Genomic DNA, 144,179 nt, shown 5'->3' with positions numbered 1-144,179 from the left:
AGCAGCAAGGTAATGCCCTCCGCCAGAGACAAAACGCGTAAGCTACGAAATTTCAGAAGCCAGCGATCAGTAAGGAGTAAAATATACCAATTTTGATATGATAAATGGTATTGAAAACGTAAGTGTCGGAAGTGGCACTGTAAGTAAATAATACTATGAACCAATAACGTTAATGCTGGCAATACTTGTACTATTGCAAACTGGTGCCACTAGAAGTGATAGTAATATTAATGACAATAATAATGATAGTGGAATGTATAAAAAGAATTTATAGTTGTAAAAGATATTTTTGATACAGAGTTCTGCGGAAAGGAAATTTGAGGAGACCTTATCAGCTAGAGAATACTGAGAATTGAGAAACATCTGTTTGGAAAGAATGTACAGGGGTAATGAGTCTCTACAGGGACAATGGTAGTCATTGTCGTTGCTTCGGTAGCTATGTCGCTAGTAGTATTCTGAAGGTGGAGATGTTATGCAGTTATCTAGTATGACGCGGGAGCTTATTGCAGAGTCGAGTTCATACTACTGAGGACTCTGAAAAGTGGCTAAATGATGGCGTGGGGCAGAAAGAATTCTGCTCTGATAGGAATGGGTGTTTCTGCCATCTTGTTCAGATAAGAGCCTTAAGTTCGAGGAGAGAGATATGGGAGACAATGTTCGTTGATAAGACAGTAGGGAAGATAATGTATGGAACTCTCTACTCAAAGCCGAGACGGCTGTGCATATGATGGTGAAATACGATCAAAGTATTGAACATCACAGAAATAACGTACACAGGCATTCATAACCATTTCCAGGCATCGTGATCGTCCCTGACTTAGGTCTTTCATGACAGCATCACTTTCTTCTTCAGGTCAAGAGAAAGAGCTTTTTGTATTTTTGTAGGGTGTGGAGAGATGTTGATGCCTTCTTGTACAGTCCAGTTATGTGCCCAGTTAAATTTAGATTTTCACCTAATGTGACTCCTGGACTCTTTGCTGAAGGACAGAAGTTACTGTGGAGGTGAAGATGGTAGGGATTTCTGATATTTTGGGCTAATGAGCCTCCAGTGACCAACTAGTACTTCTTGGGTTTTAGATGAGTTTAGCGTGTGTGCATGTGGTAGTCATACAGCACACATGGGAAACAAATTTGTCATGTAAGTGGATTAAACAGCAACAAAAATATCGAAATTCTTTTATATTGACGACCTTGTAAATAGTGGCAAAACTTAAAGTAGTCCAGTTAAGTATGTAATATACAGATAACTTTAACCATTATCTTTTGTTTGAGAAGGATCACGTTCTACTATTGTTGACTCATCTTCAAATAGATCTACAGTTATCTCCACAGGCTGCACAGAAACAACAGTAGCATCACCAAATGGCCTAAACAACTCTAAACATTATAGACTACTTCTTTAAGCCAGTTCAAAATCACTAAAAATCCTTTGATTGTAATGGTGTATGATTTTTTTAACCTCTATCAACTGTGTTCCTATAAGTACAGAAATTATAATTCTTCAAATGTGCTACATATATAAACATTGATCAGCATAAGCAAAAAGAATAAAGTTTATCAGTTATACCAATAACTGTAGTTTAGTTCATCGCACCAATCAAAGGAAACAGATACGTTCATAGAATTGAAAGCTATATACCAACTGAAACTTCCTGGCAGATTAAAACTGTGTGCCGGACCGAGACTCGAACTCGGGACCTTTGCCTTTCGCGGGCAAGTGCTTTACCGACTGAGCTATCCAAGCACGACTCACGCCCCGTCCTCACAGCTTTACTTCTGCCAGTACCAGCTGTTCATCTATATGGTGAAATATCTTCAAACTGTACATCAGCGTCAATCAGATTACTTTACTCTCGTGGTGTCAATAGCACAAGCTAAAATAAAAACGATGTGCAAGGATATTTACTATCTACTTCAGTACTTCCAATGAGTTTTACTGTTTCTTCTCGTATCTGTAAGCAAAGAACCAAAATTGTAAATAATTATACCTCAATGGCAAACATGACACCGGAATTAAAGTATACATGTATTATCAAGACAAAAACAGCTAAAACATTTTTGTATAATTAATGTAAGACAGGCAGAAAACATGGTATTTGCACTTGAAAAACATCAACATATATAATGAACAAAAGTTGGTAATTTTTCTGAAACAGAACGCTCACATACATGATTCATATCTGAGCGCACAACTTCAAGCAATGCGCGCACTCACTGACAGGTAGCTGTAGTAGGTGATTTCCAAGTTTTTCCGGCTGCTGGGAACACCGGGCGAACGCGATGGGCGTAGATTGTTGTTGCACAGTGGCCGGTTGCGCGGTTGAAGGTCGGCGACCCCCTGGCAATTGGAGCGAAGAGTAAATAGAATGACGGCGCAGCTCTTCTGCGCGGCCGTCTTTATTGAGGCAGAATAGGGTGACGTGCCGAAGTGCAACCTCAGCTCCGTGTCTCGCAACTGCAACTTGTAACGAATCTGTCAAGGTGAAAGGGATCTGCATTAAGTCATAGCCCCATTCCAGTATCAAAGTGGCTCGAAGTCTGCAAGCGCAACAAAAAAATTAATGTGCTTGGCGTTTAACATTCTTACTCGTTTAAGTGTAATCGTATAAAAGTAGGTCCGCAGCTCGTGGTCTCTCGGTCGCGTTCTCGCTTGCGAGCACGGGGTCCCGCGTTTGATTCCCAGCGGGGTCAGGGATTTTCACCTGCCTCGAGATGACTGGGTGTTTGTGTTGTACTCAACATATCATCATCATGAAAGTGGAGAGATTGGGCTGAGCAAAGTTTCGGAATTTGTACGGGCGCTGATAACCACGCAGTTGAGAGCCCCACAAACCAATCATCATCGTATCAAAATAGCAAGATGCCAAAAGAAATAAAATTCCACTGGTCACTAAAAAGCCTAAATTACTGTTACCACAACACTACATTATTAACACAAACAGGGAGGAATATAAATGACAGTTCATTTACATTGTGGGTAGCACTGCCCTCTTGCACGCCTACATTATACTTACTCGTAACATTATTGAGCACTTTATTTCTCCTTCCTCTTCTTTCGTTGTACAAAACTCACAAACAAACAATGCTCCATGAAGGAACTATCCGAATAGACGGAAAACGGTTGATGTTGAGATACATCTGCAGACAAACAAATGATTATAATTTCAGGGAAAATGGATTCATGAAAGTGAAACAGCTTCAGAAATTGAGCAAGTCAACAACATATTAGTCCACTTCTGGGGCTCGTGAAAGCAGTTATTCGGTTTGGAATCGATTGATAAGGTTCTTGGATGTCCTCCTGAGGGATATCGTGTCCAATTCGGTCCAACCGACCCGTTTGATCGTCAAAATCCCGAGCCGGTTGGAGGACCCTGCCCGTAATGCTCCAAACATTCTCAATTGGTGAGAGATCCGGCAACCTCGTTGGCAAATGTTGTTTGACAAGTAAAAAGATAAGTAGTAGAAACTCCCGTTGTTTGTGGGTGGGCATTATGTAGCCGAAATGTAAGTCCAGGATGACTTGCCATGAAGGGCAACAAAAGGGAGCATCGAATATCGTCGACGTACCGTTGTGCTGTAAGGGTGCCGTGGATGACAACCTAAGTGTCTCTGCTATGAGAGGAGATGAACTGTGATGGCACCCCATAAAATCACTCCTGGTTACCGGGTGAGTGTCAGGTTGGTATTCCATTTCGGTCTGGGGCGTCTCCAGACACATCTCCACCAGTAGTCAGAGCTCAATTTGGAGTGGGACCCGCCATTGAAAACAATTCTGCTCCAGCCATTGAGGTTCCTGGACGAAGACTTGTTTGGAGACGGCCTGGCCAGCAGTGGGATACCAGTCTAACAGTCGCCCGCCATATGACCCGAGAGTTGGGAGTGGTGGTCTGGGGTGCCATTCCTTTCCATAGCAGGACCCCTTCGATTCTCATCTGCGGCACCCTTTACAGCACTGTCGCACGTCGATGATTTTTTTATGTCTCGTTGTTGCCCTTCATGGCAAGCCATCCTAGGCTTACATTTCAGCAAGATAATGCCATCTTCCACACAGCGACGGTTTCTACTGCTTGTATTCGTGCCTGTCAGGGTTTATCTTCGCCAGCACCATCGCCGGATCTCTTCCCAATTGAGAACGTTTGGAGCATTATGGGCAGGACCCTCCAACCAGCTAATGATTTTGACGATCTAACGCACCAATGTGACAGAATTTGGCATTACATCAATCAGCGGGACATCCAGTAACAATCAATACCAAGCTGAATAACTACATTACTGGCCATTAAAATTACTACACCACGAAGATGGCGTGCTACAGACGCGAAATTTAACAGACAGGAAGATGATGCTGGGATATGAAAATTAGCTTTTCAGAGCATTCACACAAGGTTGGCGCCGGTGGCGACACCTACAACGTGCTGGCATGTGGAAAGTTTCCAACCGATTTCTCATACACAAACAGCAGTTGACCGGCATTGCCTGGTGAAACGTAGTTGTGATGCTTCGTGTGAGGAGGAGAAATGCGTACGTATCCGAATTTGATAAAGGTCGGATTGTAGCCTATCGCGATTGCGGTTTCTCGTATCGCGACATTGCTGCTCGCGTTGGTCGAGATCCAATGACTGTTAGCTGAACATGGAATCAGTGGGTTCAGGAGGGTAATACGGAACGCCGTGCTGGATCCCAACGGCCTCGTATCACTAGCAGTCGAGATGACAGGCATCTTATCAGCATGGCTGTAACGGATCGTGCAGCCACGTTTCGAGCCCTGAGTCAACAGACGGGGACGTTTGCAAGACAACAACCATCTGCACGAACAGTTCGACGTCGTTTGTAGCAGCATGGACTGTCAGCTCGGAGACCATGAATGCGGTTACCCTTGACGCTGCATCACAGACAGGAGCGCCTGCGATGGTGTACTCAACGACGAACCTGGGTGCACGAACGGCATTTTTTCGGATGGATCCAGGTTCTGTTTACAGCATCAAGATGGTTGCATCCGTGTTTGGCGACATCGCGGTGAACGCACATTGGAAGCGTGTATTCGTCATCGCCATTCTGGCGTATCACCCAGCGTGATGGTATGGGGTGCAATTGGTTACACGTTTAGGTCACCTCTTGTTCGCATTGACGGCAATTTAAACAGTGGGCGTTACATTTCAGATGTTAGACTGCTGCCCTGGCCCGTACATTCTCCAGATCTCTCACAAACTGAAAGCGTCTGGTCATTGGTGGCCGAGCAACTGGCTCGTCACAATACGCCAGTCATACTCTTGATGAAGTGTGGTATCGTGTTGAAGCTGCCTGGGCAGCTGTACCTGTACACGCCATCCAAGCTCTGTTTGACTCAATGCCCAGGCGTATCAAGGCCGTTATTTCGGCCAGAGGTGGTTGTTCTGGGTACTGTTTTCTCACGATCTATGCACCCAAATTGCGTGAAAATGTAATCACAAGTCAGTTCTAGTATAATATATTTGTCCAATGAATACCCTTTTATCATCTGTGTTTGTTCTTGGTGTAGCAATTTTAATGGCCAATAGTGTATTTGCATAAGGCCCTGAGATGGCACCACACGTTATTAGCTTCACAAATTAAGTCGTGTCACTCAAATGAATCAAAATTTTCTAAAATTACAATAATTGGTTTGCACATATACACCACATCACTGATCTACATCTACATTTATACTCCGCAAGCCACCCAACGGTGTGTGGCGGAGGGCACTTTACGTGCCACTGTCATTATCTCCCTTTCCTGTTCCAGTCGCGTATGGTTCGCGGGAAGAACGACTGTCTGAAAGCCTCTGTGCGCGCTCTAATCTCTCTAATTTTACATTCGTGATTTCCTCGGGAGGTATAAGTAGGGGGAAGCAATATATTCGATACCTCATCCAGAAACGCACCCTCTCGAAACCTGGCGAGCAAGCTACACCGCGATGCAGAGCGCCTCTCTTGCAGAGTCTGCCACTTGAGTTTGTTAAACATCTCCGTAACGCTATCACGGTTACCAAATAACCCTGTGACGAAACGCGCCGCTCTTCTTTGGATCTTCTCTATCTCCTCCGTCAACCCGATCTGGTACGGATCCCACACTGATGAGCAATACTCAAGTATAGGTCGAACGAGTGTTTTGTAAGCCACCTCCTTTGTTGATGGACTACATTTTCTAAGGACTCTCCCAATGAATCTCAACCTGGTACCCGCCTTACCAACAATTAATTTTATATGATCATTCCACTTCAAATCGTTCCGCACGCATACTCCCAGATATTTTACAGAAGTAACTGCTACCAGTGTTTTCTGATTTCCGTTTCATTCAGATAATTCCTTCGTGGAGCATCTTTTTTTGTCTTGTATTATATTTATGGCCGTTGTCTACGTGTTAGGTCAAAAATTCTTCTAGTTCGCACATTTTCTAGTCCACGGGTATTCAGATGGTTTTCCTACAGCTGTGAGGGCCTCGGCTGAGACCCTTTCGGTTGCATGATGGCGAGGCGCGGAATATGGTGGTGCAGGTTAGTTGACACTTAGTGTGCTTAAAGCTCAGCATTAGCGGGCCTCTACAGCTGTGGTAAGGGCAGTGTATGCAGATTGCAGCCTTGGAACCTACTGACTCGCCCAAATCAGCAGTTTCGTAAGGCCATTGTCTATCGTGGCTGCTCATGCAGCACTTGGCTGCTGTGCAGGGAAGTGGGCAGCAGGCATAGCTCGTGCAGTGGCGTAGACTGCTTGATGCTTGTGCACTCTTGGGGCTGTCAAAGGAGTATGCCTGAGTAAACTACAGCAACTCTGTACCAGAGGTAGGCTGTGGATTGCAGTGTCTGCTCTCAGATGAGTCAGGTTAGAGCGACAGGTTGACGATTCACCAAAAACCATTATTTCGGCTTTTTACGGAGGTAGAAATTCTCAGGACTTCAAATCAGTGGATGTGATGTGGGCACCTCACAGCAACCAGATTTGGCAGACCAGGTGGGAGCCTTCTAAAAGATAGAAGTCATCTGTCCTTGTCACAGGGGCTGCGTCGTAGCTGGCCCACTGCAGCTTGAAGGGAGTATGCGGTTGGAAGCCTGAGGCTGACCGCCTGAGGCAAAGTGACCTCTCTTGCCGAGGATAACCAAATTTTTCTTAGTTTCTGGGATCATCAGTCACACCTTAGTGTCACAACAGTGGCATTATCAGCTTCAGCTTGATGTTTTTCCGTCATGTCAGTAAGCTGATATGTGTTGTTATGGAAAATTTACTCGTTCTAGTGGCGGCATGCTGTACTGTCAGAATGTTATAGTCCATCCCCAGTGAGGCCATGTTGCTGAATTGATGATTGACTACTCGTCGGAGCGAGGCGGAGCAATAGCTTCTGGGGTGTGCCATGTTATTTGCGGTATTGGCTCTCTGCCTGCTGGTCATTCTGCATTTCTGCAGAGCGCACTGGTCTGGTTTTTACTTGGCATAGCACTGGATGGAGAAAACTTTAACAAAATTTTGTATTTGCCCACGATATATTTCGCAGTGCAACAAAACTTATAAGGACTATTGTAGACAGGGTGAAATTTCTTAATTTCCTTAAGTCTTCTTCGACTGAACATGTGTCAAGAGTAAGACGAGATCTCCCTTTCTATATACAACCACCCCCACCTTTCATCGATGAGCGGTTTTAGGCGCTACAGTCTGGAACCGCGCGACCGCTACGGTCGCAGCTTCGAATCCTGCCTCGGGCATGGATGTGTGATGTCCTTAGGTTAGTTAGGTTTAAGTAGTTCTAAGTTCTAAGGGGCCGATGACCTCAGCAGTTGAGTTGAAACGTCCCCTTAGAACAATTTATACACGACTGTGCTTAAACTGACACACAATATTTTTAGCGCAACGCAATCTGACTTTCAAAAATCCCTACAAAAGAATGGCCCTGACTAACATTAACCTATACCTTTCACAAATCACTTACCTCACAAAAATCTTCGTTACTGGAACTACTGCAATACAGCGAGCGCCACTACTGCCAGCTAAATAAAAGATTCAAACTACTGAAGGCACTAACTACTGATAGGGATAGTTAGCAAATGAAAGATTTTAATAGAGAGCAAACAATGTATTTACCTTAATAGTCATAATATATATATCAGTTCATGACAAATTACAAAACTTTGACATCTCTCTCCCCACATCCACCACTGCTGGCGGCTCACCTCCAACTGCGCAACGCTACGCGCTGTTCACATCCAGCTGCCGCTGCCTAACACTACAATGGCAGACAACAATGCAAACTAGCCACAGACTGCACACAGCACAGCCAGTGATTTTCATACAGAGCGCTACGTAACGTTGCCAATAAGAAAATATAAACAGCCTACTTACAAAGTCCCATAGTGCTTAGAGCCGTTTGAACCTTCATGCACTGAAAATGTGCGCATTTCCTCCTCTCCAGTACACCCGTACTTTCTCTTTACCAACAGTCATTCATGGCGTTCAGTTCACAACGTATGTTTTGTTGCATTCTACGGACTCTCCTTCCATGAGCTACAATTTCAGAGAGTATTGTGTTCTTCTCTGGCGCCGGTAGCTCTGGTCTTCGTTCCTTTAAACCAAAGGTAAGTGCGAGAGTGTGCCGAGAACTGTTCTCTCAGCATGTAATGCACTTCGAAGCGATATTCTTACATGGCTGAAGTCCAACTTACTGGCTCCCATGTTGCAGTTTGTTACGAGAACAAGGCCCAGTGACAGGTAACTACTGTACGTTTTCTCCCAGCTACATAGGAGCAGAATCCAAATAATATAGTCAGCGCTTCTTTCTGTTACTGAACACTTCTGTTCTTAGCTTGTCAACATTCTGCTTCTGAAAGTGATCTTCATATGGTTCTCCTCCTTCCCCTTCCCCTTTCCATTGGGATACAGATGCACTCCCACAGCATAATCGGAAGCATCGCAGGCCAAGTAGCTTTTGTTGATCTGGTTATAATGCTTCCTCGCAATCTTCCGTCCACGACCCCACGCTATTTCTCTTAAGCATGTTGTGCAGACTTATCATTAAGCACCTGTTCATCTATTAAACGTTGAAAGAAGCGGCACAGACCATAAGAACCCCCTAAGTTGCTACCTGCAGGTAGGTGTCAAAGTGACATGCTGCTTTCAGTATTTCCTCGTCTTCTTTTACCCCATCCAGTGTAACTAAGTGCCCTGAACATTTAGGTTCCTGCCTATTGAACTCTGATTTTCGCAAGTTCAGTTTAGCATATGCAGCTTCAAATTTCTGAAAAACTTTCTTTAACGTTGCCAAAAGTCCATTCCGAGTACTGCTTGCAACCAGAATGTCATATACTGTATATCTGAGGTGATGAATTTCAATAGACCTTCACCGAGAACTCTATCCAATAGAGAATAAATGCTGATGTGGCCACGTTTAGCCCAAAGGGACGCTTTTGATGCCGATAGTATACTGCATTCATTTGTGAATTGCTATACTGTCTGCATCGAACACCACCTGATGATATACTGAAGCCAGGTCCAAACATTTACATTCCTTAGCGCCATTAAAATTCTGTAATCATATTTGTTTTCTGGTCTTTCTTTCTGTTCAGACATGTTATTCGTCAAGTATGACTCGTACGTCTCGTCCCTTGTCTGCTGTGAAGAAGACACTGTTGTGTTAGCTACACTCACATTCTACTATTCCCGTAGCCCACACATTTTGCAGTTTCCTTTTAAGAGGTTCCTTTTTTTACTGATATGGAGACGTGAAATGCGGTATGTGGCTTTATTTTCATCTCGTAAGGTGTTCGTTTAATTGCTACTAGCTTCCGCGAAATAACGTGTTTGTAGTTTAGCTCCACTGCCCCACCTGCTGGAAATTCTACTGCAGCCGCTACCTTTGCTTTTATTTCCTCTTCGGACGGTTGAGCTCAATCTTCCTCCTGTTATAGATATGCTGAGATACAATGAACACGCTTTTATCATCACTAGCTGCCTTTCGGCAAAACTGTACCTTTCTCTGTCTCCATGCTGCATTCTTACTTAATTTCATATTTGTACTGACACCTCTAGTTTAAATTTGGCAGCTTAATATTGCCTGATTTTTCTGTGTCCCCTGAAACTTATGGTCGTATAACAGTCAATAAACTGTTACAGGAATGCTCATCGCCTTACAAGTTTCGATACTCTGTGCCACATATTTCGTAACGTGTTGGTATCTTATACAAGGATATAGAAAGGTAAGTCCTGTTCATATGCCTGTATACAACTAGTAACACGAAGAAAAAGTGAAAATGAGTTAATGACTTTTAGTAATTTCTGAAAACTCTTTTCCAGGCAAATTACCGGTTGGTGGTCCCATGGTACATGATGCATACTTTAGTTCTAATGTATCAAATAATTTTAATTTATAGCCATGTAAAAGAAAGTAGGTCTACAGACGTCTTCTTAGTCACTTGTGGTACAGGTGAGTACTGAATTAAGTGGAATCACGTTTTAATGGATGGGTGGTAGACAAAACTGTTTTTTCTTAGTGTTCGATAGGTATTAAAACCCAGGTCTTCCCCTCCTTTTTACATTTACTCAAGGTATGAATATTCAAACGATTGGATAATTTAGGGAACATATCTAGTGACGGATTTTCCACTAAGAACATTCTACAGCTAGATGTCTAACTCCTTGTAGTTGGCTCTTGTAGAGGGTCCTAATTTTCAAAACATATAAATGAAATAAGTGAAATGGATTAGATAATGATATTTAGTTCATCTGCTGTCAATTTAATTTTATTCCAGTAATGTCAATGCTGATATTACAAAGCAGCCAAAATAAACTGGGGTCATAAACAGAACAGACGGTGTCATGAAACAATAAGAATGCAATCCAGTCAAATTGCCTGAAGGTTGAGGTGAAGGTGCTTGTGGATGAAGAGAGAATAAGATCAAAAACAGCAGTCTCTTAATTTCAGCTCCTCCAGTGTAGGTCCGACGTGAAACAGCGACACGAAACTGAGTTACAGCAGATACGAATGCTGATGTGGCGCCAAAATCGTGTAATAAAAGCTGCTTACCACAACCTCCCGATCACCCGACTATATCACCCTCGTGGATTAAAGTAAAAACCTCAGCACTGAGTCCTGGTCATCGATACAACGCTTACGGATTATGCATGTCATACGATAAGCGTTATGGGGAGCAACAGTCATCTTCATATTTACACAAAGTTTGGCAGGTCGTAGTATTAAATACTGCCTAGTCACAGATAAATATTTGATAACTCTTTCGTTGGTATGGATTGCGGAGGACGACAAAGGATGGCATTTTGACTGTCGGAGAAGAATGGCTATTCTAAGACTCGGTCTACTACTGTTGATAGCGGAAACTTAGGTGTAATACAATTACCTTTCCTGCAGTTCGCTTTCCTGGCCACTTCGGCTTGCCTTAAAGAAATTCTTCCTTTCAGATTGTTCTGAAAGCCAATAACGGGTTTTCATAAACACAAGTTCAGATAATATATTAATACAGAAAACCAACAAATATTACTCTTTTTAGAGTTTCCGTTCAACATTTCACAGAGGCCTAACAGATCCTGAGAAGCGACTGTCAGTTCATACGTACAACAACGTTCATTGGACCATACTAACAAAAGAATCGTGACAGTACTATCCATTGTTTACCGTAAAAATGTCTCGAAAGAAAATCTGAAAACAAATTTGTCCTCAAAAAGCTTCACTTGCTACAAGAAATAACACTAACGAAACAGAAGAAACTTAAAAATTGTTTTTGAAAGTGGGAGCTTGCTAGCTAAAAGTGTGCCCCCAGGTGGGCCACAGCACTTTCGTGGGTACGTGCGTGGCACACACGGGGCCTCGAACTACTGCAGCCCATTCTTCCTTCCCAGGCTGTGATTCCTTCCCTATGTCTTTCCCCCCAACCCTTGCTCCTTCCCCACTGCCCCCTCCTTCCCCTCTCTCTGTGTTCTAACTTACGTCGATCTGGCTATCCACCTGGTTTCCTGTATTCCTTGCAGTTTTGTTCCCCTTATCTTTCCTCATTCATCCTTACATTTTGGCGTTTTTGGTCCCCTTTGGAGTTTGACCTCTAATTCTAAAGGTGAGCTATTTGGTGAAAAACTCCCTCCACATCGTCTATGGTGTGGATTCCTCTACCCCCAGCATGTGTAGCCAGTTCATGTTGTGGGGCTGTTATGTACCCTCTAGCTGAGCCCCCTGATAACACAGGGTTCACACTTCTAATACCTGAGCTGTTGCCTCCCCATGTATGCCTGGGAGTGGTTGCTTGTCATTCTGGCCAGACAGCCCTTACTGTGACTGGGTGGCGCCCAGGGGGACGGCCCCTGATAGGAGTGGTATCAGGGTGGACGCTTGCGTATGAAACTTACCAAGCTTCAAAAATCTGGCATTTCTTCTATGGCCGTCTCCTCAAAAGTTAACGGATTATCGAATGTTACTGCTTATGACCCTGCAGCCTTTCCTTCCCTGGCTAATCCCTTGAGAGGACCAGGATCACTGACTTGCAGTGAAACACTTTCCCCGCTGCCTGGTCTGCGTTAGGATGGATTAGGACACATTTTACGCCAAAGAACGTTTATCTTTTTGTTGAAAATGTCGGAGACAAGTTTTGCGAAATGGAGTCTCTCTACCTAACTCCAGTTCTCCACCCCCCTCCATTCCCCCTCTCCTGCGGTTCCCCTGCCCTGCCTCCTGTGTGCTGCTGCCCCTCCCCAGCGCCTGTCGGTGATGGAGCTCTTTCCTAGGACACCTCCCCCTGGCCCTGGCATCTCTCATTCTGGAAGCCTGCTGCCACATCTCAGCCACAGGACACACAGTCTGTGTGCCCCATAGCCGCTTGTCTTTTTTAGTTCCAGATCTTGCAGAAGCCACCTCTCCCTTAGTCCCTTGTATTCTGTCACCTATAAGGGAAGAAGAAGAAACCCAAGTCCCCACACAAGACTCCCCTGGTGCCCCTGGAGATGCCATGAGTTTGACCTTTTATTTATGGATGTCACCCCATGCTCGTTGGTGATAGATGGTAACCTAGCAGTGTGTTTGGTTCCAGCACATTTATCTCCCTTTGGATACCCACTATCTGCCTATTCAATGAAACTGAAACTGTAAAGGATACTCATGTCAGTTCCACTGTGACTTGGGTCGTTCCCCAGGAATCTTTTTACTGATGCTCACTCACTGACCCTTCATGGCTTCCATGCTTTATCCCACTTCGTACCCTGTTAGAAGCAATTGGTGTCTGGGTCCACTTGGACTCCAGTCAGTTTGCATTCTCTAGCTCCCTCCTGACAGGTCACTTTCATCTGGTTCCCTAAGTGCCCTCTTTCACCATCTCCCCCCCCCCCTCCTTCCTCCTCCTCGGCAACTTGAATGCACACCTTTGTGGGGAAGTGCTTTTTCATCTAGTGGGGGCGCCTCATTGGCAAGTTTCTTGTCGACCACGACCTGTGCCTTCTTAATGATGGTGCTCCTCCTAATTTTCGTCCCATGTAATGAACTTTCTCTGCCATTGATCTTTCGCTCTTTCCCTCTGTGATTGTAACCACTTCTCGTTGATTCTGTCGTTCACTTCCCGCCTCCTGATGACCAGGGTACCCTGCTGATTGGTCTCTATATACCTCCAGGACGTTTTGCCACCTTCTTTGTCGAATTGTATTGAGGAAGTCGTCTATGATCCGTCCAATAAGATAATCTGCACTGGCGGCATTGCTGTTCCCCGCTTGACAGGCCATGTTCACTGTCAGCCATTACCATGGTGGAGCACAGCCATTCCCAACGCTATCTGATCGTCGTCGCATCATGCAACATCTTAAGTACGAGGTGCATTCAAGTTATAAGGCCTCCGATTTTTTTTCTAATTAACTACTCACCCGAAATCGATGAAACTGGCGTTACTTCTCGACGTAATCGCCTTGCAGACGTACACATTTTTCACAACGCTGACGCCATGATTCCATGGCAGCGGCGAAGGCTTCTTTAGGAGTCTGTTTTGACCACTGGAAAATCGCCGAGGCAATAGCTGCACGGCTGGTGAATGTGCGGCCACGGAGAGTGTGTTTCATTGCTGGGAAAAGCCAAAAGTCACTAGGAGCCAGGTCAGGTGAGTAGGGAGCATGAGGAATCACTCCAAAGTTATCACGAAGAAACTGTTGCGTAACGTTAGCTCGATGTGCGGGTGCGTTGTCTTGGTGAAACAGCACACGCGCAGCCCTTCCTGGACGTTTTTGTTGCAGTGCAGGAAGGAATTTGTTCTTCAAAACATTTTCGTAGGATGCACATGTTACCGTAGTGCCCTTTGGAACGCAATGGGTAAGGATTACGCCCTCGCTGTCCCAGAACATGGACACCATCATTTTTTCAGCACTGGCAGTTACCCGAAATTTTTTTGGTGGCGATGAATGTGTGTGCGTCCATTGAGCTGACTGGCGCTTTGTTTTTGGATTGAAAAATGGCATCCACGTCTCATCCATTGTCACAACCAACGAAAAGAAAGTCCCATTCATGCTGTCGTTGCGCGTCAACATTGCTTGGCAATATGCCACACGGGCAGCCATGTGGTCGTCCGTCAGCATTCGTGGCACCCACCTGGATGACACTTTCGGCATTTTCAGGTCGTCATGCAGGATTGTGTGTACAGAACCCACAGAAATGCCAACTCTGGAGGCGATCTGTTCAACAGTCATTCGGCGATCCCCCAAAACAATTCTCTCCACTTTCTCGATCATGTCGTCAGACCGGCTTGTGCGAGCCCGAGGTTGTTTCGGTTTGTTGCCACACGACGTTCTGCCTTCATTAAACTGTCGCACCTACGAACGCACTTTCGACACATCCAGAACTTCATCACCACATGTCTCCTTCAACTGTCGATGAATTTCAATTGGTTTCACACCACGCAAATTCAGAAAACGAATGATTGCACGCTGTTCAAGTAAGGAAAACGTCGCAATTTTAAGTATTTAAAACAGTTCTCATTCTCGCCGCTGGCGGTAAAATTCCATCTGCCGTACGGTGCTGCCATCTCTGTGAAGTATTGACAATGAACGCGGCCTCATTTTAAAACAATGCGCATGTTTCTATCTCTTTCCAGTCCGGAGAAAAAACAATAGGAGACGTTAGAACTTGAATGCACCTCGTAACATCCATCCTCCATCGATCATATTACCTTTAAATGTCTTCACACCAAAGTCCATTACATAATCAAACAGAACAAATGGGAGTGTTGGGAGTGCTTTGTCTCCTCCCTAGATTCTTCTGTCCTTTCGTCACAGGTGTGGGCTACACCCCACACCCCACAAGGTTGGTCAGCAGCAGAGTTCCATGTCAGACCTTGCCATTCCAGGTTATCTTTGTACAGATGCGTCAGTTCTCGCGGAACACACCTCGCTACCCTTACTGCTACAGCTCCAGTGGGGTAGAAAGTGGGCTGAAGCCTCCCACTTATATTTTCCCCTCGTCGGGAGGAATCCTAGAATGAACCTTTCACTGAGTGGGTGAATCTTCTTGCCATCTCTTCTCCCCACGATTCAGTTGTTGGCCCTGATTCCATCTATAACCAATTGCTTCTACACCGCAGTCCCCCACAATCACAATATCTCTTCCAGGTGTTTAACCATATTTGGCTCCAAGGCATTTTCCCCTCTCAATGGAGAGATAGTATGGTGGTTCCAGTCCTTAAGCCTGACCAATGTTTCCCGTAACTTATTCGAATGGATCTGAGCTCATCAGCTCAATTGGGTCCTTGAATTTTGGGACCTTTACCTCATTATAGCGTTACGGAGATGTTTAACAAACCCAAGTGCCAGACTCTGCAAGAGAGGCGCTCTGCATCGCGGTGTAGCTTGCTGTCCAGGTTTCGAGATGGTGCTTTTCTGGATGAGGTATCGAATATATTGCTCCCCCCTACTTATACCTCCCGAGGAGATCACGAATGTAAAATTAGAGAGATTCGAGCGCGCACGGAGGCTTTCCGGCAGTCGTTCTTCCCGCGAACCATACGCGAGTGGAACAGGAAAGGGAGTTAGACAGTGGCACGTAAAGTGCCCTCCGCCACACAGGAGTATAAACGTAGATGTAGATTACTAGTGTGGCTTTCTGGAGGGATGGTCTGCGATCTATCATCTGTCTTGATTGGAAATCTGTTTGGTAGGCCATCTTCTCACCGTTTCCTTTGATCTTCATAAAGCCTATGACACAGCTTGCATGAGTGGGGTCTCCAGGGCCCCCTCCAGATTTTTATTCGCCGATTCATGTCCCACTGATCTTTCAGACTGGGTTAGCACTGAACTCAGCTCTCTGTGGTCCCAGGAAAACGGCAGAGCTTCGTATTAACTGTCTTTCTTTCCTCAATTATATTAATGTACTTGAGGCCTCTACCAAACCATTGGTCACCTCTACTTTGTATGTGGATGATTCCTGTATTTGGGCTAGATGCCACTAGGTGGCATCTGTGGTGCAACAGTTTCAGGATGCCATCCAGTGCAATTTCACATGGACGCTCTAGCACAATTTTCAATTCTCTCCCCTTAAGTGTAGGGTGGTGCATATCTGTAGCTGGACTATGCTCCATCCCAATGCTTCCTTTTTCATGAGGCAGTCCAAGCTCCTGGTCTGCTATGCCATGATTATCTGCTCTTCCCCTGCTCACCCCCTCCTGTTCTATTCTTTTCGTGCATTTGAGCTGTTGCCCACCCTCTGATAGACTTACCAGTTGGGCTCCACGTCGCTTCTCTTCACTGTTGCTTCCATCTCCCCTCCTTGTCCTCTTCCCTACATTCTCTTCCGACCAGCCCCACCCTGTTGGTTAGTTCCTTGGCCTTGGATTCTGTTGCTTGTTATGAACGCTCTTATGGGAGTTTGAGGATTCCATTTTTTCTTACTATGATGCCCCTAAATCCGCTGATCATATGGGATATGCCTTCATGTCTTGCTTGCAAAGTGTGGGATGTTTACTGCGGAATCGATGTCAATTTATTGGGCTCTGTGCTTCATTAAACGGTCTTCACTTACCCGAGTTTTGTTGGGTATGGCCCTTATGAGTAGCCTTTAGGATAAGGCTCAGTGTTTTTCCCACCATCTCTTGGTATCTGCCATCCAAGACCCGCTCGCTGATTTTGGTGATGCTGCTTGTTTGGCTGATTTCCTTCATGGAGGTAGCCCGTGCAATGAAGTTGACCGTCTGCCTGGGGCGGCGGGGGAAGGGGGCGGTGAGGAGGAGGCATTCACTTATCCTACATTCTCTGTGACTCCTCTGGGGGCGGATTTGCGCCTTTACATCAGATACCTTTTTGCACAGTCGTGCGCCGACTCTTGGGAGGCTACCCCCAGTCTAATAAACTTTGCTCTATCAAGGAGACTCCAGTCATGTGGCATTCTTTCCCCTGCATCTCCTGGCGGGAATTTAACGTCCTCTGGCGTCTTCATATTGGCCATACTGGGTTGACCCATGGTTTTTTACTCTACTATGAAGTGTTTTCCCCCCACCTTCCACCATCGTGGGGCTCCTCACAGTGATCCACGCTTCGCTGGACCACCCTTCCTTTTGGTATTTCACACTAAATTTGTCCTCCCACCTCCCAGGTGTTAGCAGACGACCCTCACATGGTTATGTCTGTCCTTAGTTTTCTTCGCGAAAGTAGTTTTGCCGCTCAGGAATAGTCCATGAATTTTCCACTGTCCCTCAATTAGCGTAGGCGTTAGTTATGGAGGCCTTTACCTTGCCTCCACACCAAAGAGATTCTCCCTGCCTTCCATCCACCTCCCTCCTGTTTTTTCCCTTTTTCCTACTTCCTTGACATTCCTTTTCCCTCTCTGTTTGCACCTTACCCATTCCCCCTTGACTGGACTGGATTGTGCTGTTCGTGTTGTCCCTCCCTTGATTCCTGCCATGTTAGATTATGGGACTAATGACCTCACTTTTTGGTCTCCCCCCAAATCATCCATCGAAACCATCTCTTCTCTTCCAGGCTGTATTCCCTTCCCTTAGCCCCTCCTTCCCATCATAGCTCCGCCCCTTCCTGTTTCGTTCCCTTTCGGCGTTTCCCTTCACAGTGACTTGGTTTTTCCCTCGGTTCTGTTATTCCTTTGTTGTATCGTCTCATGTTTTCACTCTCCCTTTTTTCTTGTTTTTTTTTTCCTGCGACCCCCCCCCCCCCCCATGCGACTTGAAACCCTATTTCAAATTGTTTCTGTAGTGTGGGTCATTTTGGAAAGAACTCTCTCTAGCATCTCTGGAGAGGGCTCGTCTCCCCATTCGTTCACCACTGTAGCCCCTCCCCCCCCCCCCCTAGATCACCAGCATGATAGCCAGTCTGTGTGGCAGGGTGATTATGTACCGATTTGACTGAGGCTCCTGACAACACTGGAATCGTAAAATGTAAACTTGCACGGCGAGTAGCAAGCCAGGATGTGAATCAGACACCCAAAGAAGCTACAATCCCCCTTGAGAATGTCCTCCACAGATAGGGACGAATGGTTGGTTTAAACTGAAATCCACCACAGGATAACAGCCAAGAACTTTCTATTAATTTCAAGCAGTGATCACACTTTAGGTGCCTCAGCTGTCACCACCTTGTATGTGCCTAGGAGTGGTTGCCAACTTTTTTTTGGAGGTAACCCTTACTGCAGCAGGGTGGTGCCCAGGGGGTGAGCCTGTGGTAGGAGTGGATGGTACGAGGGTGGACTCTCTCCATATGAAGTGTGCTCAGCTATATACTTCTGGCCAGTTTTCTGTTGCCATCTCTTCAGACAGGAACGGTTCTCTCTCTCTCTCTCTCTCTCTCTCTCTCTCTCTCTCTCTCTCTCTCTCTCTCTCTCTTTCTTCATCTTCATGCTCTCCCTCCCTGGTCACCTCCGGGGAGGATGGCCAGTCCCGCCAGCTTGGTGTGAAACCCTTTCCCCATTGTTTGGTTTCTCCCAAGACCGATGGAGAGACTTTGGCCTCTACCAAGCTACTCTTTCTTCTAGAAAACATCGAAGATAAGTTGGGTGACCTGGTTCCCTACTGACTAAAATCTCTGCTGTCAGTCAGCTGCTATTTGTACCTGTGAGCACTTAGGAGGCATTTCAGCGAGCGTTACTCGTCACGAATCCTTTAATATGACACAGGGTATTGTTTTCCATGGGAACCAGCACCTCATATCTGATGAACTCTGGACAAATCTGACATGGAGCAGCATGGAGACCATTTTCTATGGCGAATACAGAGGTATCTTAAGGACAAGCACGTGGTTACTGGCACTTACGTTCTCGATTTTGAGGGAATACTCTTCCAGGAAAGATTAAATTTACGGTTTAACATTCTGATGTGAAGCCCTGTATTTCCCCTCCCACGCATCGTTTCCAGTTGGTCTGGTTTGGTCACATGCCTTTGTGATGTGAGGCGACTTTATATTTGGCGACATCGGCCACCCTCTCCATGTGGGAAGTCCTCGCACTGCATCGCCCAATAATGTGAACTGTTCTGTAATACATTCTCCTCGCATTGCCAGTTCACTCTATCTACAAAAAGGGAAAAAAGATTAAGGAATTCAAAACTCTCGACTGTGTATCCTAGTCAGTCCTGCCAGAAATCTTTGTCTACCTTTGATTCTGCCGCTTCCTCCACTTCTCCTTTCTCTCCTTTCTCCCCTTTCTCCTTACCTCCATCCTATCTACCTTCCCTTTCCTCCTCCCAGGCGGTTCCTGCTCTTCCCTTGGGAGAACCACTCTAGGAGCGCCCAGCGCCCCCCCCCCCCCCCCTCGCTGTCTCCAGAAGCAGCAGCTTGTTACTTCTATTCTGACGCGGGAGCCACGATTTGTGTGTGCCTCAGGATTGCTGGTTTTCGTTCACATCCCGATATTTCTGCGACTTACTCTTTCCTACCACACCACTTCTTGCACTCGGAGGAGGAGGAGGAGGAGGAGGAGGAGGAGCAGCAGCAGCAGCGTAAGTCTCGGAACGAGACCGCTCGATATCCCAGGGGTTGTGTTGCTCGTCCCTCTCAATCAGGATCCAGTCTTAAATTCATGGTTGTCACTTCATCCTTAGTGGTGACACACTCTGACTTGTCAAAATGATAAATTCAGGCCCGTTCGATGTCCATCTGATTCCTGTACTACTCTTTTGCAGTGGGTGTGTATAGTTATTATTGTAACCTTCTCGGAATAGCAGTATCTTCTTTCTCTCCACTGTTTGGCTTGTGTTGTACTGCAGAAATATCATTTTGTCGGTACTAAATTGCCGACTCTTCGTGGCTTCCAAGCCTCCTGCTGCATATGATTCGGCACTTTGCCACGCCCTGGTGGTGTCTGTATGTCGGTCCGCACAGACAACATTAGTTACTGCCTTTTCCAGGTAGGAGGGACTTACGAAGTTATAGTTTGGTCCCTTTAAACATTAAACCGACTAGCGAAATCAAAGTTGGCTCAAACGCAACAAAAATAAATGTGGATTACAGCGCTACACTTTCGAAAACCATTATTCTACAGCCGGGAGTTCAAAGTTCCATGACGCGTCAACACTGCGAACATAGTCCCGTGTTTGCTGAATTAACTAAGACAGTCCTATCTGTGGACCACATACAGCTGCGTCTGAAGTCTGCCCTTTAATAGTACACTACTGGCCATTAAAATTGCTACACCACGAAGATGACGTGCTACAGACGCGACACTTAACCGACAGGAAGAAGATGCTGTGATATGCAAATGATGAGCTTTTCAGGGCATTCACACAACGTTGGCGCCGGTGGCGACACCTACAACGTGCTGACATGAGGAAAGTTGAAAACCGATTTCTCATACACAAGCAGCAGTTGACCGGCGTTGCCTGGTGAAACGTTGTTGTGATACCTCGTGTAAGGAGGAGAAATGCGTACCATCACGTTTCCGACTTTGATAAAGGTCGGGTTCTAGCCTTTCGCGATTGCGGTTTATCGTATCGCGACATTGCTGCTCGCGTTGGTCGAGATCCAATGACTGTTAGCAGAATGTGGAATCGGTGGGTTCAGGAGGGTAATACAGAACGCCGTGCTGGATCCCAACGGCCTCGTATGACTAGCAGTCGAGATGACAGGCATCTTATCCGCATGGCTGTAACGGATCGTGCAGCCACGTCTCGATTCCTGAGTCAACAGATGGGGACGTTTGCAAGACAACAACCATCTGCACAAACAGTTCGACGACGTTTGCAGCAGCATGGACTATCAGCTCGGAGACCATGGCTGCGGTTACCCTTGACGCTGCATCACAGACAGGAGCGCCTGCGATGGTGTACTCAACGACGAACCTGGGTGCACGAATGGCAAAACGTAATTTTTTCAGATGAATCCAGGTTCTGTTTACAGCATCACGATGGTCGCATCCGTGTTTCGCGACATCGCGGTGAACGCACATTGGAAGCGTGTATTCGTCATCGCCATACTGGCGTATCACCCAGCGTGATGGTATGGGGTGCCAATGGTTACAAGTGTCGGTCACCTCATATTCGCACTGACAGCACTTTGAACAGTGGACGTTACATTTCAGATGTGTTACGACCCGTGGCTCTACCCTTCATTCGATCCCTGCGCTACCCTACATTTCAGCAGTATAATGCACGACCGCATGTTGCAGGTCCTGTACGGGCCTTTCTGGATACAGAAAATGTTCGACCGCTGCCCTGGCCAGCACGTTCTCCAGATCTCGCACAAACTGAAAATATCTGGTCAATGGTGGCCGAGCAACTGGCTCGTCACAATATTCTTGATGAACTGTGGTATCGTGTTGAAGCTGCATGGGCAGCTGTACCTGTACACGCCATCCAAGCTCTGTTTGACTCAATGACCAGGCGTATCAAGGTCGTTATTACGGCCAGAGGTGGTTGTTCTGGGTACCGGAGAAAACAAAATGAACCGTACTCCTAATACAAAACATGCACTGCAATAAAAAAGGTTCCAGGAAACCAGAACTTTCTTCGATAACCTAGTACAGAAAACTTCAGTTGACCTTTATAGTTATGACAAAGGCCACATAACCAAGAAACTACAACTCATTCAAAAACTGGTACTGAAATCTTCGTCACCTACCTAGTTAGAAAAAGGTTCTTGACAGGAAAAGACCAAAAGCCGCTGTCTAACAATTATCGAAAATCTAAGTTGATCATAATGACCAGGACAATTGCTAATACACACACTAACCTTAATTAATAACTATTACGAGTTAACACAACTTTGAAATTCATGAAGTCCATTAACATCAATTTGCGTATGCACATACATAAAACGCACGTACAATAAACAAAAAAACATGGAAACGTACTTATCATCCAAAATCAGCCGTCACACGAAAGTCGACTAGCGCCATACCATCCCCCTCCTCCCCAAACTTATACCTAAGAGACAAAAATCACCATAAGTAAATAAAGCAGTATCACCAATGGCCAGCATAGACTTTGAGAGCCAGAAACTCATCTGAACAGGTTGCCAGTCATTGTCATGGTGGCGATGGCACATCCATATGTTCTGATCCGAAACAACTCTTCCAGACATCCCCCGCAGATATGGCGCTTGAGACATTCTGACACCAGACCATCCAACCGAAAGCGCTTTATCTTCGTAGCCGTATCGTCAACCATTGCGCATGTAATGAAATACTAGCGAATTTCATCGTCAAAACGAAGACGAAGCAAAACTTTGCTCTCAAACCATTAAAAAGACGCCGGACTAACAACCGCACAGCCGAAAACAAATCGGTATCGAATAATAACCTACGCTACACTAACACTCTAACAAAGCTCCAGACACACAGTTCCAATATGAAGCATACAGGTAATACACAACGCTTACCAAACCACACTGCTTCGCTCCATTCATGCACTAACACCACTCAAAAGCAAATTCTAAACATCGGCAATCAACACTAGAGAGCGTCACATTGTACTACAATACACTCTGTTTCAAATACGCCGGCAAGTATGGCGTCACGGAAGTTACGTCAGGGGCGACGACTGCCTGGACACGTCGCGGCTGAACCAGTTCTTCTCGACCCATGACCAGTCAATGGGCGTATCTGTTATGAGCCTGACCCTCTTGCTTGAAACTTCGGAAATTCTTCCCCCCGAACACTCTAAATGCAATCCTTTAACAGTATATCCAAACTTGTCCTAAACTTTGTCGAACAGATGAACACGCTTCAATGACACTTAACAAAGTGTATCAACTGCACGTCAACTATGGCTAAGACATTTTAAAACCTGTCCATGCACTACCCAGGGTGCTGGGGGTAAGGAATAAAATTCACTATGTGATCGTTTTTGCTTTACCAGTTCTATGTCGCGAGATCATAATTATTTTACGTTCTGCCTGGCAGTGCGACTATACTACCGGAAAAATATTCGTACATCCTCATAGAATTTACAACTCATTGAAACTCTATTGTTGCAACAGTGCATATGGAGTAGGTGAAATGATTACATTTACAGAACAATAGCACAAGAAGTTTTGAGGTATCAGATGGCAAATACTATCGTGGGATACATTATGCAAGATCTTCTCGACCTGTTCACGTAATTCTGTAAGTGTTGTTTGTTGAGTCGCACGAGTCCCTTCTCCCATCATATCCCACATGTGCTGGATTGGAGATAGATCTGGAGACTGTGGTGGCCAAGTCTTGGAGAGCGCATTGAAATTCACGGGCAGTGTGCGGGCGAGCATTATCCAGCTGGGACAAGACGTCACCTTCCGGTTGCAAGAAGGGGAAAAGGAGTGGCTCACAACATTTTACACGTACCGATCGTTGATTAGCGTCCGCTCCAGAAGCACCAACGGTGAAAGATAGTTGTAGCTTATCTACATTTACATCTATACTCCGCGAGCCACCTTACGGTGTGTGGCGGAGGGTACTTATTGTACCACTATCTGATCCCCCCTTCCCTGTTCCATTCACGAATTGTGCGTGGCAAGAACGACTGCTTGTAAGTCTCCGTATTTGCTCTAATTTCTCGGATCTTTTCGTTGTGATCATTACGCGAGATATATGTGGGCGGTAGTAATATGTTGCCCATCTCTTCCCGGAATGTGCTCTCTCGTAATTTCGATAATAAACCTCTCCGTATTGCGTAACGCCTTTCTTGAAGTGTCCGCCACTGGGGCTTGTTCAGCATCTCCGTAACGCTCTCGCGCTGACTAAATGTCCCCATGACGAATCGCGCTGCTTTTCGCTGGATCATGTCTCTCTCTTCTATTAATCCAACCTGGTAAGGGTCCCATACTGATGAGCAATACTCAAGAATCGGACGAACAAGCGTTTTGTAAGCTACTTCTTTCGTCGATGAGTCACATTTTCTTAGAATTCTTCCTATGAATCTCAACCTGGCGCCTGCTTTTCCCACTATTTGTTTTATGTGATCATTCCACTTCAGATCGCTCCGGATAGTAACTCCTAAGTATTTTACGGTCGTTACCGCTTCCAATGATTTACCACCTATGGCATAATCGTACTGGAATGGATTTCTGCCCCTATGTATGCGCATTATATTACATTTATCTACGTTTAGGGAAAGCTGCCAGCTGTCGCACCATGCATTAATCCTCTGCAGGTCTTCCTGGAGTACGTACGAGTCTTCTGATGTTGCTACTTTCTTGTAGACAACCGTGTCATCTGCAAATAGCCTCACGGAGCTACCGATGTTGTCACCTAAGTCATTTATGTATATTGTAAACAATAAAGGTCCTATCACGCTTCCTTGCGGTACTCCCGAAATTACCTCTACATCTGCAGATTTTGAACCGTTAAGAATGACATGTTGTGTTCTTTCTTCTAGGCCATCCTGAATCCAATCACAAACCTGGTCCGATATTCCGTAAGCTCGTATTTTTTTCACTAAACGTAAGTGCGGAACCGTATCAAATGCCTTCCTGAAGTCCAGGAATACGGCATCAATCTGCTCGCCAGTGTCTACGGCACTGTGAATTTCTTGGGCAAATAGGGCGAGCTGAGTTTCACATGATCTCTGTTTGCGGAATCCATGTTGGTTATGATGAAGGAGATTTGTATTATCTAAGAACGTCATAATACGAGAACACAAAACATGTTCCATTATTCTACAACAGATTGACGTAAGCGAAATAGGCCTATAATTATTCGCATCTGATTTATGACCCTTCTTGAAAATGGGAACGACCTGCGCTTTCTTCCAGTCGCTAGGTACTTTACGTTCTTCCAGCGATCTACGATAAATTGCTGATAGAAAGGGGGGAAGTTCTTTAGCATAATCACTGTAGAATCTTAAGGGTATCTCGTCTGGTCCGGATGCTTTTCCGCTACTAAGTGATAGCAGTTGTTTTTCAATTCCGATATCGTTTATTTCAATATTTTCCATTTTGGCGTCCGTGCGACGGCTGAAGTCAGGGACCGTGTTAAGATTTTCCGCAGTGAAACAGTTTCGGAACACTGAATTCAGTATTTCTGCCTTTCTTCGGTCGTCCTCTGTTTCGGTGCCATCGTGGTCAACGAGTGACTGAATAGGGGATTTAGATCCGCTTACCGATTTTACATATGACCAAAACTTTTTAGGGTTCTTGTTTAGATTGTTTGCCAATGTTTTATGTTCGAATTCGTTGAATGCTTCTCTCATTGCTCTCTTTACGCTCTTTTTCGCTTCGTTCAGCTTTTCCTTATCAGCTATGATTCGACTACTCTTAAACCTATGATGAAGCTTTCTTTGTTTCCGTAGTACCTTTCGTACATGATTGTTATACCACGGTGGATCTTTCCCCTCGCTTTGGACCTTAGTCGGTACGAACTTATCTAAGGCGTACTGGACGATGTTTCTGAATTTTTTCCATTTTTGTTCCACATCCTCTTCCTCAGAAATGAACGTTTGATGGTGGTCACTCAGATATTCTGCGATTTGTGCCCTATCACTCTTGTTAAGCAAATATATTTTCCTTCCTTTCTTGGCATTTCTTATTACACTTGTAGTCATTGATGCAACCACTGACTTATGATCACTGATACCCTCTTCTACATTCACGGAGTCGAAAAGTTCCGGTCTATTTGTTGCTATGAGGTCTAAAACGTTAGCTTCACGAGTTGGTTCTCTAACTATCTGCTCGAAGTAATTCTCGGACAAGGCAGTCAGGATAATGTCACAAGAGTCTCTGTCCCTGGCTCCAGTTCTGATTGTGTGACTATCCCATTCTATACCTGGTAGATTGAAGTCTCCCCCTATTACAATAGTATGATCACGAAACTTCTTCACGACGTTCTGCAGGTTCTCTCTGAGGCGCTCAACTACTACGGTTGCTGATGCAGGTGGTCTATAGAAGCATCCGACTATCATATCTGACCCACCTTTGATACTTAGCTTAACCCAGATTATTTCACATTCGCATTCGCTAATAACTTCACTGGATATTATTGAATTCTTTACTGCTATAAATACTCCTCCACCATTGGCGTTTATCCTATCCTTGCGGTATATATTCCATTCTGTGTCTAGGATTTCGTTACTGTTCACTTCCGGTTTTAACCAACTTCCCGTTCCTAATACTATATGCGCACTATTTCCTTCAATAAGAGATACTAATTCAGGAACCTTGCCCTGGATACTCCTGCAGTTTACCAATATTACGTTAACTTTTCCTGTTTTTGGTCTCTGAGGACGGACGTTCTTTATCAACGATGATAATGTCCTCTCTGGTAAGCCGTCAGGTATTTTATCGTTTCGCCCAAGGGGGGGGGGGTCCCTCTAACCTAAAAAACCCCCGTGTGCACGCCACACGTACTCTGCTACCCTAGTAGCTGCTTCCGGTGTGTAGTGCACGCCTGACCTGTCTAGGGGGGCCCTACAGTTCTCCACCCAATAACGGAGGTCGATGAATTTGCAACCATTATAGTCGCAGAGTCGTCTGAGCCTCTGGTTTAGACCCTCCACACGGCTCCAAACCAGAGGACCGCGATCGACTCTGGGCACTATGCTGCAGATATTAAGCTCAGCTTGCACTCCGCGTGCGATGCTGGTTGTCTTCACCAAATCAGCCAGCCGCCGGAAGGAACCAAGGATGGCCTCAGAACCCAAGCGGCAGGCGTCATTCGTTCCGACATGTGCTACTATCTGCAGCCGGTCACACCCAGTGCGTTCAATAGCTGCCGGAAGGGCCTCCTCCACATTACGGACGAGACCCCCGGCAAGCACACCGAGTGCACACTGGCATTCTTCCCCGACCTACCCGCTATTTTCCTGAGGGGCTCCATAACCCGCCTAACGTTGGAGCTCCCTATAACTAATAGGCCCGCCCTCTGTGACTGTCGGGACCTTGCCGGAGAATGGGCCACTGGCCCAACAGGCGAGGCATCCTGTGGTGGCTCGGAAACGATGTCATCACCACTAGGAAGCACCCCGTACCTGTTGGAAAGGGGTAAGGCAGCTGCCACGCGGCCAGATCCCACCTTCGCCTTTCGGCCAGGCACGCGCGAGCCCACCACTGTCCGCCATTCACCCTGGAGTGATGGCTGACCGGTAAGATGCTCACTGCCGGAAGACGCAGCGACATCAGGGGTTCCATGTGATTCCAAGGCCACCGAAGTAGGCATAGGTCTCACCACAGTTGCCCCAACGCTACTACGAGCCGACGCCTGCGGCTCGAGCTCGATGAGCCTAACAGACAAAGCCTCCACCTGCCCCCGAAGAGTGGCCAATTCTCCTTGCGTCCGCTCACAACAACCACAGTCCCTACACATGACTATGTTTACCCTACCCTATACGGTGACAAATTCCCAAGATAATCTTCTGATGAGCTACTCTGATAATCAAGAAACACTCACTGAAATACGAGACGCGAAAACTACGCTAGGTTTTCCCAGAAAAACTATTTAAAAGCTAAGCGCAGCAAATAAGTACAAAAACGCTTCATACAAACAGTACTCGCTGCTGCTGGTGCTCTCGCTCTGGCTGTCACAAGACAACTGCTGATTCAAGTGACTAGTGTCTAACGGCAGCGAAACAAACAAAGACGGTTTTAGGGCGCTTTCTGTTCTAAACGATCAAGAAAACACTAAGAAATCTAACACGAAAACTACGTAAAGTTTTATCAAGAACTGTTAGTTACTATGCAGAGCAGATAAACACAAATAGAATCCCTTCCTTAGTAGAAGGTCGTAAACAAAATGCAAAATAAACGCTTTATACAAACAGTACTCGCTGCTGCTGGTGCTCTCGCTCTGGCTGTCACAAGACAACTCCAGACCATAAAGCCCGTCTCACACGGAGCAATGTTCACCGCAAGCTTACGAGATGGCGTGGATGCCTGCCGGTTTGCAGGGAAAGGAGCCGGCTATCTTCCATGCCGAAGTTCTCCCACGGTGCTAGATCGGCAGCTAGTTGTGTTGTGATCGCCTGCATGTTGTATCGAACGAAGATGGCTTCTTCAGGTACAGATGCTAAGAGTAAACTGGCGTTATTGGCTATTTTGGTGCTAAACGATGCAGAAATGCATGTTAATGAGAGAAGACGAAAGAAAGAATGGACGAAAAACTGGATTAGGAGGAGAAACACTGCAAAAGGTGTGCTCTCCATGCTTCATAAAGAGTTGAGGTTGAGGTTTCTACATTCAACCCAAAATTCATAGTTTTGTACTTAAGTTTTTCATCCCAGCGCCACTGCTTTTCTATGATTTTACTTTGGCGTACTCCACTTAGAGTATGTAAATTGTGCATTTTGCTATAGCACTCTTTGCTCGTCGTATATGGTCGAACAAGACACACGGCACTTGCAAATCTTTAGAGTGCTTCTGCACACAAGTGTTTATTCTAATAGTTTGCGCTTTTCACGACGTACAGTCATGAAGTACAAATCAATGCTTCAATCGCTTCCTTGGACTACTGTGGTGCCATTATTTAATAATTATGAGAACTTCCTACCGCACCTCACAACAGCAGAAAAGCGACTATCAACAAAGGCTTCCCGCTCAAGCTTTCCTCGTCTGACGTCACAAACGAAACGTCTCATGATGGGCCAACGCAGGTAGCACGCAGGGAACCTTACAAGAAAAATAGCACCGGACCTATCCTGGAAATCTTAAAAGGTTCCCAGCAAGGTAACACGCTAGCAGACGGAGCCCGCAAGGTAGCCGTCGCGCGAGCCAGCAAGGAAACTTACAGGGAATCTTGATCCGTGGGAGACGGGGTTAAGGCGTGTGATGGGGGCCAGTGTGCCTTGGACGAATGCAGTCTGAGACAACACTGCCCAGGTCTAAGTCTTACGCGCAAACGACCATCACCTGCGTGCAGGCATAACTGCTTTTATCGCTGAAGACCACGGCACGCCATTCGATCTTCCAAGTAATCATCTGAAGGCACCAGTCGAGCCGTGCACGTTGATGCTGTGGCGTGAGAAGACGGGCTAGAGGTGTGCGTGCCCGTAGTCCCACAGCTAATAACCGGTTCGCAGCAGTTCGTGTTGACACGCCTGGAGTCAAAAGTGCTCTTATCTGCATGGATACTCGGCAAATTATATTTAAGTGCCTGGCAGAGGGTTCATCGAACCACCTTTACAATTGTCTATTATTCCAATCTCGTATAGCACGTGGAAACAATGAACACCTATATCTTTCCGTACGAGCTCTGATTTCTCTTATTTTATCGTGGTGATCGTTCCTCCCTATGTAGGTCGGTGTCAACAAAATATTTTCGCATTCGGAGGAGATACCTGGGGGTTGGAATTACGTGAGAAGTTTCCGTCGCAACGAAAAACGCCTATATTTTAATGACGTCCAGCCCAAATCCTGTATCATTTCAGTGACACTCTCCCATATTTTGCGACAATACAAAACGTGCAGCCTTTCGTTGAACATTTTCGATGTACTCGTTCAGTCCTATCTGGTAAGGATCCCACACCGCGCAGCAGTATTCTAAAAGAGAACGGACAACTGTAGTATAGGCAGTCTCCTTAGTAGGTCTGTTACATTTTCTAAGTGTCCTGCCAATAAAACGCAGTCTTCGGTTAACCTGTGCCGTGGTAGCTGTAAGATCTCCACAATGCGACGATCCTGGCGATCGTCGGTGCTTTGTGGATATCCAGTACCTCACCTATGGGTGTGAGAATGTTGAAGTGACCACTGATTGCACGACTGACGTAGTACGTTCCAATTGTGTGGCAATTCTCAGAGAGGACCATCCCGCCACTCGGAAGGCCACAGTTTCACCCCGTTTAAACTCGCTCAGTTGACTGTAGGAAGCACGAGTGCGTCTCCACGGCATGGTTGCCTGCTTGTTCCACACGTTCGCACCACACTGATCCTTCTGGCTGTGAGGACCGCGTATTAAAGGGTAGGTACATCTACTCTCTCCCACGTGGCATATACCGAGATTCGATCAAAATCGACGTATTTCCACGCGCACTAATTTTCTTCCGCCAATGTATTTTTGATGTTACTGATGTTGCTCAATCTCCATTGATTACTAAAAACAACTGATTATACTTTCTAAAATTTTGACAGGTGTCTTTCAGGGCAGTTTCGTATAGACACGCTAAATAAATATAACATCTGAAATTTGTATCTAGTGTTGTTCTCTTCAGTCCTGAGACTGGTTTTATGCAGCTCTCCATGCTACTCTATCCTGTGCAAGCTTCATCTCCTAGTACGTACTGCAACCTACATCCTTCTGAATCTGTTTAATGAATTCCTCTCTTGGTCTCCCTCTACAATTTTTACCCTCCACACTGCCCTCCAGTACTAAATTGGTGATCCTTCGATGCCTCAGAACATGTCCTACCAACCGGTCCCTTCTTCTTGTCTAGTTGTGACACAAACTCCTCTTCTCCCTAATTCTATTCAATACCTCCTCATTAGTTCCACCCACATAATCTTCAGCATTCTTCGGTAGCACCACATTTCGAAAGCTTCTATTCTCTTCTTGTCCATACTATTTATCGTCCATGTTTCACTACCATACATGGCTACACTCCATACAAATACTTTCAGAAACGACTTCCTGACCCTTAAATCTATACTCGCTGTTAACAAATTTATCTTCTTCAGAAACGCTTTCCTTGCCATTGACAGTAAACATTTTATATCCTCTCTGCTTCGAACATCATCAGTTATTTTGCTCCCCAAATAGCAAAACTCCTTTACTACTTTAAGTGTCTCATTTCCTAATGTAATTCCCTCAGCATCACCTGATTTAATTCGACTACATTCCATTATCCTAGTTTTGCTTTTGTTGATGTTCATCTTATATCCTCCCTTCAAGACACCATCCATTCCGTTCAACTGCTCTTCCAAGTCCTTTGCTGTCTCTGACACAATTACAATGTCATCGACGAACCTCAAAGTTTTTATTTCTTCTCCATGGATTTTAATATCTACTCCGAATTTTCCTTTTGTTTCCTTTACTGCTTGCTCAATATACAGATTGAATAACATCGGGGACAGGCTACAACCCTATCTCACTCCCTTCCCAACCACTGCTTCCCTTTCATATCCCTCGACTCTTATAACTGCCATCTGGTTTCTGTACAAATTGTAAATAGCCTTTCGCTCCCTGTATTTTACCCCTGCCACCTTTAGAATTTGAAAGAGAGTATTCCAGTCAACATTGTCAAAAGCTTTCTCTAAATCTACAAATGCTAGGAACGTAGGTTTGCCTTTCCTTAATCTTTCTTCTAAGATAAGTCGTAAGGTCAGTATTGCCTCACGTGTTCCAGTATTTCTATGGAATCCAAACTGATCTTCCCCGAGGTCGGCTTCTACCAGTTCTTCCATTCGTCTGTAAGGAATTCGCGTTAGTATTTTGCAGCTGTGACTTATTAAACTGATAGTTCGGCAATTTTCACATCCGTCAACACCTGCTTTCTTTGGGATTGGAAGTATTATATTCTTCTTGAAGTCTGAGGGTATTTCGCCTGTCTCATACACCTTGCTCATCAGATGGTAGAGTGTTGTCAGGACTGGCTCTCCCAAGGCTGTCAATAGTTCTAATGGAATGTTGTCTACTCCTGGGGCCTTGTTTCGACTCAGGTCTTTCAGTGCTCTGTCAGACTCTTCATTAAGTATCGTATCTCCCATTTCATCTTCATCTACATCCTCTTCCCTTTCTATAACATTGCCCCCAAGTACATCGCTCTTGTACAGTCCGTCTATATACTCCTTCCACCTTACTGCTTTCACTTCTTTGCTTAGAACTGGGTTTTCATCTGAGCTCTTGATATTCATACAAGTGGTTCTCTTTTCTCCAAAGGTATCTTTAATTTTCCTGTAGGCAATATCCATCTTACCCCTATTGAGATAAGCCTATACATCCTTACATTTGTCCTCTAGCCATCCCTGCTTAGCCATTTTGCACTTCCTGTCGATCTGATTTTTGAGACGTTTGTATTCCCTTTTGCCCACTTCATTTACTGCATTTTTATATTTTCTCCTTTTATCAATTAAATTCAATATCTCTTCTGTTACCCAAGGATTTCTACTAGCCCTCGTATTTTTACCTAGTTGAGCCTCTGCTGCCTTCAATACTTCATCCCTCAGAGCTACCCATTCTTCTTCTACTGTATTTCTTTCCCCCATTCTTGCCAATTGTTCCCCTATGCTCTCCCTTAAACTCTGTACAACCTCTGGTTCTTTCAGTTTATCCAGGTCCCATCTCCTTAAATTCCCACCTTTTTGCAGTTTCTTCAGTTTTAATCTACAGTTCATAACCAATAGATTGTGGTCAGTCCACATCTGCCCCTGGAAATGTCTTACAATTGAAAACCTGGTTGCTAAATCTGTCTTATCATTATATTATAATCTATCTGATACCTTCTAGTATCTCCAGGATTCTTCCATGTATACAACCTTCTTTTATGATTCTTGAACCAAGTGTTAGCTGTGATTAAGTTATGCTCTGTGCAAAATTCTACCACACGGCTTCCTCTTTCATTTCTTACCCCCAATCCATATTCACCTACTGTGTTTCCTTCTCTCCCTTTTCCTACTCTCTAATTCGTTACCGATGACTATTAAATTTTCGTCTCCCTTCACTATCTGAATAATTTATTTTATTTCATCATACATTTCATCAACTTCATCTGCAGAGCTAGTTGGTATATAAACTTGTACTACTGTAGTAGGCATGGGCTTCGTGTCTGTCTTGGACACAATAATGCGTTCACTATGCTGTTCGTAGTAGCTTACCCGCACTCCTATGTTTTGATTAATTATTAAACCTGCTCCTGCATTACCCCTATTTGATTTTGATTTATAACCCTGTATTTCTCCTAATAACAACGTCCTCCTGAGTAGTCCCCGCCTGGAGATCCGAATGGGGGACTATTTTACCTCCGTAATATTTTACCCAAGAGGACGCCATCATCATTTAACCACACAGTAAAGCTGCATGCCGTCGGGAAAAATTATGGCTGTAGTTTCCCTTGCTTTCAGCAGTTCGCAGTACCAGCACAGCAAGGCCGTTTTGGTTATTGTTACAAGGCCAGATCAGTCAATCATCCCCTGCTACTACTGAAAAAGTTGCTGCTTCTCTTCAGGAACCACACGTTTGTCTGGTCTCTCAACAGGTACCCCTCCGTGGTGGTTGTACCTACGGTATGGCAATCTGTATCGCTGAGGCACGCAAGCCTCCCCACCAACGGCAAGGTCCATGGTTCTAGTAGAGCATCTATATGCCTTGCGATATATCACAAGTGGCACAGTGAGTGTTTGCAGTACTGTTTGTCGGGAAACAATAGATGTGCAGTGCACTGGGTATCCCCGTACATCGCACCTCTAGTTGTTGGTGAACCAGTTGGAATTGATTTTAAGTCTTTCACCACTGCTGCCGCTCCCACTCACCCCCCCACTCACCCCACCACTCACCCCACCACTCACCCCACCACTCACCCCACCACTCACCCCCCCACTCACCCCACCACTCACCCCCCCACTCACCCCCCCACTCACCCCCCCACTCACCCCCCCCACTCACCCCCCCCCCACTCACCCCCCCACTCACCCCCCCCCCCCACTCACCCCCCCACTCACCCCCCCCACTCACCCCCCCACTCACCCCCCCACTCACCCCCCCACTCACCCCCCCACTCACCCCCCCACTCACCCCCCCACTCACCCCCCCACTCACCCCCCCACTCACCCCCCCACTCACCCCCCCACTCACCCCCCCACTCACCCCCCCACTCACCCCCCCACTCACCCCCCCACTCACCCCCCCACTCACCGCCCCACTCACCGCCCCACTCACCGCCCCACTCACCGCCCCACTCACCGCCCCACTCACCGCCCCACTCACCGCCCCACTCACCGCCCCACTCACCCCCCCACTCACCCCCCCACTCACCCCCCCACTCACCCCCCCACTCACCCCCCCACTCACCCCCCCACTCACCCCCCCACTCACCCCCCCACTCACCCCCCCACTCACCCCCCCACTCACCCACCCCCCCACTCACCCACCCCCCCACTCACCCACCCCCCCACTCACCCACCCCCCCACTCACCCACCCCCCCACTCACCCACCCCCCCACTCACCCACCCCCCCACTCACCCACCCCCCCCACTCACCCACCCCCCCCACTCACCCACCCCCCCCACTCACCCACCCCCCCCACTCACCCACCCCCCCCACTCACCCACCCCCCCCACTCACCCCCCCCCACTCACCCCCCCCCCCCACTCACCCCCCCCCCCACTCACCCCCCCCCCCCCCCCCACTCACCCCCCCCCCCCCCACTCACCCCCCCCCCCCCCACTCACCCCCCCCCCCCCACTCACCCCCCCCCCCACTCACCCCCCCCCCCACTCACCCCCCCGCCACTCACCCCCCCCCCCCCACTCACCCCCCCCCCCCCCCCACTCACCCCCCCCCACTCACCCCCCCCCCACTCACCCCCCCACTCACCCCCCCACTCACCCCCCCCCCCCCCCCACTCACCCCCCCCCCACTCACCCCCCCCCACTCACCCCCCCCCACTCACCCCCCCCCCCCCCCCTCACCGCCCCCCCCCCCCCACTAACCCCCCCACTCACACCCCCCCCCCCACTCACCCCCCCACTCACCCCCCCCCCCCACTCACCCCCCACCACTCACCCCCCCCCCACTCACCCCCCCACTCACCCCCCCCCCCCCCCCCCCCACTCACCCCCCACCACTCACCCCCCCCCCCCCCACTCACCCCCCCCCCCACCCCCCCACGTGGATGGTCCCTGGCTTAAAAGTTTGTAGGAGGCCTCCTCATTGGTAAATCTAAGCAAAGTGCTGAGTGGGAGAAGCCAAGATGACAATTTTTGCGAAGTGCCTGTGTGGAGAAAGCCACATTGCCTAACACATCGAACAGGATGGATGATAGGAGAGAAACACTGAATTGTTTAAGAGCTCCAAGCTCAGGTGTGTAAAGATTGGTTATGTTCCAAAACTTTAGCATGGTAAGGAGATCGTTGATTTGCTAACAACTATACGGTTGGCCAGTAATTAGCATATCTGTTACCAGTGATAGTATAGAATTGGTCGGGCTTGGAGAACAGGAAGCAAGCTTAGATACGGTCAGAGAACGGAGTGGGCCTGATAGCAGCTCTCGGTAGAGGACAGACTCCTGCACGCTCCTTGGGAGACAGGACATGACGCTTCATTGGGGATCTCGATATTGAAGACATCATTTAGGTTCGCAAAGGAGAGCAGTTGACTTTGAGACGTCAGCTGATGGGACGCTGTCTGCGGCTGGGCATGGCAGCCACTTCATTCCTGGAAAGATGCTGTTACGGCTATGCATATTTCAGAACCTAACACTTTTGCAATCATCTGCAGACTCGTGTCGAATCAACCAAAATATTTGGAGGGCACAGGCAATAACTGTGCAACCACTTGGGGGTTAACTTTCGTTAAATCATGCATAGGTTCCAGCTTTGTCACATCCATCCGAATTAACCTGTCTTTGTAACCTGTCTTTGCCAAGGTATTCACGTGTTAGACTTATGGTGACCCAGATTAACTGTTTTCTCGTTCTTTGCATTGCTTTTGATAGAACTGATCCAGTATCAGTTTATTCATGTGTGTCACAAGAGAATATTGTAATAAACAGCGCCAAATGTAGACCGCAGTTTCATTTCGTAGTTAGGTGGACACCCAGTTTAACTTGCTTGGGCTACAGCACCCACGTCTCATCTTCGCTAGGGCCACCCATGTCTCATTATCCAGTTGCGTGACACCTTTTCCATTAAATGCATGTGTCTATGGGCAAACATCTACTGGCGATGCCAACCGATGCAGATCATTGTGAATCTACAGGGGTGTGTCGAAGGCTGTGCTGTAACCTTGCAGTTGCTTAAAGATACGCAAAATATGTTAGTAAGTGGGAGTTACCTGGGTTTATTTCTTTGATTATCTTGATTCTGTAAAAGAAATGTTGTATATTCTGAGTTATAAAAGAGTACATTACTTTATCAATTATGCCCTAGAATAACTTGCAGTTTCAGGATATACATTGTGACTTCTTTTGGAGCTAAGCTATGTTTTTCGATGTTTGTACTTCATTTCTGATATAGGCTGTAACAGTAGCAACCCAGATATTTTCTGAATGGATGGTGTTTGCTGTATAATGTGCATCAAAGAAGCAGTGAACCGGAGTCTGTAAAATGAAAACCGCTGAAGGGAGCGTCGAGCCATTGTCTAAGAAAGATATGACCGCTACAAGAGCGCTGAGGCCCTAAAGTCGCTGCTAGAGGGACAGGGACACGCACCCATATGACGACAAAACTAGCTCCTGTGCACGCCGACTGTCCACTGCACTCAGTCGTGCTGAAAATAGAGAAATGGAAGCTTCAAAACAGCAAATAGGTGCAGTGCGTTTCCTGACTGCGGAAGGCAATTCCTCAAAGAATAACACAATTGTATGACAAGCACTTCATGTCCATTGCAATTCCGACACTCAAGTCCGCAGCTCGTGGTCGAGTGGCTAGTGTTGCTGCCTCTGGTGTCCCGGGTTCGACTCCCAGCTGGGTTGGGTATTTTCTCTGGCTGTTTGTGCTGTCAACATCATTTGTGACAGTGGCTAGATTGGCTCGGACTGTGTAAGGCTCGGACTGTGTAAGGCTCGGACTGTGTAAGGCTCGGACTGTGTAAGGCTCGGACTGTGTAAGGCTCGGACTGTGTAAGGCTCGGACTGTGTAAGGCTCGGACTGTGTAAGGCTCGGACTGTGTAAGGCTCGGACTGTGTAAGGCTCGGACTGTGTAAGGCTCGGACTGTGTAAGGCTCGGACTGTGTAAGGCTCGGACTGTGTAAGGCTCGGACTGTGTAAGGCTCGGACTGTGTAAGGCTCGGACTGTGTAAGGCTCGGACTGTGTAAGGCTCGGACTGTGTAAGGCTCGGACTGTGTAAGGCTCGGACTGTGTAAGGCTCGGACTGTGTAAGGCTCGGACTGTGTAAGGCTCGGACTGTGTAAGGCTCGGACTGTGTAAGGCTCGGACTGTGTAAGGCTCGGACTGTGTAAGGCTCGGACTGTGTAAGGCTCGGACTGTGTAAGGCTCGGACTGTGTAAGGCTCGGACTGTGTAAGGCTCGGACTGTGTAAGGCTCGGACTGTGTAAGGCTCGGACTGTGTAAGGCTCGGACTGTGTAAGGCTCGGACTGTGTAAGGCTCGGACTGTGTAAGGCTCGGACTGTGTAAGGCTCGGACTGTGTAAGGCTCGGACTGTGTAAGGCTCGGACTGTGTAAGGCTCGGACTGTGTAAGGCTCGGACTGTGTAAGGCTCGGACTGTGTAAGGCTCGGACTGTGTAAGGCTCGGACTGTGTAAGGCTCGGACTGTGTAAGGCTCGGACTGTGTAAGGCTCGGACTGTGTAAGGCTCGGACTGTGTAAGGCTCGGACTGTGTAAGGCTCGGACTGTGTAAGGCTCGGACTGTGTAAGGCTCGGACTGTGTAAGGCTCGGACTGTGTAAGGCTCGGACTGTGTAAGGCTCGGACTGTGTAAGGCTCGGACTGTGTAAGGCTCGGACTGTGTAAGGCTCGGACTGTGTAAGGCTCGGACTGTGTAAGGCTCGGACTGTGTAAGGCTCGGACTGTGTAAGGCTCGGACTGTGTAAGGCTCGGACTGTGTAAGGCTCGGACTGTGTAAGGCTCGGACTGTGTAAGGCTCGGACTGTGTAAGGCTCGGACTGTGTAAGGCTCGGACTGTGTAAGGCTCGGACTGTGTAAGGCTCGGACTGTGTAAGGCTCGGACTGTGTAAGGCTCGGACTGTGTAAGGCTCGGACTGTGTAAGGCTCGGACTGTGTAAGGCTCGGACTGTGTAAGGCTCGGACTGTGTAAGGCTCGGACTGTGTAAGGCTCGGACTGTGTAAGGCTCGGACTGTGTAAGGCTCGGACTGTGTAAGGCTCGGACTGTGTAAGGCTCGGACTGTGTAAGGCTCGGACTGTGTAAGGCTCGGACTGTGTAAGGCTCGGACTGTGTAAGGCTCGGACTGTGTAAGGCTCGGACTGTGTAAGGCTCGGACTGTGTAAGGCTCGGACTGTGTAAGGCTCGGACTGTGTAAGGCTCGGACTGTGTAAGGCTCGGACTGTGTAAGGCTCGGACTGTGTAAGGCTCGGACTGTGTAAGGCTCGGACTGTGTAAGGCTCGGACTGTGTAAGGCTCGGACTGTGTAAGGCTCGGACTGTGTAAGGCTCGGACTGTGTAAGGCTCGGACTGTGTAAGGCTCGGACTGTGTAAGGCTCGGACTGTGTAAGGCTCGGACTGTGTAAGGCTCGGACTGTGTAAGGCTCGGACTGTGTAAGGCTCGGACTGTGTAAGGCTCGGACTGTGTAAGGCTCGGACTGTGTAAGGCTCGGACTGTGTAAGGCTCGGACTGTGTAAGGCTCGGACTGTGTAAGGCTCGGACTGTGTAAGGCTCGGACTGTGTAAGGCTCGGACTGTGTAAGGCTCGGACTGTGTAAGGCTCGGACTGTGTAAGGCTCGGACTGTGTAAGGCTCGGACTGTGTAAGGCTCGGACTGTGTAAGGCTCGGACTGTGTAAGGCTCGGACTGTGTAAGGCTCGGACTGTGTAAGGCTCGGACTGTGTAAGGCTCGGACTGTGTAAGGCTCGGACTGTGTAAGGCTCGGACTGTGTAAGGCTCGGACTGTGTAAGGCTCGGACTGTGTAAGGCTCGGACTGTGTAAGGCTCGGACTGTGTAAGGCTCGGACTGTGTAAGGCTCGGACTGTGTAAGGCTCGGACTGTGTAAGGCTCGGACTGTGTAAGGCTCGGACTGTGTAAGGCTCGGACTGTGTAAGGCTCGGACTGTGTAAGGCTCGGACTGTGTAAGGCTCGGACTGTGTAAGGCTCGGACTGTGTAAGGCTCGGACTGTGTAAGGCTCGGACTGTGTAAGGCTCGGACTGTGTAAGGCTCGGACTGTGTAAGGCTCGGACTGTGTAAGGCTCGGACTGTGTAAGGCTCGGACTGTGTAAGGCTCGGACTGTGTAAGGCTCGGACTGTGTAAGGCTCGGACTGTGTAAGGCTCGGACTGTGTAAGGCTCGGACTGTGTAAGGCTCGGACTGTGTAAGGCTCGGACTGTGTAAGGCTCGGACTGTGTAAGGCTCGGACTGTGTAAGGCTCGGACTGTGTAAGGCTCGGACTGTGTAAGGCTCGGACTGTGTAAGGCTCGGACTGTGTAAGGCTCGGACTGTGTAAGGCTCGGACTGTGTAAGGCTCGGACTGTGTAAGGCTCGGACTGTGTAAGGCTCGGACTGTGTAAGGCTCGGACTGTGTAAGGCTCGGACTGTGTAAGGCTCGGACTGTGTAAGGCTCGGACTGTGTAAGGCTCGGACTGTGTAAGGCTCGGACTGTGTAAGGCTCGGACTGTGTAAGGCTCGGACTGTGTAAGGCTCGGACTGTGTAAGGCTCGGACTGTGTAAGGCTCGGACTGTGTAAGGCTCGGACTGTGTAAGGCTCGGACTGTGTAAGGCTCGGACTGTGTAAGGCTCGGACTGTGTGCCCCACAAACCGATCATCATCCGATGATAAATCCAGTCTCTGGGACAATGACGGCCACAGCTATTGCAACAGATATGCAGTGCTCTTCGTACACTGGCATTCTTTGATGATGAACATACATCCCCACACTTCTCCAACTGTCAGGAAACACACAACATCCCTTCGCTCTTCTCTTGAAACCTTTTCACTGTTTTGCACAGTCTATGGTCGACGCGTTCACGTGCTCGCTCTGGTGTTACGTGAATGTACCCTCATGTCTACCTAGCGCAGGATTTCCCAAACAGTGTTCCACGAGAAGTGAATAAGTGCATCACAAAAAACAGTTCATAAAATGGCGTTTCTTTTTCGAGAATTTATTTTTAATTTTTTATTCTGATTTGTGTTATTAGTTAAGATTTAAAATTGAAAAAATCGCTGAATAAAGAACTTCTTTTATAAAAATTTTATTGATCTCCAAAATAAACAATGTTCATCAAAGTAGCAGATTCTCAATGTTCCACGTTCCGTCAGAGGAAAAGTTTGGGAACTCCTAGTCTCTCTTTGATCTACAGGGTGTTCAACAATTCATGTTGCACAATTCTAGAAGTTGTGTAGGGGACTTAGTAGATAGTTTTACGTAGCAACCCATGTCCAGAAACGTCATCCGACGACGCTACGGAGCGTCAAAGTTGTAGGCGCCGGCGACTGTCAATGTGTGTGAACCGTGGTACTACTCAGTTATTTAGAAAATCAAAATTGCAATCTCACCATAGTTATTTAAAGAAAATAGGAAGCCCGGGATCCCTGGTGATGGACAAACTTGTGATTGTTTTACAATTTTAATTTGACTCAAAACAGACTTTACTATAAACTTCAATTCGGACATTTGCCCTCTTACTCATGCAATATACAGATTTTCACATTAATTGAATTACAGAAACACGAATAAGAATCATATTTTGCATCCGCAATCAAAAACATAGGTAGTAGGTACAGTGAATAATCAATCATAAACAATCGTTCTTGTTTAACCATATCTCAAAGGGCTAGTAACACTATACACTTCCAGCTCAGTTACACAGCCACATAATACCACAACTTCATTAAAAAACAGAGATCTTAAAGCTTAATAAAACTGAACTGCACACACAAAGGTCCACAGTGAAACATGCTTATACTAAAAATGCAAAGTGGGCCAACCAAGGTAGCAAAACTGGCACACAGGAAACGTAAGTTGCACATTCATTAAAGATACACAAATGATTAACATAAATGCTGAATAAGAATGGCTAGTAATAACCAGTAAAATAACTTACAGAAACGCTAATATTAACAAAGTGGCCTCACTTAACTTTAGAGAACAGCGTTAAGGCCCACAGCAGCATTTGGAAGCAATAACGCTACCGCCGGCAGGCAATACGAGCGTTCACTCCCCACGGCTTGTGCACAGGCGCACGGTATATATTTATATATATAGACCGAGCGGCTCCACAATGCGCGGTCCTGACAAGAATCCATAACCGCACCGACGCCAGGAAACGACATACTTAACAAATGACCTGCGGCACAAATAGATTGCAATGAAAACAAGGTCAAGTCAGAGGCACACTGGAATATATAATAAGCATGTCCCCAAATTCTCATGGAGCAATACTCTAACAGTATCCGTCTCCCAGTAAATTAGCAGGAAACATAGAGATCACTTGCAGTTTCTTAAGGCACTTTCAACATTAGATAAACATACCAAATCCTGCCGTGACAAATGATTAAACCATTAACTCTACAGCTGCCGGGAGCGTACACAACGGCAACCAGTCCCCAAGCGGTCAATATGTCCTATGTCCTAAAACAAGTTAAAACTTTTTTGAGCAGTTCTCGGGTATCAGACCGGGTAGCGTCGTAATTTCTCCACAATATTTCGGCAGACGTACACGCTGCCATCTTCAGGTGGTTCCTGACGAATGCTGTGCTGTTCCTCTCGGCGCCTATATACACTAGCCATTACCCCCTCCACCGTTCCTCCCCGGTGTCTTTGGTGCGGCGGGCGCGGCGGGCGCGGCGGCTACTGGAGGTAGTGGGGGAAGCGGCGCCTGGGTCTGAACTGGGGTCTGTAGTCTCCCTGCTGCCGCCATCGGGGGCGGTACTCGATCTCTGGGACAGCATCTTTTTCAGGCTGAGTGCAGGGTTCCAAGCCTAACTAAGTTGAAGGCCGCTGTCTTTATCAATTAGATCGTCCTGTAGTCGGATTTCGATGGCCTCTTTAGTAACGCAGTCCCAGAAGTAGGAAGATTGACAGAGGAATTTTGTTTTTTCATAGTCCATAGTATGGCCAGCCAGTGGTCAGCCACGGTTGATTTAGTGGCCTGGTGTAATTCGGTATGGCGCTTGCACCTCTCTTCTACAGTGCGGACTGTCTCCCCAATGTAGGATTTTCCGCACTGACAGAGAATTTGATAAACGCCTGGTTTTCGAAGGCCTAGGTCATCTTTCACTGAACCCAGTAGGGTCAAGGTTTTTGCAGGGGGTCTGAATACACATTTCACATCGTGTTTCCCCAGGATTCTACCGATTTTTCTTGAGATGTTTCCAACAAACGGACTGCACGCCAATGACTTGTGTTCTTCTGTCTCTTCTTCTAGTTCTTTTGGCGCAGTCTGTCTGAGTGCGTGTCTTATTTGCTTCTGGTTTTACCCATTTTTCCGAAATGTTGTCTCGAGGTGCAAGTTAAAACTTGTATGAAAACCACTTAAAACACACACACTCCACAATTGATGAGAAACGAAATGAGACACATCCGCCTCCTTAAAATGGCCTCTGTGGAACCAAGTTCAGAACCATCTCCGGCAGCTACCCACGCCACAATAAGTTCCAACAATCTTCTTAGTTAAACACAGAATAACTTGGAGCTTGCAAATTACGAGCTGGGAAGCTGTTCAGCGTGAGACGACGAACCCACCACAATTTTGCACGTCAAGGCGCCCAATGATAGGCACCGTACATCCGACGCGACAGAAGACAAGTACGGCGAGCACGGCGAGGCCCGTGCACCACGGTTGGGAACGCCGGCTTGTTCTCAACACAAGTTGGCTCGATGAACGCCGACCGGAGACTCTACGTCACGCTGACACCAGCTACTGCCAAGCACGGAGCACCGACTCGCTGCCCTATTGCTGTTTATTCTTAGTTTTGCTGTCTCTGTTAAAAAATATCGACAAAACGAATATCTGAGTAGACTAATTTGGGAGTGTTCTAACGAATGGGCACTTAAAATTTAGATTTTAAAATAATTTTGTTTCTTAATGGAAACAAAGCGACGCTTTGTTGACACTGGTCGTGGAGTAAAAGACGTGACGAGCAATAAATGTTTGGGTTGACTCCAGTTATACGTCGCAAAAACGAAATTGCAATTTTTCGTTTTTTACTTTAATAAAAAATCAGTTCCTCCCTTTCACTCTATAGATCTTTTATTCTGCTGTAAAATTATGATTTCGGCCTTCCACCATTTTCAAGTACCACAATATTGGGTATGATCAGATTTTTATAAACGAAGTCATCGTTGAAACATGTGAAACTTCGTTATGTAATGTAACCGTCATCATGTGTTGCACATACACAGGCCATTTAGGCCCACTGCACAAGACAGAAACATACAAATACAACACATACAAAGAAATAATGAAATTATTAACACACAAAGTCCACGAATCATATATGAATAAAAGTATGTCACAGCACAAAAACAAGAACGTACTTACAAAGTGCCTTGCAGAAACAAAATGTGTAGCATATAAATGGAATATGGAATACCTGTGCCATACAACAGGCACCACAATAGCAAATATCTGCCGAAACACTAAGAAAATGCTCCCGGTGTGTGTGTGTGTGTGTGTGTGTGTGTGTGTGTGTGTGTGTGTGTGTGTGTGTGTCTTCAATAGTGGCAACTATTGAAGACTACAATCGATACAGAAGAGATACATGTTTGCACTTGTTACTGTCCTTGTTTAGAACCCGTTGCCAGCGATGTGGACTTAAGTATTATTACTGTTCGTTTTTGGAGCATTACCTGCGACCAGGTTTGCGAAAGAAGCGGCGACACTTTCTCCGCAACCCACCCGTCATTTTGCACGACAATGCGGGGGCGCAAGCTTTAGCTGCTCTGTTAGGTCGACGGGACTGGGAAGTACTGGACCATTCACCATAGTCTGCGCACTTAAGTCCTTGTGACTTTGATTTGATTCCGAAGATGAAGGAGCCACTTCGTGGCATTCGCTTCAGAACTGTTTCAGAGATTAGACAGGCAGTAGGCCGCTCCATTCCCACCATCAACAGAACAGGCTCTGCTAACGGTATACTACACCTTCCACATCGCTGGCAACGGGTTCTACAAAACGCTGGTGACTACTTTGAAGGACATTGAGGTGCAAACATGTATCTCTTTGTATCGGTTGTGAATAAATAGTTGCCACTATTTAAGTTCCAACCCTCGTATTTAAATACTCGTATAAACACAAGGCTTATTATCGGTAATGACTGTAAACCAGAAAGACTGATACAGTAAAACACACTACTAGCCATTAAAATTACTACACCACGAAGATGACGTGCTACAAACGCGAAATTTAACCGACAGGAAGAAGATGCTGTGATATGCAAATGATTAGCTTTTCAGAGCATTCACACAAGGTTGGCGCCGGTGGCGACACCTACAATGTACTGACATGAGGAAAGTTTCAAACCGATTTCTCATACACAAACAGCAGTTGACCGGTGTTGCCTGGTGAAACGTTGTTGTGATGCCTCGTGTCAGGAGGAGAAACGCGTACCATCACGTTTCCGACTTTGATAAATGTCGGATTGTAGCTTATCGTGATTGCGGTTTATCGTATCGAGACACTGCTGCTCGCGGTGGTCGAGATCCAACGACTGTTAGCAGAATATGGAATCGGTGGGTTCTGGAGGGTAATACGGAACGCAGTGTTGGATCCCAACGGCTTCGTATCACTAACAGTCGAGATGACCGGCATCTTATTCGCATGGTTGTAAAGGATCGTGCAGCCACGTCTCGATCCCTGAGTCATCAGATGGGGACGTTTGCAAAACAACCATCTGCACGAACAGTTCGACGACGTTTGCAGCAGGATGGACTATCAGCTCGGAGACCATAGCTGCGCTTACCCTTGACGCTGCATCACAGACAGGAGGGCCTGCGATGGTGTACTCAACCACGAACCTGGATGTACGAATCGCAAAACGTCATTTTTTCGGATGAATCCAGGTTCTGTTTACAGCATCATGATGGTCGCATCCGTATTTAGCGACATCGCGGTGAACGCCCATTGGAAGCGTGTATTCGTCATCGCCGTACTGGCGTATCACCCGGCGTGGTGGTATGGGGTGCCATTGGTTACACGTCTCGGTCACCTCTTGTTCACATTGACTGCACTTTGAACAGTGGACGTCACATTTCAGATGTATTACGACCCGTGGCTCTACCCTTCATTCGATCCCTGCGAAACCTTACATTTCAGCAGGATAATGCACGACCGCATGTTGCAGGTCCTGTACGGGCCTTTCTGCATACAGAAAATGTTCGACTGCTGCCCTGGCCAGCACATTCTCCAGATCTCTTACCAATTGAAAACGTCTGGTCAATGGTGGCCGAGCAACTGGCTCGTCACACTACGCCAGTCACTTCCCTTGAGGAACTGTGGTATCGTGTTGAAGCTGCATGGGCAGCTGTACCTATACACACCATCCAAGCTCTGTTTGACTCAATGCCCAGGCGTATCAAGGCCGTTATTACGGCCAGAGGTGGTTGTTCTGAGTACTGATTTCTCAGGATCTATGCACTCAAATTGCGTGAAAATGTAATCACTTGTCAGCTCTAGTATATTTGTCCAATGAATACCCGTTTATCATCTGCATTTCTTCTTGGTGTAGCAAGTTTAATGGCCAGTAGTGTAAATTATTAAGGTTGAGAGAGTATTAATAAACCTACAGAGAAAAGGTATTAAGAGAGAAACTTAATGGAGGCGTTATTTAGAGTAACTGGTGGCTGATAAACCACAAGAAAATAAAGTATAATTCTAGTTAATATGAAATAGAACAAGTGTATTAAATTGTAATGTATTCTTCTTTCTCTTGGCAGTTACAAATGTACTGTTGGTGGCAGGAGCGTTCGGGGTTATGAAATGGGCGGATGCACTGGGAATACGTCAGAGCTCCTCCGCTATAGCCCAGTTGGCACGGAATCGTATGAGATAGAAACTAATCCGATACAATCGGCGGCAAGGGCGAAGTCTTTAGTGGCAGTGTGGAATGCATAGTGACGTAACTTGAGCCAGTGCTATGCATCTGTGTTGAATTGTGCGTTAATCTGCAAGAACTATACCTGGAAGACGTATGCTGTTCATGTTGCAGCTGTAAAATTACATCGTCGGTAATGTTAAGACTTGCCGAAGCTTGGCCAATAGCATGTAAAGTCCACACAGCCAAATGCGACTGAAGAAGAGCCTATTAACGTCAGGAAAATACTTCGCTCAAATTACATTTTTATCGAAATGGGGATTTTAATGCTGTTTTATATAAAAATTTCTGTTTATGCATGTCACACTACTGAGGAAAAATGCGTCCAGTATCTGTAGCCAAACTGTGAGAAATAAATGTTTTTAACACAGTGCGTTTTGCAAGTTTTTTTTTCTCTCTCGTCTTCCTGTGGGGTTCCCACAGCTGTCACCGCACCCCATGTAGCCACGTAGGTCGCCATTGATTTGTGTCCCCCCTCTTCATTCCTCGTCCTTGATCCCATCTACCCAAGTAACCTTCGGTATTTCTCTTCTTACTTTCCTGAGTATAGTGCAGGATGGTGTAATTAAATGTTCACTATTTGAGCCAGTGTAGACGGAAAAGTTATTCATCGTATTGGAACCCAGCTTAGTAGGAATGATGTTCGAGCTGTGCGCTGCAGGATTTGCGTTCTTAGTAGTGTTAGTGTCATGACTTGCTGTTAAGTGCGGGTACTGATACGGCGACGTAGGAGGGACTTGGACTCAAAGGATCAAGAACATGCAGCGTGAACTGCACACGATTTCGCCAATATGTGATCCCCGCTCAATGGAGAGATGTGCATTGGATCCGGCTGTTTTGATGTCCGATGGAGCCTCCACCTCTCACAACTCGTGAGGTCACTCGATTTTTCTATAACTGAAGAAAACCGAAACACTGGTCGAGCGTTCAAAATTGCATGGCCACCAAGGTCACCAGTTGGGAATCCATGTGACTTTTGGCTGTGAGGTTACCTCAAGGACAGCGTTTATTAGCGGGACACTAACACGATGGATGTTCCCAGAATGAGAGTTTCACTCTGCAGCAGAGTGTGCGCTGATATGAAACTTCCTGGCAGATTAAAACTGTGTGCCGGACCGAGACTCAAACTCGGAACCTTTGCCTTTCGCGGGCAAGTGCTCTAGGTCCCGAGTTCGAGTCTCGGTCCGGCACACAGTTTTAATCTGCCAGGAAGTTTCACGATGGATGTTAATGATGAGTTTAGTGTGGGAGGTGGGCAATCTACTACTGAGACGTTTCTGGGAGCAGCAGAGCAGTCTCTAGTTCGGTTCCAGGCTGTCGCGTGTGCAGACGGTCGTCGTATTGAGCAACATTTGCAACCTGGAACGCAAACATAGTACGCAACTGACAAACGTGACCCTCTCACGTGAGAATTAAAATTTTTCTTCCAGGAATTGATTCGTTACTTCTCTTCCGCACGTAATTACAAATGTTTTCAGTTTCTTTCCTATGATCACGCGATTTTCACGGGGCCCCTCTCAAGAAGCGCCATTATGAATTACGATACAAAGGAATTACAGAAATTGCCTGCAAGCAGGCCTCCCGTCAGATTCCCAACTTTTCCGCATTACTCGCGGCATTTTGCCGATACCCTTGTCAGAGTATCTGCCTTGTAAGCAGGAGACCCAAGTTCGAATCCAAGTCCAGCACAAATTTCCGACTGGCCCCATTGATTTCAATCAATGCCTGCTTTCAGCCATTGTCTTTATACTGTTCAGTGTGACAGAGAACCTGGCCGCTGGCCGGCTGTCTGAGAGATTACGTAAGAGTCGTTCACTTAAAGCAGCCAATGTAACGAGCCGTGCCTCGGAAGTCTAGTTCTGGCTATATGCACGAGTTTGCAACTTTGTAGAAAATGGAAATGTCTGGAGGAAGTGTCGTCTCCCTCTCAAGCTGTTACAGTGCAGTGTCGGCTTGTGGTGGAATGTAACCACAAATTCGCGACTTCGTCCACACGCACCCTTTTTTTTTAACCTGCGTTTCGGCTGTCTGTTATCTGTGGCACCTCAAAGATAATTCGCTTTACTTACTAAGCTATCAGCAATAGCAAAACCTTCCGGAAACTGTTCTGCAGAACAGCTCGTGGCTGCGTCGAGATCACAACAGTATACGCTCGAGTGCACATTAACCCTACCGCGGGCACTGGCTGAAGGTCACGGACTCTGACGCCACCCACCGCCAAGATCATGCGCCGTGTGACTGGGTGACAGAGGCGCGGCACGGTAACTAGAGTGAATAAATCGCCTGTCATTTTCTTCTTTGAGGTTGTAGTATACACACACATCAATAAAGTTTTGCATCACGTCGGTTACGAGCGTTTCAGAACCTGTACAGAAAATTTGAAGAGAGATCAACATAAACATCATTTCTGCACTTTTTTATTGCTCATGAAAACCACACATTGCATGTTGTACCATCATACAGCGAGTCCTTCAGAGGTGGTGGTCCAGACTGCTGTACACACCGTTACCTCTAGTACCAAAAGCACGTCCTCTTGCATTGATGCATGCTTGTATTCGTCGTAGCATACTATCCACAATGGAACGTTTTTACTTAACAGCTGCGTTGTTTAACCTTTAAATCTAAAGGGAGTGGAAGGGCTGATCCAATGAAGTGAACATTTCCATTCCAATGTGTTTATTAAGTACCTAAAACAATATCACATAAAAACTGATAGACGCCACTCAGGCAAGATTATTTACGAAACACCCATTACATAAAATTATAAGGAAGTTAATAAATCATTACCCAACGATCTCCCATAAACATTCAGAAACGCCACTCAGGCAAAATAGTCAAGAAACTCTCTCATTGCACAAAATCATTAATAAACTAATAAACCATTAGCAACGATCTCATATAAAAATTGACAGAAGCCAATAAGGCTGAATCTGACCATAACTTTAACAACTCTATGTGATTCTTGAGTTTCTCCCGGCGTAAATATCCACGGGTGTACTGCCGGTCTACAGTGTCCAACGGGCACAATATTTCGGCGATCATACATGTCGCCATCATCAGGTGAACTGACCGACTGAGCTCCTGTGAACGTGCCGGAGCGCGCCGCGGGCGAAGGGTATTTAAATCGGCCGCCGCCGCGACCGAACCCAGTTCCCTCTGAGCATTCATAGCGTACGGATTTCCGTGCCGGCACGTTCACAGGAGCTCAGTCAGTCAGTTCACCTGATGATGGCGATATGTATGATCACCGAAATATTGTTCCCGTTGGACACTGTAGACCGGCAGTACACCCGTGGATATTGTGAAAACAACTCTAGTTAAGACACGTTATTTAAGACCCTTTCAATTCCAATACTTTAACATCACATGTAAAATAACAGTGGACATACAGCCTCAGTTTTAACACGGATAATTAGAACATATTCATTGAAACGTAACCTGCGCAGTCTTGCAAATTATTAGACTAGAGAACCTTCCAGAGCGAATCACGAAATTATTCAAATGCCCATGGGCTTTTAGGGCACAGAAAGTTGAAACTTCGTACAATCGTAAATGTGTAACAACGCAAGCTTGTAAGGCCGAAGTTTAACCACGAACGGTGGAACCGACTGAGGGAAGTGATACTTAACTTCTAACCAAGACGTGGCTCCGTTTGCAACCCCACATCGAGTAGGACACCGAAATATGAACCCAGAAAACGCTACCGAAGATGAACACACGAGCGCAGGCGAAGTCCACCGCCCGTAAGCCAAACTTACAATCTAAAGGGAAGCTCTGCGCTTCGGTTGCCCGCTGCCTCAGATCACTGAAACACAGACCACACCCGACTACAGGAGGCCCAAAAACTTTTCTTAACTTCAATATTCAAGATTGACCAGTAAATTAACACTATAAAATCAAGGCTAAACAACAACTAACTTCACTCGCAAGTCCTTTAAATGAAACCGTACTTGATAAACAAACGCTAAGAGTGGGAAATGAACTGGCTCACGAGAACCGACACTCACTAGAGCTTAGACACACATTTTGGCCACCTTAAGTGGTCTGCGAAGCTCATCACGGTAACCTTTAGAAATAAAAACTCAGATTGCTCGCAGAGGAGATATTGACATGGATTAACCGATATCGTAAGCAAATTGAACACTTGCTAAGAATAGATAATGAACATTCTGCAAATACATCAATATTATGCGGAAGCAGAGCACACGCTTAGTAAGAGGCATCAAATGAAATCGCACGCGCACACGCACGCACGCGCACCACACATCCGGCAACGTCTTACTGTACCAAGAGCGATCACACTCACAGTTAACGAAGCGCTCTTAGTAATTAGAATACTTAATTGTGTGTCTTGATGCTGGGGCGATTTTGCGAAGATGTCAGACTATCACTTCGCAAGACTTTAACAGCGTGTCCCTCCAAGGAAGTGGGCATATCCACAGCTCACGAGGTTGCCGGAGAGTGCACACCTCCGGCAGATCTCTGAGTGGCGTCCATAAACAGCCCTTTTCAATCTACCCCAGGGATGTTCGATAGGGCTCATGTCAGGAGAACATGCTGGCCACCCTAGTCGAGCGACGTCGTTGTCCTGAAGGAAGTCATTCACAAGATGTGTACGATGGAGGTGCGAATTGTCGTCCATGAAGACGAATGCCTCGCCAATATGCTGCCGCTGTGGTTGCGCTATCGGTCTGAGGATGGCATTCACGTGTCGTACAGCTGTTACGGCGCCTTCCATGACCACCATCGGCGTACGTCGCTCCCACATAATACCACCCCAAAACAGCAGCGAACCTCCACCTTGCTGCACTCGCTGGACAGTGTGTCTAAGGCGCTCAGCCTGACCGGGTTGCTTTCAAACACGTGTCCGACTATTGTCTGGTTGAAGCCATATGCGACACTCATCGGTGACGAGAACGTGTTGCCAATCCTGAGCGGTCCATTCGGCATGTTGTTGGCCCCATCAGTACTGCGCTACATGGTGTCGTGGTTGCAGAGATGGACCTCGCCATGGACGTCGGGAGTGAAGTTGCGCATCATGCAGCCCATTTCGCACAGTTTCAGTCGTAAGAAGACGACCTGTGGCTGCAAAAAAAGCATTATTCAACATGGTTGCGTTGCTGTCAGGGTTCCTCCGAGTCATAATCCGTAGGTAGCGGCCATCCACTGCAGTAGTAGGCCTTGGGCGGCCTGAGCGAGGCATGTCGTCGACTGTTCCTGTCTCTGTACCTCCTCCATGTCTGAACAACATCGCTTTGGTTCGCTCCGAGACACCTGTACACTTGTTGAGAGCCATTTCTGGCACAAAGTAACAATGCGGACGCGATCGAACTGCGGTATTGACCGTCTAGACATGGTTGAACTGCAGACAACACGAGCCGCGTACCTCCTTCCTGGTGGAATGACTGGAACTGATCGGCTGTCGGGCCCCCTCCGTCTAATAGGCGCCGCTCATGCATTGTTGTTTACATCTTCGGGCGGGATTAGTGACATCTCTGAACAGTCAGTGACTGTGTCTGTGATAATACATCCACAGTCAACGCCTATCTTCTCGAGTTCTGGGAACTGGGGTGATGCAAAACTTTTTTGACGTGTGTGTATCTTGCAGCTACGTATTCCATTTTGCATACTTGAAACTTTGACCACTGTGTAAGAATTGTAAAATAGTCGCAAGTGGAAAAACATTGTTCGCATCACGCTTTGCCACTTGGCGATAAAGCGCTCTGATGTCATAAGCAAAACATAGACTAACTTGTTTGGGATGTCATCCTTCACATGTTTATCTTCCCGCTCCTTATCGAACGACGACCAAGAAAATTCCTTTCGGGATGAAAATGCTGTTCAAATCTGGTTTGATGACATCTTTAACTAAGAGCCATCAGGATCCGACAGGCGTGGAATCGGTAAACCAGAGGAACGTTGTCAGACTGTTTTAAATACTGTGAAAGAAAATACAGGGTGTCCCAGAAGGCTTGGTCGATATTCAGAGAAATAGCAAGAACAAGGCAAAAACTCGGAGTCATGGGCTCTTGAAGTTCATACTTTGAGCTATGAGCACTTGTTCAGTAATCAGCAAGTGCTTATAGTTCATAAGGTACGCATGGTAGAGATTGTGGTAACTAGACTTTTTTTGCTCTGAATGATCGTTCCGCTCATATCCCTGAACATGAATAATTCTTCATGGGAGATCATGTATGGTTGATAATAATTTCTCTCTTAAGATTTCCATTGTGTTCAATAGACAAATGGAAAACGCTATAGAAATGTTTATTATACTAATACCCGTGAAAAACAACTTACTACGATAATTTTACAATGAAAATCTATTTAAATAAAAAAGAATTTGCAACACAAGCGTGCCTATATCGGCAGAAATTAGTAAGATACTACTCACTTTAGACTTCAAAACGATCTATGTTTACTTCCTGTCATGTGTCATATGCAAGTAGAACTGAAACGAGGTGTTTCATAATAAAATTGTGTGTTCAGTTAACAATGAAGCAGGTAGTTAGATAGGCAGGTTATGTACGCAGAAGCGGAAAGAGGTGGAGTATCAAAAGTTTTCGCCCTTAAACTATTGGGTACTGGAAGTAGTGAGACTGTTTCTGAAGTAGTTTATTTCTTAAGGCTTCCTTCCTGATTTTCGATTTGGCTGCTTATAGGTTTGTCACAGAGGCTAAAATTCTAACCTCCAATACGACTAGAAGCATGAGCCAAAGCAGTCTTAACCTTACAGGCGGTCATGTTACCTCAGAGCTAGTGAAGAGCTGTCATGGTCATCTCTTCCTTACTGTTCCAGTTGTGGCTAGTATAGGTACATTGCAATGTAAAAGACGAGATTTGTTGCGATTTTCAAATGGAGCGACTTTACTGGGTCAAAATCAAAATTTGGTAACATTATGTTGCAACTTAAGTTGAAATCACACTGATTTTTCTATGGAAATATCACAAAATATCAAGTGAATTTGGCAGGCTGATCCTGTGCTAACCAGGATGTAAAAGTTCGGTCACATACAGTTGGCAAACCCATACAGTGTTGTTGACGGGATTCAGTTATACTGCTAGGAGGAGGAATACCAGTTGATGAATTCTTGTAGTGGGGTGGGAAGTGAGTACACCCCCTGCCTCAGACGCCGCTGTTGAGTGCCAGACTACCCAACGTATAGTACATGTCAATGAGTCTTACTCGATTTCTGTAACTAGGTTTAAGGACTAGAGATTAGTATTATATTGTAGTATTATATTGTATTACTACAAATGTTATCTGTATTGTTATGTTTTTAATGATGTATTTTGTACCTTTGTAATTGTATTCTCATGTCATAATATTGTAATTGACACCAGTACATCAAATTAAGTAACTTGTAAGCATTCATTTCACTGCACACATTTCTGTTGGTCATAGTAATGCACAATATGTGAGAAGTTGGGACTGTTAGTGTTTGCACGTGTGTTACTAATTCAGCAAGGGACTGGATAACAGCATTGCTGGTTCTAAGGACAATTCCAAAAACTTTGTGCGTGCACAGTGGTGGTTTATGGACTTGCTATCTTCTCTGCAAGACTCTTCGATGGTGATTGTGCACCTGCACAGTCGCAGCAGATGGCTGCTGGCCATCTCTACAAGGACTACAGTGGGTCTACACCTTTGATGACCCACCAATACCATTATTTCTACAAGGACTACAGTGGATCTACACCTTGCTGACTCACCAGTACCATTATTTCTACAAGGACTGCAGTGGGTCTACACCTTGCTGACTCACCAGTACCATTATTTCTACAAGGACTGCAGTGGGTCTGCACCTCTGGTGGCCCACCAATACCGTAATCTCTACCAGGACTACAGTGGTCTGCTCTGTGATGACCTACCTACCAATATTCTTCAACTTCGACTGACTCTGCAGTGGGTTTGCTCTGTTGTGGCCCATTACCTGTCTGCATGTCAAGAGTCAGCACTGTCTTTCCGTTGGAAGGACAACACTACTTCTTCAAGACTGCATGGAAATCCACTAATTCTGTGTGCAATTTCTTTTACTAATGAGACTTTGTGAAAAAAAAATCTGTAATTCCTATTATGATGAATGATCAGGACTATCTTTATGGACTGTGAGAAAATTTTACCTTTTGACCAACATTGTATCAATAAGTGCGTGCATTTGATTTCTTTGTTACTGTAATTATGAAAAATTTTATCAAATCATTATTGGCCACTGCCCAAAACAATTTGTAAAATTTTTGTGGGGAGCATGGGGGCTATGTAAGTAGGCTGTTTATGTTTTCTTATCGGCAACGTTACGTAGCACTCGGTATGAAAATTACTGGCTGTGCTGTGTGCAGTCTGTAGCTAGTTTGCATTGTTGCCTGCCATTGTAGTGTTGGGCAGCGGCAGCTGGATGTGAACAGCGCGTAGTGTTGCGCAGTTGGAGGTGACCCGCCAGCAGTGGTGGATGTGGGGAGAGAAATGGCGGAGACTTGAAATTTGTAAGACTGGATGGCATATACGTATATTATGATTATTAAGGTAAATACATTGTTTGTTCTCTATTAAAATCTTTCATTTGCTAACTATGCCTATCAGTAGTTAGTGCCTTGAGTAGTGTGAATCTTTTATTTAGCTGGCAGTAGTGGCGCTCGCTGTATTGCAGTAGTTCGAGTAACGAAGATTTTTGGTGAGGTAAGTGATTTGTGAAAGGTACAGGTTAATGTTAGTCAGGGCCATTCCTTTGTAGGGATTTCTGAAAGTCAGATTGCGTTGCGCTAAAAAAAATATTGTGTGTCAGTTTAAGCACAGTCATATATAATGGTTCTAAGGGGACGTTTCATAATAGTATTAACATAATTCCATTAGTTAAAGTAATGATTGGCACTCAATGGCCAGTTACAAAACATATAGCAAGTATTGAATAGTACAAAACATTTTTCATAATTCAAGTGGCATATGACATACACTCCTGGAAATGGAAAAAAGAACACATTGACACCGGTGTGTCAGACCCACCATACTTGCTCCGGACACTGCGAGAGGGCTGTACAAGCAATGATCACACGCACGGCACAGCGGACACACCAGGAACCGCGGTGTTGGCCGTCGAATGGCGCTAGCTGCGCAGCATTTGTGCACCGCCGCCGTCAGTGTCAGCCAGTTTGCCGTGGCATACGGAGCTCCATCGCAGTCTTTAACACTGGTAGCATGCCGCGACAGCGTGGACGTGAACCGTATGTGCAGTTGACGGACTTTGAGCGAGGGCGTATAGTGGGCATGCGGGAGGCCGGGTGGACGTACCGCCGAATTGCTCAACACGTGGGGCGTGAGGTCTCCACAGTACATCGATGTTGTCGCCAGTGGTCGGCGGAAGGTGCACGTGCCCGTCGACCTGGGACCGGACCGCAGCGACGCACGGATGCACGCCAAGACCGTAGGATCCTACGCAGTGCCGTAGGGGACCGCACCGCCACTTCCCAGCAAATTAGGGACACTGTTGCTCCTGGGGTATCGGCGAGGACCATTCGCAACCGTCTCCACGAAGCTGGGCTACGGTCCCGCACACCGTTAGGCCGTCTTCCGCTCACGCTCCAACATCGTGCAGCCCGCCTCCAGTGGTGTCGCGACAGGCGTGAATGGAGGGACGAATTGAGACGTGTCGTCTTCAGCGATGAGAGTCGCTTCTGCCTTGGTGCCAATGATGGTCGTATGCGTGCTTGGCGCCGTGCAGGTGAGCGCCACAATCAGGACTGCATACGACCGAGGCACACAGGGCCAACACCCGGCATCATGGTGTGGGGAGCGATCTCCTACACTGGCCGTACACCACTGGTGATCGTCGAGGGGACACTGAATAGTGCACGGTACATCCAAACCGTCATCGAACCCATCGTTCTACCATTCCTAGACCGGCAAGGGAACTTGCTGTTCCAACAGGACAATGCACGTCCGCATGTATCCCGTGCCACCCAACGTGCTCTAGAAGGTGTAAGTCAACTACCCTGGCCAGCAAGATCTCCGGATCTGTCCCCCATTGAGCATGAGCATGTTTGGGACTGGATGAAGCGTCGTCTCACGCGATCTGCACGTCCAGCACGAACGCTGGTCCAACTGAGGCGCCAGGTGGAAATGGCATGGCAAGCCGTTCCACAGGACTACATCCAGCATCTCTACGATCGTCTCCATGGGAGAATAGCAGCCTGCATTGCTGCGAAAGGTGGATATACACTGCACTAGTGCCGACATTGTGCATGCTCTGTTGCCTGTGTCTATGTGCCTGTGGTTCTGTCAGTGTGATCATGTGATGTATCTGACCCCAGGAATGTGTCAATAAAGTTTCCCCTTCCTGGGACAATGAATTCACGGTGTTCTTATTTCAATTTCCAGGAGTGTATATAAAATAATTATTGGCACTCATTGGCCAGTTACAAAGTATTCTTATATTTTTATAAAACCTTATTCAGTATTATTCAGAAGTTATCATTCAAAATGAAAGTCAATTACTGACATAACATTTATAGATTATAACAAAATATTATTTACAGAAATTATTGGCATAGCATGTATGCATTATTACAAAATATCATTCATTATTACTCAGAACTCATCATTCAAGTGATATAGGACATATTGAAAATGTAACATACTGTAACTATTATTCAAGGTCTGTGACTAGGAAACATTATACAGTATTACTCAGAATTCATCATTCAAATGACATATTACTCAGAACTGATCATTCCAGTGACATAGGACATATTGAAAATGTAACATACTGTAACTATTATTCAAGGTCTGTGACTAGAAAACATTTTTCAGTATTACTCAGAACTCTCTTAAACTGGTAGCATTATTTGGGACTGGTAATACATTTTTTTTTTGTGCTAGCAATGCATTGCGTTGGGATCGATAATTAATTACTGGGGCATAACAATATTTGCTTTTGAGTTATTGCTGTAAATGGAGATGTGTAACATCATTCGTCATGAGTCAGCTGTAGCAAAGTTATGAAACAAGTGGAGTATATGTGATCACATTCATAAATGACACAGGTTTAATGACCAACTGCTTACAGCACATTAATTTCATGAATAATTTCTCCTGCAAAAAATACAAAATGGATTATTAAGCTGAAAGAGGAAACGCATATTAGGCTGAAAAGTAGTGAACTTCGAATTAACAGTTAATGAAATGTGTTTTAAATATATATGTTCTCTAGCTGTCCTTTCCAAAACCTTCAGTCATCATACCATGCGACATAAGACATACTGTCAAAACGAACTGCAACAATTACTTAAATAACTACATAGCATTAATACATAAACTTCAACATTATCCTCATCTGCGAAGAAAAACTTCATTATCATTACTATCATCACCTGCAAAGAAAAAACTTCATTATCCATATCATCATAACTCCATTATTATCATCACCTGTAAAGAAAAACTTCATTATCCATAGTAGCATACTCCTTATTATTATTCATCATCATTCATTATCATCTGCAAAAAAGTCACTTCATTATTCATTATACAATTATTCATAGTATAGAATTCCTTATTTCTAGCATATTTCATCACTAAAACTAAGATGTGTAGTTCTGTCTGACAGCCTGCACCAATCGCCTCGTATTCTGAAAAAAAAAATTAGTTAAGACTGCTATTCTACGATGTGTATAGTATATTCTTGTTAATGCTTGTTAATTCTGATCCATTTACTCTTCGTGACGAGGTATTGCATCTTCTTTCGTTCATTCCGAAGGTGAAATTCCCATTTCTGTTTAATTTATTTTTTTACACGTTATTTCTTTCTGAAAATGATGAACAAAGATTAATGTCTTGCATTTAAATCATATACCCATTAAATAAACCTGGTTTATAGTAATATAATTGAGCAAACAGCGTAGCATGACAGAAAACGCAATATGTCAAAAACAGACAGTGTTCAGAGGCAACACAGAGTATCACAATGTAGCAGCAAAAAAAAGTAAAGTAGTCACGATGTTGAGATATCATAAGGCAAAATGTTAAAGTCAACTAGTGTTTGTTATATCTTAAATATTTCATAGTGCATACAAAAAAAAACAGGAAAACAATCATACATACATGAAAAATGGAAATTATGCGCAGTCTGATATATAACGACAAGAAATGACTTTCTTTGTGTTCAGTTTGTATGTTGTGTAGTTAATAGAGGCGAGAATTGAAGACTTTAATGGAGAGAGAATTTGATAAAATTAATATGTCACTAGATAGAATTGCATAATTATTCATATAATGCGTAAGTTTATCTGGAAAAATGTGCACGGTCTGATGTGTAACGACAAGTAAAGCGACCTGCTAACCTTACCTTTTCGGGCACTTGCCAAGAAAAAATACGATAATCATCAGTAAGTAGTCACATAAATATAATTACATAAGTGGTCATAAAATGTGTAAGTTCATCTGGAAAAATATGCACGGTCTGATGTGTAACGACAAGAAGAACGACCTGCTAACCTTACCTTGCCGAGCACTTGCCAAGAAAAAATACGATAATCATCAGTAAGTGTTCATGTGAATATAATTGCATAAGTGGTCATAAAAAAAATTAGGAAATGGCATTACAGTGTGATAAATCATAAAGTATGTTCATTCAATAAAGGGTTTAATATTGGAGACATGGTGATTGCCCTTGCTTTTTCTGGTTCTCAAAGTTTCGACGTGTACTACATTGAGCTGAGGAATGCTGCGATTCGATATGGACCTGCGTATAGAAGCTCAAATTTACTGCATCTACTCTTTCCTCTGTTGGATTAATTATGTGTGAATACTAATATCTTCTGTCCAATGTGAAAGTCACGGCGTGTACAAACCTGTTTTTGCTGTCTTCTCCGGCGCTCTGCGGCACGTTTGATGTTGTTCAGCGCAATGTCAATTATTTCATGGTGGCGTAGTCGACGCGATGTAGGAAAGGATACTAATTCTTTAATTTTGTTAGGTGGTTCAACATTTTTCAGTATAACAGACGGAGATAGCATAGTAGATACATTTGGTATGGAATTAATTACATCCTGGAATGAGAGTATGTGTGTGTCCCAATCAATATGTTTTTTATGGCAGTATATTCTACACAGTTTACCAATTTCTTTCATTAATCGTTCACAAGGGTTCGAAGAAGCATGGTACCTGGATATATAGATCGGAGAAATGTTTCTAGCTCGTAACATACGTGTCCATATAGCAGATCGAAACTGTGGTCCATTGTCGGAAATTACTTTCAATACATGCCCTACATGAAATAGAAAATGTTTTACAAATGCTTTCGAAACAGTTTTAGCAGTAGCTTTGCGTAACGGAGTGAAGGTAACAAATTTTGAAGTGAGTTCAACAGTGGCAAAGATGTAGCAAAAACCTCTATTAGTTCTGGGAATCGGACCAAAAATGTCTACAGCGGCCATGTGTCTCAATTCAACAGGTACAACGGGATGTAATGGAGGAATATGTGAAGTCGTATCTGACTTAGCTTTCTGGCAGATATTACATGACGCTAAAACTCGTCGAATACGTTTCTCCATGTTGGTAAAATAACAGTTCTGTCCCAGTATAAGAAAACATTTTCTGGCTCCGTAATGTGCGTAACTTAAATGAGTATACCAGATTAATTTGTTAACAAGCTCGTCAGGAATGCATAATAACCAATTGTTGCTGTCAGGGTGAGAGCGGCGAAACAGAATATTGTTGCGTACAGTGTAATGGTTTCTAATGGTAACATTATTCCTATCTTGCCAAAGGTGTTTAATCTCTTTCCATACGTCGTCTTTACTCTGCTCTTGTGCTATGTCTTGTAATGACGACGAAATGAAATTTTCAAATGCAACTTGTTGAATGTACATGACGCTGAAATTTGCTTTGCAGAAGTTGGTTGCGATGTCTTGCTGATTGTTGCTGAGAGAACGGGATAGTGCGTCTGCTACAACATTTTGTATACCGGGAATGTGAACAATTGTAAAATTAAATTCCTACAAATAAAGTTTCCATCTACTTAATCTGTCGTGTGTAAATTTAGCGGAAAGTAAAAATTGTATCGCTCTATGGTCTGTATAAACGGTCGTATGTCTTCCATAAAGGAAATGCCGAAATCTCGTAAATGCCCATACAACACATAATGTTTCAAGTTCTGTAACAGAATAATTGCGTTCAGCAGGTGACAGAATGCGACTCGCAAAGGCTATGTTTTTACTTACTGTAATGCCATCTTCTTCAATTTCCTGAAAAATATATACGCCTAAAGCGGTGTTAGAACTGTCGGTGGCAATGGAAAAATTTCTAGTAAGATCTGCGTATGATAAAAAAGGTGCATTCAACAAAGCATGTTTCAAATAACATTATCGTGAACAAGATTCTGCGTGTCAAAAGTATTGCTTGAGTTACTGGAAGATGCAACCTGTACTGTATTTAGTCAAATTCTATCTGACGCGCTATTATTTTCAGGAGGATGCTGTGGCATTTCAACTATTTGTACGGTTCTGTTATTTCTTCCTGACGTATTACGTTCGGGATGATACCTACTGTCTGGTTCATTCATGATAATTTGTTGTTGCGGATGAGTCTGCTGCTGGTAAGACCGACTGTTATTAAATGTACGCTGAAAATTGTGTTCATTACTTTTACGACTATCATAATACTCATTTCTATACGGTGCATTGCGATAGGTATTGAAATGGTGTGTTTTCTGTACGTACTGATTCCCTTGTTGCTGTGCGCTACTATTTGGTGGAGCCGACGCTATGCGTGTAGGCGGCGAAACATTAAAGCTTGGTTGACTTTGTAGACTGCATTGTTGGTTAGGTATGCTAACCGGCTGGCTTTGATGCTGTTGTGGGGAAAAAGTCTATTGTTACCAAAATGTGGTTGCTGATAATTTTGACGATTGCTAAAAATGTTGTACATACTGATGATCACAATTTCATCTGTTATTAAAATTACGGCGGTAGTTGTCATTTCGGGAGTGTCTAAAGAGAACTGTCACTTTCGGTAAAATTTGTCGTATCAGGATTTCTTTACTCATTCTTAATCCTAGATAGATCGATAGTTGAAGAGCTGTTTTGATAGATATAAAGGATAGTAGAAGAGAAGGCAGCAGTGCAGAAAACTAAAGATGAAATAGCACTACCATGGCTCGGGGCCCTGTGCACGCTACGGCACATATTCATTAAAGCGTAATGAATCCCCTGAAGTCAATTACGCGCTGCAAATAAATTTTAGCTTTTGCGTTACAGGCAATGGCGCTGAAAATTCAAAAGCAAATTGCTGTATCCATGCTAATTCTAGTTTCTGCATTACAGCCCAAGCTGATAAAAATACAAAAGCAAATTTTCGTATCCTATCCAAAGCGTGAATCTGTGTTCCGTCATTATTAAGTACCTCAAATTTTTCCACGGATAAAAATTGCTTATAATCAACGTTGTCGCCTCTGAATGTGTGAACCGGTTCACGATTGCGTGAAAATCTGTTTGTCTGTGTCACTTCGTATTCTAAGTGACGTGGTCTCTGTAAATTACTTAAGTTATACTGGCTGTGTGAGTGTGACAAATGTTCGGAACGTGGCGTATCCTGTGGCGTGTTAGTGACTGAAACATTTTTCATTTCTGTCACTTTAATATGTTCGTCAATTTGGTTATTCTGTTGTTCAAATTTCTTATCGACTTCCGCATCCAGAGTGTGTGAAACTTTTGCTGACATTAAATTAAACTCGTCGTGTATCTGTGTTGCGTTTTCTGAACATTGTTCAGTGACTGCATTAATTTCATCTCTAACTGATTCCGTTGTCGAGTCATGTGTATTATTTAATTCTTGTGCAACAGATCTAATTTCTTCACTACTGTTCCTAGCACAAGCCTCAATTTCGTCACGTAATTGTTCTTTAGTATCATGACGTTGCACGGTAACGGCTGTAATCTGTTCACTAAGTTGTTTGTTCTGTTCATTAAGGTTGTCGTGTTTTTCGTTCGGCTGTTTAAAACTTCCATTAAATTGTTTGAAATTGTTGTTTAACTTTTCATTCCACTGTCTGAGATTTTCATTAAGTTGTTTGTAATTGTTGTCGTATTTTTCATTAAGTTGTTTGAAATGGTCGTTTTGTTCCTTCTTAAACTGTAGCAATCCCACCATAATTTGATCCAAGCCAATATTACCTACTCTATTTTCTATGCTGTGTGTTGGTGTATTTTCATTTGTCACGCTATCTATAACCATTTGGTCATTCTGTAATTCTTGAAAAGGTTTGCTCATCGGATGTGCACTGTTAGTCACTAAATCGGAATCAAATAAATTTGACGTATTCTGATTACACTGTTCATTTTCATTAGAAAAATTTGTCTGTTCGTCACGTAAATTTTGCAAACCGGGTGTATCAAACTGGGCAGCGTTCATTGTAACGGAACGTGCCGCGTCATCAATTGTCGTTAAATTAACAGTGGCCACAATTGAATTTGTTTGCTGATCATTAGCATTAAAATCATTACTAATTATCCGCACACACTGATTGTCTGTAAATAGGGGGTTATCACTATTACACTGAGTGTCGCTAGTATCATCGGTCAAATTATTCGAGTCGGCTGTTTCACTCATTGCACATCGCGATATACTGTTAACAGTTTTTTGCGGTATTTTTCACAAATCAAAATTAAGCACAAATGAAACAAGGACAATGCAAAAATCCAACAAACACAATTACAAGAAAGAGCAACAAATTGCCGATGATCTGTGAAAGAGAGTGACAAATTAGTAAATGCGTTGCGCCAGATGCAAACTACATTTAAGTAAATAAGAGCAGATATATGACTACTTATCAGAAGATTCACAAAGAAATACGATCCTGGCCGGATGTCGCCAAGTGTAACCTCCCCACAGAAATAATAAAAATGAACCAAGTGTAAACTCCCACAAAATATAATTTAAAAGAAAGCAAGAACCAAGTGTAACCTCCGCACAAAATAATAATTAACTGATTTTTTTTTAATTATTGTAACCTCTGAACAAAATTAATTTTAATGTAATCTCTGTGCAGAAATGCATTCACATTTAATGTAATCACAAAACTCTATTCCTAAACACCGAAATAATAAAAAAAATTCAGTAACCTGGTAAATTTATGACGACAGCAGCGCTGCGCCTCGGCCCTGTATTCTGAATAAATAAGGAAAAATTCTTACCTCAATAAAAACTGCAAATATATCTGCTCTTATGTAGAAATTTTTCGACACAGCTTCGTGCAATGCTGGCGTATATTTTTTTCTGATTCTTGGAAGGAATGATCATGCATTGGAAGTATTCTTTAAATTGAAATGAATGCTTTTCTTTAAATAATTACTTTATATTATAAAAATTATTGGGGCATTTTTTAAAAGAAATTATTGACAGTTAATATACACTACTAGATATGCGCAAGGCTGCTTCTTTACCTTCTACAATAATACTCATCCTCCAGAGTCCCGACCAGAACAGACTGCCGACACGGGCAGGCACGCGCCGACTACTGCAGACTACTGAAGACTAACACGGACAGAAGACTAATGTCGACTAGCGACAAGCAACAACTAACTACATACTACTCTCTGGTCAGAGACTCTGCCATGCCTCGCCCATCGCCGGCAACGCATACGTCTTACAGGGTGACAGAGGGAAGCCAAAGATATTCTATTGTAAGTACTGTTCAAAAATGGTTCAAATGGCTCTGAGCACTATGGGACTCAACATCTTAGGTCATAAGTTCCCTAGAACTTAGAACTACTTAAACCTAACTAACCTAAGGACATCACACACACCCATGCCCGAGGCAGGATTCGAACCTGCGACCGTAGCAGTCCCGCGGTTCCGGACTGCAGCGCCAGAACCGCTAGACCACCGCGGCTGGCTGTAAGTACTGTGCCAGCTTCACACCAAAGAGGATGCATACAGAAATGAAGAGGTATATAGTATAAAGATAAACACAACTATGTTGCTTCACAACCAAGGTTGTGAGTAACTGAATCCACTTTCCCTTCTTCCCACTTTTTTCCCCTCTCTCCTCCCTGACGAAGGAACAAAGATCTGAAAGCTAGGATAAAAATTTTCTGTTCTGTTTTGTGTATCTATCGGATGTACTGAGCTAAGTACTGGCCAGCCCCTCTATCTCTTTGTTAGTATTTATTTGAATGCACTCATTCAGTATTAGAGCAATTGCTTCTTCATTTGTATTGTTATTTATTGATCTCTTAACTTATATTAATTGATGTTTGGTTGGTGTTTGCCGTGTCTTGTGCGGTCTGTTTGTGTTCCAGTTTTCTGCGAGTTGGGATGTGTGGGAGCAGCGCCACGTTTCGCTTCGGTGCACAGAAGCTGTGACGTGACGTCTAATGGGAAGTGACTCCCGGTTGGGTCCCGGCGTTTAGGTGTTGTTTTGGACGGCTGGTCTGCAGCTTCAGGCATTTTAAGTTGAGTCACCTTTTGCCCAGGGCAGCCTGGCGTCACTGCCTGTTTGGTAAACCTTCAACGTGTTTCATGCATATTTAAGAAAAGAAGGTGCTTTTAATTGGCTTGGGAATGAATTGTATTAATTGGCAACTTTTAAATCACCTCCAGATTGTAATTTATTGTTCCTTTAAATATTGAAATCTGTGGGCTCATCTCTTTAAGTTAGTCTTGGTAATTACAATTTGCTGCCTTGCTTAAGAAGCAAGCTATGTGACATTTTGGTATTGTCCTAAAGATGGCCACGTGTTGACTGTGTCTTAGCTGTTTTACAAATATTGTCTTGAATAAATTGTTAAATTATTGTTTTGGTAGTTGTGTCATTATATGGGCCTTGACCTTCCATGCTAAGTTACCCCTCATCCCAACTTCCTCAGTCACAGTTCCTACAATGAATGCAATCACATTCACTGCCAGTATGATACTTATTATTCAATAAATGAGATACATTACAGCACTCAATCACACGTACCTCCTATAGATCCGTAGGCAACATCTGAAGTGAGTTAGAAAAAGGGGAAAGCCTGGCTTTCGAATCTTTTCTCTCACAAAGAACTGAATGACGTTTACTGATTTTCTTTAATATTTCTCGTATACCCTATCTTTGAACTATAACCAATACTCATTGTCTAGTCACTGACGTTGTATGCATATTCTCTGACATGTTTGACGAAATTTCATCGTAAGACTTAAAAAATAAAAAGTAACACATCTTTTACAAGATACGTTTGATAGCCTAATATTGTGTGGTAACTCTCATGATTTCGAGTCCCACTGTAGACATTGCCCACCGCGAGTGATAATTTTTTCCTCTTTTCCTTTCTTTTATTACTTTTCACTCTGTTCATATATCTTTGACGGTTCACAATATTTTCTTTTTCGTTCTATAATGTGAAGTGTACGTATGTTTTATTTTATTTATGTTTCTATACGAATCTCTTATTAGTTTAGTTTGCAAAAATTTAAACTTCTTTTTGATCTTCTTTGGAACTTTTTTGTTAAACGCACCACTTAATATGCAGAACTGTTACATGAACTGTGATGCGAGGGCGATATCGATAGTAGCAGCTGAACAGAGAGTCAGTGTGTGTACAAGGGCATGTACAGGCGAGTGTGCTGTGTAACGTGCTATTACTGCGTCGGGAAAAATCAAGGGCAAATTTACGGCCGAGCTTTTATGTTTCGGGCACAGTTTGAACTAGATATTGACGTAAACGTTATGAAAGAAAATGTGAACCTGTTTGAATACTGCAAGTACTACGAACAGCAGAGACAATGCACACGCGATTGGACAGTGATTGTCGCTATCAGAACCAATGGTTTGCATCTAATCGAGTTGCACAAACAAAAGCGCTATAAGATTTTCATTTTATTTGCAATTTAATGAATGGCTCTGACCGTTAAATCTATAATCGAAGTTGTGGAAGCATTTAAATTGTTTAATATATGTGAAACTGTCACGTCAAAAGTGTGAATTCGCGAACGTCGCGTGCATGCTAAAAGCCAGCGGCCTGCAGTTACACGACCTGCGAGTAAAGTGAATTTTACACCGTTACAAGGATGTGTAAAGGGCGGTAATAACAGCAGCCTGTGCGTAACGAACGTTATAGTTTTACGCATATGATCTTGTATCTATACAGCAACTAATTCGTGAACAAATGAATGCCACAGAGGTTAACATTACCGCCCAGAGAACCATATACCAAGCAAGAGGATGTATCCATTGCAATTTTTACGAGTGATGGAGCCACTGACGCGCCGCCGTCGACGTCGCAGCGTGCAAATCACGAACAGATAGGCTGCAAGGCAAAGCTCTCCCTGTCTATCTCGTTCAATGAAGATCTTTTCTTTGTAGTGAACGTTTGGCCATTATTACTCATTCTATTATGTTGGTGCATAAGTACGCAGAGTTTTTGTTCTGTATATTGGTATTCCGGTGGCTGTGCGTTTGCTTATCTATTGTCATTTTTCATTAGTAGTGCACTGATGCTATTTGAGTTGCCATTTGGAGATAGTGACTGGAGTTGTGGATGCTATAAAATCGAGTGGCAGGTGGAGAAATTCGAGTATTTCCGACATATCCTTTTGTTTCAGTTCAATAGAGGGGTGACACCAGCGGAAGCAGCCAGAAGAATTTGCGCCTTGTACGAGGATCACTTGGACAGAGGACGGCAAGAAAACGCTTTTCTCGTTTTAAGGAGGGTCGTTTTGACACTAGTGACTCTCCACGTTCAGGGATATGGTTCAAATGGCTCTGAGCACTATGGGACTCAACATCTGAAGTCGTCAGTCCCCTAAAACTTAGAACTACTTAAACCTAAATAACCTAAGGACATCACACACATCCATGCCCGAGGCAGGATTCGAACCTGCGATCGTAGCGGTCGCGCGGTTCCAGACTGAAGCGCCTAGAACCGCTCGGCCACACCGGCTGGCGTTCAGGAATACCCTTTAGGTCTGATGAAGATCGTTTAAACCAATTAATCCATAATGATCCACATCAGTGTACTGGAGAAGCGGTAAATGTGATGAACTATGATCATTTCGCCATTGTGCGACATTTGCATGGAATGGGGAATGTTCAAAACTCGGGTTATGGGTACCGTATGATGTAAACCAAACTCACAATCAGCGGCTGGTCATATGTGCATATTTGAGTTAACGAGCATTGCTCTCTCATTTAAATATATGGCCGAAAGAGTCAGCTTACATGAATTGCGAAACGAACCCTGTCGTCGAGGTCCATGTGCCACTGAGGGCGCAGATTCACCACGAGATGGGGAAACTCACAGGCGTCTATTGTCTATTGAGGCCTAAGCGCTGTAGTGTGTGAGTGAGACAGACGAGAACGTACGTCATAGGGAAACCCAGTATGAGGCTTTTGTGGCCGAAGAGACGTAGCAGTGTTAAATATGGCGGACCTAATATCGGCTATAAAGGGAAACATTTATGGAAACTTTTAATTCTGTAGTATGCAGAGAATGAAGCCACAGTAATTTTAATCTACCATCCTTCATAAATTTTCGTGGTAACCCCCAATAAAACTTGAATATTGATCATATCTATAATAGTTTAGGTTTTACTGTCAAAGTGAAATTCACAAGTCTTGTAACAAACACTTTTGTTTAAAAGATATAGTAAATGTAAATTATCAGTATTTTCAGTTAAGCATCAGATCATCACTTCCTGTACACAAAACACATTGAACGATGACAGCACGACACCTCATTGAACCATTAGGTAATAGAATATTTGTTGTAAAGTTTAGTGCATAATACTTACACTTGTTCTTCATTTATTTATGAGAAAGCACATTGATACAAGGCTACTGGCCGTGGCATTCAAAGCTAAGGAGGAAATTGTATTGGTTTTATGTAACAGAATTTAACGTTTATTATGTAATGGATATTATTGTTACTTTATTTAGAACGTGAAAGTGGTCAAGCTTTGATTATTTAAATATGTTAAATGTAAAATTATGTAAAATAAGCTGTAGCCTATCAGATGGACGGCTTCGGGAAAGGGAACTGCACTAGTCAGTTGAGCGAAGATGTTCGGCGCGCGGGAAACGCGGCCTAGGACGGGCAGAGGGGATTGCTGGAGGAGACGCGGAAGTGGACGTTCGGTCTTTAGGCAGCTAGGAAGTGAAACGACAGAAAATTTCACGCTGTGTGATATCGCGGGACTTAGTCTCTGAGCGGTGAGCAGCCCCGAGCCTGGTGTGAACTCTGACTTTTCGCGTAGATAACTTGTATTTCGCGATGAGATTGTGAGTGATCGAACTGTGCGCTAGAGTGTAACAATAACTCTAAATATGACCACTTTCGCTCTTAGTTTGCTTACTGAATAAACATTATCTAACCAAATCGCAACTGTGTGGCCTACGTCATTTATGGATCGTTAATTTAGTTCCCGATATTATTATTACTGTTATTATATGCTATGGTAACTTTGTATTTCGCAAACTTGCCATCAGCCAGACAATTTAACCAAAGGGTCACAAGTGTCTAATTTAGGGCGTGTAATGCGACACGTGTGGTTCAACGCCTAGACGAGTTTGAGCCAAGACATTTCGACGAGGAGGAACCGCATGTGAGCCCGAACGTTCTCGCAATCTCTACTTTCTCGTCATCAATTGGCTCATGAACAACCCCGACAATTCCTATGCTGTCTCTAGGCTAACACAAGGAAAAGAAAGGAATGGTTGAGCCCAAACAAAGCAGCAACTCCCTGTAAAAAGACCTGCGCGCGTCCACAAAAGATAATGTTATGCATCTGCTGGAAAAGCGAAGGTGTGGTGTACTACGAATTGCTTCCCGCATTGTAACCATCAGTGCTGACATTTATTGACAACAACTGAAACGTCTTGCAGATGCAGCCCAAGGACAACGGACAGGAAGACGGCTTGTATTGATGCTACTCTGCGATAACTTCCGCCCTCATTCTGCTATACTAACAAAGAACACTTTACAGGAATTCGTTAGGGAATTCATTCTGCATCGACTTTATTCACCTGATTTTCTGCCCTCTAATATTTTCCCTCTTTCCGCTCTCTATCAAACAAGCTTTCCTGATGAAAATGCGCTCCGGACATGGCTCGACTAGTTCTTCGCCTCGAAACCAAGTGTTTTCTACAGTCGCGAAATCGAAGAGTTACCCCACTTGCAGACTATTGTAAATAGTGAAGGAGAACATATTATTGATGACTTAAGTCTTTGTCATGTATATCCGTTACGTTTATTCAAACTTACGGAAAAACGGTAGGAACTTATGCATCGACCCAATATACGAGGGTTATCTGGAAAGAAAGGGACGATCGGTCGCGAAATGGAAACCACAGTGAAAATCCGATGAGGTTTTGCACAGGTGTGTTGGGCAGTGTCTCTAGTATGCCCGTCGATCGCGCTACGTCGTTCTTTTTAGTTCTGAGCACACATGGAGCACATAAAGATAATTAGAACAATGGTGTCTCCCGCCAAGTACGAGGGCCTGTTGAGAAATTTCGCCTGAAGCTATGCAGTCAACATTACGTAACTGTCGTGCGGTTTCTTCAAGACAATTCTCAGCCGCATTCTTCAGGGGCAATGAAAATGCTCCTGCATCGTTTTCAATTGGCAATGTTTGATTACCCACAATACAGCCCTTAATTCTCTCCCTCTGAGTTTCATCTCTGTTCACATGAACCGCTGGCTATGAAAACAACATTCTGACACAGACAACGAGCCGTAGGCCAGAATAGAGAATTGGCGGAAAGCACTGGCGGGTGCCTTCTATAACGAGGGTAGTGGAAAGTTGGTACAACGCTACGACAGACGTCTAAGTCGGATCGGTGACTATGGAGATAAGTAGCTGGAAGTTGTAGCTAACTGTTGCAAATAAAACAGTTTTGATTTTCACTGTGATTTCCATTTCGCGACCTATCGTTCCTTACTTACCGAATAGCCCTCGTAAATGAATCTAGTTTCGGTGTAGAGTGTTCGCTGTCATTTTTGTCTTCTTTGATCATACTATTAACAGTAGTCATTGCTATTTACCAACTCCATCTTTCTCTTTCAGTTTATTTCAGTTGTTATTGCACCTATTTTTTCATAATTTTGAAGGGGCTGTGCTTTTATGTATGTGTGCAGTGTTTCCATTAGGCACATTTACGTATACGACTGTGGTGTGCAGTAGGTTGAGTGAATCGGTGGCGTCTGTCGTTAGTTTCCAAGCGGCGACCAATAAAATTAAATCTAATCGCTTAACCTTGGTACAAGGCAGAAAATAGAAGGGATCTTTTAATGTGGGGTTGCCCGGATACGCGAACTGTGTTTATTTTCTATATATCGTTATGTTACCGCATAGCCATAACAGAGTGTGAGTTTATTTGGTTTTTATAGTTATAACTGAGCAAAAATTACAGCCTGTTCCACTATTGTTTACAAAGTAAAACATATAGTTCAGAGTTTGCTAACCAAATTCTGATGCAGGGCTTTCCCGGTGGAGAATCAGGTTCTTTTGAGTCTAAAATAATCAGAATTTACTTCACTACGTTTTTCCAAGTCAAATGTTCAGATTAAACTCACGGTCAAAATCTCTCGAAGTAAGTACCTTAGAACCGGTTCCTTGACACCACATTACGATTAAAAGGTTACAAATTCAAAAGTGATATACATATTTACAAAACATCCTTCTAAAGGGGATACCCAACGAGCATCGAATTGACTGAGAGGTGAACACAAATATTATAAAGAAAAGTAATTTATTAAAACAATTAAAAATAAATAAGAAAGTTGTTAACATATGTACTTAGTGTCACTTCGACTGGGCAGATACGGCATGGATGGCTTATCTAAGGACCGGCGACTTTACCAAAGTCTTGAATCAGTTTTCGGTAAGGGCGGCAATTGACTTTGCGGTAAAAAGGGAAATGTGCTAATGACTTGTAAATAATTGATTTCAGCTATCAGTCGTCCTTTTTAAAAAATTTTATTGCCATATCTAGATTTCAGCTGAAATCTATTATTTACAAGTCAATAGAACAATTGCTGCGTGCAACAGCCTTCTGAATGGAAGGTAACCTAATGTGCCAATGGTTTTATTGGGTATTACTGGGCGTGTGGGATGTTCGACTATCTGTTGCAAGTTTATTGTATCATTAAAAATTTTCAGAACAGTCACTGGAAGCAGTTACTTCCATAACATATCCAGGAGTATGCGTACGGAGCGATATGAATTGGAAAGAACACAGAAAATTAATCGTGGGTAAAGCAGATGCCAGACTGAGATGCATTGGAAGAGCCCTCAGGAAATGTAGTCCATCAACAAAGGAGGTACCTTTCAAAACACTTGTTCGACCAGTACTTGAATATTGCTCGCCACTGTGGGACCCATACCAGATAGGAACGATAGAGGAAATAAGAGGGTCGTTCCCAAAGTTTTTTATGTATTTATGTATTTATTTATTTATTTATTGTTCCGTGGGACCAAATTAAGGAGAAGTCTCCATGGTCATGGAACGAGTCAATACATGAAATTATAAAACGATAATAGAAACAGATAAAATGAAATATAAGAAACGTATTCAGGCGACAATTCGTAAGTTTAAATAAAGAAAATCAACAATGTAACACTGGAATTTGCTTAATTTTTCAGCTCTTCCAGGAGCTCCTCGACAGAATAGGAGTGAGCCATGAGGAAACTCTTCAGTTTAGACTTAAAAGTGTTTGGGCTACTGCTAAGATTTTTGAGTTCTTGTGGTAGCTTACTGAAAATGGATACAGCAGAATACTGCACTCCTTTCTGCACAAGAGTCAAGGTAGTGCATTCCACATGGATTTTTGATTTCTGCCTAGTATTAACTGAGTGAAAGCTGCTAACTCTTGGGAATAAGCTAATATTGCTAACAACAAACGACATTAAAGAAAATATATACTGTGAGGACAATGTCAGAATTCCCAGACTATTGAATAGGGGTGGACAAAAGGTTCTCGAACTTACACCATATATAGCTCGAACAGCCCGTTTTTGAGCCAAAAATACCCTTTTTGAATCAGAAGAATTACCCAAAAAAATAATACCTCCTATTTTTTTGTGCTGACTTCGGATGTCCGCGCCAGATGTTGTTGGTGTAGTGCTAATGTTTGAAGTTTTCTCTTTCATTTGAAGGTGGTTCCGTTGTTATGCGGTAGTTGGCACCAGCAGAGATGTGTTCCAGAATGGAGACTGACATGGGCTCGCGTATAAAACACCGATGTGTGACTGAATTCCTCACTGCTGAAGAAATTTCGCCGATTGAAATCAATCGATGCTTGCTAAAGGTGTACGGAGATGTTATAACAGACGTGAGCAATGTGAGGCAACGGGTACGGCATTTTCAAGATGATGGAAAGGCTGTGGTTGACAAGCCACGGCACAGTCGACCCTGCACAGCTGTTGTCTCTCGTAGTGAGGAGCGTCTTGATCAACTCATCCATGCTGGTCGGCGGGTAACGACCAGAGACTTGTGTGCAATGTTGAATGCCTTGGAAACAATGTTGGAACATCTCGTTTATAGTAAAGTCTGTGCGACATGGGTCCCGCGGATGCTTACAGAAGAACAAAAGACTCATCGAGCGGAAATTTGTTGGGACCTGCTGGACCAGTATGAAGGTGAAGGTGGCAATTTTTGAATATCAGCGTCATCTGAGGTGAGACGTGGTTGCACCACTACGAGCCGAAATCCAAAAGACAGTCCATAGAATGGGGGACATGCGAATTCTCGGTTAAAGAAGAAATTCGGGACACACCCGTCAGCAGGAAAAGTGATGTGCACCGTCTTCTGGGACAGGCAGAGTGTGGTTCTTTTGGATGTGCTGGAACCTGGAGAAACTGTCAATTCATCACGCTTTAAGATGACACTGACCAAGTTGAAAGCCCGAATTTCCAGGGTAAGGCCAGAGAAGAAGACCAACTTTCACTTGCAACATGACAACGCAAGGCTCCACACCAGTTTTGCGAGCACGCAACTCATTGCGAAAATCGACTGGACTGTCTTGCCACATCCACCGTATAGTTCCGATTTAGCGCCTTCAGTGTTCCATATCTTTGGGGCTTGGAAAGTTGGACTGCGCGGTGGAAGTTTTCAAGACTCGGATGCTTTTGTCAAAGCTGTAAGGAAGTAGTTAGCCTCAGCTGCTTCTGATTTTGACAAGAGCGGCATGTTGGCTCTGGTTCATCGTTGGCAAAAGTGCGTAACGAATGATTGTGACTATGTGTAAAAACTAGTTCGTAGATCAAATATTGTTTTATCAGTGCTGTTCTGATTTTTGTTTCTCCTGTAGTTTGCATGAATCGAAATAGGAGTCATTACTTTGCGATCGACACTCATCGAGAATGTCCTAATAAGAGCAGCACGTTTCGTTACAGGTTCGTTTAGTGGTATATACTGCAAAAGAGGCTTTCTGCACCATGTTATAGTCTACTGTTCCGAGAGCGTAAGATGCTAGAAGAGCCAACCAATATACACTGACTAACCAAACCATTAAGATCGCTGCCCACCATGAGGTTGAATGCCTCCTGGTGTTGTTACGGGCACGTGATGCAGTAAGGAAAGAATGCAAGCGGCAGAGATGCAATTGGGTAGTCATTATAGCGAAGATACAGGCCGAAAATGTGGAAATCCTCTGGTATAAGTGGTTTTGACAAAGGGCATATTGCTGTGGCGTTTCGGTTGGAGAAGAGAATCTCTCAGACGGCGAAACTGGTCGCCCGTTGGCGTACTACTTTCGTGGAGCACCTATGGAAAGTGGTTGAAGGATGGTGAAATAACGAGTAGGCTGTATGGTATCAGACGACCATGTCCCATCACAAAATGTAGAAATCGTAGGATCCCCCGCTGTATAATGTACGATAGGCAGCGATGTGTGGTAGACCTGACGACAGAGCACAATGCTGGTGCAGGCGCAAGTATTTCGGAGCACACCGTGTAAAAGCCATTGTTGAACATGGAGCTCCACATCGCACGACCCCTATGTGCTCCTTTGTCGACACAACGACACCATCAGTTGTGATTGCAGTGGACACAGCATCACTGTGCTTTCACCGTGGATCAACAGAAATGTGTCGCCTGTCGAATGAATCTCATTTCTTGTTACACTAGGTCGATTATTGGGTCCTTACACACCATCCAGGCGAATGGCTGTACGACACATACAACACGCCACAGATGCAGGCCAGCAAGGCCAGAATTACGCTGTGGAGTACATTAAGTTGGACTTCCTTGGGATCTGTGATGGTAGTCGAAGGCATCATGACACCAGTGAAATGCATGAACATTATTGCGAACCACCTGCATCGCTTCGTGCTAGAAGTCTCCCCCTATGACGACGACATCTTCCAGCAGGACAACCGTCCGTGTTGCAAAGTCAGAATCACGCTGCACTGCTTTTCAAAATGGTTCAAATGGCTCTGAGCACTATGGGACTCAACATCTGAGGTCATAAGTCCCCTAGAACTTAGAACTACTTAAACCTAACTGACCTAAGGACATCACACACATCCATGCCCGAGGCAGGATTCGAACCTGCGACCGTAGCGGTCGCGCGGCTCCAGACTGTAGCGCCTAGAACCGCTCGGCGACTTCGGCCGGCTGCACTGCTTTGAGGGGCATTGTAGCGAACTTGGCCAGCAAATGTGCCTGATCTGCACACATTGGAACACATACCAGGTGCCAGCTGCGTGCCCATGAACAAACATCTCCTAATTTGAGGGGATCACTTGACCTGTGCACAGACTTCTGGTGCCAAATACTTCTGGAATCCTGTCAAGGGCGTGTAGAATCCTTTCCAGGCAGAATATCGGTTGTACTGTGTTTGAAAAGTGGAACACCACGCAATTAAATAGGTGGTCTTAATGTTTTGGCTCATAGGTGTATTATTTCGTCCTATGTACATCTCGCGAAAAGACGATGACGATAACATTAGAGAGATTCAAGCCCACACGAAGGCTTACTAGTAATACTTCTTTCCTCGAACCTTACGCGACTGGAACAGGTCAAGGGAGAAGAAGTGTAACCTCCCCACACGAAACAATTTTTAATACTATTTGGTTAATGATTCTAATTTTTGTGTAACCTCACAAGAAACTTAATTAATAATAATAACAATATGATTCTATTTTTTGTGTAACCTCTGAACAAAATTGGTTCCCATTTAATGTACCCACAAAATTCTTTTATCATTTAATATAAGCTCGAAACAGAAAAATTCCTAAACCTCAAAATAAAAAATAAATTCAGTAACCTGGTAAAATTTGGACGACAGCAGTGCTGCGTCATGGCCCTGTAAGATCATTCTGAATAAAAAGCAAAAATTCTCACCTCGATAAAGTCGGCAACTATCTGCTCTTACAATAGCTCTTTTCCGGCACAGATCTGTGCAATGCTGGCCTATACATTTGTTATTTATGAAAGGAAGCAATAGATTTTTCTTTTGCAACAATCGGAATGATCATGCATTAAAAAAATATTAAATTCTTTAAATTGAAATGAATGCTTGTTAGAAATTAGACAAAGATTATTACTAGGACATTTTTAAAAGATTTACATGTGAGTTTACATAATATTACTAGATATGCGCGAGGCTGCTTTTTTTTTACCTTATACAATAATACTCAGGCTCCGGCATCGCTGCACCGCGACCGGCCCAGCCAACATGATACACCAGACTGGACTGACAAGCGCAGACAGGCGACAGCTCGCTACCAACAACTTACTGCTACTGCTACACAGACCGTACTGCAGTCAACACTGCTCTTTGGTCTCAGATTCTCCTATAGCTTACATATCGCAGGCAGCACATACCTCTTACAGAAGTGACGCTGGAACACGAAGAAACCTATGTAAGGTTGCGTGTAGAGTGCATATGTCGATTTATGTCACTTGGGCGACCCGCGCCTCGATGATAATGAAACGATTATGATAACACACACGCACGGACCCGAGTGGAGAAAGTCTCTGACACAACCGGAATCCAACCCGGTGCCCAGTGATCGAGAATCAGTAATGAAAGGCACAAGACCACGATGTGCTGTCGGCTTGGAGTAGGCCGGCTCCAATTCATGGACGTTGATCTTCAGCGACGGGTGAACGAGGCAGCGAGTTCCATGTACATCTGTCGAAGGGGTCGAGTGGACCCATAGCGTTGACAACGGCCGGCAGTGGACGGCCTTCTACCATTTGTATAGGCCTGAGACGGTCAAAGCCTCTGTCTATTGGTGGTCACTACAAAGTATACGGGTCCACCACAGGTAGCTCACTAAGAGAGATTCACACTCTGGCAGAGATTTGTACGGCCGTATAAAACAAGCGGCACTTAATGAATCGGAGTCAAAACTCTAATCCGCGTTGGAAATTAAGCTGCACAGCAGCATCAGATGGGAAATGGAAGACAGGCGTTAGAAAAAGCCACAGAACAACGAAGTCGAATGTGTTTGACGTGAGGCTTGGACTGTAATTGAAATTGAGTTATAATGACACGGAGCAAGTAGAAGTTACCAAGGAATTGGGAATAATGAAGAGTGTAGGCGTAGTCACAAAGACAAACAGCAAGTGACATCAGAGTCATTGGCGAGATTAGAAGATCAAACAGAAGCTAGAGGTCCTGGCTTCGTTCGCCGTATCCCCTCTCCTGTGTTGCCAAAGTACTGAAATTACGCATCACGTCCCGTCACTAGCTGGCGAAATATTAGTTCTAGATACTTGGCAGCCCTTCCCCTCTCGCTGTAGAGTTACAGGAAGTCGAATTTCCGTTGCTGTACACGCTCCCAGCTGTTGCTCTCACAATCTCTCAAGATTCCAGATCGCGGTGTGTTTCTCAACAAGCTCAGTTCTTCGCAGAAAACGTGAGGTGGTTTCCGATCTGTAGCACCCAGTGCTTCGAATGTGTTTGTTTCCCTTGTGAAGCGGGTGCAACGAAGCAGTTTGCTTTCCTGCTGCTGAAAGGGTGATACTTAACTGGTTCCTTCTGCTGACTGTGAGCCATTCACAACAAGTTTTTTAAATGGTCTGTGGTTTTTAGATGTTTGTATTTTTATTTTACTATTGCACTTTCGACATTTATGCCATTTTCAGGTACACTCCTGGAAATGGAAAAAAGGACACATTGACACCGGTGTGTCATACCCATCATACTTGCTCCGGACACTGCGAGAGGGCTGTACAAGCAATGATCACACGCACGGCACAGCGGACACACCAGGAACCGCGGTGTTGGCCGTCGAATGGCGCTAGCTGCGCAGCATTTGTGCACCGCCGCCGTCAGTGTCAGCCAGTTTGCCGTGGCATACGGAGCTCCATCGCAGTCTTTAACACTGGTAGCATGCCGCGACAGCGTGGACGTGAACCGTATGTGCAGTTGACGGACTTTGAGCGAGGGCGTATAGTGGGCATGCGGGAGGCCGGGTGGACGTACCGCCGAATTGCTCAACATGTGGGGCGTGAGGTCTCCACAGTACATCGATGTTGTCGCCAGTGGTCGGCGGAAGGTGTACGTGCCCGTCGACCTGGGACCGGACCGCAGCGACGCACGGATGCACGCCGAGACCGTAGGATCCTACGCAGTGCCGTAGTGGACCGCACCGCCACTTCCCAGCAAATTAGGGACACTGTTGCTCCTGGGGTATCGGCGAGGACCATTCGCAACCGTCTCCATGAAGCTGGGCTACGGTCCCGCACACCGTTAGGCCGTCTTCCGCTCACGCCCCAACATCGTGCAGCCCGCCTCCAGTGGTGTCGCGACAGGCGTGAATGGAGGGACGAATGGAGACGTGTCGTCTTCAGCGATGAGAGTCGCTTCTGCCTTGGTGCCAATGATGGTCGTATGCGTGTTTGGCGCCGTGCAGGTGAGCGCCACAATCAGGACTGCATATGACCGAGGCACACAGGGCCAACACCCGGCATCATAGTGTGGGGAGCGATCTCCTACACTGGCCGTACACCACTGGTGATCGTCGAGGGGACACTGAATAGTGCACGGTACATCCAAACCGTCATCGAACCCATCGTTCTACCATTCCTAGACCGGCAAGGGAACTTGCTGTTCCAACAGGACAATGCACGTCCGCATGTATCCCGTGCCACCCAACGTGCTCTAGAAGGTGTAAGTCAACTACCCTGGCCAGCAAGATCTCCGGATCTGTCCCCCATTGAGCATGTTTGGGACTGGATGAAGCGTCGTCTCACGCGGTCTGCACGTCCAGCACGAACGCTGGTCCAACTGAGGCGCCAGGTGGAAATGGCATGGCAAGCCGTTCCACAGGACTACATCCAGCATCTCTACGATCGTCTCCATGGGAGAATAGCAGCCTGCATTGCTGCGAAAGGTGGATATACACTGTACTAGTGCCGACATTGTGCATGCTCTGTTGCCTGTGTCTATGTGCCTGTGGTTCTGTCAGTGTGATCATGTGATGTATCTGACCCCAGGAATGTGTCAATAAAGTTTCCTCTTCCTGGGACAATGAATTCACGGTGTTCTTATTTCAATTTCCAGGAGTGTATTTGCAAAACACAATATAACACATTAAAACAATTAATAATGGATTAGCAGCATGTACAACCATGTTTCAACTTCGCGACATTCATACAGTTACAAATTTTTTGGTATGCAGTTTGACGTTGGGCAGAGACTGCAATGCAATATATACTGAAGAGCCAAAGAAACTGGTACACCTGCCTAATCTCGTGTATGGTCCCCGCGAGCATGGAGAAATGCGGCAGCACGACGTGGCATGAATTCGACTACCATGTAAGTTTGTGCTGGAGGGAACTGACACCATGAGCCTTGCAGGGCTGTCCATAAATCCGTAAGAGTGCGAGAGGGTGGAGATCTCTTCTGAACAGCACGTTGCAACATAACCCGATATGCTCAATAATGTTCATGTGTGTGTAGTTTGGTGGCCAGCGGAAATCTTTAAACTCAGAAGAGTGTTCCTGGAGCCACTCTGTAGCAATTCTGGACGTGAGGGCTGTCGCATTGTTCTGCTGGAATTGTCCAAGTCCGTCGTAATACCCAATAGACAGAATGGATGCAGGTGATCAGACAGGATACTTATGAACGTGTCACCTGTCACGTATCAGGGGTGCCATATCACTCCAACGTCACACGCCCCACACCATTACAGAGCCTCCACCAGCCTGAACAGTCATGTACTGACATCCAGGGTCAATGGATTCATGAGGTTGTCTCCATACCCGTACAAGTCCATCCGCTCGATACAAATTGAAACGAGACTCGTCCGACAAGGCAACACTTTTCCGGTAATCAACAATCTTCAATGTCGGTGTTGACAGGCCCAGGCGAGGCGTAAACCTTTGTGTCGTGCAGTCTTCAAGGGTGCACAGGTGGGCCTTCAGCTCCAAAAGACCATATCGATGATGTTTCGTTGAAAGGTTCGCACGCTGACAGTTGTAATTGGCCCAACATTCCAATCTGCAGCAATTGCGGAAGGTTTGCACGTCTGTCACCTTGGACAATTCTCTTCAGACGTCGTTGGTCCCGTTCTTGAAGGATCTTTTTCCGGCCGCAGCGATGTCGGAGGTTTGATGTTTCACCGGATTCCTGATATTCGCGGTACACTCGTGAAATGGTCGCTCGGGAAAATCCCTACGCCATCGCTACCTCGGAGATGCTGTGTCCCATCGCTCGTGTGCCGACTATAACACCACGTTCAAACTCACTTAAATCTTGATAACCTGCCATTGTAGTGGTAGTAACAGATCTAACAACTGCGCCAGACACTTGTTTTCTTATATAGGCATTACCGATGCAGCGCCTTATTCTGCCTGTTGAAACACGTATGTAACGTAGCAGCGATGGCGAGGCATTGTAGCATCTGTGACCAGAGAGTATGCGCTTGACCGCGCGAGTGTTGCGAGCGGTTCTCAGTCTGTCAGTCAGTCGTTGCGAGTCTGTAGCTCTGTCTAGTTGAGGGCAGTACAGTAGTAGTCGTTGAGAGCAGTTCAGTAGTGGTCTGGTCCGGTCACGGTCGCGAGCAGGACGCAGTCGGGAGCGTCGACATGGCATTCTGGTCAAGATGCTGAATGAGGTATATTGTTAATTAAGGTAATTATCAGATAATGTAAAGTTTATTTATTGTAATTAATTTCCAACAAGTGCCCCAATAATAATTTTGATTTCAAAAGCAATTTTAGAAAAAAAAATTTATTTAATTGAATTAATTCCACTTCCCTTAAAGACAAATTTCAGTTAAATTACAAAAAAAAAGAATATTATTATTTGCAATGCAGTTCCTCCATGCTGTGCGCAAGAATAAGAGCAGAAATGTGACTAGCAGTTACAATGAGGTAAGAATTTAATTCTGATTTTTGCACAGGGCCAAAGACCGATATTTCGGTTTAATTGAATTTTCATTGTCACTGATTTTCATTAGCACTGAATTGTTTTTCATTATTTTTGCGGGAGGATACAGCAGAGTCAGATTGCGAATTTCTGTTTAATTGTCATTGTCAGTAAATTTATTTGCTGGGAGATTACGTTAGGTTGTATTCTTGTTAACATTCAAATTATCGTCCGGTCAATATTTTGTGGGAAGGTTTCATTTGGCTCCCATTTCTATATAATATTGTCTTGTAAATTTTTGTGGGGAGGTTACACTTGGCGACACCCAGTACAGGATCGTATTTCGTTGAGAGTCTTTTGAACAACAGTCAGATATCTGCTCTTATTTGCTTAGATATAATTAGGATTTGGCGCAACGCTTTTACTAATCTTGTGACTTTCTTTCTACAGGTCAACGGCAATTCGTTGCTCTGTTGTATTTGTGTGTTGTTTTTGCATTTGTGCTTATTTGTTCTGTGAATATTTGTGACTATTGTAAAAATGCCGCGAAAGACTGTGAATAGCGTATCGCGAGGTATTATGAACGAAACTACCGACTTAAATAATGTAACCGATAGTAATTGTGACACGCAGTGTAATGATGACAATGCTGCGTTCACTAACAATCAGTGCATTCCAATCACTAATGATGACTTTTATCTTAATGATGAACAAACGAACTCAATTGTCTCGTCTGTTAATTTGACGACAATTGATGTCGCGGAACGCTCTATTGTAACGAGCGCTGCCCAGCTTAACACACCCGGTTTGGAAAATTCAAGTAACGTTCAGACGAATTTTTATAATGAAAATGAACAGGATACACAAAGTACGACGGATCCATTTCATTCCGAAATAGTGACCGACCGTGTACATTCGACTGGCAAACCTTTTTGTAAGTCTCAGAATAACCAAATGGTTATTGAAAACGAGACAATTCCAGATCCACCACTAAACAGCACAGAGAATATAAACGCTAATTTTGACTTGGTACGAATTATGACAAGTTTGCTACAACAGCAAAGTGAGAAAATAGACAACAATTTCAAACAACAGAGTGAAGATTTCAAACAACAATTTAGTGAACAGAACGAAAAACAAGACAAACTTAGTGAACAGGTCAAACAAGATAACGAAAAACTCAAACAATACTTAAATGAAAAATTAGACGACAATTCCAGACACTTAAATGAAAAATTAGACGACAATTCCAGACAGCTTAGTGAACAAATTAGAGCCGTTGCCGCGCAGTGCCATGACACTAAGGAACAGTTGCGCGTGGAAATTGAGGCTTGTTCACGTAAAAATAGCGAAGAAATCAAGTCTGTTGCGCAAGAATTAAGGGAAATGCAAACAGCCGCAACAGAAACACTCAGAGAGGAAATTAGCGGAGTCGCTAAACAATGCTCTGAAAAAGCTACACAATTACGCGACGAGTTTAAAGCAATGACAGCAGAACTTTCGCGCACAATGGATGAAAAGATCGACGCGAAATTCGAACAACAAAATACTCAGATTGACGAACGCTTTAATCACCACATAGAAAACAGTAATACACGTTTCCGCAAATTTATTCAAGATCAAAATAAAGTCAAACGTCAGGTCATGGAAACAATCACTGCACAAAGACAAGAAGACAAACGTAAAATGTTCGCGAAAGCGAAGACGTATGTAGACAATAATATTACTACAGTGTCCGACAAAATTAATACCATAGAACAGTTGAACGCGGAATTACGGGATGAAATTTCTGATCTTAAATCAAAAACAGATACACATACAGTAGATATTCAAACAGTGACAGACAGATTCGAACAATTAGAACTAACACAGGATTGCGATGTCATCAAAGCTGATGTTAAAAAACTGAGCGAAACTACGCGTAAGTTGCAAAAACAGATTAATGCGTCCGATTCTAAAACCGATGATCAGGCAAAAATACTGACTGAAAAATATGATGAATTGGCCAGTCGTATTGATGCTATCGAAAGTGCTAATGACAATAAATCAGACGATACTTCACCGGTTTCATTTAACCAAACACCTGAATTTCAAAATTTGCAGCAGACAATTAATGAGATCGACTCGTCTAACAACACGTTGCGTAGAAAACTGTCGAGTTTACAGCAAGAACTAACAGAGATGAAAAATATTTCAGTTAATAACACATCACAGCAGGCGCCACTTTTCGAACATTTGCCAGACTCACGCAGCGCGTATAATTTGGGTAATATACAGAGAGTACGGGACTTAGATTCCGAACAACCACAGTTCAACAGATTCTCTTACAATCCTGAACCTGTTCCATCACATAGAGACGATAACTTTGATTACAAACATTTTCTGTCAGTGAGAAAATTTAAAGTGTTTAAGAATGACAGAACACAGATTCACCCCCTGGATTGGATACAACAATTTAGCTTTGCTTTTCCACCGACTTGGCCCGTAACACACAAACTTGAATTTATTTGCAGTTTTTTGGAAGGCGAGCCGGCAACTCGTATGAGACCGATCGCGAGGCAATGTTATTCAGTAGAAGAATTTCAGAATGCATTTCTGTCAGCGTATTGGTCGAAGACGACGCAACGCGGAATTAAAGATCAATTAATTAGTTTACCAAATTATGAGAACTCAAACTTTCCTAGTGTCACTCAATTTTTTGAACACATGGTGCAACAAAACCAGTACCTAAGTGAACCGTACAGTGAATCAGCACTTATTCAATTATGCATCTCTAAATTACCAAGGTCATTAAGAGTGTCACTTCTGACGGGTCATCAAAAAGAAAATATTTCAGCATTCAGGGATCTTTTGCAGCTTTTAGAAGTACAGCAATCTGATTATTCTTTCGTAAACAAAAACTTTTCGTATAACAACCAAGGCCAACAAACGTACAGCAATTATGATCAGACACGTAATTTCAATAGAAAAGATAACAGACGCTTTAGAAACGACAACTACCAGAACTTTGGTAACAGCCAAAATTCTAATTATCAATATCGTCAAAATTTTCAGCAACACGAACCACACTTTAGTAACAATAGAGGTATTTCACAACAACAACATCAAAACCAGCCGGTTAGCATACGTAACCAACAATGTAATGCACAAGGTCAACTAGGCTTTAATGTTCCGCCGCGAGCACGTATAGTCCCTGATACAACAAATAGTAACGTACGGCAGCAAGGAAACAACTACGTACAAAGAAGGCAGTATTTCAATTCCTATCGCAATACACCGTATAGGAATGACTATCACGACAGACGTAAAAACGATGAGCACAATTATCAGCGTACATATAATAACAGTCGGTCTTACCAGCAACAAAGTAATCAACAGGAACATATTCTCATGAATGAACCCGACAGTAGGTACCATCCAGAGCGTAATACGTCGGGAAGAAGTAATAGGACAGTTCAAATAGTCGAAATGCCACAGAATCCTCCTAATAATAATAACACGACAGACAGAATCTGACTAGATACTGTACAGGACGCATCTTCCAATAACGCAAGCGCTACGTTTGACACGCAAAATGTTGTTCACGAAAATGTAATTACTTTTGACGATATCAGAGACACACTCTTGCAGGAAAGACCATTTGTTCAGAAAACTATTTCACATCCTGTTATCGAAATTAAAATTGGTTCATCAAAATTCTCAGCAGTAATTGATTCCGGATCACCTATATCAGTAATAAATGAGGAGACTTTTAACGAGTGCAACAAAGAGAATACCTATCCGACATTACCTTTAGGCAAAACAAAAGTGAAAGGAGCAGTATCGAGTAAAGGAGTAGACGTTAAATTGCAGACACATTTATCATTTTGTATTGGAGGTCATATTTTCCACTCTAATTTTTGGATTGTTCCATTACTGACAACAGACGTAATTTTAGGTACGAATTTTCTGGTACAACACGACGCAGTTATCGATTTTCAAAATTCTTATTTAATGTTAAAGGATGAAAATGTACAACTTGCTTTAGAATTTCAGCACTCATTATCTGCGGAAGAACAAACAATTAACCGCACAGAGGTCATTTCCGCAACACGTAACATAGACTGTAATCCCACATTGTTCACGGATACGTACGTACACAACGATAATACTCCAGACGAAGCTGACTACGATGTAATGCAAATGATTTCCGATAAAGTTAGACAAAGCAGTGCAACTACTGACGACGAACGAACGCAACTACACGAAATTCTTTTACAGCAAGCTCCAGTTTTTGACAACATTCCTGGTACTATGTCCGGTTTTATGTATGAATTTCAAGTGAAACAGCACGACACATTTAAAGCAAAGCATTATCCCATTCCATATATTCACAGAGAACAAGTTAAAAAAGAATTGCAGGATATGCTTGATCAAGGAATTATAGAACCAGCAGTTAGTCCGTACATAAACCCGCTACATATTGTTAAGAAAAAAGATGGCTCACTTCGCCTCGTACTTGATTCACGTCACATTAATGACATAATTATTAATGAAACAGATCGACCGCAGACACTAGAGGAACTTTTACAGAAATTTCACGGTACAGCTATTTATTCTACATTAGATTTGAAATCGGGATTTTGGCAAATTCAACTTCATCCAAATTGCAGAAAATATACAGCTTTTCTCTGTTTCGGCGACTGTTATCAATTTTGTAAATTACCATTCGGCTTAACTATTTCTTCTGCAGCTTTTATTCGCGGTTTGAACACAATACTTCCGACAGAACTTAAGAACAGAATTACGACGTATGTAGACGACATTCTTATTGCAGAAGCTAACTGGTCTGATCACAATCTGATTCTTGAACAACTGTTACAAACTTTCCATGCACAAGGACTCACAGTTAATCTTAGTAAATCGCACTTTGGCAAAACTTCTATAAAATTTCTTGGACACGTAATTTCAGCGGAAGGCATTGCACCTGATCCGGAAAAACTTCAAGCTCTACGTGACATTACTGTTCCTACGACAAAAAAGCAACTACGCAGTTTTTTGGGCTTAATTAACTTTTTTCGTAAATTTATTCATCATTCTGCTTTAGACACACCTAGATTATGTCAACTGACAGGTAAAAACACTATTTGGTCTTGGGATAAGCAAGCACATTCTGAATTTGTGAACCTGAAACATGCTTTGTTGAATGCTCCACTTTTATCGCACCCAGATCTTACCAGAAATTTTTCCATTGCTACTGACAGTTCCAACACAGCTTTAGGCGTACACATTTTCCAGGAAATTGAAGAAGATGGTTCGATAGTAATTAAAAACATCGCATTTGCAAGCCGCATTTTGTCACCCGCTGAACGAAATTATTCCGTTACAGAACTGGAAACATTATGTGTTGTATGGGCCTTTACGAGATTTCGGCACTTTCTTTATGGCAGACATACCACAGTTTACACAGACCACAGAGCGATACAATTTTTACTTTCAGCTAAATTCACACACGACAGATTAAGCAGATGGAAACTTTATTTACAGGAATTTAATTTCACAATAGTTCACATACCCGGTACGCAAAATGTTATAGCAGACGCACTATCGCGTTCTCTCGGCAACAATCAGCAAGACGTAGCAACCAACTTCTGCAAAACAAATTTCAGTGTCATGTACATTCAGCAAGTTGCATTTGAAAATTTTATTTCATCGTCATTACAAGACATAGCACAAGAACAAAATAAAGACAATGTGTGGAAAGAAATTAAACAGCTTTGGCAAGATAGGAATAATGTTACGATTAGAAACCATTACACTGTACGCAATGACATTCTGTTTCGCCGCTCTCATCCTGACAGCAACAATTGGTTATTATGCATCCCTGACGAACTTGTTAACAAATTGATCTGGTACACTCATTTAAGTTACGCACATTACGGAGCACGAAAATGTTTTCTTATACTGAGACAGAACTGTTATTTTAACAACATGGAGAAACGTATACGACGAGTTTTAGCGTCTTGTAAAATTTGCCAGAAAGCTAAATCAGACACCACTTCACATATTCCTCCTTTATATCCCATTGTACCTTTTAAATTAAGACACATGGCCGCAGTAGATATTTTTGGTCCGATTCCGAGAACTAACAGAGGTTTTTGCTACATCTTTGTCGCTGTTGAGCTCACTTCAAAATTTGTTACTTTCACTCCGTTACGCAAAGCTACTGCTAAAACTGTTTCGAAAGCATTTGTAAAACATTTTCTATTTCATGTAGGGCATGTGATGAAAGTAATTTCTGACAATGGATCTCAATTTCGTAGTAGCGTATGGACACGCATGTTACGAGCCAGAAACATTTCTCCGATCTATATATCCAAGTACCACGCTTCTTCGAACCCCTGTGAAAGATTAATGAAAGAAATTGGTAAGCTGTGCCGAATATACTGCCACAAAAGACATATTGATTGGGATACACACATACTCTCATTCCAAGATGTAATTAATTCCATTCCAAATGAATCCACTATGCTATCTCCGTCTGTTATACTGAAAAATGTTGAACCACCAAACAAAATTAAAGAATTTGTAAATTTTCCCACATCTCGTCGCTTACGACACCACGAAATAATTGACATTGCGCTGAACAACATCAAACGTGCCGCAGAGCGCCGGAGAAGACAGCAAAAACAGGTTTGTACACGCCGCGACTTTCACGTTGGACAGAAAATATTAGTACGTACACACTATTTATCCAGCAAATTAAAAGGTAAGTGCAGTAAATTTGAACTTGTATACGCAGGTCCATATCGGATTCGCAGCATCCCTCACCCCAATGTTGTACACGTCGAAACTTTGAGAACCAGAAAATCGAAAGGCAACCACCATATCTCAAACATTAAACCGTTTATTGAATGAAATCACTTTATGATTTAACAAGCTATAATGCCATTTGCTAATTTTATGATCACGTATGCAATTATACTCTCATGAATACTTACTGATGATTATCGTATTTTTTCTTGGCAAGTGCCCGGCAAGGTAAGGTTAGCAGGTCGCTTTTCTTGTCGTTACACATCAGACCATGCACATTTTCCACTTTTTTATGTACGATTGTATTCCGGTCTTGTCTATATGCACTGTGAAATAGTTAAGGTATAACACACCCGTTGACTTTGACATTTTTTGCCCTATGATGTCTCAACATCGTGACTATTTTACGTTTTTCTTTTTTTGCTGCTGCATTGTGATATTCCGTGTACATTTTTTTTTTGCCTTTGAACACTGTCTATGCTTTTGACATATTACGTTTTCTGTCATGTTAGGCTGTATGCTTAAGTATGTTACCGTTAATCAGTAATTATTTAGTGGGTATATGATTTAAATGCAAGACGTTAATTTCTGTTCATCATTTTCAGAAAGAAATAACGTGTAAAGAAAATAAATTAAACGGAAATGGGAATTTCACCTACGGAATAAACGATAGAAGATGCAATAACTTTATGAGGAAGAGTAAATGGATCAGGATTAACAAGCATTAACAAGAATATACAATACACATCGCAGAATAGCAGTCTTAACTAATTTTTTCTTTCAGAATACAAGGCGATTGATGCACGCTGTCAGACAGAACTACACACTTAGTTTTAGTGATGAAATATGCTAGAGATAAGGAATAGTTGTATAATGAATAATGAAGTGATATTTTTTTGCAGATGATAATGAGTGATGATGAATAATGATGAAGAATATGCTACTATGAATAATGAAGTTTTTCTTTACAGGTGATGATAATAAAGAAGTTATGATAATATGGATAATGCTGTTATGAATAATGAAGTTTTTTCTTTACAGATGAGGATAATGTTGAAGTTATGTATTTATGCTACGTAGTTATTTAAGTATTTGTTGCAGTTTGTTTTGACAGCAGGTGTTATATTGCATAGTAGGATGACGGAAAGTTTTGGAAAGGACAGCTATGGAAAACATGTTTATACACAGTTCACTACTTGTTAATTCGAAGTTCACTACTTTTCAGCATAGTGTGCGTTTCTTCTTTCAGGTCAATAATCCATTTTGTATTTTTTCCAGGAGAAGTTTTTCATGATACATACTAAACCTGTTACTTATTATACCTGTTCTAGTACTTGCATTTTTTAACCCATTTGTGTTTATCATTTACAAATGTGATCACATATACTGCCTTGTTACATAATCTTGCTACAGCTGACTCATGACGAATGACGTTACACATTTTTCATTTACAGGAACAACCCACTACCAATTTTTTTTCTCTCTTTTTTCTCTTCTTGCTTTCTCTTACAATTACCAAACGCAATGCATTGCTAACAAAAAAAATGTATTACCAGTCCCAAATAGTGATACCAGTTGGAGAAAGTTCTGAATAATACTGATTAACTCTGAATAGTATGTCACTTCAGTAATGACTTCGTAAAGATACAAAAAAAAATATATGTATAAAATAATGCTTTGTAACTGGCTAATAACTGCCACTGTTTATTGTAATGAGACTACTTGTAATGTGTATGATTATTAATGCTATGACTGTAATTAGCTGATTTTTAATAATGACTTCGTAATGATCTGAATGTCACTCAATGAATTGTTATTACTTCTTAATGATCTGAATAATACTGAATGAGGAACAATGTTTTATACTATTCAATATTTGCTGGGCCACTGAGTGCCAATGATGAGTGTAATGTTTTGTACTATTCAGTAATTGCTGGGCCACTGAGTGCCAATGATGAGTGTAATGTTTTATACTATTCAGTAATTGCTGGGCCACTGAGTGCCAATGATGAGTGTAATGTTTTGTACTATTCAGTAATTGCTGGCCACTGAGTGCCAATGATTGAGTGTAATGTTTTGTACTATTCAGTAATTGCTGGGCCACTGAGTGCCAATGATTGAGTGTAATGTTTTGTACTATTCAGTACTTGCTGGCCACTGAGTGCCAAGAATTAGTGTAATGTTCTGTACTATTCAATACTTGCTGGCCACTGAGTGCCAATAATTAACATTATTCTGTCATACTAAATAGGCTTTGTAACCGTCCAAGGACTGCCACTGTTTATTGTAATACGATTACCCATGATGCCAATAATTTAATTTTGTGAACATTTTTCTGTAATACTACATTCATGGTACAGAAATGTTCAACACTGGGGTATGAATGCCCCAAATGAAAACTGTAATTGTCAATATTATGTGACTTAATGTCCTTCACCTCATGAGCCAACTACCCTGAATTACTGCAATGTCCATTTGTCCTGTCTATCCTAGTGATCATGGAGCACTACCTTTGGGTTTGCACTACTTCTACGTTGGTGTGTCTTGTAAAAGCGTGGTGTTGACACGACATGCTGTCCACCACCATGAGCGATGAAGACGTTATTATGGTCCCACTGTTTGGTGTACCTAATGTACTGCCAAAATGAGAACATGAAATATTACTACGAGAGTTCAGTGTCTTGGCTACACTGATGGATTCTGATGGGAAAAGAACTGCAAATTGTGTCACTTGGTGTTGTACTTCTGTGGAAAGATATGGACTTTCAGAACAGCTGTGTGCAATCTAAAGTGCTACAACCATGATGCGATCCTTCCCTTTCCTATCCTAATTCTTGTCACATAGTGAAAATCATTTTTTTGCTAACATTATTTATGTTCATGACTATACATTTTTTTTTTTTGATTCGCTGAACTCCAGTACGAGTACAGTTATGTCACTTGTCGATATGATTTTTGCCATTATGTTTATTTATTGCAAAAATACCTAAGACATTTTTTCGATTTGTTCTCAAGTACAGTGTGTGCACTCTTGTCTTTTATATTGTATATACATTTTTTTTAGTATTTTATTTTAATGATATGTTCTGAACTACAGTGCATGTGCACTTATGTTGTGTGTTAATATGTTTTCTACTGAACTCCAGTGCCTGTGCACTTTTCTCATTTTTCAATATGATTTGTACTATTCTGTATATTCAATACTTCAATGCGTATGCACTTATGTCATTTGTTACTAATTGTATATACATTTCATCATTTACTGACATGTTCTCAACAGCAGTGCATGTGCACTCACGTCACTTGTCAACATAATATTTTTTCCCAGTCTGTTTATTTGTTCTGAATATGCTAAAGAATTTTTTCAGTACCTGTGCACTTTGTTATCTGTCAAATAATTTGTATATACATTTTTCTGATTGCTACTATGTTTTGTACTCACATTTTGTCTTTGTCTGATATATTTTGTACTTAGTGCGTGTGCACAACATTTAATTCATGTACTACATCTAAATATTCTGTAAGTTGTAGAAGTTTGTTAATTAAAGAAAAATTTTGCCGCGCTTGGCAAGTCCAAATGACTCACCATCGCTGCCAAATTTTTGCCCCCCCAGTGGAGGGTTATGAAACACGTATGTAACATAGCAGCGATGGCGAGGCATTGTAGCATCTGTGACCAGAGAGTATGCGCTTGACCGCGCGAGTGTTGCGAGCGGTTCTCAGTCTGTCAGTCAGTCGTTGCGAGTCTGTAGCTCTGTCTAGTTGAGGGCAGTACAGTAGTAGTCGTTGAGAGCAGTTCAGTAGTGGTCTGGTCCGGTCACGGTCGCGAGCAGGACGCAGTCGGGAGCGTCGACATGGCATTCTGGTCAAGATGCTGAATGAGGTATATTGTTAATTAAGGTAATTATCAGATAATGTAAAGTTTATTTATTGTAATTAATTTCCAACAAGTGCCCCAATAATAATTTTGATTTCAAAAGCAATTTTAGAAAAAAAAATTTATTTAATTGAATTAATTCCACTTCCCTTAAAGACAAATTTCAGTTAAATTACAAAAAAAAAGAATATTATTATTTGCAATGCAGTTCCTCCATGCTGTGCGCAAGAATAAGAGCAGAAATGTGACTAGCAGTTACAATGAGGTAAGAATTTAATTCTGATTTTTGCACAGGGCCAAAGACCGATATTTCGGTTTAATTGAATTTTCATTGTCACTGATTTTCATTAGCACTGAATTGTTTTTCATTATTTTTGCGGGAGGATACAGCAGAGTCAGATTGCGAATTTCTGTTTAATTGTCATTGTCAGTAAATTTATTTGCTGGGAGATTACGTTAGGTTGTATTCTTGTTAACATTCAAATTATCGTCCGGTCAACATTTTGTGGGAAGGTTTCATTTGGCTCCCATTTCTATATAATATTGTCTTGTAAATTTTTGTGGGGAGGTTACACTGTTTACATATCTATGTATTTGAATACGCATACCTATACAAATTTCTTTGGCGCTTCAGTGTACATGCATATCAAAGATGAACCATCGCCGATCATGACATTTCATTTTACGTACTGCAGTTTTAAGAGGGCTGTGTATATCACGAAAGGCTGACACGTCCAGAAGTATCCACTTGTAAAGCATTAGGGTAAATGTCTAAAAACAATGGAGAAACTTTATAGTTCTGAGGTCAGTTTGTTCATTGAGTATATATTGTGGTTGTTCTATGAAGGTGCTACGAACTAAGTGGACCCGTCCAAGACACATTGGCCTCATCCCAGACCTTATACTCTAGGGTACGATAAGCTACAACCCTCGTTCACCTTTGGTGTTTCTGGAAGGACGCTAACCACCGCTCGGTACACGCAGAATGTTGTTAGACCCGTTCTTTTGCTGTTCTTGCAACAGAAAGGTGATGTTTCGTTCCTACAGAATAATCCTCGCTCACACGGTGTTTGTGAAACTCTACGTGCTCTGAGAGACGTGCAGCAACTTCTCTGGCCAGTACGATCCTTGGACGTGTCTCCAATTGAACACCTGTAGGATACGATGAGACGAGAAGGCCGGCCGCTGTGGCCGAGCGGTTCTAGGCGCTTCAGTCCGGAACCGCGCTGCTGCTACGGTCGCAGGTTCGAATCCAGCCTAGGGCATGGATGTGTGTCATGTCCTTAGGTTAGTTAGGTTTAAGTAGTTCTAAGTTTTAGGGGACTGATGACTTCAGATGTTAAGTCCCATAGTGCTTAGAGCCATTTGAACCATTTTGGGGACGAGAAGTGTGTCGTACGACACATCAGCTAACAACTCTTACAGATCTTATAGATGTGGACTCTGAAATTATTGGTATATCTGAACACTTCTTAAATAAGGAGATAATTCAGAGGCTTCCTTTACCAGGATACAGGTTGGCTGGCAGCTTTTCTAGGAGCTCTTTGCGGTGTAGGGGAGTAGCCATGTATGTGAAAAACGGCATCCCATTTGAGTCAATTGATGTTTCAAAGTACTGCACTGAAAAGGTGTTTGAATGTTGTGCAGGTGTGGTTAAATTTAATGGAGCTAAACTTCTAACTGTTGTTATTTATAGATCCCCAGACTCCGATTTCACAACATTTTTGCTAAAGCTAGAGGAGGTTCTTGGTTCACTTTATAGGAAATACAAAAAGTTATATGTGGTGACTTCAATATTAATTGTATAAGTGATTGTGCAAGGAAAAGGATGCTGGTAGACCTCCTTAATTCATATAATCTTATGCAAACCGTATTCTTTCCAACGAGAGTGCAAGGGAACAGTAGAACAACCATAGACAACATTTTTGTTCAGTCCTCATTACTAGAAGGGCATTCTGTTAGCAAAAAGGTGAATGGCCTTTCAGATCATGATGCGCAAATTTTAACTTTAAAAGATTTTTATGCTGCAACACGTGTTAAATATAGTCATCAGCTGTTCAGGAAAGCTGATACAGTTGCTGCAGAGGCCTTTGTAAACCTTATCAAGGAACAAGAGTGGCAAGATGTTTATAGCGCTGATACAGTAGATGATAAATATAATGCTTTTCTCAAGACTTTTCTCGTGCTCTTTGAAAGTTGCTTTTCGTTAGAACGTTCAAAACAGGATACCAGCACAAACAGGCAGCTTGGGTGGCTGACTAGAGAGGTAAGAATATCTTGCAGAACAAAGTGGCAATTATATGAAAACGTTCGAAACAGGCAAAATCCAAATGCAGCAGCCCATTACAAACAGTATTGTAAGGTGCTTAAAAATGTTATTAGGAAGGCAAAAAGTGTGTGGTATGCACAAATAGAATAGCCAAGTCTCAGGATAAAATTAAAACCATATGGTCAGTCGTAAAGGAAGTGGCTGGCCTGCAGAGACAGGTCGAGGATATAGAATCAGTGCGTAGTGGGAATGTCCGTGTTACTGATAAGTCACATATATGTACAGTATTTAATAATCACTTTCTGAATATAGCAGGTGAACTAAATAAAAACCTAGTCCCAACAGGGAATCATATAGCGCTCTTAGAAAAAGTGTTTCGAGACTGTTACCCGAAATGCTCCTCCATGATACTGACGGGAGGGAGATTGAGTTAATAATTAAATCACTAAAGACCAAAAACTCTCATGGATATGACGGGGTATCTAGTAGAATACTGAAGTATTGTTCTATATAGTACTATCTAGTACTTAGCCATATCTGTAACTTTTCCTTTAGGAGTGGTCGGTTTCCTGACCGATTAAAGTACTCGGTAGTGAAGCCACTTTATAAAAAGGGGGACAGGGATAATGTTGACAATTATAGACCTATTTCTATGCCATCAGTGTTTGCTAAAGTTATCGAGACGGTTTATTATACAAGGTTACTGGAGCATTTAAATTCATATAATTTGCTGTCAAATATACAGTTTGGTTTTAGAAATGGTTTAACAACTGAAAATGCTATATTCTCTTTTCTCTGTGAGGTTTTGGACGGATTAAATAAAAGGTTGCGAACGCTAGGTGTTTCTTTGATTTAACGAAGACTTTTGACTGTGTTGACCACAAAATATTACTGCAGAAGTTGGACCATTATGGAGTAAGGGGAGTAGCTTACAATTGGTTCGCCTCTTACCTCAAGAACAGAAAGCAGAGGGTAATTCTCCGCAATATTGAGAGTGGTAGTGATGTTCAGTCCCAATGGGGCACTGTTAAGTGGGGCGTTCCCCAAGGGTCGGTGCTGGGGCCACTGCTGTTTCTTATTTATATAAATGATATACCTTCTAGTATTACAGGTGATTCAAAAATATTTCTGTTTGCTGATGACACCAGACACCAGCCTGGTAGTGAAGGATCTTGTGTGTAATATTGAAACCGTATCAAATAATGTAGTTCATGAAATGAGTTCATGGCTTGTGGAAAATAATTTGATGCTAAATCACAGTAAGACTCAATTTTTACAGTTTCTAAATCACAATTCAACAAGAACCGATATTTTGATCAGACAGAATGGACATATTATACGCGAGACGGAACAGTTCAAGTTCCTAGGCGTTCGGATAGATAGTAAACTGTTGTGGAAAGCCCATGTCCAGGATCTTGTTCAGAAACTAAATGCTGCTTTATTTACCATTAGAACAGTATCTGGAATAAGTGACAGTTCAACACGAAAAGTAGTCTACTTCGCATATTTTCATACGCTTATGTCGTATGGTATTATTTTTTGGGGTAATTCTTCTGTTTCAAAAAGGGTATTTTTGGCTCAAAAACGGGCTGTTCGAGCTATATGTGGTGTAAGTTCGAGAACCTCTTGTCGATCCCTATTCAATAGTCTGGGAATTCTGACATTGCCCTCACAGTATATATTTTCTTTAATGTCGTTTGTTGTTAGCAATATTAGCCTATTCCCAAGAGTTAGCAGCTTTCACTCAGTTAATACTAGGCAGAAAACAAATCTGCATGAGGAATGCACTTCCTTGACTCTTGTGCAGAAAGGAGTGCACTATTCTGCTGCATCCATTTTCAATAAGCTACCACAAGAACTCAAAAATCTTAGCAGTAGTCCAAACTCTTAAGTCTAAACTGAAGAGTTTCCTCATAGCTCACTCCTATTCTGTCGAGGAACTCCTGGAAGAGCTAAAAAATTAAGCAAATTCCAGTGTTACATTGTTGATTTTCTTTATTTAAACTTACGACTTGTTGCCTGAATATGTTTTTTATATTTCATTTTATCTGTTTCTACTATCGTGTTACAATTTCGTGTATTGACTCGTACCATGACCATGGAGACTTCTCCTTAATTTGGTCCGACGCAACAATAAATAAATAAATAAAAGCTACGTGAACAGGTCGAGCAAGCGTGGAATAACGTATCCCAAGACAGCCATCTGTACGATTGGCTGCTTGCCGGAGTCAGAGCCTGCATTGCCGTACTAGTATGGGTGTTTCAGAATGGGTCGATACCTGGTACCTCAGAACCGCTTGTGCTGTTGATCTGTAAATGTAATAATTTCTTGTACTCCATATACATATTTGCAACAATAAAGCTTGTCTGGACTGGAAACCGCTAGAAAGGTGTGCTAATGTTATTTACGGTAGTGTGGTTCCAACTCTCTTTCACCGATATCAGTGCCAAGGATCTGATTTTCGCTTTGCATGAATGCAAGCTCGAGCAGAAAGCAACCTACGGTAACAAAGCTATTTACAACATTAGCCCAAGATACACTGCCGCGCAGTGACATTTCTGGGGCGGGAAAGAAATGCCTCCCTTTGTATTCGTGCTAAGATTTCCAGAATATTACTCGAGTGCAGCGGGCTAGAGAGGAAGACAAACGGCACCCAGGGAAAGTTGCTTTAATCCGCGCTGGTAGCACCGCCGCACACGCGAGGGCCAGAGAGCTAATTCGTAAGCCGGGTGGCCCGCCTCTGCTCTCATGTCGTGTCGTGTCGTGTCGTGCCGTGCCGTGAAGTGTCGCCAGGTGCCGCGCAGCGCGACACGTGCTCAGCACTGTGGGGGTGGTGGGGGTGGCCGCCGAGGAGCCGGCGCGTGGCGCTCGCGTCACAGGAGCGGCACCGGCGCTGCTCCCCCGCAACCTCTGTGTTTCCAGAATGAGATTTTCACTCTGTAGTGGAGTGTGCGCTGATATGACACTTCCTGGCAGATTAAAACTGTGTGCCGGATCCAGACTCGAACTCGGGACCTTTGCCATTTGCGGGCGAAAGGCAAAGGTCCCGAGTTCGAGTCTCGGTCTGGCACACAGTTTTAATCTGCCAGGAAGTCTCAACCTCTGTGTTCTCGAAACAAGGCGCAGAAACACTGGCGGAAATGGAAGGTGTCACACCATGAAATCCTCAAAATAATCTAAACTCGAGGGCTGTTTGTTTCGTTGAAACAGCAAATATAAAAGTGTATGCGTGTCCCTTGGTGTTAAACCATTACTGATACTGATCTTGTGTATTACTTCCGAATGGAATGAAAGTTTAATCATACAAACAGAACGCAAAAAAAAATTATGTTGAATAACTGAAACTTTTGTAAGGATAGAAAGTTATAGCGACTGGGGAAGAAGCACAAAGGCACTTCCACAGGGTTCAATTCTTCAGATGTTTCTACTTTTATTATTACATCACGAGCTATTTTATTATATTTCTATGACATAGGTAACTTAGATGCCAGTTATTCTCGAATAAACACTTCATTCGCACTGAAACATATAACACTAGTAAACTGTTGTGTGCATAGTTCCGCGTAGTCAGTGCGTACACAACTTTCCCACTAGAGCGCACTCCGCTAAGCACAACAGCGCAGGTGCAGCGCTCGCCCGTCTCCGCACTACGAGATGGCGCTGCCATAGAGACGGACCAAATTCTGCTTCCGCCGATCTGCGTATTAATATGTAACGCAGCCAATGAGATTGCTGCTTACGTAGAACCTTTTCTCCTTGCGGATCACACTCGCGCAGTGATACATGAACGCGCGAGGTATTATAACAAGTGTACAGACCTCCGATTAGTCAGTCTGCATTTGTCTGCACCAGTCTGTATGAGTTTTACATGTGTCTGTACCAGTCTATAGTCGCGTTTCAGTCTGCGCCTAATAAGATTGTCATATTCCTGTACATAACTATGAAGAAAAATGTATAGACACTTTTGTCAAGTATCAGAGATATATGTGAGAATAAGATTAACGTACCAATACCAAAGGAACTTCAGATTGTCAATTGTAAATAGCATCCAGAACCAAGTTAAGTAATTTTTATGCTTGTTATTATTTTAATAAACGTGTGTGAAAATTAATCAAGTTCTGTTTAAAGTTGCTTACCGTCAATCTGCTACCCTAAGGGTGCAAGTGGCATTTCCATCGTCTGACCTAACGGCAGAAGATAAATGTGCCACGATAGGACCACGAGACATATTGCTGACACTCGCCTACTTCGTTAGAGCGACAAGTCAAATAATCTGATGGTGTGTGTACTGAAGGACTTACAGTACGCACACCACATAAACTTAGCACTAAAACACACACGGTCACACTCCGCGTATTTCTAATATCACTATGCACAACACTGAAGTCTGTGGTGATGATCGGAGGCGTCGTTGCGTTTCACAGCAGGACCCCTTCAGTTGTCATGTGCGGCACCCTTACAGCGCAGCGATACGCCGACGATATCCTACCACTCGCTTTGTTGCCCTTCACGGCAAGCCATCCTGGACTTACATCTCAGCAAGATAATTCCCGCCCGCATTCGGCGAGAGTTTCAACCGCTTGCCTTAGTACTTGTCAAACACAATCTTGGTCAGCAAATACGGACGTTTGGAGCATTATAGGCAGGGGCCTCCAACCAACTCGGGATTTTGACGATCTAACGCGCCAGCAGTGCACAATGTGGCACGACATCCTTCCGGAGGACGTCCAACATCTCTGTCAATCAATGCCAAGCCGAATAACTGCTTGCGTAAGGGCCAAAGTGGGACCACGCGTTCTTCAGTTGCTCAGTTTTTGAACCTCTTTCTATGGCTCAAATGGCTCTGAGCACTATGGGACTTAACAGCTATGGTCATCAGTCCCCTAGAACTTAGAACTACTTAAACCTAACTAACCTAAGGACAGCACACAACACCCAGCCATCACGAGGCAGAGAAAATCCCTGACCCCGCCGGGAATCGAACCCGGGAACCCGGGCGTGGGAAGCGAGAACGCTACCGCACGACCACGAGATGCGGGCGAACCTCTTTCTCTTTCTGTCTGCTACATGTACATCACATGTACCGATTTGCGTCCCATTCGGATACTTGCTTCCTGGTGCGTCTTTTTTTTTGTCTTAGATGGTAGTTCAGGAGATACGATGTAATAAACATTGAGGTGCGCGAAAAATTAGCTTTCGCTTAAAATGGAGCGCAAATTACCCAGACTATATTCATCCAGCGTTTCATAATGGTAGCCTTAGCTCTTTCCGACGAAATGAAACTTAATTCCAGATCATTTCTGTGATAAATTAATTGGCGTGGTCGTATCAATATCACGCGTCCAGTGCATTACTTATAGCCCACAAGCGGCAAATGTCCGTAAATAGCCCGCGATGAGGAAACATAAGCATTAAGAGAGGCGTAATTATGTTCTTAGCATGAAGTTGAAGAGCTCATTACTTCCTTAACGGGGAACTCAGTCTGGCAGTATGATAAAACTTTAATGAGCTTTTCAAGTGATATCTTCTGTTCGGGGACTCACGGCGTTGGAGCCTAGCTCGACAGATAATTTGATGTCACTTTTATCACATACTTAAAAATCTGATGTTCTCGTGTCTTACTTTTCTACGTTTCTCAGTCAGTAATTAGTGTTAAAAATAAACTGCTTACTAGAATCTAGTTAGCAAATGTCCTTCACCTCGGTGGAAATCAACCGCAGGAGTCTTTAGGAGAACAGGCCATTATAATGCGGACCCTGTGTGAATATCGGTTGAAAGCATAGCTATTTCCGTAGCCTCTTGAGTTAATTATCTCGCATTGGTACGCTGCAAGGCATTACAAGCTCTAAGATGAAATTCCAGCTCCTGATAGGAAACTTTAACTCTTCATGAGTGATTTTCACCTTGTAATAACGTCGTTGATGTGCTGTTGTTTCATTATTATAATTTATGAGGACACCACAGTCCCAAAATACCACCATATCAGTCGGTAGGAAACACAGATTTACAACAGATTTTCTGATTTCGGTTTCCTGACAGCTGGTGGAAGACGCTGTAGGACAGTAGAAATGGCGGATATGGACCATCCACTTCAAGGTTCCCCAGCAGACCATCCATAATCGAACGGGGAATCTTCAACGGTTCGTAATAAGACTATGGGAAGATGCTATTTTTTGGAAATATGTTATTTAACTGTGTTGGTTTTGTAGTCAGGTACCAAGCCCCTTAGTGACGGAGGAATACAGAATAAACGTACCTATAAAGGGTGTAACCACCCCGCAGTAAAGTTAGTCAATATTAACTGAATAATAAAATATGCCAAGCGTATCCTCGTTGCAAAATTAAAGAATAATAATGGCCCAAATGTAAACTTCCCACAAAATTAACGTTAAGGAATGAAGATTGATCACAAACCCACACAATAATATTGATTAAATAATGAACCATGAACTGACTGTAACATCTCAACACAAATAATTAAACCTGATAAATTTTATAAGGGCAGCTGCGCTGACCTTCGGCCCTGTGAAATAATTAAACCTGATAAATTCTTACCTCAGTAACACTGCATCTATATCTGCTCTTATTTTTCGGCATAGCTTCGTGCAATGCTGGCCTGTACTTAATTTTGATTGTTGGAGGGAATGCATAGGAAATATTATTTAACTTGAAATGAATCTTTTTCTTTAAAAAGTTACTTTATAGAAAAATTATTATTAGGGCATCATTTTTGAACAAATTAATTACAATTAACACACGTTATTAGCTGAGCGCAATGCTGCTTCATTACCTTTTACAATATTACACATCGTCCTGAATCGTGACCAGAGTCGCGGGAAGATCGCGCCGCCGACGCATGCCGACGTCTGCTCGGTACAACTGTCCACTCGCTACTACAGTTGACTGACTACACGCAACTACTGTATCCGACTTCTACTACAGACAGAGTACAACTCGCAACTGAACTGTGGAGTCGCTACGTGCTACTACTGACTACTGCAGACAGACTGCAACTGTCGCCTCGCGCGGTCAAGCGCAGACTAGCAACGATAAATAACTCTCTGGTCAGAGATTCTGTCATGCCTCGCCATCGCTGGTAATGAATACATATGAAACATACGCGTTTCAAGGGTCACAGACTTTCAAGCATTCAGGTCAAATTGTGGAACAATGGATAAAAGTAGTTAAGGTTCATTTAAACACACTATAATGAACATGTATTCAGTACACTTCTAAAAACGAACATGTTCAAAATTTGTTCTATGTTGACAATGCTTATAACGCGTCACGAATTATAACTGTTCGATATCTACAGGCGGTAGACAGAAATATGGCAACACAAGACATTACCATGTCCGCCGCTCGTGGTCTCGCGGTAGCGTTCTCGCTTCCCGAGCACGGGGTCCCGGGTTCGATTCCCGGCGGGGTCAGGGATTTTCACCTGCCTCGAGATGACTGGGTGTTTGTGTTGTCCTCATCATTTTATCATCATCCAGGAAAGTGGCGCAATTGGACTGAGCAAAGATTGGGTAATTGTACGGGCGCTGATAACCAAGCTGTTGAGCGCCCCACAAACCAAACATCATCATCATCATCAAGACATTACCATGCCTAATATGGTGAAGGAAACCTAGGTACTCAAAACAGCTTCCTGTCGTCTGATAATGTATAAATACAGGTCCTGTACGTTTTGCAAGGCAATTTTATCCATTCTTGCATTCAAAACAGTAGCAAGTTGAAAAACCCGCATTATATCCTTTATTTGGTTTTGTATGATTTACCGAAGCCGCCAAACAGTTAATTATTATGAATATATGACTGTGTGCTTGATAGATCAAAGGCCATCGGTTTTTCTGCCATGCTTTCGGGGGTATTCCAACAGAGTGCGGCTGTTCTGTGACGGAATAGTTGATGATTGGAAGTTTTTCTATTATTTAAGACCACAAAGGTTGCGATATACAAACTGATATGTATTTTGTATTAACACACCATTTCTGAGGCAGTTGATACCTTCGCCTTACACGTTTAATCATGGTTATATATTCTACTGGTTGCTGGTTTTAAGTACTTCGTCACACGTAATGGTGATGGTTAACATTCACAACAATCCTCACTGTAATCCACGGTTGTTGCTGGCCGACGCGGTTGACGCGAAACACGTAACTCGACATTTGTCACTTTTGGTTTTATATCACTCACGAATAGGTATTGATGAGGGTCAACCCCACGACGATAAGATGACGCGCTCATTGGTCACACTCCGGTGAATTTACAACTTACTCCTCAATCGGCACATCCGCCATTGACACCGTATTCAGCTCGACCGCCATTTTTCATTTTTTTCCCGTCTTTTCACTACTGCTAACACCCGACACTAATCTCACTGCCTCCTGCAACGCTCGACAATCGATTCCTGTCTTCTATTGACCTGGATGTCGCATACTAATATATATGTTCGTGGGATCACGGATCCCTTACGAAGTTCAGGTACCGATGATGGAGTTGAATAGTTATCAGGTAACCTTCTTTCCAAGATAGACGACAAATGTTCAATAATATTGAGATATGGTGACTGCGACTGCCACGAGGAGATGCGACAGTTCTTCCGAGTGTTCACAAAACCGGTCTTGGACAATGCTGTGTGAACAGGTGCCTTGTCGGATAAGAACCCAGCAACTCCACTGGCAAAGAAACAATGTATACCATGGAATGTACCAGATCAGCCAAAGTGGTCACATACACCTCCATTATTTCACTCTTGGGACGTAAATGTACCCCATAAGTTGGAAACAGTGCACTATAAGACACATCCGACCAAATTAATTTTTCCATTACTCCATAGTGGAGTAATGGTGCCACGTATTGATATTAGGGACACTTGCATCTCTGAAGTGTGGTTTCGTTATTTCAGCTCGCACTGCAGTTCCCTACTTACGAAACCCGCTTCGTTTTATCTCGCTGCTGACACGGTTCGCAGTGGCGACATTCACTTCACTATTGACTTCCAAATGTTTTTATTCCGGTCTTTGATCACAGTATCAATTCTTTTGACGATGATCGGTTTCAGCCAGTAATGACCATCCTCAGATCTTTTCTACACCATGTGCAGTCATTACGACTGAAACCGGTCATCGTCAAAAGAATTGATATTGTGATCAAAGACTGGAAAAAAAAACATTTGACAGTACTGGATCACTGTTCATATATGCGACTATGTCGCAGCTTGTGAAACTATTGACTTTGGTAGCTATCGACTACTTATTTTCCGTCACAGGCCTCCTCAATGAAAGTCTGTCACGGTCCCACAGCTCCCACTTTCGTAAGCGTTGTAACTTATCGAATGAAGTTTTTCCACTTTTCCTGTATGCGGTGTAAATCTTCGAAATTGTGCCTCTTGAAACAGCAAGCGCTTCGGCTACCTTGCTTACGGAAGTACACATCAATATGAACACCAACGATTTGCCCAAGTTCGAACTCATTTAGCTCCGACGTAATGCATTCACAACTACACAGAACACTGTTCTGACGACGACTGCCACTTTCAATCAACTGAGGGCACTACACAGGTGCCGTTCCTATCCTAGTTCTTGTAAAATAGTAAAAAAAGTATATACAGTGCGTGTGCACTTTAGTCATTTTGTTAACATGATTTGTACTCATTGCCTATACATTTGTGATTTCCTGATATGTTCAGTACTGCAGTGTGTGTGCACTTTTGCCATTTGTTAATATGTTTTGTACTCACTGTGTACACATTTTGTCTTTGCTTGATATGTTCTGTACTCAGTGCATGTGCACTATATTTCATTTCATGTTCTGCACTTATATACACTCCTGGAAATGGAAAAAAGAACACATTGACACCGGTGTGTCAGACCCGCCATACTTGCTCCGGACACTGCGAGAGGGCTGTACAAGCAATGATCACACGCACGGCACAGCGGACACACCAGGAACCGCGGTGTTGGCCGTGAATGGCGCTAGCTGCGCAGCATTTGTGCACCGCCGCCGTCAGTGTCAGCCAGTTTGCCGTGGCATACGGAGCTCCATCGCAGTCTTTAACACTGGTAGCATGCCGCGACAGCGTGGACGTGAACCGTATGTGCAGTTGACGGACTTTGAGCGAGGGCGTATAGTGGGCATGCGGGAGGCCGGGTGGACGTACCGCCGAATTGCTCAACACGTGGGGCGTGAGGTCTCCACAGTACATCGATGTTGTCGCCAGTGGTCGGCGGAAGGTGCACGTGCCCGTCGACCTGGGACCGGACCGCAGCGACGCACGGATGCACGCCAAGACCGTAGGATCCTACGCAGTGCCGTAGGGGACCGCACCGCCACTTCCCAGCAAATTAGGGACACTCGCTCCTGGGGTATCGGCGAGGACCATTCGCAACCGTCTCCATGAAGCTGGGCTACGGTCCCGCACACCGTTGGGCCGTCTTCCGCTCACGCCCCAACATCGTGCAGCCCGCCTCCAGTGGTGTCGCGACAGGCGTGAATGGAGGGACGAATGGAGACGTGTCGTCTTCAGCGATGAGAGTCGCTTCTGCCTTGGTGCCAATGATGGTCGTATGCGTGTTTGGCGCCGTGCAGGTGAGCGCCACAATCAGGACTGCATACGACCGAGGCACACAGGGCCAACACCCGGCATCATGGTGTGGGGAGCGATCTCCTACACTGGTCGTACACCACTGGTGATCGTCGAGGGGACACTGAATAGTGCACGGTACATCCAAACCGTCATCGAACCCATCGTTCTACCATTCCTAGACCGGCAAGGGAACTTGCTGTTCCAACAGGACAATGCACGTCCGCATGTATCCCGTGCCACCCAACGTGCTCTAGAAGGTGTAAGTCAACTACCCTGGCCAGCAAGATCTCCGGATCTGTCCCCCATTGAGCATGTTTGGGACTGGATGAAGCGTCGTCTCACGCGGTCTGCACGTCCAGCACGAACGCTGGTCCAACTGAGGCGCCAGGTGGAAATGGCATGGCAAGCCGTTCCACAGGACTACATCCAGCATCTCTACGATCGTCTCCATGGGAGAATAGCAGCCTGCATTGCTGCGAAAGGTGGATATACACTGTACTAGTGCCGACATTGTGCATGCTCTGTTGCCTGTGTCTATGTGCCTGTGGTTCTGTCAGTGTGATCATGTGATGTATCTGACCCCAGGAATGTGTCAATAAAGTTTCCCCTTCCTGGGACAATGAATTCAAGGTGTTCTTATTTCAATTTCCAGGAGTGTATATGTATATATTCTGTGATTGTAAATTTAGTTAATTAAGAAAAATTTGTTGCTCATGGCAAGTCCAATTGACTCACCATCGCTGCCAAATTTTTGCCCCCCCCCCCCCTCCCAGTGGAGGGCTATGTAAGACGTATGCGTTGCCGGAGATGGGCGAGGCATGGCAGAGTCTCTGACCAGAGAGTAGTATGTAGTTAGTTGTTGCTTGTCGCTAGTCGACATTAGTCTTCTGTCTGTGTTAGTCTTCAGTAGTCTGCAGGAGTCTGCAGTAGTCGGTGCGTGCCTGCGCGTGTCGGCAATCTGCTTTGGTCGGGACTCTGGAGGATGAGTATTATTGTAGAAGGTAAAGAAGCAGCCTTGCGCATATCTAGTAATGTATATTAACTGTCAATAATTTCTTTTAAAAAAATGCCCCAATTATAATTTTTATAATATAAAGTAATTATTTAAAAAAAGAATTCATTTCAATTTTAAGAATACTTCCAATGCATGATCATTCCTTCCAAGAATCAGAAAAAAATATACGCCAGCATTACACGAAGCTGTGTCGAAAAATTTCTACATAAGAGCAGATATATTTGCAGTTTTTATTGAGGTAAGAATTTTTCCTTTTTTATTCAGAATACAGGGCCGAGACGCAGCGCTACTGTCGTCATAAAATTTACCAGGTTACTGATTTTTTTATTATTTCGGTGTTTAGGAATAGAATTTTGTGGTTACATTAAATGTGAATGCATTTCTGCACAGAGATTACATTAAAATTAATTTTGTTCAGAGGTTACAATATTTAAAAAAAGTCAGTTAATTATTATTTTGTGCGGAGGTTACACTTGGTTCTTGCTTTCTTTTAAATTATATTTTGTGGGAGTTTACACTTGGTTCATTTTTATTATTTCTGTGGGGAGGTTACAACCCATGCCTCCATCTTTGCTACCCTCCCTGTTTACCTTTCCCCTGTTGCTTCATAACCTCGATTGTGAGCAACTGAATCCACTTTCCCTTCTTCCCCCCTCTCTCCTCCCTGACGAAGGAACAAAGTTCCGAAAGCTAGGTTAAAAATTTTCTGTTCTGTTTTGTGTATCTATCGGCTGTACTGAGCTGAGGTAAGTATTGGCCAGTTCCTCTACCTCTTTGTTAGTATTTTTTCCATGTTTATATGAGATTTTCCATTATGCATTCAAATAAATGGATGTATATAAATGAACTACGTATAAATGACTAGCTTTACAAAATACGAGTCTTTACTACTAACTGAGAGAGTGCTTTCAAATGAATGCACGTTTACAGGGTGTTTAAAAAATGACCGGTATATTTGAAACGGCAATAAAAACTAAACGAGCAGCGATAGAAATACACCGTTTGTTGCAATATGCTTGGGACAATAGTACATTTTCAGGCGGACAAGCTTTCGAAATTACAGTAGTTACAATTTTCAACAACAGATGGCGCTGCAAGTGATGTGAAAGATATAGAAGACAACGCAGTCTGTGGGTGCGCCATTCTGTACGTCGTCTTTCTGCAGTAAGCATGTGCTGTTCACAACGTGCAAGTGTGCTGTAGACAACATGGTTTATTCCTTAGAACAGAGGATTTTTCTGGTGTTGGAATTCCACCGCCTAGAACACAGTGTTGTTGCAACAAGACGAAGTTTTCAACGGAGGTTTAATGTAACCAAAGGACCGAAAAGCGATACAATAAAGGATCTGTTTGAAAAATTTCAACGGACTGGGAACGTGACGGATGAACGTGCTGGAAAGGTAGGGCGACCGCGTACGGCAACCACAGAGGGCAACGCGCAGCTAGTGCAGCAGGTGATCCAACAGCGGCCTCGGGTTTCCGTTCGCCGTGTTGAAGCTGCGGTCCAAATGACGCCAACGTCCACGTATCGTCTCATGCGCCAGAGTTTACACCTCTATCCATACAAAATTCAAACGCGGCAACCCCTCAGCGCCGCTACCATTGCTGCACGAGAGACATTCGCTAACGATATAGTGCACAGGATTGATGACGGCGATATGCATGTGGGCAGCATTTGGTTTACTGACGAAGCTTATTTTTACCTGGACGGCTTCGTCAATAAACAGAACTGGCGCATATGGGGAACCGAAAAGCCCCATGTTGCAGCCCCATCGACCCTGCATCCTCAAAAAGTACTGGTCTGGGCCGCCATTTCTTCCAAAGGAATCATTGGCCCATTTTCCAGATCCGAAACGATTACTGCATCACGCTGTCTGGACATTCTTCGTGAATTTGTGGCGGTACAAACTGCCTTAGACGACACTGCGAACACCTCGTGGTTTATGCAAGATGGTGCCCGGCCACATCGCACGGTCGACGTCTTTAATTTCCTGAATGAATATTTCGATGATCGTGTGATTGCTTTGGGCTATCCGAAACATACAGGAGGCGGCGTGGATTGGCCTCCCTATTCGCCAGACATGAACCCCTGTGACGTCTTTCTGTGGGGACACTTGAAAGACCAGGTGTACCGCCAGAATCCAGAAACAATTGAACAGCTGAAGCAGTACATCTCATCTGCGTGTGAAGCCATTCCGCCAGACACGTTGTCAAAGGTTTCGGGTAATTTCATTCAGAGACTACGCCATATTATTGCTACGCATGGTGGGTATGTGGAAAATATCGTACTATAGAGTTTCCCAGACCGCAGCGCCATCTGTTGTTGAAAATTGTAACTACTGTAATTTCGAAATTTTGTCTGCCTGAAAATGTACTGTTGTCCCAAGCATATTGCAACAAACGGTGTATTTCTATCGCTGCTCGTTTAGTTTTTATTGCCGTTTCAAACATACCGTCATTTTTGAAACACCCTGTATAAGTGACCCAAATTTTACAGCAACATACAAGTGGCGTCGACTTGGTGGCAATCAAAATACACTGGAAATCTCGTATAGAGAATACATAAACTTCTGGATACTGTCCCAAAGAGCCAAAAAATATAACACACCTTCGTGCTAATCAGATTCCTAATAGTAATGCAACCAGCAGGTTTTTAAAAGGAAGTAGTAACTGCTTTGGAAACAGGTTGGAGACTATGGGTCAAGCTGCTGGAAAACCATTCTGGAGTGTCATTAGCAGTCTCCGAAAGGGAGGTAAGAAGGAAATGACAATTATTTTGGACAGGTCAGGAAAACTGCTGGTGAATCCTGTGGATGCCTTGGGCAGATGGAGGGAATATTTTGAAGAGTTGCTCAATGTAGGTGAAAATGCGATCAGTAATGTTTCAGATTTCGAGGTAGAATGGGATAGGAATGATGATGGAAATAGGATCACATTTGAGGAAGTGGAAAAAATTGCCGGCCGAAGTGGCCGTGCGGTTAAAGGCGCTGCAGTCTGGAACCGCAAGACCGCTACGGTCGCAGGTTCGAATCCTGCCTCGGGCATGGATGTTTGTGATGTCCTTAGGTTAGTTAGGTTTAACTAGTTCTAAGTTCTAGGGGACTAATGACCTCAGCAGTTGAGTCCCATAGTGCTCAGAGCCATTTGAACCATTTGGAAAAAATTGTCAATAGATTGCAGTGCAATAAAGCGGCTGGGGTGGATGAAATTAAGTCGGAACTCATCAAATACAGTGGAATGTCAGGTCCTAAATGGCTACACAGGATAATTGAAATGGCCTGGGAGTCGAGACAGGTTCCATCAGACTGGACAAAAGCAGTAATCACACCAATCTTTAAACATGGAAACAGAAAAGATTGTAACAACTACAGAGGTATCTCTTTAATCAGCGTTGTGGGTAAAATCTTCTCAGGTATTGTTGAAAGGAAAGTGCGAGTATTAGTTGAGGACCAATTGGATGAAAATCAGTGTGGGTTTAGGCCTCTTAGAGGTTGTCTGGACCAGATCTTTAGCTTACGGCAAATAATGGAGAAGTGTTAAGAGTGGAACAGGGAATTGTATCTATGCTTTATAGATCTAGAAAAGGCATATGACCGGGTTCCTAGGAGGAAGTTATTGTGTGTTCTACAAGATTATGGAATAAGAGGCAAACTTTTGCAAGCAATTAAATGTCTTTACATGGACAGTCAGGCAGCAGTTAGAGTTGATGGTAAATTGAGTTCATGGTTCAGAGTAGTTTCAGGGGTAAGACAAGGCTGCAACCTGTCTCCACTGTTGTTCATATTATTTATGGATCATATGTTGAAAACAATAGACCGGCTGGGTGAGATTAAGATATGTGAACACAGACAAGCAGTCTTGCATATGCGGATGACTTAGTTGTGATGGCAGATTCGATTGAAAGTTTGCAAAGTAATATTTCAGAGCTAGATCAGAAATGTAACGACTATGGTCTGAAGATTAGCATCTCCAAAACGAAAGTAATGTCAGTGGGAAAGAAATATAAACGGATTGAGTGCCAAATAGGAGGAACAAAGTTAGAAAATGTGGACGGTTTCAAGTACTTAGGATGCATATTCTCACAGGATGGCAACATAGTGAAAGAACTGGAAGCGAGGTGTAGCATAGCTAATGCAGTGAGTGCTCAGCTACGATCTACTCTCTTCTGCAAGAAGGAAGTCAGTACCAAGACTAAGTTATCTGTGCACCGTTCAATCTTTCGACCAACTTCGTTGTATGGGAGCGAAAGCTGGGTGGATTCAGGCTACCTTATCAACAAGGTTGAGGTTACGGATATGAAAGTAGCTAGGATGAATGCAGGTACTAGTAGATGGGAACAATGGCAGGAGAGTGTCCACAATGAGGAAATCAAAGAAAAACTGGGAATGAACTCTATAGCAGTCAGGGCGAACAGGCTTAGATGGTGGGGTCATGTTACACGCATGGGAGAAGCAAGGTTACCCAAGAGACTCATGGATTCAGCAGTAGAGGGTAGGAGGAGTCGGGCCAGACCGAGGAGAAGGTACCTGGATTCGGTTAAGAATGATTTTGAAGTAATAGGTTTAACATCAGAAGAGGCACCAATGTTAGCACTGAATAGGGGATCATGGAGGAACTGTATTTGGGGGTCTATGCTCCAGACTGAACGCTGAAAGGCATAATCAGTCCGAAATGATGATGATGATGATGAGTAGTAACTGCTGGTCACCGTGCGGTCACACACTTTGCTGGCTGCTCTTATTTCAACAACGCGTACATTATGGTAACCAAGCAACAAGTATATTCGCTGGAACGCAAATGGTTCAACGAAACGAAGGCACCAAAATAACTTACACCTTTGATGGAAAGCGTTGCCCGAGATGGCCTCCAGGGATGGGTCTCTCCGAGAAAACAGGCACCGAGGCAATGCGACGAACAGCGCCCGGAGTTGACATCAGGCAGGTCCACCACAAACTCGCGACCGCCTTACGAGGTAGGCCCGGCGCGCCGCTGCTGGCCGAGCACGCGTGTTTCCCTCTTTCGTGCACTCAAGCACGTCCTTGCTCCCCGTAGGGAGTCCGACACCAACTACCGCGAGCGCGAAAACACCGCGAGATCACAACAGGGGCAAGAGCCGGGTAATCCATAGTGTCGTCCCAAAGAGCTGGTGTCCAGAAAAGGCGCACCACGGCTCACGAACCATTTAGGAATGACTTTTTAATTTTATTGTACGAGTTTCATGTTGCAAATGAATGTGTCAGTCAGTGTGCACTTATTGCTTAAAGGCAGAACGATCGATAGCTTAAAAATGGTTCAAGTGGCTCTGAGCACTATGGGACTTAACATCCGTGGTCATCAGTCCCCTAGAACTTAGAACTACTTAAACCTAACTAACCTAAGGACATCACACACATCCATGCCCGAGGCAGGATTCGAACCTGCGACCGTAGCGGTCACGCGGTTCCAGACTGAAGCGCCTAAAACCGCTCGGCCACACCGGCCGGCGATCGATACCTTATCGCGTCGTGTAGTTTAAACTACTACACTTGTAAATAGTCGAATCTGCGTATTCTTTTCTACGAAGACAGAACTAATACTTATTACCATTTTTAACGTGGAAGTCAGTTTCACGTTTTCACGCTCAAAAGGCTTTCAATCAGTGGTGATGTATAATAGTCGTAAGGACCGGATACATAAAAAGAAAGATAATAAGCGATAGCCTAAAAAATACAATGAAAGTGATACAATGTAACACCATGACTGATTAGATATAACAACATGGCTGATTAGATACTGACATATGTTATAATAGTATCTGCGTCGCGCAATGGCATTTGTAACGTGTCTTTCCCGAGGCAAACCTTTAGTCTATACTTTCTGCTCGATTTAATTATTTTTCTCAATCTATTATTTGCCAAGATGGAAGGATACGTCACAGTTACTAGGCGTTTTTAGCGTTATTGGATGGGGTCGCAACGCATCCTGCCAAGAGGACCTGAGTATGCGACTTTTTAACTTCCCTCGGACTTCGGTGAAGGTCGAATAATTGACATGATATAGCACGAGAATGGATGTCCGCAGAAATTTATGCAAGTGGGGGCCAATATTCAAAAACAGCGTTTTTTTCATACATGATACAGTCACACAAATGTGACCAATGTCTATGTCTGTGTTCGCGACACGTGCAATAATCACTCTGAGACGGGAGGTGGCAGCACTAGCAGTGGAGGGTGCGGAAAGTGTGCTAGGGAGGACGCGGTGAACGGCACACTATGCAAGACTGGGTGTTCTAGAGCGGCATTTTTCTGTAAAGGTTCATATCCACTAAGACTGAAAAACACCACCAAAACCACTTTCGCGCAAAGAAAACGATAAAATGCAGGCTTTCCAGAAACATCCATTACTGGAACGAAATCAAACAAACCTATGTTTGCAGTGCTTGCTAAAACCGCGGTGTTTCCCGTTATATTGGTACGCAGAACTGCTAAATCTGCGAATTAGTAGCATCACAGATAATCATTTCTAGAAATGTATGTGAATTCTGACGCCTGTGGGCACGAGGGAGAAGATCGGAAAGTTCCTGTTTGATGCCCAAGTAAGTAGCAATGCTGAGGTGATTCCTCATTTTTGGAGAAGAGTTAAATTGTCAGGTCCTTGGCAAACGCGAGCCGGCATTATCTGCGTGCTCATTGCGTTGATGTCACAACGAGGGACTCCCGTGGTGCAGATTTCATTGTTTTCTAACGAGTATGTCTCCTACAGTGACAAGTCCAAATGCTAGTGGTGTGTCAGCGCTGTTGTAGTAGACGCTCACAACAGGGTTCCGATTCCAACTCCCATCTAGAACCTGCAGACTCAAGTACAGGGTTATTACAAATGATTGAAGCGATTTCACAGTTCTACAATAACTTTATTATTTGAGATATTTTCACAATGCTTTGCACACACATACAAAAACTCAAAAAGTTTTTTTAGGCATTCACAAATGTTCGATATGTGCCCCTTTAGTGATTCGGCAGACATCAAGCCGATAATCAAGTTCCTCCCACACTCGGCGCAGCAAGTCCCCATCAATGAGTTCGAAAGCATCGTTGATGCGAGCTCGCAGTTCTGGCACGTCTCTTGGTAGAGGAGGTTTAAACACTGAATCTTTCACATAACCCCACAGAAAGAAATCGCATGGGGTTAAGTCGGAAGAGCGTGGAGGCCATGACATGAATTACTGATCATGATCTCCACCAATACCGATCCATCGGTTTTCCAATCTCCTGTTTAAGAAATGCCGAACATCATGATGAAAGTGCGGTGGAGCACCATCCTGTTGAAAGATGAAGTCGGCGCTGTCGGTCTCCAGTTGTGGCATGAGCCAATTTTCCGCGGGCTACGCGTGAAACTTGCCCGCACGCGTTCAACCGTTTCTTTGCTCACTGCAGGCCGACCCGTTGATTTCCCCTTACAGAGGCATCCAGAAGCTTTAAAATGCGCATACCATCGCCGAATGGAGTTAGCAGTTGGTGGACCTTTGTTGAACTTCGTCCTGAATTGTCGTTGCACTGTTATGACTGATTGATGTGAGTGCATTTCAAGCACGACATACGCTTTCTCGGCTCCTGTCGCCATTTTGTCTCACTGCGCTCTCGAGCGCTCTGGCGGCAGAAACCTGAAGTGCGGCTTCAGCCGAACAAAACTTTATGAGTTTTTCTACGTATCTGTAGTGTGTCGTGACCATATGTCAATGAATGGAGCTACAGTGAATTTATGAAATCGCTTCAATCATTTGTAATAGCCCTGTATTTTCAGTTTTGCAAGAAACTCTGTGTTCATCTTCTAAGCTCTCACTCCCTTCAAAACTACACTCGAGTGTTCACTCAATGTTGTGAACAAGATTTATAACCTGTAATATACTCCCAACAATGAATAGGCTGCTTACTTGTGTGACACCACGTTATCAGCGCCTGGCACAGATTGAAATGGCATCACTATGGGTCCCTTTCGGCCAGCAGTATCCAGATTTGTGGGGCATTTGTATGTGACAGTGGCTCGATGCTGGACTGCATGGCAACATGAGGGCAGCCTTACTCGTTGTCAAGGTTTCGGCCGATCACCTCTGACCACCGCAATGGGGCAACACTGTACTGTGCATCAAACATACCATAATCCCTTCACATCCGTGCCTGCCATCCGGAAACAAGTAAAGGGTATCCTCCACCACCCAGTGTCATCCCGCGTCATTGTTCTGAGACTAGCAACATCCGGAACGCGGGAGGCTGCCTTTAACAAAACGAACAGAAGCGGCTGAGTTTGGAGTGGGGTTGAGACCGGGAAGCTTGGACTGCTGATGAGCGGCGTCGTATTGTGTTAAGAGATGAATCGCAGTCCCGCGCTACCGTGGATGACCACTGTCGGCCAGTAATGCAACGACCTGGGCAGAGGTCCCACTCTTCCCGTGGTTCGGACAGCCACTGGCTGTTTCTCGTGGCGTCACGGTGTGAGGAGTTATCAGGTCATGGCTAGCAGTGAGTGATAGAACTCTGACTACATGAAATAGATGCGCAGATAGCTTTAGCCAGACTGTACGGGTTTTGACAGAGGGTGTCAATTATGCAAAACTGGAGTCAGTAACATTGCATCAAGAAGAGTGGACGACGAAGAACGAAGTGCTTGGATTAAATAGGATGTAACACGGGGCTGTAGTCTTTCGCTCCTACTGTTCAATCTTTACATCGAAGAAGCAATAATGTAAATTACAGAAAGAAGTGGAATTAAAATTCAGTGTGAAAGGATATCAATGATACGATTCGCTGTTGACAGTGTTATCCTGAGTGGAAGTGAAGAAGAATTACATGCTCTGCTGAATGGAGTGAACAGTCTAATGAGTACAGAGTATGGACTGAGAGTAAATCGAAGAAAGACGAAAGGAATGAGAAGCAGCGAAAAGGAGATCAAAGAGAAACTTAACATCAGGTTACGAAGTAGATGAAGTTAAGAAAGTCTACTACGTAGCCTGCATACTAACCAATGTCGGACGAAACAAGAGGCCATCAAAAGCAGACTAGGCATTCCTGACTAAGACAAATCTATTAGTATTAAAGATAGGCCTTAATTTGACGAAGAAATTTCTTAGAACGTACGTTTGGACCACAGCGTTGCATGGTAGTGATACATAGACTGTGGGAAAACCGAAACAGAAGAGAATCGAAGCATTTCAAATGAGCTACAGACGAATGTTGAAAATCAGGTGTACTGTTTAGGTAAGGAATGAGGAGGTTCTGCGCAGAATCGGAGAGGAAAGGAATATATGAGAAACACTGACGTGGAGAAGGGACAGGATGATAATTTACCAGAAAATTTAGAGAACCGGCATCTGAAGCTAGCTGACTGACGAACAATTCTACTGCCACTACATACATTGCGCGTAAGTACCACGACGATAAGATACGAGAAATTAAGGCTCATACGGAGGCATGTAGATAGTCATTTTTCCCTCGCTCTATTTGCGAGTGGAACAGTAAAGGAGATGGTTGTACAGGATACTCTCCGCCATCCACCGTACGGTGGCCTGCGGAATTCCTATGTAGATGTAGATAGAACATCTGTCAGGATACCAGGGAATCACGTCTAGGTTGCAAGTGCTACTCTGAGATGAAGAGGTTGGCACAGGAGAGGAATTCGTGGCGGGCCGCATCAAGCCAGTCACAAAACAGACGAGTAAAAAATGGGGAGATGAGAGCTACATTACTGCTACTGCAGCAGTTATTAGCAGGAAAACAAGAAGCGCAAAAGTATGAATCACTGGCGGAATAATGGTATATCACGACTTCCTGTGTCTTCACGTGCAACAGAGGCGTGGTGCCATTTTTCAACGGGCCCATACTCGTCAACATGTGGCACGTGTCCCTATGAACTGCCCGTGTAACGCTAAGGTTCTCCTGTGGCCAGAAAAACACCCAGATCTGTTCCGATAGAACAAGTGTGGGACCATCGCGCTCGTCAAATCCTTCCCAGGATATCAAGGACCAGTTACAAAAGTTGTGAGACTGGTTATTTAAGGAGAGGATACCAGGGCTATATGGTACCCTTCTCCACCGAATCAGTGCATCAATCCAGGTCAGAGATAAAGTGGGCTCGTACTGCCAAGTTCATTGTAAATTTTACTTGAGATTGTACACCGAGGTCATAAAAGTCATTGGATATCTCCTAATATCGTGTCGGACTTCCTTTTTCCCGGTGTAGTGCAACTACTCGATGTGGCATGGGCTCAACAACTCGTTGGAAATCGCCTGCAAAGATATTGAGCCATGCTGCCTCTATAGCTGTCCATAATTGCGAAGGTGCAGGATTTTGTGCAAGAACTGACCTCTCCGATTACGTCCCATAAATGTTCGCTGGGCCGGCCGCTGTGGTCAACCGGTTCTAGGCGCTTCAGTCCGCAACCCGGCTGCTGCTACGTACGTAGATTCGAATCCTACCTCGGGCATGGATGTGTGTGTTACCCTTAGGTTAGTTATGCTTAAGTAGTTCTAAGTTCTAGGGGACTGATGACCTCAGATGTTAGGTCCCATAGTGCTTGGAGCCATTTCAATTTTGTTCGCTGGGATTCGTGTCGGGCGGTATGGGTGGCCAAATCATTCGCTCGAATTGTCTAGAGTGCGCTTCAAATCAATTGCGAACAACTGCGGTCTGGGGTCATGGCGCATAGTCATCCATAAAAATTCCATTTTTGTTTTGGAACATGAAATCCATTGCTGCAAATACTCTCCATGTAGCTGAACAGAACCAGGACCAAGTCCGTTACATGTAAACATGCTCACACAATTATGGAGACACCCCCAGCTCGCACAGTGCCTTGTTGACAACTTGTATCTTCCGCTTCGTGGTGTCTGTGCCACACTCAAACCCTACCATCAGCTCTTACCAACTGAAATCAGGTCTCATCTGACGAGGCCACGGTTTTCTCGTCGTCTAGGGTCCAACCGATATGGTCACGAGACAGGAGAGGCGCTGCAGTCGATGTCGTGCTGTTAGCAAAGGCACTCACGTCGCTTAGCAAAGGCATTCCCGTCGGTCGCCTGTTGCCATAGCCCATTAACGCCATATTTCGCCAGACTGTCGTAACGGGTACGTTCGTCGTATGTTCCACATTGATTGGTTCAAATGGCTCTGAGCACTATGGGACTTATCATCTGAGGTCATCAGTCCCCTAGAACGTAGAACTACTTAAACCTAACTAACCTAAGGACATCACACACATCAATGCCCGAGGCAGGATTCGAACCTGCGACTGTAGCGGTCGCGCGGTTCCAGACTGAAGCACCTAGAACCGGCCGGCCGGCACCACATTGATTTTTGCAGTTATTTCATGCAGTGTTGTTCGTCTGTTAGCACTCTACTCTACTCTACCTTCTGCCACTACATTGTCTACAGTGAGAGGTAATGCCTGAAATTTGCTATTCTCGACACATTCCTGACACTGTAGATCTCGGAATATTGAATTCCCTAACGACTTCCGAAATGGAATGTCCAATGCATCTAGCCCCATCTAACATTCCGCGTTCAAAGTCTGTTACTTCCCGTCGTGCAGCCATAATCATAATTAAAGCGTTCAATTGGAGAAGCAAAATGAAAAAATGGTAAAAAATGTCATTCCCCAGGACTTAAGGGCCTTTAGAAAAATAGCACCAACATCGCCCACTGAAATTAGGGGAAGTGAATATACTGAAAAACAAGAGCTCATGTGGTGTTGATGGAGTCTCTAACAGAATTTTGAAGTGTTGTTCTAATTTAATTAGTGGAGTCCTTAGCGATATATGTAATGCTTCGCTGGCACAGGGAATTTTTCCTGACAGATTGAAATACGCAATTGTCAAACCTCTTCCTAAGAAAGGGGACAAGAGTCACTTAAATAATTATAGACCAGTCTTATTGCTGACGTCGTTTTCTAAAATATTCGAAAAAGTTATGCATTCAAGAGTAGTCTCACATTTAAGTGAAAATAATTTACTCAGCATGTCACAGTTCGGATTCTGGAAGGGTTACTCGACTGGGAATGCTATCTACACATTCACCCATCAAATAGTACAAGCCATAAATAACAAATTATCGCCAGTTGGTATTTTTTTCTGATCTCTCCAAGGCATTTGACTGTGTGGATCATGTCACACTCTTAGAAAAACTCAGGTTTTATGGAATTGAAGGCTATACACACAGCTGGTTTGAATCATACTTAATGAACAGAAAGCAAAAAGTTGTGCCGATTAGCACAAATAATGTTGGGTGCGTGGTAAATTCTAGTGAATGGGGAGTTATCACAAAAGGAGTCCCACAGGGTTCAATTTAAGGTCCTCTGCTGTTCCTTATTCATGTGAATGATCTCCCACTTAATGTTCAGCAAGCGGAACTAGTACTTTTTGCAGATGACACGAGTGTTATAATAAATTCCATTCCACAAAAAGCAACTGAAGTTATTGTTAAGGATGTACTTCAAAGAATTATTAAGTGGTTCTCAGAAAATAGACTCTCCCTTAATTTTGAAAAAAACTCTCTATATCCAGTTCCGTACATCGAATAGAGTCATACCGACAATTGATGTAGCATATGAACATGGCTCAGTTAACAGGGTAGACCTTTCGAAATTTTTGGGTCTTCACATTGATAACAACTTGAACTGGAAGAAGCCTATTACTAAGCTTCTCAAACAACTAAGTTCAGATTCTTTCGCTCTTCTTATAATCGCTGGTCTTGCTAATAAACAGATCAGCCTCCTAACGTACTTTGCATATTTCCACTCAGTAATGTCTTATGGAGTAGTTTTCTGGGGTAACTCACCACTTAGACACAAAGTATTGATTGCACAAAAGAGAGCAGTGAGAATAATTAGTGGTGTTCACCCAAGGACGTCATGTAGTCACCTTTACGAGGAGTTAGGTATTTTAACTGCACCATCAGAGTACATATATTCGCTAATGAAATTCGTTACAAATAATCCATCTCAATTCGCGAAGAACAGTGACGTTCATACATACAACACTAGAGGGAAGAGTGACCTTTCCTATCCGTTATTGAAGCTGTCAATTGCTCAAAAAGGAGTACATTATTCAGCAACAAAAATCGTTGATCATATACCTACAACATAAAGTGTCTGGCAGGTAGCAGATCATGTTTTAAATCTAGCTTAAAATCATTTCTTTGTACAACTCTTTCTACTCAATGACAAGTTTCTGTTTCAGAAATGGCAAAAAAAGTACCTCTAAATGTAGTTGCATGTGTAGAACTAAAAATTTCACTAATATTAATATTAGCACTATTCATTTGTGTGTATATATATCTTGTAACCTGACTTGTTCCACATCATGTCGATAAAATAATTAGGAAAATGATCTATGGAACATGACATAACAAAAACTCACGTCGGAAACCTTTCCACGTGTATCACCAAAGTACAAATGACACCTGCGCCAATGCACTGCCCTTTCACATCTTGTGTAAGCTATATTACTGTCATCTGTGTATGTGCGTATCACTATCCCAAGTTTCGTCACTCAAGAGTAATCACTGAAATAATATTACATACCCTCTCAACCCGTAAAGTTCCTTGAAGTTTCATTTCGTTTCCTCCTACAGTCCTGAATGCTTCTCTTCTTTTTGTCAGGTAGCGTGTGAACTACCGCATTAGTACTGCATTTTTGTCCCACTATCTCAACCAATCACAATGACGGAGTAAATGCCGAAAAAAACCTGTGCAATTGTATTAGTCTGCGCCATCTCTAACCTTTGAGACCTGTTTTTCAGGTATGCTTCAGGCAGTGGCAGTCCCTTTATTCCTAATGATTCTAGTTTTGTTAGCAGAATTTTATGATGTCAGTTTCAAACACCTTTGAAGGAAGGAAAATTAGGGGTTAACGTCCTTTAGAGAATCAGGTCATTAGAAACAGAACACAAGCCCAGATGGTTTCAAAAATGCGAAAGGAAACGGCCCATAACATTTGAAAGGAACCATCATGGTATTTGCCTGAGACAATTTAAGGGATTTAAACCATCGTTCTCTCGAATAGAAGTTCCGTCAGCTAATCACTGCGCCACATCGGTGATTCAAATGCCTCTGATGTATTTAAAAATGTAGCTCTGACATACTCGTCCTTCTCTAGTACACCAGGCATCGCTTTTGAAAACTCTATCGTCACTTATTTTGCACTTTTGCCACTTCTGGAACCGGACTGTGGTTCACTGAGGAGGTTATATTTATTCTGTTTATTCAAGTAATTCATTAGTCTTTCATAATGGACTCCGTTATTTTTGAGTGTGATGAGATCAGAAAAATAGGCCTGTAGTTTTCTATATCTTCTACACGTCCTTTCTTTACTGGAGGCACAATCCGTGCCTGTTTCAGATACTCTGGAAACTTACCTGGGTTGAAAGACTCATTTATTGTTAGGTAATAAGGCTTGTATACCGGCTACGCACTTTTTTGTACTTACAACCGATGAGCATTTCATCTATGCCCATTGACTTTTTTAAAATTTTATACTGTTTTTTGACTTCATATTCTGTGGTGGGCAACATCATTGTAGTTAGCCCTTTATTTTTTACTGGAAAAACAATTCATTTTGAGAATTTTTGTTGCATTTTCTGTGTTATACCTGATAAATGTTCGTTCACAACATTTGCTAGTGTCTATGGATCATTTATCGATGTTCTCCTGTTTTTTGTATGTAAAGTATTGAGATTTTGTTTCTGTATCCCTGTATCATATTTTAGTTATTTAGCTGCATGTTCCATAGATCATTTGAACTACTCCTTCATCATCATCATCATCATCATCATTTAAGGCTGATTATGCCTTTCAGCGTTCAGTCTGGAGCATAGCCCCCCTTATACAGTTCCTCCATGATCCCCTATTCAGTGCTAACATTGGTGCCTCTTCTGATGTTAAACCTATTACTTCAAAATCATTCTTAACCGAATCCAGGTACCTTCTCCTCGGTCTGCCCCGACTCCTCCTACCCTCTACTGCTGAATCCATGAGTCTCTTGGGTAACCTTGCTTCTCCCATGCGTGTAACATGACCCCACCATCTAAGCCTGTTCGCCCTGACTGCTACATCTATAGAGTTCATTCCCAGTTTTTCTTTGATTTCCTCATTATGGACACCCTCCTGCCATTGTTCCCATCTACTAGTACCTGCAACCATCCTAGCTACTTTCATATCCGTAACCTCAACCTTGTTGATAAGGTAACCTGAATCCACCCAGCTTTCGCTCCCATACAACAAAGTTGGTCGAAAGATTGAACGGTGCACAGATAACTTAGTCTTGGTACTGACTTCCTTCTTGCAGAAGAGAGTAGATCGTAGCTGAGCGCTCACTGCATTAGCTTTGCTACACCTCGCTTCCAGTTCTTTCACTATGTTGCCATCCTGTGAGAATATGCATCCTAAGTACTTGAAACCGTCCACCTGTTCTAACTTTGTTCCTCCTATTTGGCACTCAATCCGTTTATATTTCTTTCCCACTGACATTACTTTCGTTTTGGAGATGCTAATCTTCAGACCATAGTCCTTACATTTCTGATCTAGCTCTGAAATATTACTTTGCAAACTTTCAATCGAATCTGCCATCACAACTAAGTCATCCGCATATGCAAGACTGCTTATTTTGTGTTCACATATCTTAATCTCACCCTGCCAGTCTATTGTTTTCAATATATGATCCATAAATAATATGAACAACAGTGGAGACAGGTTGCAGCCTTGTCTTACCCCTGAAACTACTCTGAACCATGAACTCAATTTACCGTCAACTCTAACTGCTGCTTGACTATCCATGTAAAGACCTTTAATTGCTTGCAAAAGTTTGCCTCCTATTCCATAATCTTGTAGAACAGACAATAACTTCCTCCTAGGAACCCGGTCATATGCCTTTTCTAGATCTATAAAGCATAGATACAATTCCCTGTTCCACTCATAACACTTCTCCATTATTTGCCGTAAGCTAAAGATCTGGTCCTGACAACCTCTAAGAGGCCTAAACCCACACTGATTTTCATCCAATTGGTCCTCAACTAATACTCGCACTTTCCTTTCAACAATACCTGCGAAGATTTTACCCACAACGCTGATTAAAGAGATACCTCTGTAGTTGTTACAATCTTTTCTGTTTCCATGTTTATAGATTGGTGTGATTACTGTTTTTGTCCAGTCTGATGGAACCTGTCCCGACTCCCAGGCCATTTCAATTATCCTGTGTAGCCATTTAAGACCTGACATTCCACTGTATTTGATGAGTTCCGACTTAATTTCATCCACCCCAGCCGCTTTATTGCACTGCAATCTATTGACCATTTTTTCCACTTCCTCAAATGTGATCCTATTTCCATCATCATTCATATCCCATTCTACCTCGAAATCTGAAACATTACTGATCGCATTTTCACCTACATTGAGCAACTCTTCAAAATATTCCCTCCATCTGCCCAAGGCATCCACAGGATTCACCAGCAGTTTTCCTGACCTGTCCAAAATAGTTGTCATTTCCTTCTTACCTCCCTTTCGAAGACTGCTAATTACACTCCAGAATGGTTTTCCAGCAGCTTGACCCATCGTCTCCAACCTGTTTCCAAAGTCTTCCCACGATTTCTTCTTGGATGCTGCAATTATCTGTTTGGCTTTGTTTCTTTCTTCAACATAACTTTCTCTGTCTACCTGGGTTCTGGTATGTAGCCATTTTTGATACGCCTTCTTTTTCCTTTTACAGGCTGCCTTTACTGTATCATTCCACCAAGCTGTTTGCTTCATCCTACTTTTACACACTACTGTTCCAAGACATTCTTTAGCCACTTCTAGTACTGTGTCCCGGTACCTTGTCCATTCCTTTTCCAATGACTGTAATTGACTACATTCAACTAACTGGTACCTTTCTGAGATCGCTGTTATGTACTTGTGCCTGATTTCCTTATCCTGAAGTTTCTCCACTCTTATCCTTCTACATATGGACCTGACCTCCTACACTTTCGGCCTCACAATCCCAATTTCACTGCAGATTAAATAATGATCAGTGTCATCAAAGAATCCCCTGAATACACGTGTGTCCCTCACAGCCTTCCTGAATTCCTGATCTGTTATTATATAGTCAATGACAGATCTGGTTCCCCTGCCTTCCCAAGTATACTGGTGAATGTTCTTATGTTTAAAAAAGGCGTTTGTGATTACTAAGCCCATACTGGCACAGAAATCCAAGAGTTGTTTCCCGTTCCTGTTGGCCTCCATATCCTCTCCAAATTTACCTATAACCTTTTCATACCCTTCTGTTCGATTTCCAATCCTGGCGTTAAAATCACCCATGAGCAGAACACTGTCCTTGTCCTTCACTCTAACAACTACATCACTGAGTGCCTCATAAAAACTATCTATCTTATCTTGATCTGTCCCTTCACAATGCGAATATACTGACACAGTCCTAATTTTCTTGCTAGATACTGTCAAATCTATCCACATCAGTCGTTCGTTTACATACCTTATTGCAACTACGCTGGGTTCCATTTCTTTCCTGATGTAAAGCCCTACACCCCATTGTGCTATTCCTGCTTTGACTCCTGACAGGTAGACCTTGTATTCTCCCACTTCCTCTTCTTTCTCACCCCTTACCCGAATGTCACTAACAGCTAAAACGTCCAACCCCATCTTACTTGCAGCCTCTGCCAGCTCTACCTTCTTCCCAGAGTAGCCCCCATTGATATTAATAGCTCCCCATCTCATTACCATTTGTTTGCCGAGTCGTATCTTAGGAGTCTCTGGTTTGTCAATTAGAGGTGGGACTCCGTCACCTCCAAAGGTCCGAGGCATATTGCTCTGATTATTGCCAGCATCATATTTAAAGTACCAGGGAAGCAGGTTGCTAGCCTTACTTGCCCCGAGTCCCATTGGGTTTTACCCCTAACGGCTGAGGGACTAACCGGTGGATTTGGTAGTCTTTGCCGTATGAGCACAAAGGTGACCACGACTCAGAATATGTCCGAGGTGCCCAGCCTTATTCTAAAGTAACTGGTATCCTGACTGTCGGAACCACTTTTACAGTCATCCACGCTGCTTTGCTTTTATTTTTAGCATTAAGTACTCTTTTGTCATTTGCTTCCTTTTTTGCGATAAGCGACATCTTCCTGTAAACCTCTTTCTATCTTTGATAATAGTTTAGGAACTGCAGCCCACTAGTAATTTTTTTATGGAACTGGGATTTTCATGGTCTGAAAGGACTTTCTTATACCAGCTCATATCCAGTTCTCTTCGTTGGATATTGCTATTGATACGATATTTTTGGAAATAACTGCTTGAAGTTTAAATGCTGCACAGAACTTCCAGTCTACATTTGTCATCTAGATTGTTTCTGTGCACACTTCATCCATTCCAAGCGTTATTCGTATGAGGGTATGTAAATCTGACATGATTTTCTTTTTATTCAGCGTATGTTCAGGAGCATGCGAAAGAAATATGTACACCGACATCTTACTCTCTGTGCAGACCTGCCTGGCGATGCACAGTTCGTTCCAGCGGCGGTGCAGCTTCAAGAAAGCTTTGTAAGTAGGCTGTTTAGGTTTTTATGTTGGTAACGTCACGTAGCGCTCTGTATGAAAATTACTGACTGTGATGTGTGCAGTCTGTGGCTGGTTTACATTGTTGGAAATTTTGGAATTGTGATGTTGGGCTGTTGGATGTGAACAGTGCGTAGCTTTGTGCAGTTGGAGGTCAGCCGCCAGCAGTGGTGGATGTAGGGAGAGAGAAGGCAGAATTTTGAGAGCGGACGATCTGGACGTGTGTCCATCAGAAAGATTAAGTTTGTAATACTGTATTTTTAAATATTATTAAGGTAAATACATTGTATGTTCTCTATCAAATTCTTTCATTTGCTAACTATGCCTATTAGTAGTTAGTGCCTTCAGTAGTTAGAATCTTTTATTTAGCTGGCAGTATTGGCGCTCGCTGTATTGCAGTAGTTAGAGTAACGAAGATTTTTGTGAGGTAAGTGATTCATGAAAGGTATAGGATATTGTTAGTCAGTGCCATTCTTTTGTAGGGATTATTGAAAGTCAGATTGCGTTGCGCTAAAAATATTGTGTGTTAGTTTAGTGTTGATCAGAATAAGTAAAGAGAGAAATGTCTGAGTACGTTCAGTTCTGCTCAGCTGTTTGAAAATCAAATAACGTAAGAGGTTTTCCAGCACTGTCATTTATAGATTTTTCTGAGGGGACGTTTCAGCTTACTGCTCAAAGTCTAAAAAGCCGTTAGAGAAAGCACGTGGTGCCAACTCCACACTCCCTGAACGATGCTGCAATGTGTTCCTGCCTTCAGTACCAATCATATCCTAAGCGTAACACTTGAAACAGTGAAAATATTGCAGATGTGGTACTGAAATACGAAAACGACTAAAATCTTCAGTACCAAAGTAATGTAAGGACTTAACATAGGCAGAGGCAGTCTTGAAGTATGGTAGTTTCTGAGGGACCTTGTAATGTCCCCACAGAAAATACCCTCTACCACGCACCAGTTAATCATTGCCAATCAAACCATCCACATTCATTCACTTTGGAAAAGTATCTGATCTGATTTTCTCGTAACATATGCGGCGACAGCTCGACGACGCCAAAGTATTTTCTAGTGCGTTTATTCTTTGAAATAACAGAGATGCATATATGTATTCTCCATGGTTGTTAGAGTGGTAACTAGGACAGCTTCTGTAGTATCTGTTGAGGGATTGACGTGTTTCTGAGAGATACATATTTTGCTTTTCTTCTCGCTAAAGCGAGCCATTAACATTTGTGCCGCTAGCGGTTTGTTTGAAGAGAAAGAGACTGTAAACGGAAATGTAATGTCCCCACAGAAAATACCCTCTACCACGCACCAGTTAATCACTGCCAATCAAACCATCCACATTCATTCACTTTGGAAAAGTATCTGATCTGATTTTCTCGTAACATATGCGGCGACAGCTCGACGACGCCAAAGTATTTTCTAGTGCGTTTATTCTTTGAAATAACAGAGATGCATATATGTATTCTCCATGGTTGTTAGAGTGGTAACTAGGACAGCTTCTGTAGTATCTGTTGAGGGATTGACGTGTTTCTGAGAGATACATATTTTGCTTTTCTTCTCGCTAAAGCGAGCCATTAACATTTGTGCCGCTAGCGGTTTGTTTGAAGAGAATGAGACTGTAAACGGAAAATAATTAAGACTCAGAATCACCGGAGATCTGGACATGTAATGGAGATGGATTGAATACACAATTTCCTTCATAAATAAGGTTTGTGACTTTTTTGTTCTGGAGGGAATGAACGAATGAGTTTTTTTTTTGAATCATTTGATGATCACGTTGGCCCTGTAATTAGTGGGGAAGTTCCAGCTGTGTCGAAGAGAGCCTGCAATCACTGAGTCTGTGTTAAATCGTCCAAAAAGGCTTCGTACACATCTGGAATTCGCAATCTTTCGTGAAAGGAACAAATTGTCCATACGATTGATTCTCCCGACTGAATGCAGTGCTTAACAGTAATAATAAATGTAAAGATCTCTTACAGGAAGCCAGCCGCTGAATACCAAGACGAAGGACTCCACCAAAGATTCTGTTTGGCTGATTTCACGTAATGAAATATTATATTAAAAACTGTACATAGATAAAAGAGAGAGAGAGAGAGAGCGAATGAAAATAGAGAAAATACTAATAATCCTCCATTAGTCTAACTTTTCGCCTGTCTTATCACGGATCAGCCGACAAAAGAGGAGGCCCTTACTTTACTGTATAGATTTATGTGTGAAGGTGAAGGGATCTTAAAGGCAACAGATACACGTCTATACAGACAAGACATTACACAAAGTTAGCGGCTAGCTGCATTCATCATCTATTCTTACATGAAGAGACGGCAACTTAATATCCTTAACATTTAAAAAAAAAATGTTAAAACCTGAACAAGGAACAAGGATTCCCCATTCATCCAGAGGTAACACGTGAAACAGGTTTCTTCATAATGGCAAATCCAATGAACGACAGTAATAATGAAGGTGTATGAGTATTAAACCCTAATATTTTAACTAGAAAAGTATACTCACCGTAAAGAAAACACGTTGAGTTGTAGGGAGGCACAACGAAATGACATTCATTCACACAAACGAGCCCACCTTGCGCACACATTACCGCCATCTCCGACAGATTGGATCTTTGCCGTTACAACCTGAGCTGCCAAAGATGGGGGTCATGTGTGTGTAATGTGTGCTTGCTGGTGTGAGTGAATGTTTCTTTTTCTGAAGAACATTTGGCTGAAAGCTAATTATGTAACAGTAGCAAATTATGCTTTTCCTTGTATTATTGATGTTTCAGCCTGGTTATTGTTTGATCTTTTATCTGTATCGTCGTCAGTAATTCATAGCAGAATCTGTTGGTTTTCTGTTGATTTGTTCACGACGATAAAATTTTGATTTTGTGCCACGTAGTACATTTGTAAAACATCGCTCAGGGACGCACATCTGTCTAATCGTGCGGAATTCAAACGATCCTCGGATGAGACGGGAGATGGACGGGCGTGACAGATGGGAGCCATGTGAAATTGGACGAGAAGAGTTATTGCCTCGATGTTGACGCGTGTTATGACAACAACCTGCCGGCCGAGATTAACTTCTGCATGTATCTGCATGTTTATGACTAAGAGCGGATTAAAACATATTACTTCCGACTTCCGTCATCCGTCATAAGGGTAAAATGTAGCCGCGGCAGTCAAAATCTGACGACAGAGAAAATATTTGTCAATAAAGCAATGATAACAGCTACAAAAAAAATAATACTGCTCCACATTTTCGTAAGAGTCAGTCAGTCTGTTATCTTACGACTAACGTTGTTTTTTTATATACAAAGACGTACAGACAAGTAATGCCTCCGAATTTTTTACGCGAAAATTCTTCAGGCTTTGTAAGTAAAACAAACGTTAACATTCTGCATCTTCATTCTCAGAGCCTACATATTCGCCCTCTGCCACTAGAGCGCACCAAATTGCATGGCGGGGTGTAACGTAACTACGTCGGTGCGTGAGAAACAGCGTGCTGTAATCGAGTTTCGATTTCAAAGTGTTCGTCTCCACATGGAGCATGACAGTGCCAAACCGCACTCGAGCGCTGCGACATTGCAACAATCCGAAACCCCGTGTTCGGTGTCATCGATCATCCCCCATACAGTCCCGACTAAGCCCCATACGATTTTCATCAGTTTTTGAAACTTAAATAACACCTTCGAGGGCTTCACTCTGCGAGTCGTGAAACGGTGCAAGGAGAAGTGTCAGACGTTCTACGCTAATGGTATAAACAAACTGGTCCTTCGTTGGGACAAATGTGTTCGTCGTCAGGGTGACTAAAATATGGAAACATGAAGAATAAAAATGTAGGATGTTAGTATTTGTTTTATTTTAACAGGTTTAAGAGTTTTTACATGATTAATTCGGAAGCATTATTTTTTCACCACGCCCTCGTACATCAGTGACTTTCCAGACATGTCAGACACGGGGGAAACATTCTGTTTACTGATGACACCGACATGTAATCTAAAGTAAAACAACGGAATTCCTAGTAGAGAAAACAAATGAAGAACTAAAGGATGTTTATAACTAGTGAACATGAGGTAAACTTATAGTTAAACACAAAGAAGGTAAACAGCTTGAATATCTGATAAAAGAGGTAAAATAATTTTGTAAAATTAAATGTGAATGCAAGTTTATAGATTTGTAGCAAACACAAAAATTTGTGTGTGTGTGTGTGTGTGTGTTATCACGCGTGCTGTGCAGTGTTGTGGAGAGCAGATTTGCGTGTAGTATGTGCAGTAACATGTAATATGGCAGAAATGAACAGCGTGAATGGTAATATTACTGTATGCATTAATTATTTAATTTTTGAAAGAATTGTCTCCTTTTCCAATTAAGATGATATGACATGCGAATGGATGGAAACAGATTATTCGGAGTGTTACAAAAAGGTATGGCCAAACTTTCAGGAAACATTCCTCACACAAATAAAGAAAAGATGTTATATGGACATGTGTCCGGAAACGCTTAATTTCCATCTTAGAGCTCATTTTAGTTTCGTCAGTATGTACTGTACTTCCTCGATTCACCGCCAGTTGGCCCAATTGAAGGAAGGTAATGTTGACTTCGGTGCTTGTGTTGACATTGCTCTACAGTGTGTTAACTGTAAGAGGCCGAGATGTGAGGGGAGTGCGAGGTTAGGAGTAAGCAAGCATTGGCTGGCGAGGGGAGAGGAGCCATTTGGGGGGTGGGGGGACAAGGCACGCCTACCAGTTGCAGTGCTGGCACTGCAAATTGCGCGTCATGCTTACACGAAAGCAGACGAAAGGCTTGGAAGTAAGACTCGCTTTAAATGCTGTTCGTAAACGAAACTGAAATCGTCATGTACATTAAAATCTATATACACTCCTGTAAATGGAAAAAAGAACACATTGACACCGGTGTGTCAGACCCACCATACTTGCTCCGGACACTGCGAGAGGGCTGTACAAGCAATGATCACACGCACGGCACAGCGGACACACCAGGAACCGCGGTGTTGGCCGTCGAATGGCGCTAGCTGCGCAGCATTTGTGCACCGCCGCCGTCAGTGTCAGCCAGTTTGCCGTGGCATACGGAGCTCCATCGCAGTCTTTAACACTGGTAGCATGCCGCGACAGCGTGGACGTGAACCGTATGTGCAGTTGACGCACTTTGAGCGAGGGCGTATAGTGGGCATGCGGGAGGCCGGGTGGACGTACCGCCGAACTGCTCAACACGTGGGGCGTGAGGTCTCCACAGTACATCGATGTTGTCGCCAGTGGTCGGCGGAAGGTGCACGTGCCCGTCGACCTGGGACCGGACCGCAGCGACGCACGGATGCACGCCAAGACCGTAGGATCCTACGCAGTGCCGTAGGGGACCACACCGCCACTTCCCAGCAAATTAGGGACACTGTTGCTCCTGGGGTATCGGCGAGGACCATTCGCAACCGTCTCCATGAAGCTGGGCTACGGTCCCGCACACCGTTGGGCCGTCTTCCGCTCACGCCCCAACATCGTGCAGCCCGCCTCCAGTGGTGTCGCGACAGGCGTGAATGGAGGGACGAATGGAGACGTGTCGTCTTCAGCGATGAGAGTCGCTTCTGCCTTGGTGCCAATGATGGTCGTATGCGTGTTTGGCGCCGTGCAGGTGAGCGCCACAATCAGGACTGCATACGACCGAGGCACACAGGGCCAACACCCGGCATCATGGTGTGGGGAGCGATCTCCTACACTGGCCGTACACCACTGGTGATCGTCGAGGGGACACTGAATAGTGCACGGTACATCCAAACCGTCATCGAACCCATCGTTCTACCATTCCTAGACCGGCAAGGGAACTTGCTGTTCCAACAGGACAATGCACGTCCGCATGTATCCCGCGCCACCCAACGTGCTCTAGAAGGTGTAAGTCAACTACCCTGGCCAGCAAGATCTCCGGATCTGTCCCCCATTGAGCATGTTTGGGACTGGATGAAGAGTCGTCTCACGCGGTCTGCACGTCCAGCACGAACGCTGGTCCAACTGAGGCGCCAGGTGGAAATGGCATGACAAGCCGTTCCACAGGACTACATCCAGCATCTCTACGATCGTCTCCATGGGAGAATAGCAGCCTGCATTGCTGCGAAAGGTGGATATACACTGTACTAGTGCCGACATTGTGCATGCTCTGTTGCCTGTGTCTATGTGCCTGTGGTTCTGTCAGTGTGATCATGTGATGTATCTGACCCCAGGAATGTGTCAATAAAGTTTCCCCTTCCTGGGACAATGAATTCACGGTGTTCTTATTTCAATTTCCAGGAGTGTATATAAAAATGAATTTTATGTATTTTTGTCTACTATGTGCTCTCAAACCATTCATCCGATTGCAATGAAATTTTGGTGATTTGTTCTCCGTACGTCCACGAAGGTTCCTAGCCGAAAAAAAAGAAGTAAGACACATTCTTGAGGAGATATGACGTCATAAACAATGAGATGCCACCGCGGGAAAATACCCAGATTTATGCATCCACTATTTGCGAATGAGAGCACTTAGCGACTAGCAACAAACGTTACATACAATTTCAAACCTTTACGAAAATTTTTCTCGCTGACACCCTCCATAAAATAATGAAAGGAAAAAAGGGTTGTCGCTTACTACATTTTCTCAGTACGTACCGTAAATCTGCCGCAGTAGGCATGACGTTTTAATGTATTATTTCGTTACTATTAACTCTAATCGCAACATATTTCGCATACAGTATCCACATATATCAGTAAATGCGCCGGCAAATTTATGTCTCTTTACGACATATAATTCAGGAGATATGACGTGGTAAACATCGAGATGCGTGAAGAAGTGCCGCGTCAGGCATGACGTTTTGTTCTATTATTTCTTCACTACTAACAAGGGGAGGCCGCCAATTGTGAAATTCAGATTCGATTCATACTGCGCATAATAAAAGCTCATGGCCAGAGGTGTAATGTGGCAAAGCACCAAGATGCACTTCTCAGCCGTTGTTGAGAAAATCGACATTTAACTGTCGCTGCGCTGCCGCTGCGGTGAAATACTCTCTACGATTAATAGTTTTCAACAGCGTCGTGGAGCAGCGGTAAACGCTCGGGTTCGTAATCCGAAGGTCGCCGGATCGAATCTCGCACTATGCAACTTTTTTTATTATTTGTTTTTTTTGTAATTCAAATGTATACACACACACACACACACATTATATATAATTCCCGGCAATCAGTTGCAACAATTATGCATATTATAAGTTGTTGAAAGTCATTTGTCGTGGAAAAATAATACTTGAAATGAAACACAATATCACAAATAATATTCAAGTGGATACAATTTATTGAAAAGTTCGGTATACACTCGCACATCATGAACAATTAGTGACCAGAAGTAGCTGGAGTATCGCACAAACCAGAGTGATAGTTATCATAGAAACATGGAAAACAGAAAACAGCACGACATCGAGCACATCTGATAAACGATGCGTTTTTACAAGAACAATTGTTTTTTTAAATTACCTGTTGGGAAACACACCTGATTGACATTCTGAAAAATTGTTCTATCGTTCGTCAGGTTTGATGCATACCACGCGTATCGTATCATATCGGCAAAAATCGGAGAAGACAATTGGTGGTGGACGATGGATTGGATTTTTATACAATCGTCTCTGGAGTTGATGTCACGGTTTCACTCGATTAAAAAAGCACAATTTTGAAGGCGCTTGATCAAATTTTTTACCTGCTGGTAAAAATAAACGTCACACGGTTGGACGAGAGGAGTGCACTTTGGAGGAATGACTTTTATAGTGCACGTTGGTAACTTCTTATCGTCCTGGAACGTCTCATCGTATAACGCCGAGTTCGTTTGCCCACTCCAAGAGTCGATCAGAAGGAGAAACTCTTTCTTTTGTACGTATGGTTGCAAAGCATTACGCAAGAAGTCCATGAACAATCCCGTTGTTAGTTTACCGGATTTGGAGGATGTAATAACAACGTTGGTATACTTCTTGGCGTACTCGTCGACTGTCTTCTGTACTCTGGGTCCAAACGTACCTGTGGACTCTTGGAGGCATACGAAAACAAGAGGCAAGACTCGTCCAGACATCGTGATTGAATATTGTGCCGTATACGAATGCGTCACCTTGTTCATGTCGTGTCGGGTTACCAGGACAGCCTTTGACCCTTTTTCGGCGAGAGTTCTGTTGAACGTGGACTGGTACTGGCACCCTGACAAACAAAATACAAAAATATCGTTTATATAAGAAATATACGAAATCTGTGTTGTCAATCATATATCAGATTATCATATTCTATCATCATGTCATATGACATTTGTGAACAGCTCTTTACGTACTTGTTTGATCAGTATTAATTACGAAATCTTTGTCGAAGTTAGTTATCAACGTTCGCGTCTGGATCCGAAATGTGTCCGCTGCGGCCAAAATTTCGTCTTGGGTAGCGGTCTCTTTCCGGGAAACAAATTTTGTGATTTTCCGTTGCCGAATACCATGCTTCTTTTTAAATTCGGTGACCCATGTTTTTGAAGCTTTGAAGTTGAAATCTGGGAACTGACTTGCAGCGCCCAAGGCCCACTGCTGCAGGTTTCTGGTAGTAACTTGCTGGAAGTTTTGTCGAGCTTCTACGAAGCGATCATGCACCCATGAATCGATGGTACAATATATATCAAATTTGCTACCGCCACGTTTGATTTGCTCTTCCCACCTGGATAAATAGCCCATATTTGTCAAACGAGAGCACCCCTTTTTTTGTAGAGTTTTGAGACTCCAGCCTGGATGTTCTTTGGCCAGATTTACAGCTCTAATTTTGTAGTCCAGAGAAATATAATCGTACCCTTTTTTTTCTTCTCGTCCGGCTCGTATTCGTCTGATGATTCTTTGGCAATGGGACTCGTTTCAACGACTTCGTAGGCATTATTATCGTCGATTTCATTAATGTCTATCAGTTCCTCATCATGAACGAGGGTTTTTTCGGCGAGCATTTGCAGCGTATTCTGGAACATTTCTTCCCCAATTACCATGGCTTCTTCGTTGATTGATGATGACGGTTCTGCTGCGATGCGATTACTGTTACGAAGGAGGCTTTCAAAATACACCAACGCATCTTTCAATAGTTGTTTCGCCACTTCACTGTGTATAGAATCTTCTTTGATCACATTACTTTCATGCGAAGGGCCCGGATCGCTCTCCAATTGTGCCGTCTCCATTTTTCCGTTTGTTTAACAGGATGTACCAAAGCTCCACGCACTGATTTTCGACGATGTTATAAGTTGCGCTAGGGACCGCATCTACCTTCTTTCGAAGTTAGCAGGCAACTACGCTGTTATGCGGCGGCTCGTTTCGCCCCATTCAACATTTGTCCTTCAAGTGCAGCGAGCGAGTAACGGAGTTTATATTTCATACCTGCCACAGCAAATTTGTGTTCGTGGGGTCTCTATTCTAATTCGAACGTTTGACTTACAATATACGTAATCGTTTCGGAATATCGTTTCTACGTCTTCTTTCAACGACTTATTATATGCATAATTGTTGCAACTGATTGCCGGGAATTATATATAATGTTTGTGTGTGTGTGTGTATACATTTGAATTACAAAAAAACAAATAATAAAAAAAAGTTGAATAGTGCGGGATTCGATCCGGCGACCTTCGGGTTACAAACCCGAGCGTTTACCGCTGCGCCACGACGCTATTGAAAATTAATAATCGTAGAGAGTATTTCACCGCAGCGGCAGCGCAGCGACAGTTAAATGTCGATTTTCTCAACAACGGCTGAGAAGTGGATCTTGGTGCTTTGCCACATTACACCTCTGGCCATGAGCTTTTATTATGCGCAGTATGAATCGAATCTGAATTTCACAATTGGCGGCCTCCCCTTGTAAGACTATTCGCAACACGTTTCGCAAACGTGTTAAAAAAAGTATATAAAACCACAGGCGCATTCCTAAAAAACTCCCAAGATGGGCCAGCAACTGCCTCTTCACTCATTTTGATAATGATTAGCACAACTGCACAATAAAAACACGCAGAACAGTACAGCGCTAAACAATAACGAAGCAGACGACAATGGCTACCTTGTACAACACAGTCAGCTACGTAATGTTGGCAGTAGTCGAAACTGCGTGCCTACCGAAGCCTCCCGACGTTTACCGACTTCTACCGATTCAGGACTAGGGAGAGGTCTGCCATCTAAAAGTTTACACACTGTACAGTACTAGCATCAAGCACATCAGTACGTAGCATCACCAGGTTAGTGTTCATCACGAACGTGGTTTTGCAGTCAGTGCAATGTTTACAAATGCGGAGTTGGCAGATGCCCATTTAATGTATGGATTAGCACGGGGCAATAGCCGTGGTGCGGTACGTTTGTATCGAGACAGATTTCCAGAACGAAGGTGTCCCGACAGGAAGACGTTCGAAGCAATTGATCGGCATCTTAGGGAGTACGGAACATTCCAGTCTATGACTCGCGACTGGTGAAGACCTAGAACGACACGGACACCTTCAATGGACGAGGCAATTTGGAGAGTGCTACGGGAGAACCAGTTGTTTCCGTACCATGTACAGCGTGTGCAGCAACTATCAGCAGATGATTGGCCTCCATGGGTACACTTCTGCGAATGGTTCATCCAACAATGTGTCAATCCTCACTTCAGTGCAAATGTTCTCTTTACGGATGAGGCTTCATTCCAACGTGATCAAATTGTAAATTTTCACAATCAACATGTGTGGGCTGACGAGAATCCACACGCAATTGTGCAATCACGTCATCAACACAGATTTTCTGTGAACGTTTGGGCAGGCATTGTTGGAGATGTCTTGATTGGGCCCCATGTTCTTCCACCTACGCTCAATGGAGCACGTTATCATGATTTCATACGGGATACTCTACCTGTGCTGCTAGAACATGTGCCTTTACAAGTACGACACAACATGTGGTTCATGCACGATGGAGCTCCTGCACATTTCAGTCGAGGTGTTCGTAGGCTTCTCAACAACAGATTCGGTGACCGATGGATTGGTAGAGGCGGACCAATTCCATGGCCTCCACGCTCTCCTGACTTCAACCCTCTTGACTTTCATTTATGGGGGCATTTGAAAGCTCTTGTCTACGCAACCCCGGTACCAAATGTAGAGACTCTTCGTGCTCGTATTGTGGACGGCTGTGATACAATACGCCATTCTCCAGGGCTGCATCAGCGCATCAGGGATTTCATGCGACGAAGGGTGGATGCATGTATCCTCGCTAAAGGAGGACATTTTGAACATTTCCTGTAACAAAGTGTTTGAAGTCACGCTGGTACGTTCTGCTGCTGTGTGTTTCCATTCCATGATTAATGTGATTTGAAGAGAAGTAATAAAATGAGCTCTAACATGGAAAGTAAGCGTTTCCGGACACATGTCCACATAACATATTTTCTTTCTTTGTGTGTGAGGAATGTTTCCTGAAAGTTTGGCCGTACCTCTTTGTAACACCCTGTATACAAGTTGTACTGTGAGCCTCGGTCATGTGTTAAAATACATTACGTACCTTAATGGAATTCACATACAGTACCTAGTCAAAACTGAACATCCTTATTTAACATCAGAGGACAAACTGGCTCCCGTCCTGCTGTGTGTTACAAAGTACACACCTTTGAGACTCCCAGATGATTAGAGGGAAACGTCATACATCGAACTGTGATTTCAAAAATGTTCAAATGTGTGTGAAATTTAAGCAGTTAGTGCTAAGGTCATCAGTCCCTAAGCTTACACACTACTTAACCTAAATTATCCTAAGGACAAACACACACACCCATGCCCGAGGGAGGACTCGAACCTCCGCCGGGACCAGCCGCACAGTCCATGACTGCACCGTCTTAGACGGCCTGTGATTTCTGTGACGCGAAAATATTTAATTATGAACAATTTATAAATTTTTCTTAAATTTATTACATTAAAAACGAGAATCACATTTTTATTTAGGTGAGCGCTAATGTACGTCGGTAATTATGCAACTTCAATTAACACTGGCTATAACATTTCAAATTCAAACCGTAAAAAAAAAAACGCAAAAACTAAAGGTGTTGGATAGGAGGAGAAAGGAAACTTTATTACAACAACAGGAGAAGGAGATAGGATGCTTTGTTGTGACTTCTTAAAGCAGAGGATCATGTGTAAACAATTACACTAAGTTAATATAAAAGCAACTGATGATGTAAATCAGCACTGATTATAGTCACTGCATAATGTAACTACTGCTGCAGTTACTGTCCGAAAACAATAGTAACATACTTGTACAGAGCGTTTGTACTATAATAATTGATAAAATTCATAAAAGCAACAGTGCGAATTGACGTTCGGAAAATAGTCAAACAATGTAGCAGAATAGACGCCATACACCTGCATACTATTATTAACATACAATGCATGTCTCATGCTCAAATCACGAACGAAATCCTGACTATGACGTATGACGCTCTACTTGCGGATACATGAAAGCACCTTTCGACACAATACGAAATGCGTATTATCTGAAGCAAAATGGATGTCCGCCATTTTACCTACTAAGAAAGCCAATTCTCGAACAATAGTGATACTGTATCAAAAACTCATGAAGTGGTAGCAATCACATGGGGCGACTTACACATCCACTATTCCACCCTAAGTAAAACTAAATATGTGAGCAATAATAATATTGAGTTAAAGAAACACACGGAGTGCCAGAGAAGTACATCAAAAGTTTCAAACACTCCGCTCACAGTCCCAAGCTCAACATTTAAACTTGCTGAACCAAAGCTGTCTTCACATAAAATTGCTTCACGTCCGTATCATAAACTGCTGCCGAAGCCAAGTTTTTAACCTCCCCCTTCCTAATCGGCCTATTGGATTGCGATTTAATTGACCGTTATCACATATACCTAATGTAATTTTGCAGTGAGTAAGGCTATTGCTACCGAAGAAAAATAATACCGGTTACTGGGAGGAAAGTGTACAACAGGGCGTTCTTAAGTAAGAATCTATTCTAAATCTAATCTAGATACTGATGATAATTTTGAAGTGTGTGGAAATTCAGTGCTATCGTTCATGACCCACACAGGGAGGAAAATGGTACCATGTAACGATTAACACAAAGGATATACTGATTATCAAAAAAAGGAAAATTAAACAGTCGCCAGGCTACCAGGGCAATGAATATCCAAAATCCTAAGAAAGTTAATGGTTCAAATGGCTCTGAGCACTATGGGACTCAACATCTTAGGTCATAAGTCCCCTAGAACTTAAAACTACTTAAACCTAACTAACCTAAGGACATCACACACATCCATGCCGGAGGCAGGATTCGAACCTGCGACCGTAGCAGTCACGCGGTTCCGGACTGCAGCGCCAGAACCGCACGGCCACCGCGGCCGGCCATAGAAAGTTAATGGTAAAGAAAATTAAGCAAATAATCACTGGCGTGGCAACAGAACGCTGTCACACTTTTCCACAACACAACAGTTCACGAGAAAATAAATGACCAGAAAGTACTGAATTTGCAGTTACTTAATCTAAAATACTAAATTTTGAAAGCAAATTTAAATGAAATTACTGTTTAAATAAATGACTCGCTGCAACTGAAACTCTGTTAAGTAAAAAAAAAAAAAAGACTTTCGAAAACCTCAGCGTAACGTAATGAAAAATCTGGAAAAGGGCAAGCAAATTTACTTTTCATTACTGAATGATGAACTGAATTTAAGCAAATGAGCAATTGATTTTACTTTTAACATAACAACAGTAAAGTACGTACCAAGCCAGCAGAAGTCCTCGCTAAGCTAAATACAGAATAAATGATATTGCGCACCCGTAATTTGTACTGTACCTTTAGTTAATAGTTTTGCCAGCGAAATTTTAACGTTACTTTGATTGAAGTTAATACTCAAAATTGTAAATTAGTTAAGCCTCTGTTGCGGAATACAAGAATGAACAGTTGCTGAGGCAGCAAAATTCAGACTGAAACTGGTCATCAGCAAACAAACAAAACTGGCAATAAGTAGTTAATCAGTATTCATATTTTTATGACGCTCGGTGACTATATGGAAAGGAGAGGGACCCTGCCTGGTAATAATGTCTGAGGACAATGACAACACAGGTGCCCTAAGTTTTTTACCTATTGCATTTCACTGGGTAATGCCTCTACAATGTTAGTTATACTTTGTCAGTTAACACTGCAGCTGTGCAGACGACGAAGAATGTAGCCGACCACAAATGCTGAGCTGCCGCTGTTGCTGCTGCTGGTTGAGAACCACGAGTCGTCTCCAGAGCCACTGACAACTATGGGTCAGGCAATAATTAGAATCGCATCTTCCTCCGCCTGTCCGCTCGTACCGTGCTCCCAATACTCGCGGGTTAACGAATCAGGCGCGTCTACACTGGCACAAGCATAGCTGCACAGCGCATCAGCGAGAGCGCCCAACAAACACTTCCGCACTCTTTCATGGCTCAAGCTGCTCTGCCTCCTCTCTGCTCGCAGCGCGACGGAGACTCTCCACATGTGAAGATAAACAACGGCACAACTACTGCCATTTCGTCGTTGCTATCGATACATTAAAATAAAATTCCCTTGGCTATTACCCAGCAGTTTACAACATTTACGTTATAATTACAATCAATAAGTCCGCCCCTGGTAGCTGAGTGGTCAGCGCGCCGGAATGTCATACCTAACGGTCCGTTTTCGATTCCCGGCTGGGTCGGATATATTCTCCGCTCAGGGGTTGTGTTGTCCTTATCATCATCATTTCATCCCCATCGACACGCAAGCCGCCGATGTGGCGTCAACTCGAAATACTTGCACCAGGCGAACGGTCTACCCGATGGGAGGCCCTTGCCACACGGCATTTCCATTTACAATCAATTATATATATCATCATCATCATCATCATCATTTAAGACTGATTATGCCTTTCAGCGTTCAGTCTGGAGCATAGCCCCCCTTATACAATTCCTCCATGATACCATATTCAGTGCTAACATTGGTGCCTCTTCTGATGTTAAACCTATTACTTCAAAATCATTCTTAACCGAATCCAGGTACCTTCTCCTCTGTCTGCCCCGACTCCTCCTACCCTCTACTGCTGAATCCATGAGTCTCTTGGGTAAACTTACTTCTCCCATGCGTGTAACATGACCCCACTATCTAAGCCTGTTTGCCCTGACTGCTACATCTATAGAGTTCATTCCCAGTTTTTCTTTGATTTCCTCATTGTGGACACCCTCCTGCCATTGTTCCCATCTACTAGTACCTGCAATCATCCTAGCTACTTTCACATCCGTAACCTCAACCTTGTTGATAAGGTAACCTGAATCCACCCAGCTTTCGTTCCCATACAACAAAGTTGGTCGAAAGATTGAACGGTGCACAGATAACTTAGTCTTGGTACTGACTTCCTTCTTGCAGAAGAGAGTAGATCGTAGCTGAGCGCTCACTGCATTAGCTTTGCTACACCTCGCTTCCAGTTCTTTCACTATGTTGCCATCCTGTGAGAATATGCATCCTAAGTACTTGAAACCGTCCACCTGTTCTAACTTTGTTCCTCCTATTTGGCACTCAATCCGTTTATATTTCTTTCCCACTGACATTACTTTCGTTTTGGAGATGTTAATCTTCATACCATAGTCCTTACGTTTCTGATCTAGCTCTGAAATATTACTTTGCAAACTTTCAATCGAATCTGCCATCACAACTAAGTCATCCGCATATGCAAGACTGCTTATTTTGTGTTCACATATCTTAATGTCACCCAGCCAGTCTATTGTTTTCAACATATGATCCATAAATAATATGAACAACAGTGGAGACAGGTTGCAGCCTTGTCTTACCCCTGAAACTACTCTGAACCATGAACTCAACTTACCGTCAACTCTAACTGCTGCCTGACTATCCATGTAAAGAACTTTAATTGCTTGCAAAAGTTTGCCTCCTATTCCATAATCTTGTAGAACAGACAATAACTTCCTCCTAGGAATCCGGTCATACGCCTTTTCTAGATCTATAAAGCATAGATACAATCCCCTGTTCCACTCATAACACTTCTCCATTATTTGCCGTAAGCTAAAGATCTGGTCCTGACAACCTCTAAGAGGCCTAAACCCACACTGATTTTCATCCAATTGGTCCTCAACTCACTTTCCTTTCAACAATACCTGAGAAGATGTTACCCACAACGCTGATTAAAGAGATACCTCTGTAGTTGTTACAATCTTTTCTGTTTCCATGTTTAAAGAGTGGTGTGATTACTGCTTTTGTCCAGTCTGATGGAACCTGTCCCGACTCCCAGGCCATTTCAATTATCCTGTGTAGCCATTTAAGACCTGACATTCCACTCGAACAGAACAGACAATAACTTCCTCCTAGGAACCCGGTCATACGCCTTTTCTAGATCTATAAAGCATAGATACAATTCCCTGTTCCACTCATAACACTTCTCCATTATTTGCCGTAAGCTAAAGATCTGGTCCTGACAACCTCTAAGAGGCCTAAACCCACACTGATTTTCATCCAATTGGTCCTGAACTGTTATATATATTCATAAATAAAAACACTTCTACATCCATTACATATTAAATATAGTTTCTGTAATAAAGGTTATAGATTCATAATTAGCATTGCAGTACAAGTTATCAATGGACATTAAATGGCGAAAAATTTTGGAAAGTGCAGAAGGTATTTTACTTGCACTTTCGGTGTAACTGGATTCTCCATGATCAAATTCAGGTTTCTGAGAATACCCTTTTACACATAATCTAGCTGTATACTGTGGTGTCTGTGGTGTCACCGCCAGACACCACACTTGCTAGGTGGTAGCCTTTAAATCGGCCGCGGTCCGCTAGTATACGTCGGACCCGCGTGTCGCCACTGTCAGTGATTGCAGACCGAGAGCCGCCACACGGCAGGTCTAGAGACACTTCCTAGCACTCGCCCCAGTTGTACAGCCGACGTTGCGAGCAATGGTTCAGTGACAAATACGCTCTCATTTGCCGAGACGATAGTTAGCATAGTCTTCAGCTACGTCATTTGCTACGACCTAGGAAGGCGCCATTACCAGTTTATATTGAGATTGTTATTAATGTATCAACAAGAGCGATGTTCTCCAATTATGAATTAAAGTTAAGTATTCCAGAAGATATGCACTATTTTTGGCTACTATAATTCCTTGTCATTTTCTAGACCTCACGCCAGCCTGCGTGAGCTTAAACGCGTGCCTTTCGGCTTCCTCCAAACTCCGTGAATTGGCTCCTGCCAATTCACAACAGTGTCACCGCCAGACACCACACTTGCTAGGTGGTAGCCTTTAAATCGGCCGCGCTCCGTTAGTATACGTCGGACCCGCGTGTCGCCACTATCAGTGATTGCGGACCGAGCGCCGCCACACGGCAGGTCTAGAGAGTCTTCCTAGCACTCGCCCCAGATGTACAGCCGACTTTGTTAGCGATGGTTCACTGACAAATTACGCTCTCATTTGCCGAGACGATAGTTAGCATAGCCTTCAGCTACGTCATTTGCTACGACCTAGCAAGGCGCCATTACCAGTTACTGTTGATGCTGTAAAACATGCACCGTCAAGAGCGATGTTCACCATTTATGGATTAAAGTTAAGTATTCCACAGTTACGTCCTTTTTTGCTAGTCTCATTTCCTTTACCTGTTCCAGACCTCACGCCAGCCTGCGTGAGCTAAAACGCGTGCCTTTCGGCTTCCTCTCATAGTGGGTTGGCTCTCTTGCCAATCCACAACATATACCTCATTATGCTGCTATCTGGTTTACGTTTAATTTTGTGCCGGCCGGAATGGCCGCGCGGTTAAAGGCGCTACAGTCTGGAACCGCGCGACCGCTCCGGTCGCAGGTTCGAATCCTGCCTCGGGCATGGAAGTGTGTGATGTCCTTAGGTTAGTTAGGTTTAAGTAGTTCTAAGTTCTAGGGGACTTATGACCACAGCAGTTGAGTCCCATAGTGCTCAGAGCCATTTTTTAATTCTGTAAATCAAAAATGTTCAAATGTGTGTGAAATCTTATGGGACTTAACCACTTAGGTCATCAGTCCCTAAGCTGACACACTACTTAACCTAAATTATCCTAAGGACAAACACACACACCCATGCCCGAGGCAGGACTCGAACCTCCGCCGGGACCAGCCGCACAGTCCCTAACAGCAGCGCCTTAGACCGCTTGGCTAATCCCGCGTGGCTTTTGTAAATCCACTTACAACCAAAAGCCTGGTGATCTGGAGTTATTATTTGGCGCCAATAAAGACATTTCATCTCTCATTGCTTCGTGCCACTTCTCAGAGTCACCGGATGTCATCGCTTCCCTGAAAATTTGCGTTTCATCAATTACTGCTACATAAGCCAGTAGTTTTGAAAACACAGGAGGGCAAGTTCTTAAAGGTTTCTAAGATTAGTTTCTGACTGAGCAGCCTTCTCAATGGCATAGGGTCCTCGGTCTTGCATAAATTCCTCATTTCCAACAGATTGTTGAACCTTATTTCTTTCTTCATCTTTCAGGAATTTGTACTCATATGTAATGTTGTTGGGCCTGAGTTCTATAGGATACCCTGTGGCATTTTCACTGAAAACCATGTTTCGTGAAACATGTATCTCCTTTGGTATGGGATCTCACAGCCTATAATTATTATTGTAACCAATTTAGCCAACCATTACCATCTTCTTTGATTTACTATGAAATTTGGATCGAAACTGTTTGGGAGTATTCATAGAGCACCCAGCACCCAATTTCTTCATATACTTTAATGATCTTTTCTTCCTAGATCTTTTCTCATAAGGCGCCTCATTACTACTAGGCTTACATGGACAGCGACTTATGTATAGAATGCTGTGTTGACAGCTTCTGCCCAAAGTGCATCTGGAAGACTAGAATCGATAATCATTGTGCTAGTACTTTCCACTATGAATCTGATTTCACGTCCGTATTCACCATTCTGCTCTGGTGTATGCAGTGAACTAAATTCATTCATGACACCAGTCTAGTCTTCTTGAAATGATTACCAAGTCGATCATTAACAAACTCTGTCCCGTTATCAGTCCTAATAACTTTAAGCTTATTCTTTGCCGGCTTTGCACCACTGAAACTCTAAGAACACCGAAGCGATGTTATTGTTGTGACTTTTCATGCTTTCCCGACGGGTCTGTTGCAAATACGCTTCTCGGGTTTGCCGCCGGATCGTATTGCGTAAATCGTACACTATTTCTTCGATGCAACTGCTCGACATCATCAGGTGGTGGTAGCTGCTGCTGTCATTGCTGCAAGGCGCGACTGATGATAATCGCGCGGCGGCGTCGGAATTTATCATGACGGGAGCAGGCAATACGCGTGCGCGAGAAGACGCTCATAGTTGGAGAAAGCGGCGCTCCTGGTGCCCCCTACTGGGAGCTGCAGAAAGGCCATCCACGCGTGCGCTTTGGGCAATAACTGTGCTGCCGGACGCTCCTGCGGATAAAGTTTGAACTAAATCTCAGCTACGCGTTGCGTCACTTGACCATCATGAAACACTACCACACCTCCAACATCTGGAGGCAACAGCAGTAACGGTTCGATCGGCGGCAGGCAACATCACTTTCATTTGCGGCGTACAACAGCCCCGGAAAAAACCTGGAGCCAGACGACCTACGGAGTATCTTCATCAATTTTGACAAAATCTTTCTAGGAGGTGACCTTAATAGCAAGCACGTCGCGTGGAATTCCCGGCGTACGAACCCTCGTGGACGAACTTTGATTGCCATGCAAGAAGAGCTGGGCATCACAGTCCATGGCCCACGAGAGCCCACACTGATTCCTTACGTCGATCGGCAAGAAGCAGACGTCCTAGATATTGCTGTCATCAAAAATATTGAGACGAATCTCCAGCTCCGCAACGTCGACGATCTTTCGTCTGACCACCGACCTGTTATCAGTATAGTGGAAAACGCAACGGCCAACCTTCCGCCCCCAACCTCACAAACTCTGAACTGGGGTCAATTTCGGACATATCTTGACAACAATATCTGCCCGACGCAGGACGTTTCAACACCGGAAGCCATCGACATCGCGGTACAAACTTTGACGCAGAAGATAAAGGTAGCCAAACGGAGGGCAACTACTCACACGGTCTACCCTGTAGTAGCTTTCGACGAGTTCCCGCCTCTACTTCAAGAACTGAAGACACAGAGAAACAGGAGCAGGCGACATTGGCTCCGCTATAGAAACCCGATCGATCGACGAGAAACACACGTCTTAACACGAGAACTGCACAGGAGAGTGGCCGAGTGGCGACAGCAGGTCTGGGAAGATAAGATGGATGACTTCTTACTTCGAACCAAGAACGAATGGCAGGTAGTCAAGAACATACGACACCAGCGGCCACCTAAACGAGCCATCAGAGGACCAGATGGCCTCCTCTATGACGAACTCGCCCAGGCAGAGCTGTATGCTACGACTTACCAAGAACAGATGTCTACATCAGCGACCCCCGTGAACGACGTCCGCCTGCAAGAACAGGAAGCCGTCGTTACAGCAGAATGGACTGCTCTTCGTGCTGCGCCTGTGCAGAGCCGCCCACAACTCACCACCCCAGCAGAGATCCGTAAAATTATCCGGAA

At 43.8% G+C, this 144,179-nt stretch overlaps 1 protein-coding gene across 1 annotated transcript; it reads right to left on the bottom strand.

Annotated features, from left to right (window-relative positions):
- Nucleotides 1-36,974: 36,974 nt before the first annotated feature.
- LOC126138414 (uncharacterized) lies at nt 36,975-122,911 on the bottom strand. Its single transcript, XM_049915220.1, has 2 exons — nt 122,505-122,911; nt 36,975-39,885 (listed from the first exon to the last, which is right to left on the bottom strand). Exons 1-2 carry the CDS (start codon nt 122,909-122,911, stop codon nt 36,975-36,977), a joined length of 3,318 nt encoding a protein of 1,105 aa, XP_049771177.1.
- Nucleotides 122,912-144,179: the final 21,268 nt, after the last annotated feature.

The sequence above is a fragment of the Schistocerca cancellata genome, chromosome 1, assembly GCF_023864275.1.
Source record: "Schistocerca cancellata isolate TAMUIC-IGC-003103 chromosome 1, iqSchCanc2.1, whole genome shotgun sequence".
NCBI lineage: Eukaryota > Metazoa > Arthropoda > Insecta > Orthoptera > Acrididae > Schistocerca > Schistocerca cancellata.
Note: the sequence above shows the minus strand (reverse complement) of the source record. Positions and strands in the feature narration are given on the sequence as shown.

Coding starts and splice junctions, on each gene's coding strand:
- LOC126138414 (XM_049915220.1), bottom strand. CDS start 122,911: ATGGGACTCGGGGCAAGTAAGGCTAGCAACCTGCTTCCCTGGTACTTT. Junction 39,886..122,504: donor CCCAGCGTAGTTGCAATAAG/GTATGTAAACGA, acceptor TGGGGCACACAG/TCCGAGCCTTACACAGTCCG.